General features: G+C 43.4%; 7 protein-coding genes and 1 pseudogene across 23 annotated transcripts; 2 read left to right on the top strand and 6 right to left on the bottom strand.

The window, feature by feature from the left end:
* Positions 1-11,299: 11,299 nt before the first annotated feature.
* Positions 11,300-45,756, top strand: uggt1 (UDP-glucose glycoprotein glucosyltransferase 1). Of its 2 annotated transcripts, XM_070546845.1 has the most exons (41): positions 11,300-11,456; positions 15,726-15,858; positions 16,131-16,210; positions 17,950-18,080; positions 18,169-18,281; positions 18,350-18,524; positions 19,512-19,608; positions 19,689-19,767; positions 20,005-20,105; positions 29,858-29,957; positions 30,039-30,099; positions 32,481-32,572; positions 32,890-33,040; positions 33,178-33,297; positions 33,377-33,462; positions 33,601-33,736; positions 33,829-33,960; positions 34,077-34,241; positions 35,192-35,312; positions 35,533-35,631; positions 35,714-35,737; positions 36,303-36,397; positions 36,964-37,170; positions 37,246-37,377; positions 37,485-37,615; positions 37,692-37,787; positions 37,953-38,055; positions 38,181-38,260; positions 39,007-39,196; positions 40,992-41,150; positions 41,215-41,300; positions 41,447-41,531; positions 41,777-41,865; positions 43,107-43,211; positions 43,295-43,379; positions 43,482-43,664; positions 43,740-43,900; positions 43,975-44,089; positions 44,214-44,330; positions 45,104-45,248; positions 45,324-45,756. In XM_070546845.1, exons 1-41 carry the CDS (start codon positions 11,324-11,326, stop codon positions 45,341-45,343), a joined length of 4,713 nt encoding a protein of 1,570 aa, XP_070402946.1. In that variant the 5' UTR covers positions 11,300-11,323; the 3' UTR covers positions 45,344-45,756. The 2 variants fall into 2 exon arrangements, with proteins under 2 accessions (XP_070402946.1, XP_070402947.1); XM_070546846.1 differs by lacking the exon at positions 35,714-35,737.
* A 989-nt stretch (positions 45,757-46,745) lies between these two features.
* LOC107392110 (transcription factor Sp3) lies at positions 46,746-51,110 on the bottom strand. Of its 2 annotated transcripts, none has more exons than XM_015969699.3 (9): positions 50,974-51,110; positions 50,554-50,651; positions 49,805-50,035; positions 49,128-49,724; positions 48,679-48,879; positions 48,398-48,602; positions 48,109-48,298; positions 47,799-47,995; positions 46,746-47,116 (listed from the first exon to the last, which is right to left on the bottom strand). In XM_015969699.3, the coding sequence occupies exons 1-9, from the start codon at positions 50,978-50,980 to the stop codon at positions 46,866-46,868; spliced, it is 1,977 nt and encodes a 658-aa protein (XP_015825185.3). In that variant the 5' UTR covers positions 50,981-51,110; the 3' UTR covers positions 46,746-46,865. The 2 variants fall into 2 exon arrangements, with proteins under 2 accessions (XP_015825185.3, XP_015825186.3); XM_015969700.3 differs by having other exon boundaries at positions 50,935-51,075.
* A 700-nt stretch (positions 51,111-51,810) lies between these two features.
* Positions 51,811-54,974, bottom strand: LOC107392111 (obg-like ATPase 1). The gene is made up of 11 exons (XM_015969701.3): positions 54,861-54,974; positions 54,525-54,622; positions 54,294-54,437; positions 54,094-54,221; positions 53,848-54,023; positions 53,688-53,768; positions 53,518-53,615; positions 53,290-53,430; positions 53,017-53,113; positions 52,813-52,935; positions 51,811-52,737 (listed from the first exon to the last, which is right to left on the bottom strand). The coding sequence occupies exons 2-11, from the start codon at positions 54,620-54,622 to the stop codon at positions 52,636-52,638; spliced, it is 1,188 nt and encodes a 395-aa protein (XP_015825187.1). The 5' UTR covers positions 54,861-54,974; the 3' UTR covers positions 51,811-52,635.
* A 3,651-nt stretch (positions 54,975-58,625) lies between these two features.
* On the bottom strand, positions 58,626-65,171 carry LOC107392108 (transformer-2 protein homolog alpha). Of its 2 annotated transcripts, none has more exons than XM_015969696.3 (8): positions 64,995-65,171; positions 63,768-63,880; positions 63,520-63,679; positions 63,193-63,381; positions 62,999-63,114; positions 62,764-62,925; positions 59,177-59,241; positions 58,626-59,095 (listed from the first exon to the last, which is right to left on the bottom strand). In XM_015969696.3, the coding sequence occupies exons 1-8, from the start codon at positions 65,025-65,027 to the stop codon at positions 59,085-59,087; spliced, it is 849 nt and encodes a 282-aa protein (XP_015825182.1). In that variant the 5' UTR covers positions 65,028-65,171; the 3' UTR covers positions 58,626-59,084. The 2 variants fall into 2 exon arrangements, with proteins under 2 accessions (XP_015825182.1, XP_070402945.1); XM_070546844.1 differs by lacking the exon at positions 64,995-65,171 and adding an exon at positions 64,232-64,372.
* A 610-nt stretch (positions 65,172-65,781) lies between these two features.
* On the bottom strand, positions 65,782-73,274 carry senp2 (SUMO specific peptidase 2). 2 transcript variants are annotated; one of them, XM_015969695.3, is made up of 17 exons: positions 72,915-73,274; positions 70,652-70,713; positions 70,456-70,556; positions 69,726-69,792; positions 69,566-69,641; positions 69,322-69,484; positions 69,102-69,208; positions 68,944-69,026; positions 68,809-68,857; positions 68,675-68,735; positions 68,438-68,593; positions 68,228-68,359; positions 67,854-68,072; positions 67,702-67,781; positions 67,534-67,618; positions 67,357-67,452; positions 65,782-66,631 (listed from the first exon to the last, which is right to left on the bottom strand). In XM_015969695.3, the coding sequence occupies exons 1-17, from the start codon at positions 73,091-73,093 to the stop codon at positions 66,569-66,571; spliced, it is 1,779 nt and encodes a 592-aa protein (XP_015825181.3). In that variant the 5' UTR covers positions 73,094-73,274; the 3' UTR covers positions 65,782-66,568. The 2 variants fall into 2 exon arrangements, with proteins under 2 accessions (XP_015825181.3, XP_054598149.2); XM_054742174.2 differs by having other exon boundaries at positions 68,438-68,590; positions 72,915-73,237.
* Positions 73,275-75,479: 2,205 nt separating this feature from the next.
* pcnt (pericentrin) lies at positions 75,480-105,804 on the bottom strand. Of its 11 annotated transcripts, none has more exons than XM_070546826.1 (61): positions 105,612-105,789; positions 104,761-104,790; positions 102,133-102,306; positions 101,643-101,780; positions 100,837-100,986; positions 99,919-100,754; positions 99,502-99,846; positions 99,043-99,424; positions 98,534-98,950; positions 98,262-98,456; positions 98,092-98,187; positions 97,873-98,016; positions 96,601-96,781; positions 96,436-96,515; positions 96,066-96,348; positions 95,879-95,979; positions 94,736-94,847; positions 94,389-94,515; positions 94,143-94,262; positions 94,006-94,063; positions 93,812-93,901; positions 93,615-93,726; positions 93,483-93,523; positions 92,884-93,018; positions 92,608-92,797; positions 92,396-92,531; positions 91,766-92,174; positions 91,511-91,675; positions 91,361-91,432; positions 90,900-91,004; positions 90,541-90,693; positions 89,824-89,970; positions 89,301-89,461; positions 89,014-89,180; positions 88,758-88,924; positions 88,527-88,689; positions 88,194-88,436; positions 87,651-87,883; positions 87,475-87,582; positions 85,948-85,968; positions 85,394-85,630; positions 85,153-85,326; positions 84,854-85,006; positions 84,519-84,698; positions 83,520-84,446; positions 81,903-82,073; positions 81,667-81,832; positions 81,261-81,595; positions 81,070-81,178; positions 80,783-80,952; positions 80,419-80,685; positions 80,141-80,295; positions 79,909-80,038; positions 79,030-79,821; positions 78,741-78,959; positions 78,447-78,662; positions 78,142-78,368; positions 77,981-78,060; positions 77,770-77,908; positions 77,578-77,696; positions 75,480-75,662 (listed from the first exon to the last, which is right to left on the bottom strand). In XM_070546826.1, exons 1-61 carry the CDS (start codon positions 105,657-105,659, stop codon positions 75,643-75,645), a joined length of 12,021 nt encoding a protein of 4,006 aa, XP_070402927.1. In that variant the 5' UTR covers positions 105,660-105,789; the 3' UTR covers positions 75,480-75,642. The 11 variants fall into 11 exon arrangements, with proteins under 11 accessions (XP_070402927.1, XP_070402932.1, XP_070402928.1 ...); XM_070546831.1 differs by having other exon boundaries at positions 77,782-77,908; XM_070546827.1 differs by having other exon boundaries at positions 77,770-77,905.
* A 1,727-nt stretch (positions 105,805-107,531) lies between these two features.
* On the bottom strand, positions 107,532-114,293 carry atg9a (ATG9 autophagy related 9 homolog A (S. cerevisiae)). 3 transcript variants are annotated; one of them, XM_015969685.3, is made up of 20 exons: positions 114,106-114,293; positions 113,805-113,854; positions 113,127-113,271; positions 113,007-113,050; positions 112,870-112,934; positions 112,628-112,777; positions 112,399-112,540; positions 112,137-112,277; positions 111,940-112,060; positions 111,620-111,795; positions 111,422-111,544; positions 111,122-111,309; positions 109,673-109,826; positions 109,373-109,552; positions 109,090-109,299; positions 108,788-109,011; positions 108,530-108,647; positions 108,171-108,441; positions 107,864-108,009; positions 107,532-107,759 (listed from the first exon to the last, which is right to left on the bottom strand). In XM_015969685.3, the coding sequence occupies exons 3-20, from the start codon at positions 113,227-113,229 to the stop codon at positions 107,751-107,753; spliced, it is 2,565 nt and encodes an 854-aa protein (XP_015825171.3). In that variant the 5' UTR covers positions 113,230-113,271; positions 113,805-113,854; positions 114,106-114,293; the 3' UTR covers positions 107,532-107,750. The 3 variants fall into 3 exon arrangements, with proteins under 3 accessions (XP_015825171.3, XP_054598144.2, XP_054598145.2); XM_054742169.2 differs by having other exon boundaries at positions 111,422-111,795; XM_054742170.2 differs by having other exon boundaries at positions 111,422-111,795; positions 114,049-114,188.
* Positions 114,294-128,457: 14,164 nt separating this feature from the next.
* LOC107392033 (interferon-induced protein 44-like) overlaps positions 128,458-131,369 on the top strand; it is a 6,318-nt pseudogene continuing 3,406 nt past the window's right edge.

Genomic DNA, 131,369 nt, shown 5'->3' with positions numbered 1-131,369 from the left:
CTTTTGGGTCACAGTCCTGCAGAGAATGACAGCCAATTACAGAGCTGAGTCTCACATAGGTGCGAAGAAACCAGCGGAGGGAGAGGGAGGGAGGGGGGAGTCTGCTGTTGGTGGTTGCCAGGAACTGTGCAGCGTGAGCGGCAAGCGCTTTGGAAACCTTAACTCAGACAAATGCTTGAAATGGGAGCTGTGGAACTACCAGTCACCATGGTGATGTGAGCTCTTAATGTGGGTGGCATTTTTACCTCTTTTTTTATCGACTGCGTTGTAAAAGCAGCAGTCTGAGTCGGGCCTCGGTCCCGGCATTTCAGAAAGGGCAAACGTGGTGCTGGTGACCTGTAGTTTGTTAATGGGAGCTGTGGGTTTGCTGGTTTCACCCTGAAGGACGGACAGGGCGAGGTAGCAGTGCCTCTATGTACTGGGATCATATTTACGTCATTGTTGCCAGATATCATGTTTGCATTATACTACAGTAATTTTGTTGACTACTCATCTGTGTGTGTGTGTGTGTGTGTGTGTGTGTGTGTGTGTGTGTGTGTGTGTGTGTGTGTGTGTGTGTGTGTGTGTGTGTGTGTGTGTGTGTGTGTGTGTGTGTGTGTGTGTGTAAATAGTGTGTACAGAATGCCTGATTGGTGTATGCCTTTGTAAATAGAGAGACTGACCGACAAAGGATGTCTGAGTTTCATGAATGACTTGTTTCATGACCAATTAGCTTACCTCCTTATTGGTGGTGGTGGTGCAGTGACCATCACAGAAATGCAAGCCAATAAACCTCACCCACCCCTTCTGTTCTAAAGCCACTGGGATCTGACTGCTGGCGACTGCATTCATGAGGGACTTTCCAAAATGTCTTGCAAAGGATTCTCAATTTTTCTTGCCTGAGTTGCAGACTCGCTGAATGTTCAAAAGATTTGAGGCAAATGTTCTCAGAGTAGTAACTCTTCTTGAACTCTTCTCCCACAAGTGAGAAAGTCAGGAATGTGTGACAACTTTGGTAAACTAACACACTTTCCCCCCTCCCATTTATGGAAATGTCTATAAAGAACGCTGAAATACCCCCGTCTCACCACTAGGCAGTGTGTTAAAAGCTTCCACATGGGGGCGCAAAAACAATTTAAAATGCGAAGAAATCTCTTTTTTTCTACAAAAAAAAAATTAGTTTATAACATCATTTAAAAAAATATCTGGAACATAGATGGGGCCTATGTTACGACTCAAAGAAAAGCCTACGTTCGATAATATGAGAACGTTGCAACAATAAATTTCACATGATTTTTGCACAAATGTTTATCCGCAGTTTTGTCATAAGAAATGCAAAAGAGTGAGTCCTATGAAAAAATTGCACATTTTCTCTCAAATGTTTGTCTCAAGTCGCTAAAAGTTGCATCCCAGTGAGAGTTTAAACCCTTTTCCTTGTCTCTCCATGACGTGATATCAGGACTGTATCACACAGTCAGCTACATTTCTATTTGTTTCAAATGTATCAACCTGTTGACACCCATTCAAGATTTTAGCACAAAACCTTAGGAATAAATGTAAACTTTATTATTTTTGTTATCAGTTTGACATCTACTAGTAATGCCTTCAAAGATGTCCCTGTGGTCCCACAGGGGTCAACTTGTTTACCTGGACAGACTGCTGTTTACTCAAGCCTGAGTAACTCCGCACGCTGGAGCCAGGAATCTGATTGAAGGTGCACGTTTTTATTATTTTGTGGTTGAGATGTCACAAAATATCTGGGGGACAAAACCAAAAAAAACCAGAAATGCTTTCCTGCAAGAAAACCATTTAATTGAGTGAGAAAATGAGGTTTGGAGCGATAAGGTGACGGATGAGGCAATAACTGCAGCCGTATGTCAACTGGAGAGAATCCACGTTAAGTACATAGCAGCTAAAATAAATCTGTTGGTATTTGTCCGTGTTTAGCCAGTGATTGTTTGTCAGAGTGTAACATGACCCAATTACTGCAGGTGGACTTCTCCGGTTGGCAAAACGCAGGGTGCAAATAGCTGCCAAGGCTCTTGATCGATATTTAAAGTCATCAGATTAACGCTTGTGTTTGGGGATGTGCTCATGATGAATAAAGGAAAAGATGATCCTCATGATTGTTATTAAATACATATAATAAAGGTTATATTTATTGATTGCCCATATATTTTTTACACCTAAAGTGGAATTGTTATGCTTGTTGACTTTGATTTATTACCATATTGGAGCTGAACCATGTGATCTGCTTTTAAATGGAATGACGGGAAGGAGAAAACAAAGGGGGCGGGGCTAAAGGACTCAACTGAGAGTGTGTCCTTTTTGTGTAGCATTCAAAGTAAAGGACAGAGAGATCCTCCCATTCCATATCAGCTTCCCCATCTTTGTATTTTTGGAACTGGAGACTTAAAAGCGGCGCCGCTCCAGGCGTTTTGGCCGCAGTTCACCCCGACTTGCATTAGCCCTGTGTTTGGGCTCCAAACCATGTTGCTCTGCAGTTGAGAGCAAAAGGAAGACCCATTTTCTGCCTCTGTGGTTTAGTTTTTTATTATTTTAAATGCTCAGAAATGTTTTTTACTGACATCATTCCAGAAGCAGATGCTGTAAAGGCACATTCAGATACTTCTTTTGGTCATCTGTGTTTTTTAATTTAAATTTTCTCTGTGAAAACGAGCAAACACCGGTATTGCTAGCACCATCCTTCTTCAAAGATGCACTACAGAGTGTGAAAGGGATTTGGCTTTGTTTTTATGTCTGTCTCTGTCTCCTAATGTATGCATCCTTCTGGGTTTGTTTCCTACGGCTGCAAAAATGAAATCATCAAGCCACCGATTAAAATATTTCATTTTTACAAACATGACTGTTGTGATTCTTTTAATGATATCTGGATAATAATCAGTCATTGAAGACTTATTCTTTGGACTTTCTACACCAAATCAATCTGAAACTTGACATTTCTCCCGCTCACACGAACCGAAGGACCATGACCCCAGAAATCAGCCGGTACCCCATCTAATGACAGTTTTAGTCCTGTCAGCAGTGATCTACAGCCTAATTCAATCTCTAGATGCTCCCAGACTACTGATTACACTCATATGCACACTAATATTCCATCTAAGCTCTGGCAGGTGAAGGATTGATGACAAGCTAGGATGGATATAATTCCCTGTCCTTGGATGCAGAGGAGCAGAGCCTTCACCCTATCTCTTCACGCGATTGGAACTTCAACTCTGACCCCTTGGAGGCGGAATGGAAAAATAATTTGCCTGGACGTTGACAGCGTGGGGGAATTGGTTTGAAGGGAGATGAAGGCAGGCAGATGGTGCGAACAGGAGCCAGAGTGTAAGGTGATAATGACTGGGAGAGAAAACAGATTTGTGTGTTTGATTTAAGAACAGAATGGTAAACATGAGAGGAAAGAGCTGTGCAGCCTCTCCACGAGACCGAACGCAGTCCTTAATCCTCCCCATCGCTCTGGGTTGCTGTCATTTCAGGTACAGCTGGGCTAAACAAACAATAGTAGCGAAGGACTGGATGTGGGGATGTTTTTTAGAGAAAGCGCTAACTCAACCCTTCAGGGGGAAATCCAGCACTATGAGTTGCTGTCCAGGCTCTGGCTGCTGCCCAGCATAGGAGGGGGGGTTTGTTTCATGCAAACAAAAGAGGCCAGGCATTATTATTGCTTATTTTCTGTGTGGAATCCTGCAGATAAGGTTGTCCCGTGCATCGTCCGCTCATGCATCAGAGAGCAGCTATTGTGATCTGGGAGGATTGCCTTGTTGGCACTGGTCACCATGGAGTTTAGCCTTTTGTTTGCAGTTGAGTCATCTCCAACAGATGTTAGGGCTTTAGACCTATCGTCATGTGTACACAATGTGGGGATAAATTTCCCTGCACAAATTGATTGCTGGGTCTCAATAACCGGTGTCTCCATTTGGCGAATGCAGAGAGCAGCGCGAGAGTTCAGGTCAGTGTGCGAGTGCCCAGTTTGCCCTTTGCAATGCAGTAAAAAATATTAGAGTGGACATTTGGGGCTGTTATCTGACCTTCCACACTGGGTCAGGCTAATCTCCCAGGTCAGCAGCAAATCTTCTCTGGTAACGTTGCAGAACTAAAGCCACGACCGCAGACCAACAGTGCCAACGTGTGTGTCGAGAGCTGATAAGAAGTTAATCAGGTGCAAACCCAGAAATGTCTAGACTTATCCTAATTAAAAAGTTTGTTGTGAAAAACACAAACAACCAAAACACAATTGCACACCTCTCCAGCTGTATTTAAGACTTGAGTTCAGTTTTGTTGCTGTAACGTGGTGAATTAGCCTCATGTTCGAGGCCCGCACTGACCCCCATTATACAGTCAGGGACACATTTAATTAGCAGCAGCTCACGTGAAACGACAAAATGTATTAATGTTAATGGAGGTTTAATTGAGGTCGTCTCGGTCCCCCGTCGAGGCTTTCAACCTCTAAAACGGCTGACGTGTGATGGTGGGAGCAGAGGGAGCCCAACGGCATGGGTTCACCATTCTGTATGTGACCCCAGAGAAGATGACAACCATCTCCCATAATTCATCTGAAGATGTCACCTTCCTGACAGATGAGCAGGCTCTGAGGGTAGAATGTGTGAGGCTGCACCAGGATTGGTTTGGATATACTTGTGAGAACATTTTGGCCAGTCCTCGTAGGGAAAAAACTGTTTTTAGTGTGTGTGTTTGCGTGCAAACATCTGTGAGGTGTCCACTTCAAAGTGAAGGTCAAATCCAGCAGGATAATTAAAGTTGCCGCTTTTTATATAATGTTAAATCAAACCTTTGAACTGCTCCCTCTGGAGATTCAGCTGTCCAATTTAATTTAGGCTGCAGAGCGAGTAAATGAAAAAGCATGAACCATGCTTCTGCACCCTGGGACACTGTCTCTGTACGTTTCATCTTCTTTATATCAAGACCACACAACAGGTAGGCAAGGAGTCTGTCACTTTGCACTAATTTACCCCAAAGGGACCGTCTATTCAGGAGACATCACATCAAATTAAAGTAAAGATTAACAAAATGATCCCAGGTATCAGTGCAAATTCAAAGGAACTTTATTTTCACTACAGTTAACATTTATTTTATTTATATGCATAAGGTAAGTAGTAAACTATAAGTTATTTATATGAGCTACATAGCATCAAGCCCTGTTGTCCTGCTTTATATTGTCTTTTTATTTTGATATCAAAGCTTTGTACTTACTTTTAATTCTTAACAAAAGGGAAGTAATAGAAGTCTAATGTTTTTTTTATGGATTGTGATTTTATTTATTTATTTTTATGAATTGATTTAGAAAAGGACCCCAGGAAGAATAGTTGTCAAGTTTTTGACAACTAATGGGGATCCAAATAATAAAAAGTAAACATTGTCTACAGTGTATTGTTTATGCCAGCGTTCACTCAACCGGTTCCGGTTGAGTGAACGCTGGCGCGTCTCGCTGGCGCGTCTCGCTGCCGCTGCTCGCTGGCAAACAAACTTTTTGTATTTTTTTTTTCTTCTTTTTCACCCTGGTCACATCCCTGTGTCGGTGAAAACTCATTTTCACCTACCTGCTCAGCTTGCGTTCTGGTTGCACATCACCACCTCCCTGCTCCACTCCATAATGTGGTCCAGCAGGATTTCTGTGTGCCTCGCACTGGCCTGGATCATCCTGTCGCTCATTCTTCTGTCCGTGGATGGCCTTCTCCAGTACTCGGCGGCGGAGCTCTTCAACCTCCGCTTTCGCTACTCCGGATCTCCACCACCAGCTCTGTGCCTCTTCCCCGACATCACCTTCCAGCCTCGCCGTCGGTATATCCATCGGGGGTCCCGGCGGAACCTCCATCTCGACGGCTCCAAAGGAATACCCTCCTTCTGGTCCACGACTAGCCGGCGGCTACCCAGGAATACCTGCCGAGCTGCCGACTCCAGCGTGTTAGCCCGGCTGGCTAGTCGGACTAATGCTCCTGTCGCCAGGGACTTCCGCACTGCTAATTTTGGTCTTCTCAACATTCGCTCCCTCTCTGGTAAAGGACATCTCCTCCAAGATACCATCAGTGACCATAAGCTAGACTTTCTTTGTCTGAACGAAACATGGCAACAACCCAGCGATTTCTCACAACTCAATGACTGTACTCCTCCCGGATTTGTTTACCTCTCCAAACCCCGTGGGTCGGGCCGCGGCGGTGGTCTCGCGATACTGTATCGCGAGACTTGGAAGGTCCTTCCCGTAAACCTTCCTCCTCTCACCACTCTGGAATGCCTCGCCTGTCAACTCTCCGGCCCGACCCCCACAATAATTGTCACTGTTTATCGTCCCCCCAAGTTCAGCCCTGAGTTTTTAAATGAACTCTCTGCTCTTTTATCCCATCTGTCCGCCCTTTCCCCAAATGTAATTTTACTTGGTGATTTTAATATTCATATGGACAATATGGCCCTCCCCCTCAGCAAAGACTTCTCCTCATCTTTGGACAGCCTCAGTTTTCATCAATATGCCAATTTTCCCACTCACATTAAAGGTCACACCCTGGATTTAATCTGCTGCTCCGGCCTGACCCCCTCCAACTGTACAGCTGACCCGCTCCCTTTCACGGACCACTTCCTCATCTCCTTTTCTGTTCCCCTCCGTCTCTCCATCATCAAGTCACCACGTATCATTTCTTTTCGTAATATTAAGGACATTGATCTAGCCTCCCTGTCCTCCAGTTTTGCCACCTTGACCCCTAATTTGTCCTCTACTCCTGATGATCTTGTCATTCAGTACAATAACGGTCTGGTTTCTATCCTTAATTCATTTGCTCCCATCAAATCCCGCTCTGTATATTTTACTCGGTCTGCTCCATGGTTCACCCCTGCCCTTCGCTCCTTGAAAGCTACCAACCGGAGGCTTGAAAGACTCTACAAGAAAACCGGTCTCACCATCCATAAAGACTTATATTCTGCTCAGATTTCTCTCTACAAGGACTCCATCTCCCATGCCAAATCTCAGTATTACTCCGGTCTCATCTCGTCCAACTCCAGCAACACTAAAACATTATTTTCCATCATGAACAGCATTTTTCAGCCTCCCGACTCCTTACCCATCCATCTTTACTCTTCAGAAACCTGTAACTCTCTCCTTCAGTTTTTTAATGAGAAGGTCAATAGAATCCATCTCTCTTTACCTCATTCCTCCCCTCCCTCTCCTGATTTATTTGAACCCACCATTCCGTTCTCCTCCTTTGAACTTCCCCATCCCTCAGAAATATTAGATTACATCACCAAATCCAAACCTTCCACCTGTCAACTGGACCCTATTCCAACTGTTTTAGTTAAATCCTGCCTTTCTTCTCTGCTCCCTTTTATAACAGCCATTATTCATTCCTCACTATCCTCTGGTACGGTCCCATCCCTATTCAAATCCGCTTCAGTCAGCCCTATTCTAAAAAAACCTGGTTTAGATCCCAATGATTTCAATAACCTCCGTCCCATTTCCCATCTTCCCTTCATTTCCAAAGTCCTTGAGAAAACTGTTGCATCTCAGCTCCATTCACATCTCACCCGCAATAACCTTTATGAACAGTTTCAGTCTGGCTTCCGTCCCCACCACAGCACAGAAACAGCTCTCATCAAGATCACTAACGACCTACTCATTGCTGCTGATTCTGGTTTAATCTCTATTCTTATTCTCCTCGATCTGAGTGCGGCCTTTGACACCATTTCTCATCCCATCCTCCTTAATAGACTCTATTCCTTAGGCATCACTCACACCCCCCTCCGCTGGTTTCAATCTTACCTTACTGGCCGCACTCAGTTCATCCAGTTAAAATCCTTTACCTCAGAACCCTCCCCAGTCAAGTCAGGTGTGCCCCAGGGCTCTGTCCTGGGGCCCCTCCTCTTCATAGTATATCTCCTCCCTATCGGCAAAATCTTCCGCAAATTCAATATCCAGTTTCACTGCTTTGCAGATGACACCCAGCTCTACATTTCCAGTAAGCCCAACTCAACTCTCCCACCATCCTCCCTTACACTCTGCCTCTCTGAAATCAAATCATGGTTCACCTCTAATTTCCTCAAACTCAACGGCAATAAAACTGAACTTCTTCTAGTTGGCACTAACTCCACCCTCTCAACATCTGACAGCTTTTCTTTAACTATTGACAGTGCCACAGTCTCCCCCTCACCTCATGTCAAGAGTCTGGGTGTCATTCTCGACAGCTCCCTTTCTTTTCAGGCTCACATTAATAACTTAATTCGGTCAGCATACTTCCATCTACGTTCCATAAACCGTCTTCGTCCCTCACTGACCCCTCACACTGCCGCCATTCTCGTCCACAGCCTCGTCACCTCCCGTCTCGACTATTGCAATTCACTTCTTTATGGTCTCCCCAACAAACTCCTTCATAAACTGCAACTGGTCCAGAATTCAGCAGCCCGTATTATCACCAGAACCCCTTCCTTTCACCACATCACGCCGGTTCTCCAGCAGCTCCACTGGCTCCCAGTTAAATTCAGGCCCATCTTCAAAATTCTCCTCCATACCTTCAAAGCAATCCACAACCTCTCTCCTCCATATATCTCAGACCTTATAAGTATTCACACCCCGTCCCGTTCACTCAGATCTTCTTCTTCCATCCATCTTGCGGTTCCTTCTGCCCGTCTCGCTACCATGGGGAGCAGAGCTTTCAGCCGCTCTGCTCCTCGACTCTGGAACTCACTTCCCCCAGACATCAGGAACATCGACAGTTTTACCCTTTTCCAATCAAAACTCAAAACACATATGTTTAAATCTGCCTACAACCTCTGATTTTATTGAAATGTTTCTCTCTGTTTTTTCTTCTTTGGGTTTTATTATTGTTTTATTGTATTTTATTACGTGTTTTGTGTAAAGTGACCTTGGGTGTCCTGAAAGGCGCTTTGAAATAAAATGTATTATTATTATTATTATTATTGTTTATGGATGAGCAAAATATATCTGTTGTCCATTTGTCTCAAGTCAATAATGTATCCTATAACTATATTGATATTAAAGTTAAAATACCGAATGATGTAACCATATGATGCAATTTAAACCTGAGAAATCTCGCACTCCGAATTTTGCACTTTAAAGGCACACTTGGCAGTTTTGCTTGCTTTTAGCACCCCCTAGTGGCCGTTATATGTGGCCAAACCAAAAGTGAAACATATCTCCTTTCTGTTCGTTTGTCTTTTTAACACCTTAATCTAACAGCTGAAATGTCTCCCCAGACTTCATTTGTGTCTACAGTAGTGATTTATCACTAAATGAAACAAATCAGTATCACTCAACTCTGCTTGACAAATTGGAAATGTATGGAATTAGAGTAGTGGCATTGAACTGGGTAAGAAGTCATTTAAGTGGAAGGGTACAGTATATTATTATTGGACAGAAAAGGTAAAAACATTTGACATTGTTTGTGGTGTACCCCAGGGATTAGTACAGGGACCTAGTTTGTTCAATTTGTACATTAATGATATTTTTGAAACATCTACATTACTAAATTTTATTTTATTTGCAGATGATACATATTTTATAGCAGTTATCCAAATCTTATTAAAAAATAAATGAAGAATTGATTGTTGTTAAAAGATGGATGGACAGCAATAAGTTGTCACTAAATTTAAACAAGACTAAAGTAATAAAATTTGGTAATCAAGAAACAAAGTTTGAGTTGCCAATAAACATAGATGGTTTTCAAATTGAAATGGTACAAGAAAGCATATTTTTGATAATCACAATAGACAGTAAACTGTCGTGGAAACCTCGCATCAGACACGAAATAAAAAATCTCAAAAAGTCTATCAATAATTAATAAAGCCAAGTCATTTCTTGATTGCAAAACACTTCGTGTATTGTATTGCTCCTTAGTTCTCCCTTATTTTATTTATGGTGCTGAGGTATGGGGGAATAATTATCAATGCTCCTTACAGCCTCTTTATATATTGCAAAAATGAGCGGTCCGTATCATAAATAAGGTTGGATTCTTAGAACACACAAATCAACTTTTTTTTTACAATCAAAATTACTAAAATTACAGGATATAATTATATATCAAACAGTTCAAATTATTTTCAAAGCATTTAATAAACTTCTACCAAATAATTCACAAAAAGCTGTTTATAATTAAAGAGCTGTCACATAGCCTAAGGAGAGATAAAATATTTAAATTACCACTGGTGCGAACAACACGTAAAAGCTTTTGTGTGTCTGTGTGTGGGATAAAAATATGGAATAACTTAAAAACTGATCACAAACATTGTCAAAATATTCAGATTTTTAAAGCACACTACAGAAGAACAGTTTGGTTAAAATACATTACAAATGAGAATGGGCAATGATGTGAGTAAAGGTGTAATATATAATTAATGATATTGGCAAGAATTGTTAAACTGTCTAGACTACCATTATTATTATTGTTATGATTATGATTTTCTTTGGTCATAAGGTTGTTGAATTTGAGTTTTTTCTACATATTGAATGTTAAACTATTAGTGAAAAATAGGGGTGGGCTTAAATAAGCTTGGCTTCCACCCACTCCCTTTCGAACATGCCTACAACAATGCCAACTTGATTTATTATTGATTTATCTTGTGAGGTTTATTATTGATTATATCCTGTTGTTAACTGTGATGTTATTGGCATGTTGGAAATAAATAAATGATGATGATGATGAAATCAGCTGTGTTCACAATCTAAAGCGTGCAGGAAACGAGCAAGAAGCAGACTGCAGTGCCAGATGTGTAAGCACTATTTTTTTTATAAGTATAGGTGCCAGACCGGCACTCTGCAGTTGTAAATGCGGTATTCAGGCCACAGAGGTTAGTAGGGGTCTGAGTAACATTTCACTAACCCTGTAAAGGGTACTTTTAGCAAATACTGGCTCAAGAAAATATAAAAAAGTTGCATAGTATCCCTTTAAAGTGGCATTTCTTTAAATTAATTTCTCTCGCACGCACGCACACACACACACACACACACACACACACACACAAGCAAGTATAACCCTCATTTTTTACTACTATAAAAAATATATTTCTATATTAATGAATATAAATATGAAATATCAATATCGCAAAATGGCCTATTTAAAATATTTTGAAGTCAAATTTTACATCTTTTGAAGAGAACATAGTAGTCCACAGTGAAATGATCACTAAAAACATCTGTTTGCTTCTATTATGTTTTTCTGTGAAATTCAGAATTTTTAATTGGTGCCAATAAACTGCCCTTGCGTAGGCTAATTTATGTAAACGTGATAACGATCATTTTCAGCTCATACGTTAACATTTAGTTGACTATGGCTTGAACGGAGCAATAAAGACATCATGCTATACAATGTTCCTACCTAAATGTAGTTTAATTATTTTTTTTTTGAACAGGCAAAACTGCAGTCACCTAATCCGCTTGTCAGGACCCCTCCACCGACTCCAGCGAATTATGGATACGGGAAGCTACAAAGCCGGCTTCGGTGAGAAACTAAATCAATAATCCCTTTATCATGTAAACGAATACCCTTTAAGAAAAATTTCCTCAATGTTTTATTTTATTTTCTATAGAAAATATATCAAAATTGGTGTTTGGGTGTACAGAAATGGTTGATAAAAGGTAATCTTTTGCTATCGAAGGGGAGTTAGCGTTCGCCTGCGGCACTAAAACTGGTGACAGCTGAACTCGTTATGAGTTTTCTACCCGGAATATGGTTATAAATGTCTTTATAACAGCAAAGGCGTCTAAAACCTCAACTACTGGCTAGCTTACTAGTCTTAATTAGCATGTAGCGCGAAAGAGACACCTCGGAGAACCGTCAGGATGTCAAAACGGTCTGCTGCTTATTGGACGAAGGAGCCACGCTGAAGTTTCTTATTGGACAGAGTTCAGGGCACCTCTTTGTTTACTCGTGAAGTCATTGCAGGTGCAGACCATTGCCGTGAAATATAGTTTAATTCCCTTTCTTCCAGTAAGCCAGGCTTCCTTATCTGTGCTCGTTCGGACCGTAGATTCACTCATAATTTGTTTACTGATTAACGGAATCTTCTGGACACTTTGACCCCTAGTTCTGGTTTGTTTTTGTGTGGTTTATATAGATCGTTTATAAATACACGCTCAAACTATAATATATCATTCCGTTTGTTTATTTTTTTAATCTTAACTCGTTTTATTAAATCATTACTTGCTGTTTTTCTTTGTTGCCACAATTTTGTCGTGTAGACATTTAATCTATAGCGCCACATGTTTTGAGGGTTATTTTAAAGAGATAAATGTATGAGATAATATTAAACATTATAAAGATATGAAATGCGTTGTACTAATTAGGGTTACACTGATACTGTATATCGGGCCAATATTTAATGTTCTTTGTTCATCGGCATTAGCCGATATTTGTCCTTAGAGCCGATTTAAAGTCGGGCAGCCCGGTGCAGCTGCAGACTTTAATTTAATTGTATTTTTAATTTCACTAATAACATCTGCATAATAAATACTTAAAATTAACATTATTTAGGTGTCTGACTTTAACTGTGCAGTTGATTAAATTCAGAGTTCAAAATGATCAGTTTAAACTAGGGCTAAACAATTCTGGAAAGTTTATGTTTATGTATTTAGCAGACACTTTTATTCAAAGCGACTTACAATTTATAACCCATAGGGCATGTTGTGATCGGGCATGTGATAGGGCATGTGTGATGATGTTGGGAAAGTAATTAATTACGACATATTTTTCTTCAATATTGCAATTGCGATTTAATTCACGATTATTTTCTTAAGGGGCTTTTCTCATATTTTTCAACTAACGAAGCAAAGAAAAAAAAACTATGTAACTTGTACTGAATATACCGTAAACAAGTTTATGTATCTACATATTTATCTGCATATCATATCTACAAGTTTATTTGTCCACATATACATAAACACTCACAAGTAAAGACAAAGTTTTGTATGTGAAGGTGTGATGCTTTGCAGCCAGGAGCACATCCCTTGAAGGAGCATAGGTATTAGCATCAACTGTGAAAATTGATTTGCAGGAAAGAAGTGTGTCCCATTTATTGAGTCTTTTGTGTTTATAGTTTTTTCTATGCAGAGCTTACATCCATAGCTGCTAGCCAAAACTCAGTGGAGTTAAAATCTCTTACTTTACTAAAATATCTGTCTGTACTTTTTTGACTGACTGCAGTTTTTACTTTTTATTAGACTCCAAATGTAAATATTTGGCACGTTCCTAATTCGTAATATGTAAGAATGTAGTCGGCGATATTAGCATTAGCGCCCCTATGGGTTTTTCCATTTATATTAGCATTGGGCTAACCACTCGCTGCCAGTCAAATCTCAGCCTTTGCGATTAGAAAATCTCCTTTTGTCACATCGCAATTTCATTGCATATGCAATTAATCGTTCAGCTCCAGCGTCAACCGATGTTATTAATGACACTTTACTTTGAAAACAAAGGTGGAAAACATTTAAATGCCAGCCATGAAATCTAGCCCATAAAAATTGGCAGTACATATTGGCTGACAATGTCTCCTACATTTCGACATCGGTATCTGCATTAGAAAAACCAATATCGGTCCACCTCTAACACTAACTCAAAAGTAAAACTAAATAATTATAAATGCACACAAACTTTCTATATTTTGATATAAAAACATTTAAGCAGATTGTTTAAAACTACATTTTGTATAGCATATGTTCCATTCAATAACCCCTCTGGGATGACACGATAATCCAAGCTAAGTCATATAATTTATTGGAAAGCTGAAAAAAACTGTTATCTGTTCATAAATTGACTAAATGCAAGATATTATCCCCAGTAAGCTGCTTAAGAAGACGTGGCCTCTGGATCTCTTGAGGCAGGTTCAATGATGTATCATCCTCTGTTTAAAAACACGTCTGGAACAGAAAGTTTCTGTAAAATGATTAAATCACCGGTTCTGTGTTGAGGTGTTTTACAGAACAGGTTGTGGGATTTTAATCCTTCAAGATTCATAAGAGTGTTCTCCTACGTCACTACACAGAAACCAAATCTACTACTTGGTGTGAAACCCCTGTGCACTGTTTATCATTAACCTGAGGTTACCAGTCTGGATCACTTTTGGGTGTGCATCAGAACACCAGTTCTTTTTGCTAGGCTCAGTAAATTAAAGCATCACTTTCAACGTAACACTACTAAACTGTATCAGTCATTTTAACAGACAGGCACACGCAGCACCAGCGGGCATCTCCTCCACACCTGTCATGTTTTGGATTTGAAAATAAGGGAAGTTTTCCAGCACCTGCCACAGACCACCACCCCAACCACACTCCAGTGTCCTTTACAATTATAGACTGCTCTAAAATAATCACTTAGGTGGTCAGAGGTGACATAACAAAAGAGTATGAAGTAGGGTGATATAAAAATAAGCACATAAAAATGATATTAATCAATATCAATAAGTATTAATGATTAAAAGAAGAGTTTAACATGTATTTTAAGTGCAGCCCTGGCCATTTTATGTTAGTACTTTATGATATAACAAGTTGGTTGTGTTACCAGACTTGATTTTTTATCAATTATCTGCTTATTTTTCAATTGATCGTTTGTAAAAACCTCAATATCGCCGTGCTGGTGAACTACTGTCACCTTCTTACTGGACAGTTTCCTCCACCTCGCCTCACTATCACTTCTGTTGGGGTTTGAGAAGGAGGGCCTGGTGACGGAGCATGGCTGGATCTGTGTTTTTGATTGGTTGGCGGTAGGTATTGACTCTAGTATTAGCTATTCGATAGGCTATAATAGAAAAAATAAACTTTTTATTGACATTTTTATTGACCCTTTTATTTTCTGTTGCGCCATACGTCTATCAATAAATAAATATTGTTATTGATTTATTCTCCAGCCCTAGTATGAAGCATATTTATTTATTTGACACATAATCAGTTCATGAAGTCAGCACATAACTTATCTTGTCTTTCAGTTGAACATTTACGTATTATTTTCATTAGAATGTCACGTTCACTAAAGCAATGGTTTTCAGTGTTTTGAGCTTCTGTTAAACTGGCTGTTGTGGGCGTGTCTCACGCAGGACATGTCAGAACCTTCAGGACAATGTCCTCACGTCCTGACATCTGCATTATTTAACACAATTTTATTGCTACAACAATCTGTTGGAATCATTCAGAAATTGTATGTTTTTTTTTTTCATTTGCAAAATGCCAAAAACTTTCTACCGTGAGGTTTAGACGGTCACTTTGTTCAGAAAAAATATAGTAAATGGACAGAATTGATTTGAAAACTGTTGTTTCCCTGCTTAAACACACAGATATTAATCAGATGGGTGATCAACAGGCTGAACAGGTGATTCAGCAGCAGGGAAATAACTAAAACATGCTGGATAGGTTGTCCCCTTTTTTGAGACCCCTGGTTTAAAGAGTTGGTGAGAGCTGTTTGCTTCTCTTTAGGAAAATTTATTCTCTATCCCATTTAAGAAAATATTTACTCTAAATATTTGTTTTCTTTAGGAATGTTTCCCCATCGTCTCTCGTTCGGTTTGGAGAGGCCATGTTCTCTTCATTCACACTCCACCTGGTTAAAGCCAGACAGTCTACTTGTTTTAGATCGCACATTAGGCCATCTTCTCTTTTTCAGTTATTAGAGGAAATTCTTGACATGAACTGAGGCAGTAAAGATGATTCTTAGCATCTGCGTTCCTGTCAGGTTTCTTTAATAATAATTTGTCATCTTTACCATCTATGTCCTCTGGTACAGGCTTGAGGATGTGGAGTCTATGCAGCCTACTGCTCTCGCTGCTGGCTGCGGTCTCTGGAGCAGCCGATTCAAAGGCCATCACCACCACTCTTACAACCAAATGGGCCGACACTCCTCTGCTGCTGGAGGCCAGGTACGACCATGCACTTCTGAGTTGCAGCAGCCCTTATATTGCATTCAGTTTGTCATTTTCTTTTTGAAACACACATAATAGTTAAATCAATATCTCTCAGCTTAAGTGGATTGTCCGCTGTTGTAAGTGAGTTTAAACTGCTGGCTCACAGACGCTTGCTGCTGCAGCTTCAGACTTGGCCTAACAGACTGAAAATCTCCTAATCGGTTTGTGTCTTCCATCATAAGCTGATAAAAATGTCACTTTTCTCCATTTTTTTCTCTCTTTCTCAGTGAGTTCCTCGCAGAAGATAGCCAGGAGAAGTTTTGGGACTTTGTTGAAGCCAGTCAAAACATAGAAGGAGAGCACGATGGTAATTCAAATCTGCTGCACACCAGATTTCACTTTTAGTCTGTGAGCAGCTGCATTGATAACGTTTGCTGTGTCTTGGCTATGCAGTGTCAGTGTTTTGACCGAGCACTTGTGTGAGACTGTGGAGCTGCGGACTGTTTACTGTTCTGAGTTAAGAATCAGACCACTGCTACTGTTACAGAGTACAGGAAGTCACTTGATTTTAACTGCTTTAGTCTTTATTACTTGATTTGCTATTTATGATTTTACCCTTTTACCTTTAGAGGAATGGAGTAGAAGGAGTCACCGCTCGTCTGGGAAAGGTGCTGGTTCAAAAAGTGGAATAAACAAAATAAGAATCCGCACACTTCAATCTGCTATGTAGGAGTTTATTGGTCAAGCTTTCGGTCAGAGACCTTCATCAGGAATTGTGATGACCTTCATCAGGTCTCTGACCGAAAGCTTAACCAATAAACTCCTACATCGCAGACAGAAGTGTGCGGATTCTTATTTTGTTTATTAATATATAATAATATAAATTTATTGTTTTTACTATTAAGAAAAACAATGTTTAGTAATGAAAAACGTATTTTAACCTCTCAATTTATTATTCTTTTTTATTAGGGCTATGCAATTAATCCTGTTTAATTTTTTATTTAAATTTTGACTCCAATCTTTTCCACTAAAAATTAATTATCATTAGGACTATGTCATATTTTGACATGCCTTCTAAATGAAACTCACTTACGGTCCGTTCGGAGGGTCAGACTCCTCCCTGCAAACAGTCAACGTCACATGGACGTGCAGATCATGTCTACATTGAGTCCGCTGGTCCAGACCACGTCTGTAGGATATCCAAACTAGGTATTTGCACAGTGGGCTGTTTCATCTTGTGTTGGTGTTTAAAAAAGTAGAGAAGGCAGAACAAGGGCAAAACACAGTGGTACCATAGCACATGACTCGTGTGAAAAATACACCTTGATTTTTTTTTATTATGACCCCAAACAGTCTGTTACAGTTCTATTTCCAAACATTAAAAAAAATCATTTGTAATGCTGTCTGTCCGTGTTTTAGTCATGTGAACCAAACTGATTTTAATTAGCTGGTGTTGCATGTTTTAAACCTTTTAATTCTTTTCTTTATCAGCTCTGGTGTTTGGCATTTTTATTGCAGTTTACATTGATTCTAGCATGGTACATGCAATTTTGTTCCTAATTTGCACTTACCAGCTAAACTCTGCCTCCTGCTGATGTAAACTAGAGCCTGCAGTCTCCTTAAACCCTTAATGCCTAAAATATGAAACAGTATTTTTATGAAAGCTTTTTAAACTAAGCTACTTATTGACTGATATTAGTAAAATATTATAATAATCTGTTGTAGTTTATTATGTAATTAGCTAGCACTAATAGACAAATAAAATGTGTCATTGCCACCTGTAGACGTCCACCAGAGGGCAGTAGGCATGAATAGGACTGGATGAGGCAGATTTTTGATAAAGGTACTAATTCTGATACTCCATCTGGATGTTTTATGGCCAGAAGTGGTTTGAAGCTAATTTTTGAAATTAAAATGTGAACTCTAGGTAAAGTTTGAATTACCATGTTAAATATTTTCATCTTTAATTGAGCAGCCCTATTTTTTTAGTTCCTCCAGACGTTTAGAAATCAAAATACTGACAGAAACGAGCTCAGATGTTCCCATCCCTCTCTCAGGACTGAAGCCTGATTCATTCATACCTTCTGTGTTTTTGTTCTCTCACAGGAACAGATCAGGCCTATTACGAGCTGATAGTGAAAAAAGCTAGCGCCTTGCTCAGCTCCATCCAGCTGAACATGCTGAAGTTTGCCCTCTCACTGAGAGCCTACTCTGCAACTGTATACTCCTTCCAACAGGTAACAGGAGGAGGACGTGACGTTTTATTTTGAAATTCCGTTTTACATACAAGGATGATCGTGTTGCTGATGATGCTCGTGTTTGTAGATAGCCTCCACAGAGCCGCCTCCTCCTGGCTGCTCGGCTTTTATCAGCGTCCACGGACAGAAGACGTGTGATATAGAGAGTTTGGGAGCGATGCTGAAAACTGCATCAGAAAGGTAAAAGATGGCTGAATAAGAAACAACCGCTGCAATTCGTTTGAGTGACTTTACCATCGCTCTTCCAGCTTGAAGCCATACCTCTTCAAAGGTGATCACAGATTCCCGGGATCGAATCCAGACGCTCCTGTGGTCATTCTGTACGCCGAGCTTGGAACACCGGTTTTCCAGAGGTTCCACCAAGTTTTGGCATCCAGAGTTGCAGAAGGATCTGCAGCTTATGTGCTTCGTCACTTCCTGTCTGTAGGTGTTTTGGTACTAAAATCTGAAGTCTGTCTTTTCCCCTGGTTGAGGCCCATGTGAGCACCGATCGGCACCACGTCTACCACATCCTGCTACACGAGATGTAAACAGACATGGAGGCGCTGCTTTCTGTGGCTGTTGTAACAATGACTCAAAGTGCAATTACACTTCCCCGAAGTCACAGCTGACAATATTTGCTGCAACAAATGCCCCGTGAGGAATCATCTAAATTAAACAAGCGTACGCTAAACAATAAAGGCACGTGCAGGTCAGGTTCATTTGTAGACGATGTTCCTCTTTGATCCTCTTTTGAATCAGGGCAGATAGAAGTTTTATATTGATTTTAATCTCTTCCTAATGGGGAAAAGTTTTTGTTTTAGATTTAAGCTAGTTTAAAAAAAAACTCTTAGGTTCATTAAATAGAAAAAACATTAATAAATGTAGTCCATTTCCTTTTACTGCTACAAGAGCTCGTACCAGCTGTCTGTGTTTGGGAACATATGGCAAAATAATGATTTGAGAGCACTTGTTCTCTCGGTTATCCTTATCGGGAAATCAACTCCAGCAGTCTAAGTAGGCTTCTTATTTACACCTGGGATGATAAGTGTTTCACCATTTTTTAAGCCAAGTTTGATTTAGATTCCTTTTTTTTCTCACATGCAAAATACAGCCGGTCCATTTATTTCTTCTTCTGATTATGCTAAACTATTCTCACCATCTGTTTGATAGGCACGCCCAACTCAAACGGCTGCATCTCTCACTCTTTGCTCTGTAGCTTTGGACCAATCGTTGGACAGCTAAAGTCTTTGGTGCCCAGTAATTACCAGCTGGTTATCTCCACTTTAAATCTAAAGTCGGCCAGCTCGTAAAGCAGATAAAAAAGGACGAGGTGGTTAATGGAGCCTTTTAGAACAACACAAACCCTGTCGTCAGTGAAGACATCAAGTCCTAATTTTCTTTTTACAGTTTCTCCTCCTTTCCCCGCAGAGTTCAAATGGAAAGAAAGTGTATCTGTCAGGGTACGGAGTGGAGCTGGCCATCAAAAACCAGGAGTACAAAGCAAAGGATGACACACAAGTCCAAGGTATGCACCCAGTTGGGATTCATGAAATCCCAGAGGAGTCCTGACGTGAATATTGAGTTAATTGTTTGTGGGGTTTTTAGGAGAGGAGGTGAATGCTACGATGATTGGTGAGAACGATCCAGTGGATGAGGTCCAGGGATTCCTGTTTGGCAAACTCAAGTGAGTGTCTCAACGTTGGGCCGCGATAAAATTTCAAAGCTTGGTTTCGTTCCAGCCGCGCTCGCTGTAGCCAAGCCTTTTGCTTTGTTTCCGCACTTAATTCCCTGGAAGCACTGACCATATCTCTGCTCGACTAACCTGAAAATAACTAAATCAATCCGTGAATTCAGCCACTCTCGTTTAATTAGCAGTTTAGTCTTTTAGCAGCTGCATTTCTCTCCCTCTGTTTCTCACCAGGACCCTCTATCCAGAACTGAAGGAGCAGTTAAAGGAGCTGAGGAAGCATTTAGTAGAAAGCACCAATGAAATGGCACCTCTGAAAGTCTGGCAAATGCAAGGTGGGCCTCCCTCCAAATCATGTACCCTTGTTTTGCCCATCTGCAGATTATCTGTTTTTTTCTCCTTCTGCTGAATTAGTCAATTCAGAACAAACAAACCAGGAGAGGAAGCATTTGTTTGTGGTATTAAAAATAATTGTACACCCGACCAAAACAAACACTGCAAGTGACAGAGCAGGCATATTGACAGGCTAGCAGATATAAACTGTGTAATCTTACAGGGAACACCTGCAGGTATTATTCCTGTCATCTTTCAAGGAAATCAATTTTATGATCCACTAATTACAGTACACCAACTCAGCCATTTGCCCATAAATGTCTGGCATGACGTCATAGCATAATTACGAATCATGTTTATTTTGGTTTTAAATACGTACTTTAATTGGGTAATTGTGCAGTTAAGGATGAAATTATACAAGAAATTGTAATTATAAACAGCAAATTCTGCCAGTTATCCTTAAAGGTGCAAACTTACCCCAGTTGCACACTGAAAGCATCGGCGGCGCGGAGCGGCAGCGGAACGTCACTACTTCAAATAGAATCCGTTATAGTCTATGGAGTGTTTCAAACCAGCAGCGACACGGCAATTTCCAGGCGCGTCCCAGAAGCGGCATGCCGCGCCACTAAAGATGGGATCGGATTCTATTTTTGCCACATGCCGCTTCTGGGATCCGTCAATTTCTAAGGGTTAACATAGGGCTAGTCAGGAAAAGTACTTCAACGATGCAATTTCATGTATATGAAGCTTACGTGTGACCCAACGGCTTATTTACTCACAGCATCGTTCCAGAAGTGCAGTGGTGTGTGTTCATGGCTTTAATCTTGGCAGTGGAGAAGCACAACATCATATATGGCATAAAACAGCAATAGCAAATGTGATTTCCTTCTTTTTGGTTTAATGGCGAATTGCATAAACAAACCGTGACCTGAAGTCTCAAGGGATCTTGTAATCTCGCTAGTCCAGCGAGGAAGCTGTGCCGCTGCCAAGACTTTCCCTGTGTGAAAAGGACCGCTTTGAAGTTCGTGAGTAAACCGTTCTGCTGCTGTTTTGCGCCACTGATGCTTCCAGAGTGAAACCGGCATCAGATGTTTTTCACATACCAATGGCAACCGATAAATTCAATGTTTTGTCCAAAAATTATTAACTTTAATCACCTCTGAAACGTACAATCTTGGAAAAATATCTTCCAATCATTGTGAACGTTCTATCCATCCATCCATCCATTTTCATCCGCTTATCCGGAGTCGGGTCACGGGGGCAGTAGCCTAAGTCTAGAGGCCCAGACTTCCCTCTCCCCAGCCACTTGGGCCAGCTCCTCCGGGGGAATCCCGAGGCGTTCTCTGGCCATGTGAGAGACATAGTCCCTCCACCGTGTCCTGGGTCTACCTGTAGGTCACCTCCCGGTTGGACGTGCCCGGAAAACCTCACCAGGGAGGCGTCCAGGAGGCATCCTGACCAGATGCCCGAGCCACCTCAACTGGCTCCTCTCGATGTGGAGGAGCAGCGGGTCTACTCCGAGCCCCTCCCGAATGACCGAGCTTCTCACCCTATCTCTAAGGGAGAGCCCAGCCAATCTTCAGAGAAAACTCATTTTGGCCGCTTGTATCCGCGACCTCGTTCTTTCGGTCACTACCCAAAGCTCATGACCATAGGTGAGGGTAGGAACGTAGATCGACCGGTAAATCGAGAGCTTCGCCTTCTGACTCAGCTCTCTCTCCACCACAACAGACCGGTACAATGCCCGCATCACTGCAGATGCAGCACTAATCCGCCTATCGATCTCACGCTCCAGTTTTCCCTCACTCATGAACAAGACCCTGAGATACTTAAACTCCTCCACTTGGGGCAGGACCTCATCCCTGACCCGGAGAAGGCATTCTACCCTTTTCCGAATCAAGACCATGGTCTCAGATTTAGAGAAGCTGATTCTCATCCCAGCTGCTTCACACTCGGCTGCGAACCGCTCCAACGAAAGCTGAAGATCACGTTCTGATGAAGCCAACAGGACCACATCATCCGCAAAAAGCAGAGACCTGATCCTCAGGCCACCAAAACGGATGCCCTCAACACCTTGGCTGCACCTAGAAATCCTGTCCATGAAGGTTATGAACAGAATCGGTGACAGAGGGCAGCCTTGGCGGGGTCCAACTCTCACTGGGAACAAGCCCGACTTACTGCCAGCAATGCGGACCAAGCTCTGACACCGGTCATACAGGGACCTAACAGCCCGTATCAGAGGGCCTGGTACCCCATACTCCTGGAGTACCCCCCACAGGGCCCCCCGAGGGATGCGGTCAAACGCCTCCTCCAAATCCACAATACACATGTAGACTGGTTGGGCAAATTCCCACGCACCCTCCAGGATCCCCCTAAGGGTATAGAGCTGGTCCAGTGTTCCAGGGCCAGGACAAAAACCACATTGCTCCTCCTGAATCTGAAGTTCAACAATACGACGGACCCTCCTCTCCAGAACCCCTGAATAGACCTTACCAGGAAGGCTCAGGAGTGTGATCCCCCTGTAGTTGGAACACACCCTAAAGTCCCCCCTTTTAAATAAGGGCACCACCACCCCGGTCTGCCAGTCCAGTGGGACTGCCCCCGATGTCCACGCAATATTGCAGAGCCGCGTCAGCCAACACAGCCCCACAACATCCAGAGCCTTAAGGAACTCCGGGCGGATCTCATCCACCCCTGTAGTTTTGCCACAGAGGAGCTTTTTAACCACCTCAGTGACCTCAGCACCAGAGATTCGAGAGGCCAACCCAAAGTCCCCAGACTCTGCTTCCTCACTGGAAGACGTGTTGGTGGGATTGAGGAGGTCTTCGAAGTATTCTGCCCACCGATCCACAATGTCCCAAGTGGAGGTCAGCAGCACACCGTCCCCACTATAGATAGTGTTGGTAGCGCACTGCCCCCCCCCGCCCCCCCGAGGCGCCGGATGGTGGACCAGAATCTCCTCAAAGCCGTACGGAAGTCTTGCTCCATGGTCTCACCGAACTCCTCCCATGCCCGGGTTTTTGCCTTGGCGACCACCCGAGCCGCATTCCGCTTGGACTGTGGGTACCCGTTAGCTGCCTCTGGAGTCCCACAGGCTGCTGGTGTCCACCAGCGGGTTCGGGGGTTGCCACCACGACAGGCACCGACGATCCTCTGATCACAGCTCCGGTCAGCTGCCTCAACAATGGAGGCATGTAACAGGGTCCATTCAGACTGAATGTCCCCCGCCTCCCCCGGAACATTTTGGAAGTTCTGTCTGAGGTGGGAATTGAAGCTCCTTCTGACAGGAGACTCTGCCAGACGTTCCCAGCAGACCCTCGCGATACGTTTGGGCCCGCCTGGTCTGACCGGCATCCTCCCCCACCATCTGAGCCAACTCACCACCAGGTAGTGGTCAGTTGACAGCTCCGCCCCTCTCTTCACCTGAGTGTCCAAGACATGCGGCCGCAGGTCAGATGAAACAACAACAAAGTCGATCATCGAGCTGCGGCCTAAGGTATCCTGGTGCCAAGAGCACATATGGACACCTTTATGTCCGATCATGGTGTTCATTATGGACAGTCCATGACTGGCACAGAAGTCCAATAACAAAACACCACTCGAATTCAGATCAGGGGGGCCGTTCCTCCCAACCACACCTCTCCAGGTCTCACTGCCGTTGCCCACGTGAGTGTTAAAGTCTCCCAGCAGAACGAGGGAGTCACCGGAAGGAGCGCTTTCCAGCAGCCCCTCCAAGGTCTCCAAAAAGGGTGGGTAGTCTTAACTGTAGTGTGGTGCATAAGCACAGACCACTGTCAAAACCCGTCCCCCCACACGTAGGCGGAGGGAGGCTACCCTCTCATTCACTGGGATAAATCGGTAATAATTGGCTCGTGATTCATCTATCAAAGTGTCCTCGGTCTGTTGTGGCCAACTGACCATGTGCACAAATGGTGCAATGTAGTCTTGGAGCAGCTGAACAGGAAGCAAAGTCAGAGTTGGGCTTCCTAGTATCACGGACGGAATGTTCAAATCTGTTTGCAAATTACATTCTAGGAGTTGTTTCACATGTTCTGTTCAGAGTCTGGTTCTGTGTTTGTTGGGAAATGTTTGGGTGACGGACCTGTTGTCTTTGAACACAGCCTCTGTTGGCTGGTAGAGCTGTTGGCTGGTTTGTTATTGGTGAGGGTCTGGTGAGGTTTGGGTAGAAATGGGAGCTTTTGACCTGCTTTTTGTGAGGTTTTCCCAGATAGTTGGTGGCACTGAGCTGCTGTGATTTGAGATCAAGAATAAACCAAGAAATCTATAATCTGCCTTTTTTTTACCACATAAACACCACACTATATTAGCTAGCATGCTAATTATTACACATGTATGTTACGTTAGGAATTATGCCAGGATATTACAACATTTAAAAAAAAAGTAAAACTGAACCTTTGGGAACAAGCATTGCACCTTCTTGTATACTGGAGGCGCAGCCTGAAGAAAATGGGTTGGACTTCTGGATTGTGTCTATTCAACACAATGGTTTTTACTCTAAACCATCTGATGTTGGACAGTAGTTGGAAACTTTTAAGGAAACTTGGAAAGTGATTAGATGAATCATCTGTCCTTCATTTTATATATCAGTTTCAGTCAGAAGTCTAGTTAGTGAGCTTTGTGCTCAATGAAATATGTTTCCCATACTGGGACTTTTGGTTGTTTTCATGCAGAGGTCTAGACTTGGACCCATTTTTAACTGCAGACGTGCTATAAAGCCTCCTCTTCGTAACCTTTGAAGGCGCTCAGCTCCCAGATAGCAGAGAACCTTGAGTCCGGGTCAGAGATGATGCTGAGGTTTTCTGATGAGAATCTGTTTTATTGACCTCCACGGTGCTAAAAATATCTCCCGTCTGCATTAATCAGTGTGATGCCACAGAATTTGCCATTGTGTGTAGCCTCGTTAACTTCCTCCACTGCCTCACCTGAACCGTAATCTGTCAAAATGACAGATGACCGTCAGGCGTCTTATAAAAACAGTCCAAAGACAGAAAATATTTGGCAAAAGCTACCCCTGTTGTCATGTGTTTCTTCACATATTCCAGGGCATCCTTAAGTTTTTGTCGTCACATTTGAGTGTTTTTGGGAGAACTGTCATAGGAGATAAACGGGCCGAGTGTCCTGCTGTCGGTTTGGATCGGAATTTGAGCTCCTGATGCGGGTTTATGTGGAGATGATGATGCCGAACGGCTGTCAGCAGAAGTGTCAAATGAATTACTTCACTGTCAGTCTGTCTGCTTCGACTGTTCTTCGCAGATGGTTTTAGAAACATCAGTCTAAGTCCAACAAAAATAACTGCATGTTTTAAATTGTCTTCTACGTCATGTCAGGTTAAATTCTGTTCTTAACTCCTGGTAGTTCACCTGACCGTTTAAAAACTCTCCAGTGGGTGGATTTACAGATGATTCAGGTGATTTATGAATCAATAACAAAAGAACAGTCAGTGCCCTCTGTTCCTTTAACACTGACTTCATTCCTTCGGTGACTCAAACAAAACAATTATTTTTGGCTCCTCTGTGAATAAATATAATTTGTAATGTGTTTACAATATGATCTCATTGTCTACTGCATCGCCGCTGCATTATTAATTAGTATGACATCTCTTCTTAACTGCAAATCCTTTCTTCCATTCTCATGTAGGGCCTTTTGAAATGCAGCCATTTCCCATACCACACACATGCTGGAACTGTTAGCATATAAACTTTAATAGAAAGTCTTCCATCATCAAGCAAGTTCAGGATGTGAGTAAGGCGCTGCTTTGATTGTGGATAATAAAAGATGTGAGGGGATGAGGGGGCCGAGCTCGGCTGTCAGGCTGACATGCAGGCGCCCGTCTTTATCTTCTGGCCCACTGGGGCTCATTAGCTCAGCCTGTTTACAAAGAGCGGACGACCTCCAGGGGCTAATAATCACAGGCTACAACACCATTACAGAGATGCTCGCTGCATTGGAATAATCCTCACTACCTTCCTGCTTTTCTTGGAAACCTACACGGAGACTCTAACGATGTTTACTGCAAACTGACACAAGCCGGATTTGTATTATAGGCTGCTCTTTACATGTCTGAAATGCATTAATAGTTTAGTTTTGATTTAACTTTTTTCATTTGTGTCATTTTGCATATTGATGTGTCCATTTACATCTAGATTTACTGTTATTTTACTAAGTGTTAGCATTTATGCATAATAAGCAGCATTGATGCTATTAACAGAACTGCCGCTCACTGGATGTTTTCCCTTTTTCTGCATTCTCTTCAAACCCTAGAGATGATTGTGACAATCCCAGAAAACTGGCAGGTTCTGAACTACTCAGACCAGCCTGTCTAGCACCAACAACCATGCCATGTTCAAAGTCACTTAAATCACCCTTCTTCCCCATTCTGAAGCATGGCTTGAACAGATCGTCTTGACCATGTCAACATGCCTAAATGCATTGAATTTCACATTTAACACGTTAATTAAAAATAATTATTTAGAAAAAAAAAGTTTTAAAAATGCACTCCTTTGAGCCTGAGCGTCCCCCAGTTGGGGACCGGAAAAGTTTTGCATTAGAATGTATGCCCTATATATCATATCATCAAGCTGCACCTCTTAACAAAACCATATAGATCTTTTTTACATGCTCCAAACACAACAACAACTTCAATTAACTCATTAACTGCCAATCACAACTAAAGTCGTCATTTGCATTTGTTTACTGTTTGGGCGTCGGAACGAGCCCCCGCACCGTGAGAACAAACATCCCAGTTCTAAAGCTTGATCTTCTTCTGCGTACGTCACACATCGTGTGATCAGGAAGCAGAAAATCTGTGTGTTAGGAGATAGTTTTGGGCCGCTGCTGTAAAAAAAAAAAAGTGAGGCGCGAACCGGAAAAGCTTCTGCCACTCACAATTTGACAACGGATTATGAAAGAATGGATAATGCTCGAAACGTGCAGATTCTTCCTGATGTAAGAGGTGAGTCTCCTCTTTGTTTTGGTAGCTTTTACATTGACATCATCATAGAGCGCAACGTTCTGTGACTCTTTAGAAAACTGTGAAAATGCTGAAAAATGCTGAAAGCGAAAGGCTTTTCTTATCAGGAAACAGCTGGCAGTTAATGAGTTAAATGAATCCTGACTAATTGCTCTTTATGACGAAAAGAAAGAGAGAATATGGTCTTTATTACAGCAGGAGTGACACGCACACACACAGCATTCACCTTGTTACCCTCAGCAGAACTTCACTACACCTATATACAGGTCCTTCTCAAAAATTTGCATATTGTGATAAAGTTCATTATTTTCTGTAATGTACTGATAAACATTAGACTTTCATATATATTAGATTCATTGCACACAACTGAAGTAGTTCAAGCCTTTTATTGTTTCTAATATTTTCTAATATGTATCTAAGATTTTGGCATACAGCTCATGAAAACCCAATATTCCTATCTCAAAAAATTTGCACATCATGAAAAGGTTCTCTAAACGAGCTATTAACCTAATCATCTGAATCAACTAATTAACTCTAAACACCTGCAAAAGATTCCTGAGGCTTTTAAAAACTCCCAGCCTGGTTCATTACTCAAAACCACAATCATGGGAAAGACTGCCGACCTGACTGCTGTCCAGGCCATCATTGACACCCTCAAGCAAGAGGGTAAGACACAGAAAGAAATTTCTGAATTAATAGGCTGTTCCCAGAGTGCTGTATCAAGGCACCTCAGTGGGAAGTAAAAGGTTTGGCAGAAAACGCTGCACAACGAGAAGAGGTGACCGGACCCTGAGGAAGATTGTGGAGAAGGACCGATTCCAGACCTTGGGGGACCTGCGGAAGCAGTGGACTGAGTCTGGAGTAGAAACATCCAGAGCCACCGTGTACAGGCGTGTGCAGGAAATGGGCTACATGTGCTGCATTCCCCAGGTCAAGCCACTTTTGAACCAGAAACAGCGGCAGAAGCGACTGACCTGGGCTACAGAGAAGCAGCACTGGACTTTTGCTCAGTAGTCCAAACTATTTTTTTGGATGAAAGCAAATTTTGCATGTCATTCGGAAATCAAGGTGCCAGAGTCTGGAGGAAGACTGGGCAGAGGGAAATGCCTGAAGTCCAGTGTCAAGTACCCACAGTCAGTGATGGTCTGGGGTGCCATGTCAGCTACTGGTGTTGGTCCACTGTGTTTTATCAAGGGCAGGGTCAATGCAGCTAGCTATCAGGAGATTTTGGAGCACTTCATGCTTCCATTTGCTGAAAAGCTTTATGGGGATGAAGATTTCATTTTTCAGCACAACCTGGCACCTGCTCACAGTGCCAAAACCACTGGTAAATCGTTTACTGACCATGGTATTACTGTGCTCAATTGGCCTGCCAACTCTCCTGACCTGAACCTCATAGAGAATCTGTGGGATATTGTGAAGAGAAAGTTGAGAGACGCAAGACCCAACACTCTGGATGAGCTTAAGGCGGCTATCGAAGCATCCTGGGCCTCCATAACACCTCAGCAGTGCCACAGGCTGATTGCGTCAATGTGGCATGGCATTGAAGCAGTCACGTCTGCAAAAGGATTCCCGACCAAGTATTGAGTGCATAAGTGAACATAATTATGTGAAGGTTGACTTTTTTATATTCAAAACACTTTTCTTTTATTGGTCAGATGAAATATGCAAATTTTTTGAAATAGGAATTTTGGGTTTTCATGAGCTGTATGCCATACGTGTATGTATGTGTGTGTGTGTGTGTGTATACATAAATTAAAAAAATATATATATAAATATATATATATATATATATATATATATATATATATATATATATATATATATATTAGCAGTGCTCTGCCATTATAATAAAATAATATAATAACACAACCAACAAATCCCATAATGGTTACCTTTATAATGAGACCAAATAGACCTGAAGGTTACAGAAATATACTCATTTAAGTGTGGGGTTGTCATTTGTGCCTCACTAACATTATTTTTTATTTAAAAAATTACTTGGGCGCAAATTGTCTTGAACATTTTAAATGTGATTAATCAAGATTAATTAATTACAAAGCCTCTAATTAATAATTAAAAAAAACAAGTCCTATTCTAAAGACTTTACTTATCCATAAGAATTGTCGCCAACTCTGCAGCAGCTTAGGTATTTCCACTGCAAACGCATGAGCACTCTGTAAATGGATTTAGTAAGAGCATGTGGCCGTGGCAGAACCTCAGACTTTAATTTAATCACATTTTAAAAAACAGAATTTTTATCATTTACACATGCATGTTTTATTATTATACTAACGAGTTATTTAGTCTGGTACTTTTTCACCAACAGGAGATGGAAATCCAAAACTGAACACGTGTACATCTTTGCACACTAGATCAACAGTGTTTCATGTAAACCTAAGTTAACCACTATTGCAGCAATATTTAGCATTTTTTTATGCTTCAGAAGTTTTAATTATCTTTAGGTTTGTTCAGATTACACACATTGTCTGCTTCCAAGTTAATCTACTCAAATTTAAGGTTTATGAGTATTATGAAAGGGACTGAGAAGACAAGAACCCACAAATAATTATGTTTAAAACCAGCTACGCCTTTTTGAAAGCTTGAAGTAGTTCCACATTTCTACTGATAAGAAGTGATGCAAACACACAGCTCACCCTACACTGCTCTGGTGTGTTTTCTGTTTTCCTCTTTTCTTTTGTCCACTCATCATCTCTCCCTCTTCATCTGCCTGTCCTTCCACCCACATCTTTTATCTTATAGATCTCAGTTTCCAGACAGCAGCTCGCATTCTTGCTGCTCCCACTGTTGATGCCCTCGGTGTTATGAAAGACCTGAGCCAGAACTTCCCTACTAAAGCCAGGTAGGGGGAAACATTATATAATATAAATGTGGACGAGTTTAGGTTTTAAAATTCAGTTTGGTCTTTTCTTTTTCCTCGTAGGTCCATCACAAAAACTGTGGTCAACTCTGAGATCCGGAAAGAGATTGGCGAGAACCAAAAGGTACACAAGGAGAATAAAAACAGAAATCTCTCTTAACTTATAAACCAATGTAGATTTAATTAATTATTTATGATTAATTCTAGTGACATATAAACTTTAAGCGAGACTAAAGTGTGGCCTGCGAGCCATTTGGGGCCCTCAGAAGGACTTAACACGGTCCCTTGTTGCATTTCCAGTAAATGATGATGTAGAGCTGTAGTTTTTTTGTTCTGAAGTTTTGTAATATGAAGCTTATGTTAATGACACAAAAATATATTAGGCATTTTTTTTAATATAAAAATTAAAGTTTTTTAGGTCCATTAGGACTTTTGACCATTTTAGCCTTGGTCTTTAAAGGTTTAGACACCATTGCTTTAAACCAGGCATGGGGAACCCTGGTCCTCGAGGGCCGGTATCCTGCATGTCTTTGCTCCAACACTTTTGATTCAGTGGTTGATTCACCTGTTCAGCAGCTCATCAAGCTCTGCAGAAGCTTGTTAATCACCTGCTGATTGAAATCAGGTGTGATGATGCAGGGTTGAAACTAAAATATGCTGGATAGCGGCCCTCGATGGACCAGGGTTCCCCACCCCTGCTTTAAACGGTGAAAAGGGTATTTTTCTCTTCTTTTTTTTTTATTTAAAAAGTCCATTTATGTTTCTATTTATTCACTGCTCTCTAGCTCCACAATAAACTAAAAGTGCCAAAAGATTCCCAGTCAAATGTAGAAGTTTGTTGATGATGAATTGTGGACATAACTGACCCGCTCCATCAGTTCACTTTTCCTAGAAACATCCTTCATTTCTGGACCGCAAAGGTCTTCATAAAAATGTTATGTTTTAATAAAAGTATAAAATGTTGTAAAGTTTTTACTTAGCAAGCATGAGGGAAAAATCATTTGTAAATGATGTTGGTCCAAAGTTGAAGTTAATAGTTTTTTTACTATATTTATTCAGTTCAATTCAATTCATGTTTATTTATAAAGCGCCAAATCACGACAAGAGTCGTCTCAAGGCACTTCACATAATTAACATTCCAATTCACAGTTCATTAAGCCAGTCAGAAAAAATGTTTCCTATATAAGGAACCCAGCAAATTGCATCGAGTCACTGACTAGTGTCAGTGACTATACAGCAATCCTCATACTAAGCAAGCATGCAGCATATTCAAGAATTTGTGGTTCAGGATGAATTTTTTCTTTAAGGTTTTTTTTCCCCAAAACTGGGATTGGGACCAAACTCTGGCTCTTGAGATGATTACTTGAATATTTTCACTTTACTTGATGAAAAGACTAAAAGGTAGACATAGATGGTGTTTGAGATGTTTGCAGACACAAGTTCTTAATGAAAAGCCGCTAAACTCCCATGATCCTTTTCTTTTCTGACTCACTTGTACGTTTTCCATCCATCTGACTTGTTGGTTAGGAATAACAAAGCTCTGATCACCAGTGTGATCCAATAAAGACGAGCAGATAATGTAGTGGCGTGCAGCCGCAGCTCCTTGGCCTCCCAGCTTCAGCCTGAAGGGAAATACCTCCTGTTGTTGTTTGTTCTCGTCACCTTTTATCGTGTGATAGATTGTAAACAGCATCCGAGTTGAAAAGCGTTTTGGTTTCTGACAACGTGTTAGGCTCTGCCGCCCTAATAACGAAGTAGGTAATCATCCTTTTCTCCTCGTCGATGTGTTTTCACTCCTCCTCCCACCTCCTCACGCCTCCCGGTTCCCGGCGCTGTTCTCACATTATCTAGTTGTGCAGAAGACGGGAGTTTGGATTGGTGGCGGGGGTGTGCAGACAGACGTCCTAATTACTGAGTCGGTGATTCATTCAGCAGACGCACTCAGTCCTGCGGCAAGAAATGATTATTGATTGAAGTGGTTTGGACACCAGTTCTTCTTCCTCTCACACACACACACACACACACACACACACACACACACACACACACACACACACACATACACACACTTTCAGAGTTTAAGTGGGACGAACAATATTTGTGTTAATCATGTCTTGTTGTAATTGCGGCATCTGGAGTATGATTAATCTGATGTCTTTGTCTTTCTGTAATGAGATTTGACTGCGCCAGAATAACTCCGAGCCCTCCGCTGCCTCTGCAGAAACACACACACACATCTTCGTTTTCCTAATAATTAGACCTGTTTAGTGTGAGGTCTGATTGCGTTAAACAGACTTTGAACAAAAGCTGTCGGAGCTCGTTTGGAGCTGTCAACTTGGCTCGTTGCTGCTTTGCGGTGCTTCTGGTTTTACAGCGAGTCGACTGCTCAAAGGGAGGTTCTGATGTCACCTGCTGCAGAGTGTGGCGGTCTGCTCAGCTGATGAGAAGGATCCATATTTGATATAAACAGGCCGGTTAGTCACTCTGACATGTCTCTCTTTTCAGTTTTTCAAAGGAACACTGGGGTTGCAGCCGGGGGACTCGGCCCTGTTCATCAACGGGCTGCTCATAGATCTGGACACACAGGACATCTTCAGGTAGACGCGCTCATGAATGAATATCTGTTATTGAGATAGTTGGTAGGATAAAGGAGCCCAGACCCAAAAGTTATAGTCACAAAAGTTAAATAAAGACTTGAAGTACATGTAATGGATCTTTCATCTTAAAGTTTCTCTGTAAATTACCAAAGCTAACAGTTTATTGATGCTTCAAATCCTCAAAAACACGTGAGAGGCGACAAGGCCTCGGAGGTCATGTGATCATCAGATGTGAACCGTGGTGTTAAACGCCCACAGACACCTTCACACCAACTGTCGATGTGAACACACACTCACCTCTGCTGCGTTACGTTTAGCGTGTTGGATGTGCTGCGCGGCGAGGCGAGGGTAATGGAGGGTCTGCGCTCGCTGCTCATCGAGACGCCCTACATCCACGACATACTGAAGCTCAACGTCCAGCCCTCTGATTCTGACTACGCCGTGGACATCCGCCACCCCGCCATCTGTGTAAGAGCTCACATGCAAAGCATCACACCGAAGAAGGAACTGAGCCGTGAAACTCTGAGAGAAAGCGTTTCCTTTCTCGTCTTCGAGCGTTAGACCTCTACCTGCTAAGTCGCCTTTTATCATTATTTTCTCTTTAGTGGATTAACAACCTGGAAACGGACCACAGGTACAGCTCGTGGCCCTACAACGTTCAGGAGCTCCTCAGGCCAACTTTCCCCGGAGTCATCAGGCAGATCCGCAAGAACTTTCATAATCTGGTAAACCCACGGCCGAACAAACAACAAACGGTTTGAGTTTTCACCCTCAAGGAAAGTAACGGCGTGTGACTTTTTACAGGTGATCATGTTGGATCCGACCCAAGAGAACACGGTTGAGCTGCTGAGTGTGGCAGAGATGTTTTACGACAACAATATTCCTCTCAGGTTGGTCACAATCCAAGCTCCCTGGTCTTAAAAGTTTCAATCATGGCTCCAAAGTCTGAAAAACGGCATCATGATGGTCGTTCTGTGGGCGGGCGGAGCAGGCAGCACGTTTCTGAGCTTTAACCGTTTGTGATGAAGGATCGGGCTGGTGTTCGTGGTGTCTGACGAGGACGACGTGGACGGCATGCAGGACGCGGGCGTGGCCCTGGTCAGAGCTTACAACTATATCAGAGACGAGGTGGACAGCCACAGCGCATTTGAAGCCGTCCTCTCAGTGAGTTCAGTTATTTAAAAAAAAAAAACTTTTGAAATTAGTTTACCTTCAAATCCTCCAAATTTCTGCCGGTCCATTTTTTGTCTCACTAGATGTTTAACCGCGTGCCGATCGGAGGACGGCTGAGCGTCGGGGACGTTGTTAAAGTTCTAGAGAAGAGATTTCCCTATGTGGAGGTCAGCAGTGTCCTCGGAGCAGACTCGAGCTACGACACCAGCAGAAAGGTAATCACAGCTGACTTTAAACGGTATCATTTACACGAATAACAGATTATTTAACCCAATCTGCCGGCTCTTCATCCCTCCTCTTCTCTGTTGTTTCTAACATGTGACCTCATCAGGAAGGACGGCTGTACTACGAGCAAACAGGATTGGGCTCGCTCCCCGTCGTCATGTACAATGGCATCCCTTTCCAGCGGGACCAGCTGGACCCTGACGACCTGGAAACCATCACTATGCAAAAGATCCTGGAGACGACGTCCTTCTACCAGAGAGCCGTCTACCTGGTTCGTCACACCTGGATTTGCTCAAAAATCTTTAGTTTAATCAGTTCAGAAGCTGAAAACCCTTTTTTTAACGATTATTTCTGATTATAATCGTTCACTCAGAGATTTTCATGCAGGCTGAACATGAAAATAGTGTCCTACACCTATCTCCTGCATTAGCTTCTGACAGAAAATAGACAGAGAAACTCCAGGATTAGAAAATCCTGGCAGATCTACGTCACACTGTCATTTAGCATTTATGGACTCACCCATCCTGACTCACGACGGGGAAGGCTGTTTTGTCTTTAGAATCCAGGAAGCAGCATAGAACATCTTGGCTAGTAGATGCTAACTGTTAGCATTAGCAGCTCTGCTACACATCAGAACTCCTCCAGACTTGTGTTATTTGCGGAGAGAAAACATCAACAATGCAGAGTCATTGGTAGAGTTACGTTGCTGTTAGCCAATCAGAGGAGAGATGTCCGAATAACAGGAAATGAGACTCCAGATCTTGCCGTCTGAAGCTTACGACTAGCTCCTGAAACTGGTGCATCAGTGCTTTGTTTCCCTCGAGTTCGACTTTCAAGGCATTCATTCGTACCAGACACCATTGCAGATGTATTGAATAAACAAGTGTTCCACACCTTTAAAGCAACAAGATACTTAAATAAATTTAATTTAACCATCAAAAGGAACTTGATATAGATGTTTAATTTGTGGCTTTTCTGATGTAGTTTGTAGAATTACACTTTTGTAGCACAAAAAACATAAAAGGAAAATATTTAAGTTAATGACAAATCTTCATTTAGCTCACTTTCTACTTGTTCGTCATTTCAGATGAGTTTAATTATTATATAATATAATTTATTTACTGTCAAACCTTTAAGAGGGAAACACCTGTAGCGCCTTCAGGAAACGCCGCGCTGCACCACTCTGATCCTAACTAACGCGCGTCTTCTCCCGGGTTGCAGGGCGAGCTGCAGACGGATAACGACGTGGTGGAGTTCATCATGAATCAGCCCAGCGTAGTCCCCCGGCTCAACCCCAGGGTGCTGTCCTCCAGCAGGACCTACCTGGACCTGTCCAGCACCAGTGAGTACAGCTTCAGCTGAAACACCGCAGAGAGGAACATAAAGTAGTTTTCCATTATGGACTTTAACAGAGCCCAGCTCGATATTTAATTATGAAGATTTGCAAGTTCAAGTTTCCTGTTTCTGATTCATGTTTTCTCCACTAGCCCTGATTTATGATATGGAGTCACTTTTTTAGTGTGATGTTAAACAGCGTCGCTTCCTTTTCCATGTTTTTGCAGACAACCACTTCATAGACAACTACGCCCGTTTCTCCACCCTGGACACGAGGGAGAAGAGCGCCGCCGTAGCCAACAGCATGAACTACATGACTAAGAAAGGTTTGAAAATAAACAAATCAATAAAAGAAAGGCGTGTCCTCCAGCCTGACCTGTCCTGTCCCCCTTAATCTCCGGGCTTTAGGGATGACCACCACCAACAGGCATGGTAACCTCCTCTCCCTTCTCTTGCTCTTTTTAACCCTTTCTGTCTGCCACAGACCCGCCATCACATCTGTGACTCCACCACTCCCACCGTGCATGTCGCATTGCTCAGAGGAATCGAATGACTAATGCACGGGATTATTCTGTATTAAGATTTATCTGTTCTTCTTAGGGATTGCATGACTGGTTTTTCCGTAGCTGCATGATATTTAAGTGAAGAATTCACATGTATTGATTTTTTTTTCACATCACAGACACTGCAACCAGGGGGCAGGAAATACACGTATCCCAGTCTGGGAAATCCAGCTCCACGGATGACATCATTAGGAAATAATGTGTCCAGTTTTCCCAGATTACCGTTCTGTCTAGATTGAATGGTTGTGCAGTAACCATTTATTCCTTAAACATTAAAAACTACGTTCATTACGGGTGTTTGCGTTTTAACGTCTTTTGGTCAGTGTCCAGGACTTTGCCCCCTGGATGCATCCAGATTGTCAGCCAGCGACACGCCCACACATGTCACTTCCTGTCTTTGACCTGACCTTTTTGTTGCTCTGGTTTCTTGTCAGATGAAGGGTCCATCCGTCCTGTGACTTTCTGGGTGGTCGGTGACTTTGATGAGCCCTCAGGACGTCGGCTCCTTTATGACGCCATCAAACACATGGTACAGTAACCAGAGAGTCTCTCTGTTAACCATACTTACCTATGATCAGCCTGAAGAAAACTCGTTCTGGAAATTTTGCATTTGTAGGACATCAAGTGGGCCATAATACCCCTAAAAGGGACCAAACTTTAATGTTGGCTGTGGAAATCTTCTTGCTCCAGCACAGATGCTCTCAGCCAGCTTCCTCTCTTTACCTGGGATCAGATTTATTGATTTGAATCTCAAAACACGCACTTCTGGGTTCTGGAGTCGTCGTCCGGACTTCTTGAGTCCTGATGCTGACATTCAGGCAGCAGGATCCATCAACACCTGGAAGTTTGGGTTCCTGCTTTCATAAATAAGGAAAATGAGGGAAACTAAAAGCAAAAATGAAGAAGAGATGATAGAGAACGACTCTCATGGAGAAAATGATTCATTTAAAAATGTCCTGCCTCGCAGTGATGGATAAAGACATGAAGCTGATTTTTTTTCTGTGATATTCTGAACACCTGTGTGGAAGGTTAACATGATACCAAGGGCTGAAGGTAGCAGAAGATCTTCTCCTAAGCATTTCTGCTCCACAACAGAAAACCAGCAACAATGTTCGACTCGGGATGATCAACAACCCATCCGCTGCTCCGTCTGCTGAGACAAGCCGCGTGGCCAGAGCGGTCTGGGCCGCCATGCAGACGCAGTCCGCTAATAACGCCAAGAACTTCATCACCAAGATGGCAAAGGAGGAAACTGCTGCTGCTCTGGAGAAAGGCGTGGTTGTGGCAGAGTTTGCTGTCGGGGTGAGGAGTTTCTCCTACAGGATGATTCATCGGCTCCTTTCCTTTTTATAAACGTTTTCACTCTTTTCCCTTCAGGGTATGGATTTGTCGTTGTTCCAAAGTGCATATGAGGGTCCCAAATTTGACTTCCTGCTCTCCCACGCTGCTTTCTGTCGAGATGTGCTGAAGCTGAAGAAAGGACAGAGGGCGGTTATCAGCAACGGAAGAGTGAGTCAGAGTTGTTGCTGCTTGTTTAAGAGAAACTTTAAACCTGCAGGGAAACAGGTGAGCAGCATAAAGCCTGTGCTAATGGAGGAAACTGTCTCTCTGCACAGATCATAGGTCCTCTGGACGAGGGCGAGGTGTTTAACCAGGATGACTTCCTGCTGTTGGAGAACATCATCCTGAAAACATCTGGAGAACGCATCAAAAGCAAAGTCCAGGGCTTTGAAATGGAGGAGGACAGGTATCGTTACTGACTTCATGAAGTAGCTTCATTGATGATGAAGTTCTCCAACGTGCTGATGAAGCGTTTCCCTCAGGGCCAGCGACCTTGTCATGAAGGTGGATGCTCTGCTCTCCTCTCAGCCCAAAGGGGAGGCCCGGCTGGAATACGGCTTTGCAGACGATCGCTACAGGTAAGCTCCGCCTCCGTGATGTTTACAGACCCGTCTTTCAGCAGGGGGACTCTAAAAGCTGAACACACAGACCATAAATCGCTAAAAGCAGCATGTTCTCTGTAGAGAAGAGGAAAATCTGTTTTGTTTACTTCACTCCATCATTGATCTGCGTGTTGTCGGCAGTGCTGTGAAGATTCGACCTAAGGAGGGAGACGTCTACTTTGATGTTGTTGCAGTGGTGGACCCGGTAACGAGGGAAGCTCAGAAACTGGCTCCACTTTTAATGGTTGGTCTCTGGTTTGAGTGGATGACCCGTCTCTGTCTCCGTCCTGCTCAGGCTTTTATCCTGCCCCCTCGTCTGATTTCTCTCCTCTGTGTCTTTGTCCCTCCTTGTGTCTCTATCGTCTGCAGGTTCTGAATCAGCTTGTAAACATCAACTTAAGGGTCTTCATGAACTGTCAGTCCAAACTGTCAGATATGCCGCTGAAAAGGTAAAAACAATGAGCATCAACAATTATATTTAGGTTTAAAAAAGTAAAATATTAAAACACTGAAACTTAAGTGCCGAAAACTTCTGTTCTTGTTTTATTTCTGTGGCTCCAAAGGCCTGTTTTTTTTTTTTTTTTTGGTTTTTATTTTTGCATTTAAATGTTTCAGATCAGTAACAAAATGTCAATGTCAGACAACAAATGCAGTTTTCTAATGATTTTTTCGTTTGTTACATTAAAAAATGTTGAGTTGGGAAAAACCCACTTGAGACGCCTAAACGATCTCAAAAAGCAACACGCTACGTCCTAAAAAACCCGGAACCGCTGTTCCCACAGACACAAGTGGAAGTGTGTCCCGTTACATCAGTCAAACATGGAGGTGGCAGTGTGGAGGTCTGGGGCAACATGAGTTCTGCTCTCTAGCTGACCAACCTCTGACCTTTGACCTTTAGCAGGCCTTTAATTCTAGGAAACTCTCAAATGTGGCTGAATTAAAAGTCAGTTACTTTTTCACATGAGGTTGGCATAGCTTGTATTTATTCAGGTCAAATAACTTTTTAATATTTGCTTTTGATTTGAAACATTTAAAGTTTGACCCAAATAAGCAAAAATGACTTTTTCACAGCTCTGTTGATAAAATAAATGAGTTAAAACATCTTCTGAAGAATCGGCACTCATGAAAACTTCCTCTGCCCCCCCCCCCACACACACACACACACACACACACACACACACACACACACACACAGCTTTTACCGCTATGTTTTGGAGCCGGAGGTGGCGTTTCAGGTGGACGGGAGTTTCTCTCCCGGACCCATGGCCAAGTTCCTGGACATGCCTCAGTCACCGCTCTTCACCCTGAACCTGAACACCCCAGAGAGCTGGATGGTGGAGTCTGTGCTGACCCGCTACGACCTGGACAACATTTACTTGGAGGAGGTCAGGCTAACTCCACCTTGAACTCAAAATTAAACCAATTTTTATGAATTACACCAGTTTTCTATCATCACTGCACTTTTGACTTTGGTGTTTGGAAAGATGGAGGTTTTATTTTTGTTGACACTCACCATGAAGCTTTCAGGCAATGAGTAACCATGGAGACGACCGCTTTAGATGATTCGTAGGTTAAACGGCCCAAGCTTCTTGGTTCTTGACTTTCTTGTTCTTTACCTCTCTGCTAAACTTTCCCCTGTGTTGGGACATTTTTCACCAGCAGCTTCAGCTAGTTTGGTTAGTCTCCACCAGTGTTGGAAGTAACGCCGTTTAAATATAACGGCGTTACTAACTGCGTTCTTTTTTAGGTAACGGAATAATCTAATTACTTTTCCCACTGCTGCAACGCCGTTACTGGGGACGGAGGGTTGTGCGTTACTATGTGCTTGTCCAACGTTGAGCAACAGTGTGAGGCTTTCTGACCGCCACACTTCAGCTGCAGCCAGGGAGAGAGAGGTGTCAGTAACGCACTTACAAACACGATGATGATTGGCCGGGTGGGCGGAGACCCTCAGTGTTCTCACGGTCTCAGTCGCTGCCTGCTGTAGACCCAACAGAACGGTGATGGGAATAACGCCATTTAAAATAACCATGTTAATAAAAAAAATATTTCTTTCTGTAATGAGCAAACTAATTAATTACCGTCTTCTTTTAACAAAACGATTGTTTCTGTTACTGATAAGGAAATGCGTGCGTTAAGCAGCGCTGTGTGTTGAAGCTGTCATCAGCTGATCAGGAGCTAAAGAGGTAGATGTTTTCATCCAAGCGCATCATGGCCCGTGAAGAACGAGGAAGACGTGATGAATATCTACGGCTGCAGACCCCCCGCAGATTTGTTGCTGCAGCAGCAAATCTGCGGGTCTGCAGCCGTGCCCTTAGCGTGACAGCGTGACGTCCCGAAGGTCCGCTCACCTGTTCACCGCTCAGATGTCCTGATCTTTTACCTTCCTAGATCATCCAGCTGTAACCTGTTTCTGATCATGTCTTTAGTCCCGCTGTAACACTGATGCATCAGTCTCAGACGTCATGGAGCTCAGGTGTTATTAGAACTACCTGTGTGTGTTTACCACCCAGCTTCAGCTCTTCTGTGGTTGGGTCTGACCCAAGTTAGTAAATGTAAGCCCTCCATCAGGCTTGTGCCTCTTCTAGTGTCATTAGGATTTTATTTATTTATTTAACCGTTACTAGATTAGCACCAACAGAAATGCCACTAAAAACACACAATTATATGAAGCTGGAAAAATTAAATTGCTGTGCAAAATTATATTCATTTCTGTAATTTAACTAGACTGAGAGACCATTTAAAGGCTCGGGAACCTTTACAGGTGTTTCTATTGGCAGTTTTAAATTTTAGCTGATTGGGGTCTTGTTAAATATCACACAGTGACGTTTTAATAGTCTAGATAAGTGTAATGTTCCTGTTAGTAGTTCCTCCTGTTAAGTGCTTATTTATTTAAATGATTCAGGTTTATTAAAAAACATTTGGACATACGTTTTATTGTGTTCCAGTCATTAGTCATTTATATTTCACTATTGTAGTAATTCTTGCATGCTTTAATGAAAAAAGTATCTAAGTGGTTATTTTTCTTGGTAATTAGTTACTTTTATAATCTTGTAGCTCAGTTAGTAACTGAGTTACTTTTTTAACAAAGTAATCAGTAACTATAACTAATTACTTTTTTAAAGTAAGGTTGCCAACACTGGTCTCCACTCTATATCAGCTGTTCTCCGTTGCCCACAGGTGGAGAACATCGTAGCAGCGGAGTATGAGCTGGAGCATCTTTTATTAGAAGGGCACTGTTTCGACGTGGGGTCGGGCCAGCCTCCTCGTGGGCTCCAGTTCACTCTGGGAACGGCGTCTGAGCCGGTCATGGTGGACACCATCGTCATGGCGAACTTGGTAAGCTAAAGCTTGGTGGTAAATGAGCTAACTCTGTTTATTCTAAACCCGTTGTTCTGTGCAGGGTTACTTTCAGCTCAAAGCCAACCCCGGTGCCTGGATGCTGAAGCTGAGGAAGGGACGCTCTGATGAAATCTACAAGATTTACAGGTGAGAAGCTGCTTCTCCACCACAGAGATAAAATGTTTTAATCATTCTTGAATTCAGACGATATTTTATCCTCCCAGATCTCCAAAGCAGTCATAAACTGCACCGATGCTTTTATCATTCTCCTTTTTTTTTTTTGTCTCCTGCAGTCATGAAGGCACCGACTCCCCAGCAGACTCGGATGACATTATAGTGGTGCTGAACAGTTTCAAGAGCAGAATCATTAAAGTCAAGGTCAGTTGACCTGAGACATGGCCTCAGCGCTATGGAAACATGAATCCATGGATCACGTCCAGACTGATTTCTCATTAGATGAAGACTGTTTTGATTTAAAAGGAAGAAAACTGAACAGATGCTGGAGATTAATATTAAGAAATGGTCAATATTGCATCTTAAAACCTAGAGAATAGAAATGTTAGAGGTGGGAAAAGCAACTAAAGAATATGTGGAAAACCTCAGTAAAGCATATTTTTCTTTAGGTCCAGAAAAGGCCAGACAAGTTCAACGAGGAGCTGCTCAGCGACGGGACCGAAGAGAACGACGACGGCTTCTGGAAATCCCTGGCCAGGTCCGATTTGGATTGAAACAGTTACCAAGTGGACAAATTATGCAAAACTCACCTTTTTCATGCTTTTTTGCTGCCATGTGGGCTCTACTGCCTCTATAAACGGTGTAAATGTGGAAAACACAAGTCCATTCTTTTTCTGGCAGTGTTTGGTTTTAGGAAGTATGTGCCTAAAGAAGCTGTTTCAAAAAGTCCCTGTTTGTGATGTCACAAACAGGGAAAGTAGAATGCATCCACCGCTCACTTGCAATAGAACTGCTGCTGGAGGAGCAGCAGCGGCTCTACTCCGATCCCCTCCTGAATATCAGAGCTTCTCAGCTTATAGCAGCCTGAGTGGGGTGTGGGTGGGCGTGGCCAGCTCCTGCTTGTTTTCTCGAAGACACACTCCTGAACTTTCTCTCTGTTGCGCATAAGAGGCAGGTTTACTGGCTGTTTTCCAACTCACGTGCCCAAACAAACACATAAAGTGGCCTTTCAGTATTGAATAAAGTTGAATCGGTTTATAACAACTTTGTACCCGACCAAACACAATAACCTCGGTGAAATCATTTATTACTTACTTATCCATTAGCAGCACGGCTAGGTCAGAGTCCGTAGTACATGCCATTATTTCAAGAAGAGCTCTCCAGCGAGGAAAACCTGGCCCAATATTAACTCTGGTCTTTGCCCTTGCTCTATCGCGTTCTCTTTTTCTTTTCCATGTTTCCTCTGATAAGGGATTTCTAGCTTTCTTTGGCGGATCTGCCATTGCTCAAGTCTAAACCGGGGGTCTATGTGATACTGCTATAAAGCAACACCCGGTCAGTACTTCCGGCTGCAAACCGTAGGTCAAAAACTGTATAGTGCTGTAAACAGACGTGGGACCCCATAACGCTGTCACAACTCCAAAAATGAACATGATAGATGGTAGTAAGCCACCAAACCTTAAAAAGAGTAATTTTAAGGTGTAAAAGTTGTGGGACGTGTCTTTAAAGTGACTGAAACGGCTCATTCTGGAAGGTACTGAAACTGTCAGAATATAGTTGCCTCGTGAGAGGGATTAATGTAAAGAATGTCATGAACATATTTTGTATCAACCTTTCAACTATTAGAGCTCTTAAAATGTCTCCTTCAATTTGTGTTTATTGGGATGCATCAGCTGAACCAGCGAGTGGAGCAAACTCTGGTTCCAGTTGTGTTTGTGTTTATTTTTGTTTGAAAAACAGAATGTCACCTGATCGGTTTTATTTTTTGGGACCTTATAGAGGTTTCACAGGTGGAGGGAAAGCAGAGGAGCCAAAGCAGGACAAAGATGATGTGATCAACATCTTCTCAGTGGCCTCGGGGCATCTGTACGAAAGGTTCCTCAGGTGAGAATTTGGATGAACCAGAAATCCTCTAAAACCTCTTCTTTTCTTACCGGTTTATTTATGTTTACTTGTTCTGCTCTCAGGATTATGATGCTCTCGGTGTTGAAGAACACCAAAACTCCTGTGAAGTTCTGGTTCCTGAAGAACTACCTGTCCCCCACTTTCAAGGTCCTGGTGGTTCTTTAGCTCAGATCTCATTCTGGATTTAGACGTGTTCTTCGCTTTTTCTCCATTTCTCATCGTGTCTGACTGTGTGTCCTCCTCATGCAGGAGTTTATCCCCCACATGGCGAAGGAATATGGTTTCCAGTACGAGCTGGTCCAGTACAAGTGGCCCCGCTGGCTGCATCAGCAGACGGAGAAGCAGCGGATCATCTGGGGCTATAAGATCCTCTTCCTGGATGTGCTGTTTCCTCTCGCCGTGGACAAGATCCTGTTTGTGGACGCTGACCAGGTGGACCTTCTATTCATCCTACATCTTTTTAAACTTTTATCCTTTTAACTTTTCTTTCTGTTTGATCTTCTCCAGATTGTGCGGACGGACCTGAAGGATCTGCGGGACTTTGACCTGGAGGGGGCGCCGTACGGTTACACTCCTTTCTGTGAGAGCCGCAGGGAGATGGACGGCTATCGATTCTGGAAGTCGGGGTACTGGGCGAGCCACCTCGCTGGGCGCAAATACCACATCAGGTACTGGAGAAGCTTCAGAGCAGCCGTTTGCTCCAGTTTTCCTGCTCTGATGCTGATGTTGTGTCCGCCTGCAGCGCTTTATATGTAGTGGACCTGAAGAAGTTCAGGAAAATCGCTGCAGGAGACCGGCTCAGGGGGCAGTACCAGGGCCTCAGCCAGGATCCCAACAGCCTGTCCAACCTGGACCAGGTCTGTCAGCAGCTTTAATCAGTTTAGGTCTCAGGGTGTCGGTTATTGATCCACGACTGATCACTTTAAATTCATAGTTAAAGGCATGATCCTCTGACTGGGATTTGTGCTCTTTTCCTTCCAGGATCTCCCCAACAACATGATCCATCAGGTTCCCATAAAGTCTCTGCCTCAGGAGTGGCTGTGGTGTGAGACGTGGTGTGACGACAGCTCCAAGAAGAGTGCCAAGACCATAGATTTGGTAACGAGATTTCTTTGTGTTTGTTGGTCTAAAACAAAAAACATCCACGCGATATTAACAGGGTCCTTAAAAAGTATTAAAAGTTGAATATTTAGACCAGTGAAGTGTTTAAAAAGTCTTGAATTTTGTTATTATTGACGAAAATAAACATATAGACTAATAAGAATAAACACATTTTTCTATGGTAGCTGTTGGCTTACGTCTACCTCACTACAGACGTGATGCCCCAGCGGTATGAGGAAAGGTAGATTTGCAGATTTTTGGCAGAACTTGTCTTAAAGGATAGCATAATGTTAGTGTTTTATTTACGTTGGTAAAAGTTTTAATAGCAACTGCCTTCTGTTTGGATCACAACTGTTTATTAGTTAAAGGTGCTTGGTGACATACTTTTAGATCCCTGCAAATGCAGCTTGTTGTTCTCCTCTGAGCCACTAGAGGGCAGACATGTTCAGTGTGATTTTTCCACATGATGTAGAGTTACAGGAGAACAATACTCACATTCTGAGATTATTTCTCCTCCTGGCAACAATAATCAACAATATTATGAACAAATAAATAAAACAGAGGTTTTGTGATGACTTGGCTGTACTTCGGCAGCTTACATCCACCATAATGTTGATCAAAAGTGACGTTAAACCTGCCAATAAGTCATCTGTTTCATGTCACTTTTATATCAAACCACCGGTTCTTAAATTTGTTCAGTAGCTGCCAAATGTGACACAAATCTAAAAGATGAACGTTGTTAATAATGGTGACCTGTAATGTGACCCCAGTGCAACAACCCGATGACCAAGGAGCCCAAGCTGCAGGCTGCTGTGAGGATTGTAGCTGAGTGGGCGGACTACGACCAGGAGATAAAACGCTTGCAGACACGAGTCCAGGGGGGGGCCACCAACACGACGGGGCAGCAGGACACAGGTTCATGTCAGCTGAAACACACACACACACACACTCTTCCTGTGCTCCTCACTGATGTCTTTGTCCCTTTCCCAGATGTCCACTCAGAGTTGTGAGGACGGCCGTGACGAGCTGGACTCTGTTTAAAGAGTCCGCTTCACCAGAGACACTGACCCCAGACCAGCACAACCTGGTTCAAACTGTTTACTTCTTGTGTTCATGTGGGGGTGGGGTGGGGGGTGTACAAGCAGCAAGAATGTACTTAGTGGTGAAAATATTTTTATTTTTCCTGTTTGCACTGATTCTGGTTGTGACTGTGGTCCAAGCACAAATACGAGGAAGTCGATCGTGTGGAGGACACAATCACATCAAAGGAAACGGGAGTGGGTTACAACAGGGTGCAGGTCGGGTTTAGGGAGTGTTTTACAGGCCAAAGGGAACCGTTGGAAGAATTGGGTTTAATTTTGGGGTTTACGTTCTGATCTATTCCTTCAGATGGAATAAAAGAATAAATACAAAGTAAAAAGAACCCACGTGTTGCTTTGTTGTATCAGTTTCCTGTTTAAACCACGCCGTGTTACTGGAAGCTTTCAGGCTTTTATTGTGATTCATTTGAAAAAAGGTTTTACAAAAGGTAACATTCAATTTTTACACCAATTCTTTAAAAAAAATTACTTAAAATAAGGTTTCGATACAACAAAATTCATCTAGCTAAGTAATGGCTTCTATAAACAAGGTGAACATAAGATAATATACATGTAAATGAACGCTACAAACACAGGAAAGGTTACATTAAATAAAAAAATAAAGCAATGACATGATTGTTTTCCTTTTGAACGCCACCGGACCAGAACCACCAGCAGAGCAGTTATTGCAAAACTCATTCCAGCTGGTTTGGTGTAACTGGAACGGGAGGCGACAAGGTGGCGTTAGTGTGTTCTCTGCTTCAGATGGATCTCCTAGGCAACCGCCGACAACTTTACATCACGTGGCTCTGGTCGGAACAACATTCAGGTTAGCAAAGACACAAAACGGGAATAAAAGGTAAAATTACGAGTGTAATTGTTTAAGGTGAGGTCACGGTAAGGTCAGCAGTCACTGCCTTCAGCACAAAGACTGGAACAGGAAACAAAGCCAGTCTCCGTGCTGAGCTAAGAAGCTGCTGCTCAACTAAAGTTTAAAAACATTGGAATATTCCTTTAAAAACAATGATGGCAGCAGCAGTGCAACAGTTAATCGTGTGTGTGTGTGTGTGTGTGTGTGTGGGGCGCAGAACCCCACAAACGTTCATCTCAGTCACCTGCAAAGCTCCAAAACAGCAAAACTCATGCACCTCCAGCATTTTATACAAGAGTATGATACAAAGTAAGGCATTTCTCCGTGTTCAGTATTCATGTCGAGTGTTAATTCATGTTTTTTTATCTCGTGTGTTTACGCGTGTACATAGCAACCACATTTTAATGTTATTTCTTTTGCCCCTATAAAAAGACTGCAAAAAACAAAGAAAGTCAAGGTAACTCTCACTTAAAATATATATATTTGTCATATATATTTACGTATATATCCATATGTTTAAAAAAAGAAGATAAAAGAAAAGCTCAAGAGATCTCTGATTGGCCAGTTCTCAGAAATCCTCTTTCATTCCAAAACCTCGCTGGGCGCCACGGCGACCAGCTGCAGAGGGATCTCCTGATTGGCTACGAGGTCATGGCCGGTCGTCTGGAGGATGAGCGTGGTTCCGTCTGTGGTGATGATGGCGTCGCTGGTGGGCGGGGATGTGGACGAGGGGGCGTTGCCCTTTTTGTTCTGATGAGTCTTTATGTGCTTGGCCAGGTGGTCGCTGCGCATGAACCTCTTGGAGCACTCGGAGCACACAAACTTCTTCTCTCCTGAACACAAACACAGACGTCAGCGTGTTTAAAAACCGAACAGCTGAAGACTAGTGAACACTGACGTGGCCGTAAACACGTCAGGTTTGTTTAGGCTTTTCCTGAACAGCAAAAAGCTGCAAAACAGGTTGGTTACACCTCCTCGGAACGCTTCTCGTAGCCCTGATGTGCTTTAACTTCCAGATGTTCCTCCCTGTAACTGGTGGCTTTTTCCCATTTTCTTCATTGAAATTGGATTTTTTTTTTTTTTTTTTTTTTGCTTTCCTTGGAAACTTGTCAACTTATCCCAGATTTTTCTAGGAAACTACAATTCTAGTTATCTGAATTACTGAATAACTTCTCTGAATCACTTCTTTGGCACTTAACACCAACCCTTCGTCACCAATGGGACAATAAAAGACCTTCTGCTGTGAGACTGATGCCATCTTGTGTTGTACAGAGGTGTAGTGTGCTGTTGCGACCACTAGAGGGCAACACAAACACCCACCTACAAACAAAACAGATTTTCTTTTCTGAGAAAAACCACCACAAATAATTAATTCTAGTGTTTTTGTTTTCTTCCTATTCTGTTAATAAAGTCAATTAAAGCCCAATTCTGTTTATATTCATGCACACGTCCAACTTTTCTACAGAGTTAAATCCACTTCTGGCCCTTCAGCAGGACAGCGCCGAGTCTCCTCACCCGTGTGTGTCCTCCTGTGTCTCTGCAGCTCGTCGCTCCTGGTGAATCTCTTCCCGCAGTACATCCAGTTACAGACGAAGGGTCTCTCGCCGCTGTGCCAGCGCAGGTGAGCCCGCAGGTGGGATGTCTTCCCGTAGACCTTCCCACAGCCAATGATGTGGCAGATGTGCTGCTTCTTCTTGCCCAAGCCCGACCCTCTGAGGCAAGGAGAAAAAGATGAGCTGTGTGTGTGTGTGTGTGTGTGTGTGTGTGTGTGTGTGTGTGTGTGTGTGTGTGTGTGTGTGTGTGTGTGTGTGTGTGAAAAGCCCACCTTCCTCCTGACTCCTTGCAGTTGGGGCAGGTGCAGGCCACTCTGCGGAGCCTCTTGCCCTCCCCCATTGAGGAATCCATGTCCTCGTCTCCCAGCTGAACTCGCAGGTTGTTCAGGTCGCTGGGATTGAGCGTGGAGTCTCCGCTAAGTTGCCACTCCTCTGAGTCAGGCTCTTCCTTTATCTGAATACCTGAACCAGGACAGAGAAGCAGAAGATGTCTGTCGGTAAGCCAGGAGTTCATTTTCGAACCATTTAAAATTTACTCATAACAAAAGTGTGCGGCTGTACCAGCTGGACTCGCCGTCTCATCTCCCTGCATGAACTGAACTCCAGTTTGTGTTACAGAGTTAACGGTGACCGTCTGGAGGTTGGGTAAGCTGACCTGACCTGTCTGGCCCAAGGGGAGGGTCTGGACTGGAGCTAGGGTCAGCTGCTGGGCCTGACCCTGTCCCTGGGGAAGCTGGAGCCCCTGGAGTGACTGGACACCCTGAACCTGAAAGGATTTAAATGAGAGTTATTTTACCGAGCTGCTCCTTTAGTCGCTCACTGCTTTTGAAACACAACAGTACCTGGAAGGTCTGCCACTGGATCTGTCCGGTGGCGGTGACCGTCTGCGCCTGGATGAGGAAGGTACCTGGGTTGACCAGCTGAACGCTCTGTAGGGTCTGACCTGCTGCTGTCAGGTCCTGACCCTGAGCCACCTGGGTCTGGCTGTCCCCAGCCAGCTGCAGGATGGGCTGGGAGATGGTGCTGGCGTTGGAGGACGGCACCTAAACAAGAAACCATGAAAAACGTGTTCATGCCCACAAAGGTTTAACATTTTACTTTGAGTGGTTTAAAACTTCAGACACAAAACCGCAGATCAAACAAGAATTATTTCAACTTTCCAGAGTTTTATTTGTATAAAATCTAAAAATGCTAAAAACAATGAATCAGACACCCGGTGTAATTATTTAAACTACTGTGACCAAATTCATCTCAACCAAACTTGCCCCTAAAACAAAAGACACGTGCTGACCTGGATTTGCTGCAGGTGGTTGTGGGAGTTGAAGCTCTCTGATGAAGGGTCGGACATGCCCGCAGACACAGCTGTAGCCTGGGTCAGAACCCCGGTGCCGTCGATCGTTTCTGGGAGCTGAACGGAGTTGGAGGAGGTGGTTGGCACGTAGAGCTCCTGGTTGGTGCCGGGGTTGCTCACCGTCACTGTCAGCGGCTGCTTGGCGCCACCGTCCTGACCCTGATTCTCCAGCGTCTGGCCACTCATGATAAGCTGACCATCGGGTGTTACCCCTGTTGCTATGGGAACCGCTTGAGCACCGGTCAGCCCCAGCGACTCCAGATCCACACTGTTAATAGGGACGAACGTTATGTTGCTGGGGAGCCCAACAGGTACGGTGCCAGCATATGCCGAGCTGCCAGTCAACGGCACGCCTTGGATCGACTGCACTTGACCCGCCTGCGTGAGCAGGTCTGTGGGCGCCGTCGTGGTGCAGCTGATGCCGATACTGCCTTGACCGCCGTCTTGGAGAAGCTGAATCTGACCAGTACCGTCATCCAGCCCCTGAGTTGAGAATCCAGCGAGCGTCACGTCTGCATTTTGGATTTGGGGGATGACCTGGAAGGACAAGTTGTAAGCATCGTAATCCCATGAACAAAAGTCCCCGTCACGTCCTTAACGTGTTTGATCGTCTTTACCTGGTACTGAATTCCTGACACTCCATTAGCAGCAGCATCGCCCGCTGATGCTGTGACATAAATGGGCTGGCTGGAAAGACTACCAATCGGAAGCACGTACTGCCCATTGGAAGTGACGATCCCAGAGTTTGGAATGTGGACGACGCCTTGATCCTCCTTCCCAGCTGAGACTGGAGTTAGCACTTCCCATCGGTCTGAACCCGTCAGCTGGATGGCTGACATGTCAGTTGTCTGAGGTCACAATCAACAATCAACACAACTTGGCGCTATATCAGAATCAATCACACACAGAGAGTTAGCACTAGACGTATTTATACAAGAGAATATGCAGAAGTGGTTGTGATTGAGACAATTGGTCAGTCACGGCAAGGCAAGGAGCCATTACAACAGAGAGTCAAGATAACAGGCTCAGAAATGGTGGAGAAGCTGAGGGTGGGGGATGGGTGGCTATAACAACACCACTGTTATGATTATGGACGCCACTCCAGCTGCATTTCTACATCCCTGCTGCTTCCAGAGCCAAGGTGCATCGGCTGTCTCCCAGCGAGCCGACCCAAGTGACTGACTCCAGCGTCCTACCCACTATGGGCGGGTTTTACAGGGGTAAAGTGGGTGGCCGTTATTGAGGGGAACACAGGAAGTGTACGGCTTTCACCCCTTGCTATCAAATTTTTAAACGTGTCAACTTCATGCTCTCAAATACACAGCAAGAAATCGTTAGCAAGCGAGCTGGAAAAGTGCTGGGATACCTGTGTTTCAGCCGCGCCGCCGGCTTGCAGAAACTCGCTTTGACTGCTGTCCACGTCTGCGGACGCCATTTCTCCTTGTTTCAGAGGCTGCTCTGGCGCTAGCAGGGAGAGAGGGGAAAACTGAGCAAAACTCTGTGATCTTCAACTCCTGCCAGCCAGAAAAGCTCGCAAAGCATCCCAACTCTCCAGTCCAATAAATGAGGGGGCTGACCGCGAAATTCAACTTTGCAGCGAAGATTCTGGGGAGATTTCGGCCCAGATCGACAGTTTACTTTGTCAACTCTGAGGCTAGCTCGGTTAGCTAACCATTTCTAGCTAGTTAGCAACGGAGCTAACGATAAAAAGACGCAGCTCGCTTCGCAGCGGCTCCCACAAACTCACCGATTAAATGCAGCTTCGACGCGCCAAATGTTTACGTACCAGTCATAGCGTGAATGGAAGTGAGCGGAATATTACCACATCAACTAAACTCCGAACATGATTATTTTATCAAAGGCGGGCTAGTGTTGATCGGTGAATTCGGGTCGATTTTTTTTTCTATTTTGATTGACGGTGCGGGAAACACAAAAAGGTGGGACTAACAGCCTTGACTGTCGAATTTGCATCACATTACAGGACGTCCCGCCTTTCTTCTCTAATGCTATTGGCTAAACTGAGGTTTACCTGAAATCTGATTGGAAGACTGAGATGTCAGTCACGTTTTTTAGGACCTGTGTTTCCTGTTTGTTGAGCGAATCCAGAGATGGAATGCAGTTGATGAAATCAGACGATACTTTTATAACGTGATGTTTTCTTTTTTACCTCTTTCAGCAAATATTAATCCACATGACCGAGCTTTTATTTGTTTAACCGGTTTTGATTAATTTCTTTTCGGTGAGTCAGTTTTTAAAGTTTAAATACTGTTCACTGTAAACAGGGCTGCCAACTTAAGGAAAGTCTTGGAGTAAGGTTTTTTTTATTTAAATTTTTATTTGTGTGTGTGTGGTGGAGTTAACAAAACAAATTAGTTTTCAAAAAGAAGTATGAGTATGTTTTGTAATAAATATTTAAAATAAAATCTTGCTTTTTTCGTAAGTTTAATTAAAATTTCCTTTTTTTGGTCAAATTTAATACATTGTTTTGTGAATTTAAATTGAGTGTAAAACTACTTTATCGATCCAAGAGATTAAATGTAACTAATATAATTCAGAAATAATAAACATATTCTCTACTTATTTAATAGCGATCTTTCCAAGAGAAAAAGACAAAGCAAAAACAAACTGTTCTCCTTTTATTGACACGTGCATCTTTAAGGGTAACACTTGCTAATGTTGTTCCCTCCATTAAAACATTTAGATGTTGGTGCACACCGAGCCGAAAAGTCTGCCGAGATGAGTGGATAAAGATGTTTACATCGTGGATGCTGGGACAAGCCGATACTGCTCTTCTTGTTGCTCAACAGTCCAAATGATCCACAATAAAGCGTTGCCTCATTACGCATGTGAGGGCTCCTTTTTTTGTTAACCTTTCCAGAGGAAGTGGATAAAAGCAGCTAATATGAATTCAGTCCAGGTGTTTGATATGGCAGTCAGCACCGCCTGGGTGGTCCAAGCTCACAGCCTGGTCCTGCACTGAGTGACGGCTTTCGTATTCCTTTGATTTGTAACGTGTCAATGAATCCTTTTATTCAGAGCAGTCTTGTTTCTGTAACCAAGCCGGGAATCCAATCAGAGAAAAGTGGGAGAAAACCAGCAAAAGAACGCTTTCTCGCCTTCATTTTACCACTTTTAGTCCTCAAAACCAATGAAAACAGCTTAGATTTTTTTTTTCAATTTTAAAACAAACAGCAGCAGCATTATTGCCAATAAAAATGCATTTTGTTGCGTTTTTCCAATATTATTCACTTGAGCTGCATCCTTTAGTCCCCTTTAACAAATAATTGAGCACAGTGATCCTTTCATTAAAAGTGATGCAACTAAAATCTGAAGAGCTGTGGAGTTTATTCTCCAAGTTCAAAAGAAAACATGAAAACCAGCAGACAGTGCAGCTCTTTTGGGCCCCAGTAAAACTCCGATCCTCCCTGGCGACGACCACCTGGCCCCGTTATTTCTTTTTGGGTGCATTGGGCGTGTTGAATTTGAAAAAGATAATGTCACCATCCTCCACGATGTAGTTCCTGCCCTGTTGCCTGTACTTTCCAGCTGCCTGAGAAGAAGCAGAACAAATGTTCCTCAGAATCCAAACGACCTCCAGCAGAAGCGTAGCTGTGCATAAGCTCACCTTGACGGCACTTTCACTGCCCTCCTCCTTAAAGTCATTGTACTTCATCACCTCAGCCATGATGAAGCCTTTCTCGAAGTCGGTGTGGATCTTTCCTGCAGCCTGAGGAGCTTTGGAACCTTTCTGTTGGTGCAACAAGACCTTAAATAACATCTAAAACAACCTTAACGCCACGTTTATGTAAAACGAGTGATGATCACTCACCCTGATGGTCCACGCTCGCACCTCATCTGGTCCAGCTGTGAAGAAGTATTCCAGCTGTAGGGCTGCATAGCCGGTTTTTATTATTTTGGTCAGAACACTAAATCAGACAAAAAAGAAAAACATACATACTGTGGTAAAAATGCCAAACTGTAGTAACTATTATAAAACATTTGTCTTTTGGGTAGTTTGGGTTCATAAATATGATGATTAACTGCCTTTGTTCTCTTGATTAATTAGAAAATCTTTGCTTTTAAACCCATTAAAGCGACCAACCTCTGCGTTTTCTGCTCCTCGCAGTATTTATTTCGATCCTCCTCCTCCATGTCCACCAGCTTCAGCTCCAGAGCGCCGCTCAGCGGAATGACCACAGCACCGGGATCGTGAGCGTCTACCCACTCTTTGATTTTTGCCAACCTGAAAAAAAATAAAAAACTGTTGGAAATTTGTTTTCCGTGATCGTTTCAGAAACTAGAAGAGAACGAGTAGACGAAGCAAACACACCATTTGTTCTTTTTCCTGATGTAATCCTTCTCTGAGAGATTCACCAGGTAGATCATGGGCTTGGACGTCAGGAACAGGTGTCTGTTCAGCACCTCGATCTGCAGAGAGCGTTCATTTGCTGTTAGAAACGCTCAAAGCCTCACCGATCACACACAAACACGCGTCGCTACCTCTTTGTCGTTCCAGTCGTGGTAAAATCGGACGTGCTTCTTCTCCTCCACCACCCAGTTTTTCACCTTCATCATGATATCCTGAAGGAACAAGCAGCACATCAGCCTCTCCAATCAAAATCAGAACACCCAACGTGTTGCCATGGCAACGTGTCCTTACATATTCAGGCTTAAGTTTTTTGTCTCCTCCTCTGACAGCAGTTTTCTCCAGTTTGTCGATGATGGGATCGATCATCTCCACGTCCTTTAGCCGCAGCTCCTCGTGGATGATCTCGATGTCCCTCACCGGGTCAACATTGCCCTCCACGTGGATGATGTCCTCATCATCAAACGCACCTCAAAAAACACAAAGAACAATTTACAGAAACTGAACTAAAATTATCTCGACTGTTCAGACGCAACTCACGAGTCATGTGGAAGATGGCGTCGCAGGCATTGATGTTTGAGAGGAAGGCGTTTCCCAGTCCTTGTCCTGAGTGAGCTCCCTTCACCAGACCAGCAATGTCCACAACGTTTAGGAAAGCAGGAACCTTACTGAGAATAAACAAACAGTTGGATCAATGGGTTGATGGGTGCTGAGTGACACACACACAGGCAAATACACACCTGGCTGGCTTGTGGTACTGGCACAGGAAGTCGAAGCGCTCATCGGGCACGGGCACCCTGCTCTCGTTTGGCTCGATGGTGCAGAAAGGGAAGTTTTCAGCTGAAGCTTGGCTTTTGGTCAGCACGTTGAAGAAGGTGGATTTCCTGCAACAGGCAACACAGCAGCAGTCAGACCCAGATGTTCAGCTGAATGACGTTTACTCATCAGCGCTGCATGTGTGACGTCAGTACCCAACGTTAGGCAGTCCCACAATGCCGATTTTCAGAGCTGTTCCGAATCGTCCTATTAAAGCAGGAGGCTTCGGAGCGTCTGTCTTCTTTGGAGGCATCTGTGAGTCAGAACATGGCGGTGACATAATCACGCGTTTAAACTTGCTGCTAGAGCCTGAAGCAGCCTCACTCATGTGCTCATTCAAACATACAGCATGTTAGCATTAGCTGGTGGCTAACTGGAAACACCCATATTATCCGACACAAAACATTCCTTAGTCAACAGTCCTGTTCACAACTTCCTCTGATTAAAGCTGCACCGGAAGTTGAGGACGTAACAAAAAACACACTTTCTACCTTGAAAGGCTTATCTTCAGGCTACGTGGTGTCAGCGCCTCTGCTCTCAGCAGCCACTCCGGTGGAAAGGCAGGTTGGAAAGCAAACCGGAAGTGTTTGGACCTAAACTGTCTCTCATTGGTCAGTTGGGCACGTCACGTGACAGACGCATCAACCACACTTTTTTTTTATATATAAATGGCTCTCAGGCGTAAACAAATACTTTTCTGTGAAATTTGAAAACACACACACACCTTTTACAGAAAGAAAATCACAAAGTGCCTCACAAAGAAAACATCAACAAAAACAAATTAAGATAATTTAAACGAAAAAGATCATAAAACAAATGAAAAACTACACAGGATTCAAACAAGGCATTTTAAATCAAAGGGCCTTTAGCTGCTTTATAAAGGTGTTCACACTGTCGACGCCACGCAAGAATAAAGGATGTTCATCCCAGAGTTTACTTTAATTTTTGTATCTGATCTCTGGAACTTCCAGAGCAGCAGCCGCGCAGGAGGTAAAGCGAGTCGTCCAGTAATCAGAGGGTAGCCATATTGATCCCAGCTCCCTGTATTGGAATTCTACTGTTGTTTTTGGGCAAGACACTTTAGTCTTTGCCTGGTAGTGGTAACCAGTGGTGCCTGCTATGGAGGCCTTGCAGGGGCAGACAGGGACAGTAATTCTGCCCTGGAACCTCCCTTCTGAACATGACCCCAGACTTTCCCCCTGAGATCAGTGGACTTGGTGGTCTCCTTTAAAAAGCAGCTGAAAAAGCATCTTCTTCGCAAGCTTCTTTTCACGCTGTTGTCTCTGCATTTTCAGATTCCTGTTTTCTTCATATTTCTTTCTCCCTTTATTCTCTTAATTTTTGTGATTTTTTTATCAAAAAATCCTTTCTTCTATCAGAATAAAGCTCAATATATAAAACAGCCAACTGGTACATCCACATCCACAGTAATAAATGAAACCAGACAGAAGTCGGCCGATATATTCAATTTTTTTCTATATTGGCCGAAATTAGTTTAAAAGCCATTCCAAAAATAAACAGGCACCTGTGTGGCCAACTGCTGCCACTACTAGACTGAAAAAAAGGGCCCCAACACACCATTTTTTGTTTTGAGTTTGTTTTATATTTGAAGTTCAATACTCGAGTGGTGTTTCGTTATTGGACTTCTGTGCAAGCCGCAGTTTGGCCATAACGAACACCATGTTCGAACATAAAGATGCCTATCGGTACACTTGGTACCAGGGCAGCCTAGGTCGCAGGTCGATGATAGACTTTGTAGTCGTATCATCTGACTTGCGGCCGTATGTTTTGGACACCCAAGTGAAGAGAGGAGCGGAGCTGTCAACTGATCACCACCTGGTGGTGAGTTGGATCAGATGGCAGGGGAAGATGCCGTGCAGACCTGGCAGACCCAAACACATAGTGAGGGTCTGCTGGGAACGCTTGGCAGAAGAACCTGTCAAGACGGTCTTCAACTCCCACCTCTGGCAGAGCTTTGACCGCGTCCCGAGAGCAATGGGGGACATCCACTCCGAGTGGGCCTTGTTCCACTCTGCAATTGTTGAGGCGGCTGTTGCTACCTGTGGTCACAAGGTGGCCGGTGCCAGTCGTGGTGACAACCCCCGTACCCGCTGATGGACACCAGAGGTTCGGGGAGCCGTCAGGCTGAAGGAGGCCTACAGGGCGTGGCTGGTCTGTGGGTCTCCGGAGGCAGCAGAAGGGTACCAGATAGGCGAGCGGGGTGCAGCAGTGGCAGTTGCCGAGGCAAAATCTCGGGTGTGGGAGGAGTTTGGTGATGCCACGGAGAAAGACTATCGATTGGCGCCAAAGAGGTTCTGGCAAACTGTCCGGCGTCTCAGGAGAGGGAGGCAGCAACTCGCTCACACTGTTTACAGTGGGGATGGGGAGCTGCTGACGTCAACTGGGGCTATAGTCGGGCTGCGGAAGGAATACTTTGAGGAGCTCCTCATTCCCACCTATGCGCATTCCGAGGAGCCAGAGCCGGGAGACCTGGGGATGGACTGTCCAATCTCTGGGGCAGAAATTGCTGAGATAGTCAAATAACTACACAGCGTCGGAGCCCTGGGGGTGGATGAGATTCGTCCTGGGTATCTCAAGGCTATGGATGTGGTAGGGCTGTCGTGGCTGACATGTCTCCGCAACATTGCATGGTCATCGGGGGCAGTTCCTGTGGAGTGGCAGACTGGGGTGGTGGTCCCCATCTTTAAGAAGGGTGACCGGAGGGTGTGTTCCAACTATAGGGGGATCACACTCCTCAGCCTCCCTGGAAAGGTCTACTCCAAGGTACTGGAGAGGAGGGTCCAATCTATAGTTGAATCTCAGATTGAGGAGGAGCAATGTGGTTTTCGTCCTGGCCGTGGAACTGTGGACCAGCTCTATACCCTTGCAAGGGTGATGGAAGGGGCATGGGAGTTTGCCCAACCAATCCACATGTGTTTTGTGGATTTGGAGAAGGTTTATGACCGTGTCCCTGGGGGCACCCTGTGGGGGACGCTCCAGGAGTATGGGGTGGGTGGCTTTTTGTTAAGGGACATTCAGTCCCTTTACCAGAGAAGCATGAGTTTGGTCCGCATAGCTGGTAGTAAGTCGGACCTGTTCCCGGTGAGGGTTGGACTTCGCCAGGGCTGCCCTTTGTCACCGGTTCTGTTCATAACCTTTTTGGACAGAATTTCTAGGAGCAGCCGTGGTGTGGAGTGTGTCGAGTTTGGTGGCAGGAGAATCTCGTCTCTGCTTTTTGCGGATGATGTGGTCCTCCTAGCTTCATCCAGCTCTGACCTTCAGCTCTTGCTGGGTAGGTTCGCGGCCGGGATGAGAATCAGCACCTCCAAATCTGAGACCATGGTTCTCGACTGGGAAAGGGTGGCTTGCCAGCTCCGGGTCGGGAGAGAGGTCCTACCTCAAGTAGAGGAGTTTAAGTATCTTGGGGTCTTGTTCATGACTGAGGGTAGGAGGGATCGGGAGATCAACAGGCGGATTGGTTTGGCGTCTGCAGTGATGCTGAGCCGATCTGTCGTGGTGAAGAGGGAGCTGAGCAGAAAGCCAGGCTCTCGATTTACCGGTCGATCTACGTCCCAATCCTCACCTATGGTCATGAGCTTTGGGTAATGACCGAAAGAACGAGATCGCGAATACAAGCGGCCGAAATGAGTTTCCTCTGTAGGGTGGCCGGGCTCAGCCTTAGAGATGAGCTCGGACATTTGGGAGGGACTCAACCACTGCTCAACTGGATTGAAAGGAGTCAGTTGAGGTGGTTTGGGCATCTGGTCAGGATCCCTCCTGGACGCCTCCCTGAGGAGATTTTTCGGGCATGTCCTGCTGGCCAGGAGGCCCCCGGGTCGACCCAGGACACGTTGGAGAGGTTACATCTCCAATCTGGTCCGGTAACACCTTGGGGTCCTGTCGGAGGAACTGGTGGAGGTGGCTGGGGAGAGGATGGTCTGGAGCTCCCTAGTTGGGATGCTGCCCCCGCGACCCGGATAAGCTGAGGAAGACGACGACGAAGTTCAGTATAGAGATTGACGTATTTTATACTGCACTGAGTGTTCAGTTGTCTTTCACCATCAATGTGCTGCGAAAAACATATATAGACCTTAATAATCGGTTTTAGATATCGAGAACAAAATTCTTTAAAAATTGGCATTGGCCTTAAAAATAAAATCCATATTTGTCGGCCTCTCAAACAGAATTAACTGTTTAGACCTGAATGCACTATCTGCACCTGTGAACTGAAGAGACTGGAAATAAATGACAGCAAATGACCCCAAGAACGTTTATTCCTTATTTACAACCAACAAAAAGGTAGTACCTACCAGGCAAAAAAAAAAAAAAAAAAAAACCTAAACTAAAAAAAAAACTTTAAAATATTCCAAAAATTAAACAACGCCCATGACAGTTGGAGGTCACATACACACAAAGATCAAAACTACACATGTTGGGAAACTAGTTTAGATTAAACTTTAGACAGTGATAAATGATTTTTTTATGCTACTTCCCGTCTAATTTTCACCGACAGTTTCATTTAAGTGATGAGCATTAAGCACACATCAGCTCTGTTCCCAAGTCTTCCATCAAACTTGCACACTAACTTTTTTTATTTTAAACATGTCACTTTAAAAACATGGATATATCAAGAAGTCCTGTTCACATGTGAGCAGGTCAAAACAAAGAATCAAGCTTCTGAAAAGTAACACTGATGTGGACTCCATCTTTGTTACTCAGTAGTGACCTGTAACATAAAAAAATAAGAATTAGAATGGGCTTAGAAGAAGTTATTATAACTTACGTATTTGACACGATGGAAACGTACGTGGTGAGTAGGAGCGAGACCGAGAGCGGTAACCTCTGCTGTAGTACGGGGACGGAGATCTGCGTCTGTAAATTCAAGATCCAACACTTGCATCATTGGTTCTTTCTTCAAAAACAAAGAATTAAAACTAGGACTGAACGATTAATTGCAAATGCAATAAATTGCGATATGAAAAAATGAGATTTTCAAACCGCAAAGGCTGCGATTTTACCTTCTTACCAGTAGGCAGCGGTAATGCACCCAAGGCTTGATTGTCAACCACCATTAAACACCAACAAAGGAAGAAGAAACTAAGTCACGTGACTTGTGAGCGGCTCAAACCAGGCAGAGAAAGTAGAACCCCAATAATGGTGTCAGGATCGACAGAATGTAGTGGTGCACAGTTGAATACCAAAGAGGAATAGTATGTCAATTGTGTGGAATTATTTTGGATTTAAAAAAGATGCTGTGCAACGTCACGTATTGTGCAGAACCTGCCTTACTACCGTTGCTACCTCACAAGGCAACTACAAACCTTTTCCAACACCTGAAAAACCACCACACGACCATATATGAGAGCTGCATGGCTAAAATGCCAGCTACCAGTGCTTCAACTGCATCTTCAGGCAGACAGGGATCGCTGACTGAAGTATTTGAAAGCATCACTCCCTAAGAACTCAATTCGAAGTGGCACGCAGTCATAACTCGTGCTATAACGGAGTTTATAGCTAAAGATATGATGCCCGTCAACATAGTGACCAAGCCTAGGTTCACGTCTTTGATTAGCACAATCGATAAGCGATACATGATGCCATCACGCACACATTTTAGCCAGATAGCCATACCTGAGCCATATAAAAAATGCCGACAGAAAGTTGCAGCAGAGCTGAAAACAGTGGAGTTTTTTGCAACTACAACTGACCTGTGGTCCAGCCGCACAGCGGAGCCATACCAGAGTCTGACAGCGCATTACATCGACGAAGACTTAAATCTCAGAGCTCGTTGCCTTCAGGCATCATACTTCCCGGATGACCACATGGGAGAAAGCGTTGCAGCCGGCCTAAAAGAGGGGATTGCCAGCTGGGACCTACTCGAAGAAAACCTTGTTTGCATAACGACGGACGACGCATCGAACATGGTGATGGCAGCCCAGCTAAAAGAATGGACAAGACTCCAATGCTTTGGGCACCGATTACATCTTGCTATTGGTACGTAAATTAGTATTTTGTTATCATTTATGATTTGTATGTGGATGTGTGCACAGAAACAGATGTGTGTGTGTATGTGAAAGAGAATGAATAAGAGAATGTGTGTGTGTGTGTATGTGAAAGAGAATGAATAACAGGAGAATGTGTTTTTTATCCTAAATTGATGACTTTCTATCCTATCATTCTGATATTCAAATTAACGAATACAATATTTTAAAGGGAATTTAACTTCGTATACTTGAATCTTATCAAATGACTTTATTTTTGAAGTTGTGGTTTAAATCCACTTTTTAGTAATAGTCAATGAGTATTCTCAGCTTATTTTACTTTTAAAGAGATTTAAACGTTTATTTCTCAGGAGTGTTTTTTAGAATTAAAAAAACATTAAAATTTATGTTGTATTATTTTGTGTTACAGAAACTGCACTCAAAGATGACAGTATCAAGAGCTGTAGGGCTGTGCAAGAAGGTGGTGGGGCACTTCTCTCACAGTTGGAAGAAGAAGGCAGCAATGACTGAAGCCCAGGAGCTCGAACTTCCTGAACACAGCCTCATGGGGGTCCAAGGAAAAGATGATTGCCAGGGTGCTAGAGCAGGTCAAAGCCATATCTCAGGTATTGCTGGTGACCGTTATGCATGCTCCCTCATCCCAACCTGGCAGGATATTGACGTGTTGGAGTCTGTCCACAAAGCACTGCACCCACTACAGGACTTTACTGATGCTCTCTCTGGAGAGAAGTATGTAAGCGTCTCCTATCTCAAACCAGTTCTTCACCTTCTGGCAACATCAGTCTTGGCAGAAGATCAAGAGGACACTGACTTGACCAGGTCAATCAAAACAAAGATCCTGGAATACCTAAATGACAAGTACAAGGACCCCTGCACCCAGGAGTTTTTGGATGTTGCATCCTTCCTGGACCACAGGTTCAAAACCCAGTATATTACTGCAGACAACATTCCTACCATTAGGACCCAAATCAAGATTGACATGATGGAATTAGCAAGGAGTGCACAAACCCAGGTCAGTAATAATTTTTCTGTGATATCACTAAAACAATGCATCATCTGACTTCTTCACTAATTGCATTTTTTATCTGGTAGGAGAAGAGGTCTCGCACAGAAACAACTCCCAGGCCTGAAAGTGCACAGCACTCTGACAAAAAGATGAAAAAGTCTCTCAGCAGCTTCTTCAAGACCACTGTGGGCCCTCGTGCTACTACCCCGCAATTTGAAGATGTTGTTGAGGCTGAGTTAAATGTCTACCTCATGACTCCTGCCATTGATGGAGAGGATGACCCGCTGAAATAGTGGAAAGTGCACAAGATCGACTTTCCACGACTCTGCGATATGGTCCACAAGTACCTCTGCATCCCTGCCATAAGTGCTCCCTCAGAGCATCTTTTTAGAGCTGAGGGGAATAATGTGACGTGCACACGCTCTTCTTTAAAACCAGCAAAAGTTGACATGCTAGTTTTCCTAGCAAAAAAAATCTGTGTCAGGTTATGGAAAGATTTTTTTCTGGCTTACATTGCCATGCCTAATTTGAACTCTAGTTTGTTGTGTGCTGCTGTTACTGAGTGCATGTATTATCAAGAAACCTGTTGCTTCTTTAGGTTTAATAAGAAGTTAAGAACTGGTGAAACATGTGAGCAATTGAAACTTTGATTTGCCAAAACAGGGAAAAAATTCTCCAGCTCTTTAAGCACTTTTTTTTTCTCCTAAATTCTCCTGCACTTTACAGTAAGTTGAGTTAATAACTGGAAATCAGTAATTTTTTATAGGTGTAGTACACCTATAAAAAATTACTAATGAAGGTAAAGTACACATTCTGTACTTTTCCTTCATTTATTTATTTATGGACTGACCACTCAAGTTTTGACAGTGTTAAAAAAATGCAGCACCATTGTTTACATATCGTGTGTCAACAAACATGGGAAGTTAAATATTGAAGTGGTAAAGCCTCAGGGGGAGTTTGCATGTCATCTGCACTTTAGTAATTGTGTTTTACTACTTATTTGCACCTGTTTAGCCAAATACATAGGTACTTTGTTATTGTGAATGCACACAAGACTGCAAGTCAAAGTTTTTTGTAAATTTAAAACTGTGATTTTACAAAAACTAATAGAATAAAGTCCTTTATATTCAGTCATGCTTGGTTTGTATTTAACATTAACATAAATCTGGCCTACAAGAATGATTAATTTATAGTGAACCAGATATTATTTATAATATACACAGATTTTTGCTTGAATTAGTAGAAAAATACACAAGAAAAGCGCCTTGAGAAAATAATGCTATTTAAATCGTAATTGCAATATTTAGGAGAAAAAAAATTGCTATTAGATTATTTATCAAAATCGTTCAGCCCTAATTAAAACTTCATTAATAAAAACAATCCCACCTGTATGATCGATACTCTCGGTCATCGTAACGATCATAGTCGCGGTCGTAACCCCTGTCATATCCTCGGTCGTAGCCCCTGTCGTAATCCCTTGAGACGCGCCGTGATGAACCTCCACCACTTCCTCCGCTGCTGCCGCCACCACTTCCTCCACCCCCGCCACTGTTAGAACACAGAATAAAATGTCACGCCAGCTGGTAGGTGTAAAAACTCTGTGTGAATGTGAAACACTGACTATGTGGGACGTCCCATGTAGATTCCAGGAGTGGGGGTGTGGGCTCTTTTGGTAATTGAAAAGTCCACTCTGATCCTGCGTCCATCAAGCTCCATGCCGTTAGCTTGCTCCTTAGCCTTAAAAATAAAAGCTCGTTATCGCCAACACCTCAAACTGGATTCTAGGTTAAATTTTGCTCTCAGGGACTGACTGACCTCTTTAGAGTCCTGGCTATTTTGAAAATAGACAAAAGCGAAACCTCTTGAGCGACGCGACTGCTGATCATACACTATGTTGACATCAGCCAGCGGGCCATATTTCGAAAACACCTCCCTCAAGTCCCTCTCGGTGGTGTAGAGGCTCAGACCAAACACACCGACACAGGCGCTGGGGTCTGGGTTGGCCTGCAAAAGCAAACAAGGGTCAAAATGTGCACTAAGAAAAAAGAGCGGAAACAAAATACATCCATTAAAAGTCAAATCTTCTGCAAAATTCTTATTCACATGAGAATAAACCCAAACTACACACAATTAACACTTTACCCTGTTTCCAATGTGTCTGCGTCGATTTGACATGGGGGAACGGCTATGGCTCCTACGCCGGCGGTACCCCGAGCTACGAGATCGGCTCCTGGACCGGCGGTGCCGGGAGTGGGAACGTGACCGGGAGTAGCGCTTGCGTGAACTTCGATGGGAACGAGATCTAAGAGAAAAATTTAGCAACCATTTAGAAATAACACTAGGAACATACAGTTTCAAAAACAACACTAGAAACTAAAACCACATTTTACCTAGACTTGGATTTGGATCGAGAACGTGACCGGGACCTGGAATGGCGAGACCCATCTTTGGAGCGACTGGTGGACTTTGCAGAGCCCCGAGGGGACGAGCCTGCCCGCGAGTCCTGGGCAGATTAGATACTCAACTCAGAAACATTCAGCAAACAAGTGAGTCACAAGAAACTAAGGGGGTAGGAGGTGACAGCCCTCACCCCGTGAGTGCCCCCCTTCAGAAGAGGTTCAGATTGTTGCTTTTTAGCAGATTTGAAACTGATAAATTTAAAAAAATCTTGTATTAAATGACACACAGAAACATATTTAATATGCATAATTAGCTATTGAAAATGCATAGTTTAAAAATGGAATGATTAATCATGTATCTAAAACAGAGGGAGGGAAAACAAAAAATCAAGCATGCTAAGGAGAAAGAAACAGGGTGAAATAAACATAACAGGTTTTGAGGAAGACACTCATACCCAGGTATACTTCTGATCTTAACTTCATAACTTCTTTAACTTCATAACAACCCTTCATTTCTTCTTTCTTCCGTTTGAAATTCTGACTTCTTTTTTCCTCCTCTTCCCCCTTTTACCATCTCCCATTACAACACTAGAAGTGGGGCCAGATCTTGATCGCTTCTTTTCAGCATCCCAAGATTATATTAGCATGCATCAACACCATCAGCTTCAAATATTAAAAACGTCACATCTGACACGTCTTGGGGGCTTTTTCTTTCTTCCAACCTTAACCTTGACAAAAAACAAACAAGGGTGATAAGGCAAGTTGGTTTCTGTGTTGGCTAAAAAAAAAAAAAAAAAACGGCAGCAAGTTAGCTGGTTTCATCTTCAATGCACTATTATTCACAGGCACAACATAAATCATAGTTCAGAATAGTCATACATTTAACTTTACGTGCATTGTTTTTACGGCGGTGTTTTACGAAATAAAGCGAAAGTAATTCTAGCAGGCGGGTACATTTTCCGACATCTACGGCTTTGAGGCCGCATGGCTTAGCTTAGCACTGCTACATTAGCATCTTCGATTTCACTTCTCTCAATAATTATAACAAACTTCGTTACCATTCAGTCTTTTAAAGAGTAAAATTACACATATTACAACATTTGAAACCTTTATTTTACACGCATACCCATTCATCAGAATTTCAACTGCTGCAACCCGCCGTTAGCTAGTCTTGGCTAGCTTTAGCTTACTGTCGAATTTTTTCTTTCAAGAACTCACCTGTTCCCTGAAATCTTTCTCGTTGTCACTCATTTTAGAATCACAGAATTTACTCTTTTTCAAAAGTTAGAAAATAAACGAACGTCAAGGAAAAGTCACAAGTCTGCTAAGACTACACGACGTTAATATCAATCTGCAACACCTAAAAACGGAACCTGCAAGCTACTGCGCCAAGACATCGATTTCCGGTTTTGGTGTTGCGTCGAAAAAAAGGCACACACACAAAAAAAAACACATTGGGAAAACCTCGAAAAAAATGCCAAGGATGAAGCTCATGTTGAAACAATAGTGCAAAAGAATTTATTCAAATGGTGAAAGAAAAGTAACAGTAAGAAACTTTAGTCAATTTGTCACAATGTAGTCGAATTTATCAGACATCAAATTTTCTAACTGGTGCATTTCCTGGCACATCACCGGTCAGATTTTCTAAAGAAAAACTAAATAAAATTGAGAGGAATTTGTTCAAACGTGACACAAATATGCTTTGACTCTTAAATAAACTTAAATTTACTTTTTTATAAATAAATTAACCATAGGAAAGCCTCTTAAGTATGGCGTTCAGAAATATTAAATAACTTGCAAGCAGCACACTGCACATAATTTCTGATGGCAATATTCACTGCTCTTTTACAGTCCTTGATGCTGCAGGCAATGTTAAATCAAATGAATTTCTTGTGAATTGGTGCATGTAAATATAGAATACATTAAATCTTGCGGACAAGACCCAGGGGCTATCAGTTAGCACTGCTCTCATACTCGTGATAAGGCTTAATAAAAACTCCAGGTACAAAGAGAAAGAAATCTTTATCACAGGTGAGAAATATCACATTTTTTTTACATCAAACACAAACATGCACATCTGTACAGTAGTCTTAGTACCAGCCCTACTGGACTTCTGAAGTAAGCAAACTAGAAAACATTTACAGATTTTCCAGCACTTCCTGGTACGATAAACCAACAGGATAATCTCCACTCATTGTAAATAAAATACACAAGCATTCATCCCCAAATCACTCATCTATTCAGTCAAGTCATAAGTTATAGTATAATTACTGTTTTTTGAGCAAACACTCAATCATGCACTTTATCTGCAAAAATGGCAGAAGGAGGTATTTAAACATGTCAATGTTCATATCTCACAAAAAGATTTATTCATTTAAAAAGGTAAGTGCTTATATTCTCTTTAACTCAGAAAAAGCCAAATTGCCATAGGGTTTCTCTAAGCCACAACAAACAAATTCACTGAATTTTGGGTAATAAATTCAAAGTTATCAAAAAGCCAGAAACATGTCAGAACCCAAAGAATCATTTAAACTGGGCTCAGTGAGGGAGGAAGCTAAAGGCACTTATCGTAGATCAAAGAAGCCATTCACTTGTGCCAAAGGTTGAGAAACAACTTCTTATGAAGCAACATCTCCAATTAGAACTCAGAGAATATAAATTATTGCCCCTATAAGAGATGAGACTTAAGTTAAGACTAGTGTTTAATTATCCAAATCTGGGTTAGATTTCAGTCCAGTTCTTGTCTTTGGCCCATTAAGTGAGATCAGCCCGTCGTCAAGCATCGCCATCCTCTATAGCAGCTTCTGATTGAGAATTTCCCACATCATTACCTTCCTGAAGAGAGGCATGTGGCACTGAAAATACAACCAGATACATGTTATTCTCCTATTTAAAAGCAGAATGATAAAATATTAAAAATTCTTGTGCAGACTTCCCCTAAAACCCGTTTCTCCACTGAGAAAATGGAAATAAGGTGTAGTGCACTAGCACTTCGTAAAGTAACATTTAATGTTTCTCATTCCTTCCCCTACTGGATTAAAGTGGAATAACAACTCTTGTAAACAACCTTGCTGTTGCTTGCACCTACTTTGCAGATAATGACGTCATCAGATAAGGTGTAGTAGTACTTCAGAAACAAAGAAAAAAGTTTGCTTTTTGCTACTTTTTAGACGGTTTCAAACTGAAACCAATGAGTGTAGGCCACTCTGGTTTTAGCTCAACTCCGCCTCCAAAAACTTAGTCTCTTCCTTTTACTTCCAGGCTCTGCAATGATGCCAATAAAAGAGCAAAATTCATCTTCTTGTTGTGTGTTTTACTGATAAAAGGCAAACTGAAAAACTTTACTTCTAGCCTTTATACGAGCAACTGGCACAGTAAAGCAGGTAGAGACCGCCTGCTTGCGCCTACCAGAACCACCAAAGTAGTTTAGTGCCGTTTCTGGCCAGCAGAGGGCAGCAGAGGGCTGTCCAATGTGAAGCTGCTCAAGTTTCTGCTTCAAGAACGACTGAAACCAGTTTGAAAGCAGTAGCTTAAAGTGCTAAACCCACTAGCGCTACGTTGAACAACAGTTAGGTATTACCTGTTTGAACGTGAGAGGCCTTGCTTTTGCTATATAATCTGCATATTTACAGGCGAACACACCACAGTCGTTGCCATTCCTCTGCTGTGGAATCTCCTATTGGAATCAAATATAAGTATTAACCTTACAGGTAAATATAAACTCTTATAGGTTGAGTTCTTCATTCACTTTACTTACGCCAGCTTTCAAACTCCCAACAGTCCATTTGGTGCTGTCGAGCTCTTTGCCCTTCTTCACTCTGTGCTCCTCTTTCAGGTAGAGTCTGAGAAATGAACAAGATTAAACACAGACGTTTGAGAAAAAAGAAACAAACACTAAAAGAAAATAAAAACAATGCAGGCTCACAGTAAGAGTCTACAGATGTCGTCATGTCTCTGACCCATCGAATCAAAGGATTTCACTGTCTTTGACTTAAAGTCTATTATCTGGAAACAAGACAGAAGACCCATGAGACCAGAGAAAATACTAATAATAATAAAGTCATGAGAGGGACTCACAGCCATCGCCCAGTGGACGCCAAGATGCAGCGGAACCAGAATGAGGTCAAAGACAAAGATGTCAACAGCCTTGGTCCAACGCTTCACTGCCGTGTGTCCTCCAGGCTGTCCTCCTCCTCGCAGCTTTGGGAAGAAGAAGGTGCTGAAGGAGTAGACCTTTAACTGTGCTGCTTTCCCAGAGCTCCGCTCCATGATGAGGGACAGGTAGAAGTTTATAACCTTGGTGCAAAAACACAATTTAATCCAAGTTGTGCTCATCTATGAGGTAACATGACAGTAGTACCACATTCCTAACCCTAACCCAGCTACATCCGGTTGAATCTATTAAAAGCTAAATAAAAAGTGTGTGAAGCCACATTTGGATGAGATCCCACCTCGTCGTTGAGCCATCCACCTTCCTGCAGCGTGGCCAGGTCTCGCTGTGTGATGCGAAGCTTGAAGGCTGCACTTAAAACAAGGCTGGGGTCGCTCTGAGCCAGAGCTTCGCTGATCTCTGCTGCCATTTCCTGCAGACACACAAAAACCCACACAGTGTCATTGCTTCCTTCAGTAATTCTACTATAAAACCGATCGTTTGACCTCACTTTAGTCAGCCTCGGCACGTCCTCTCCTCCATGTCTAGTGTGAGACACGTATGTTGGCTGTCCTTCAGGGAAGACAGCAGCAGACACGTCTCTGTCCACTAGATTAAGACGAGTTGCTACTTCTGTAGAAAGGTCCACCTCTGCTGTCTGTTTCTGCTGCAACACAAGTCAGCATGACTTGTTTTGTGACTAAATGTTTTGCCATATTAGATGAGAATGAAATAAAGATGCAACAACCTTTGAACATCTGACGGATTGTGGATCATCAAAGGTTCCACGGAGAGTCAAGCCACCCCATCTGCAACATGTTTAGCAGAAGTAACTCAGATGCTTTGTGACATAAATATAAAAATGATCCGTCCTGAACCAACCTGTCCTTTGTTGCAGAAGAGTTCCTGTATGGAAACATAGTTGGTGCAGCTGTGAAGGAGACATTAGCTGATTTAAAAACAAACAAATCTATGATAGAAGAGGTTTTCAGCCATTTTGAACATAAAGACTCCTACTTGTGCATCCCGCCCTCCTGGAAACGCTTTCAAAGGTTTTCTCTGAAGCAGACGTTCTGTGAGAAGCGTGGGCCAGCGACTCCCTGGAAGAAAAAGAAGAAGATGACCAACGAGCTCCAGAGGAATGTTGAGCTGGTGACCGGATGTTTGAACCTCACTCTTTGGGTTTGGTTTGGTGGAACGGTAGCGGCTGGTTTTTGCTGTACTTCTCCGTCACCATCTCCAGCAGGCGTCTGTAGTGCTCCTTGTTGTTCTGCTTAATGGCCTGTGAGCAGAAACCAAAGAGAAATGACCAAGTGAGCTGCTGATATCTGAGGGATTCTAGCTAATCAAACAATAAAGTGTTCAGAAAGGGAGAGAATTAGAGCCCAAACTGACCTCCTCCACAGTAAGACTGGGCTTGTAGCAGCGGTTGTGTCCAAAGCCACTGCATGCGAGTTCAGGATGAGCACCTCCTCCTCTAACAGCAGGCCTGGAGGGCAGCAGCTGGAGGGAGCCCCTCTTCTCCCTGTCTGAGAGTCCTGCAGGCAGCACTGTCCCACTGGGTAGGAGCATCAGACAGGGTGCTGCTTAGGGTTAGGCATGCACAGTAACTACTGTACTAAAATAAAGAAGGACTTGCCTGTGTTTCCTTAGCAACGGGGGCTGAGAGCTCTGGAAGGGATTCTTCCCACCCTTGTTGTTTACCACTGAATTATCTGGGGGGTGGGGGTACAGAAAGTAGATTTAAAACAATCATAATAGTTTTTACTTTTCTCTGTGGTGATGTCGTTCTCACTCACCCATTCTCCAGTCAGCACAGCTGATCCATGAAGTGTGAAGCTCATCTATACCAATCAGAGCGACCGGCTGATCAGAAGAGACATCATTAAAGACAAATCCAACATTTCACAACGTAACCTAAAAATCTTAAAGCTGGGGTCCGTTGTGTGATGTCATCAAGAAGAGTGGAAATATAAATGATGAAAGATTGTCTACTTTAGAATAGAACAGGGTCAGATGGTCAACTTTAAGCACATGTAACCATCAAGCGGACTCTGCCAGGGTTGATAACAGACTTAAAAACGAGTCTCAAATCTTGGCTTGACCTCTTACAATGTTTCCAAATGCCGGCTCAGTAAAGTCTGTGTGAGCTGCTCTCTTTGGAACAATCCACAGATTCTCAGTCATCCAGGACATGATAATCTTGAGTTTTAAATGAAGGTAGCTGGAATGTTCTTCTTATCTTGAAGAAGTTTCACCTTCAACCAGGAGCTTCTGTAGTTCTAAATCTTGGGTTTGGAGCAGGAGGCTTACAGAAACATTCACAGGAACTCACTCAGAACAAAGTGGGTGGAGTGTCTGTGAAACCTGGGCCTTTTTCTAAACACAAGAATACTTTACATTTTAAATCTGGTCATGTCCCCAAACAGAGACTAGTTCCATTTATGGATAACCACACCTGGATGACTGAGCCTTCACCAACATCTATTATACATCATCCAAACAAATCTGTCTGGATGAAGCACCCACCTGCGTCTCCTTGTGCTCCATCGCATTGTCACGCTTCTTCCGCAGCCTGAGTAGTCCTGCTAATCCAGTGACTGTCTTCTTCACAAAGCTGATTACTACATCTAAAAGAAAAGGACATTAAAGATCAAGAGCGGCTGATATCCAAGCTAGGACATCTTTTAAACACACCCAAAGTCACTGGAATTAAATATCATACCTCGTCTAGGTCTTTTGACCTCTACCGGGTCACTCTGACAAACATTATCAGCAACAAACACACTGAAACAGAGAAAATGAAAGTCTGGGTTCGTTTTCTTGTCATCGCACAAACCTAGAAACAAAGAAAATACATTTTCACCCCTACAAATGTAGCTCACAGTCCAAATTAAATTCCATTTCTGATAAATAGAGTGATAAATAACGTTAAAGTGTGGAAACAAGGACTTCTATAGAGTCTAACCATGTACTTACCGGCCAACGGATTTTTGTTTTGAACTTTAACCCTCTGATGCATGAATTATGAGATCTTCAACTATGATTTTTAAACAATTTTTTTCATTCATCTTTAGGTGTGAATGAAACAAATTTCAACACATATTTTTTGGGACATTTTGTTAATTTACAAATACTTTATTACATGTCCACCTCAGTGGACAGCGTGCATTCTGAACATGAAATATGTTGGATTGCCTTACTGACGTCCAAATGGAGGGGCTCACATGCAATAAAGTCTTCAACAGCTGTGATTATTAGCAAAAATAAATAACAATTTTGAGTACCTGTCCACTGTAGTGACCATTATGCATCAAAGGGTTAAAAAATAAGAAGAACTCAGGCCATTTCCAGCAGAAGAGCTGGCCCCAGTGTTTACGGGCATTTACAACTCCTCACTAGAGGCATCCCGTGAGCCTGACTGCTTCATGATCTCCACCATAGTCCCAGTTTTTAAGAAGCCAAGGATCACTGTGGTCACGTGCTTCCTTTTAAGATGCTCGTGCATCGCCTATGTGCTCCTGTGAAACGAGTTTCACCTTACAGAGTTTTCACTCTACTTGCTTCTCAGTTGTTTTCATGAAGTGCTCCAAAACCTTTGAGCTCTGTTGCTGCCTCACCATGATGTTTCATTTCTCCAATGATTCTGATTCGAATGCTGAGCTGCAATGGCATTATTGCGCATGTGCGCTGACTTGCGTAAGCAGCAGCTTACACAGATGGGGACTAGAGCGCATCTGCGTTGAGCAGAGAGGCAGGAAGCAAACGACAAATGTGCTGCAGCAGGCGAGATTTTAAAAATGCTCATACAATAAACGACGCGTTGAGTTATTTGTTTTGTTGACGTCGTCATGACGCGTCGATTAATCGTGGCAGCCCTATTTCAGTCTATACAAAATTTGCTGATTTCAGAAGCATAAATCAGTCACGGCAAATTTCATTTATCGGCCATAACAGTAATATTAATATCGGTATTGGCCCCAAAAATTCCTATCGGTGCATCCCTACATTTATGTTTGTGTTTAATCACGATTATATTCTTACTTCCTATGTTAGCTCATCTCTTACTTTTACCTTTCTTTAAGCAACAAGTACAGCAGCAATTTCCTAATGTTGTGATTTCTCGCACAAACCTGTCTGATTCTTATTCTGATTACCATTTGAATTTAGGAAAACAAAAGATGAAAAACAATTTTTCTGCTTTCCCTCCCCCATGAGAACCAAAACTGAACATGTATCTCAATTCATTTTCAGAGTCAAAAATAATATTTGGAAATCAAAATCCCTACATGAAAATCGTATTTATGTTGCTTTTTGATGATGGGAATTATTAGCCTTCTTCAAGCAGCTGACCCCCATCAAGGGATGGTCCAGGCTGGTCAGGTGGGAGGTGGACCATCTGGTGGAGCCAAAACAACCTAGAGCTCAATGCTCTAGACAGCGGAGATGAAGATGGACCTCAGCCCCAACTCCACCATGGAATTTGTGGCGTCTTTTCACTTCTGATGACCCCTCACAATCAGCACCTGAACATTTTGATGACTGTTAAAAATATCTGTTATACCAATCTCGTTTTTAGAGACCAAATAAGTAAACAGAATCCCAAAAACTGAAATAAATGATTGCAATTTTGACTTAAACTCTTCACTGACTGTGAACAAAGAACGATACAACTTTTGGGTTACTGCTCCTTTTTGTACTGTACCTGCTAAATTATGCTAATTTAGTTGTCAGAAACGCCACGGTAAAATAAATGTTAGAAGTCTTGGTATATTTGACTTTCGTGTAAGATTAATGCTCAGAAAGTGTTCATTTATATCTAAAACATGTACCAACAAGAAAGGAAACATCAGAACAATAACGTGTTTACATTGGGTTAGCTAGAATGACAGTTTGATTGCTAACGTTAGCTTTGCGTAAACAAATGATTGCGTCGCAGCAGAAGTGAGCAAATTCAAGGAGCACTAAGGTAGCAAAAGGTCTCTTACCTTTGATAATTCCGTTTAACCGGTCTGCTGCCGCTTTCCTGCAGCCGTGATGCGGTTGTCACGTCAGGTAGCGTGGGTTCTTTCTCGCTATCGTTCCTTTCCCCGGACCACTCGGTGGAGTTTTGCCCCGAAACGGGTTCAAACAGCGACGAGATTCCGTCAACTATCCATCCATACATCCCAGACAAATACGTCCAAATTGTACCGAGGTCTTCCACGCGGGCCAGGACGGTTTGTTTACTTCTAATATTGACCAAACTATCTACGACACAATCTCCTCCGGTTACTTTAGCACAGCGCAGCGTTAGCAACGCTGGAGGAAGTTCGTCATTACATATGGCTGCAGAGAAGGTGGAAATGTTTTGTGCGTCAGCGCGACACGGTTGGGTGGGATAAGAGTACTAAACATATACAATCACAGACGGCGACTCCGGGTTACTAAAACAAGCTAACCCACCAACCGATATCTGTCAGCGTTGAAACAATCGGATTGGCTCCCGATTTATTTCTAGTGGTTCTGTTTCGTTCCCTCCTGACTGCCAGTGGCAGTAAACAGAGTGGATGTATCTCCTCGCGCTCTGCGCAGGTCGAGTACTAATGTAAACAAAGTCACGCACGTGACACGTAGCGCACCTGGTCGCGAGTCTATAAATTACGCGCCGATAGCTACGTTCGGGTCTCCCGGGATCTTCTCGCCCGAGAAGTTCCGAGTGACCCCTGTGACTGGCAATCATCCAGGAACTCACAGAACGGAAGTTACACCGTAACCTCCGAATTGCTGCATTTCAGACGTCGACATTTATACGATTCAGATTTCAGAGATGAATTGTTAATCAATTTTAAGGTGATAACTACCAATTCTATTTCAGAAGACATTTTATCTTTAATTGTACAAGAGGTTAAAAAGGAAAATGTACAACTTGGATAAATATTCATAGAATTAACGGTTTATTATGGTAAAGCAAATTTAAAGTTTATTTTGTGAGCCAATTCTTTGAAAAAAAAAACATCTAGACAAGAAATTTTCGGTTCAGATCTGACTAGCTAATTAAATTGTTCTGCAAAGAGCTATACAAATTTATAAAAATATTTTTTTCTCCACTGCAGTTATTTACCTGTATTTAAGGCACATTTAACATGCAAATTGCAAATACAACGTTAACTTTTTTTATGAACAAGCTAATTCTGAAAAACTTTATAAAAAGAGCAATTTTAATGTGGTGTACCTTCTCACAGTAAAATATAACAATAAATCAGTAAGTGATCCACATTATTAAAACCGACACTTTTAATTTTGCATTTTAAACCCATGCCATGCACATATTTCATATATTTTTCTTGAGCCAGTATGTGCTAAAATAAATACAAGGTTAATGGAAGGCCACTCAGACCCCCCACCGCCCTGTGGCCAGAATACCACATTTGCAACTTCAGAGTGCCGGTCTGGTCGGATGGACTTAGAAAAAGTAGAGCAGCAGTCTGGTTCCAGTACATTTCTTGCACGTTTTAGATCGTGAACACAGCTGATTTGTTTGATCTAGTAATGAATCACTTCACCAGAAACTAACGAAGGCTGAGGAGACATTTCAGCTGTTAAAAGCTGGTGTCAAAAAGACGAAAGCACAGCAAGATCAGTTTTGCTTTTGGCTCTACTAATTGGATACTAAATGGACACCAGGGGATGCTAAAAGCAAGCAAAACTGCCAAGTGTACCTTTAAAACCCAAACTGAATAGCATCAAAATCCTATAGATACTAACAGTGCATACCTTTTACATATTTTGTATCAAGATTAAAGTCCCATAGTTGTCACACACACACACACTGGTGTGGTGCAGTGAAGGTTGTCCTCTGCATTTGACCCATCCTTGTGAGGAGTGGTGAGCTGCAGAAACGACCACACGTGGAAACAGCCCCTTAAGGCGGAGGGTCAAGCAGGGACACATTGGGTCCCATTTTCATAAAGTCTTTGATATGACCTGACCAGAATTTGAACTCTGATCTCCCAATCTCAGGGCAGACACTCGACCGTTAGGCCACTAAACTGGTATCATAGTTAGATTAAATTATTTTGTTTCCTCAAAATTCTACACACAAAACTCAATAATGACAATGAGGAAAAAAGCTTTGTTGAGATTTTTGTTCATTTTTTTTAAGACTTAGTATTGTCTTTGATAAAAGGATCAGTTTCAGTCAGTTGCATAGAATGCAATGCATGGAAATTCAGAGATTATAAGCCCAATAACAACCTAAACATATTTACTGTAAACCGAGAAATGTCTTTTGTCAGATGTTCCACCAAAAGAATGTAACATTTAATCAAGATTACAAACAATGGTTTCAAGTTATGTAAAGGACTCCTTTAATAGTTTTATAACAGAGACACACATTACTAAAGCGTTTAAGGTCCAGCTTTGTGCAACTCGATATGCATGTTGGTAACTTCCAGTATAAAATCAGTGCATGTTTAAAATCAAACACAATCAACAGAAATCCCTTTACATAACAGAAAATTATGTAAAACAGCGATGAAGCACCATTTACAAATTTGAAAATATTTCTTCTTGCAGCATCTCAAAATGTGGATTTACAATAGAAAAACTACATTTAGATTTATTTTTAAAATAATTTAGACACTTGCTTAAAACTATACAAAAAAGATATAAAGGTAAGGCTTGGTCTGTGCAGGAAGGAAAAACGAAGAAACATTTCGTCTTTTAGTGGACGGACTACTTTGGGTCAGACGAACCTAAATAGAACAGAAAAAAGAAAATTAGTTAATTTTAAAAGCATTAGTAATTTTTCTTGGGCTTCAACACCACACATACCGTAAATCTCTAATATTAGCCTGTATTTAATTAACTGCCGGGTATCATATTTTGGCCGGAGTCGGCGGAGGTGAATAATGGCTGGTTTTTTATTGTGGCCGGGTGGAATGTGGTAACAAGCAAGTACGGGGGGCGGTTGTGTCATCCGTCTCACTTTTGATTAGCCAGTGACAGACCGCGAGGGTAACTTTAACCGTGCGGAGACGAAGAGGAGGCGAATATTTGATATCAAGTTCAAAGAGAGTGTGCTGATTATGCTGCAGAACACTCTGGGGAGCAGTAGCAGGGGTTGTATGAACTAGTCACTAGTCGACTTCACAGCTCTATAGTGACTTTTTATGCCTGGCTGTCATCGACTAGTCACTGTCACATGATAATGACCGGCAAGATGCAGTCCACGGAAAAGACAGCAGCCTGCTGTCAGCAGGTGACAAGCTCCTGCGCGTCGGGATGCAAGCGCTGTGCCAGAGCGTCGGTACCGACACCCGCCGTAAAACGGACATTTAACCAAATTGTGACGTTTCCCTCTTGCAATTTAACATTCCCCTCACCCCCATCCTAACCTTAACCAGCTTGCGCATGCAACGCTCTGATTGTAGACGTGCTCCAGACATCTGCGTCCTGAGCACGGCCACAGTAACATTATCAAATCAGGTGTCGCCACCTCAAAAACTAATTTAACACGCGATCGTTCATGTCGGCTCATTTCCTTTTATGTTTTCTGTCTTTTATTCTTTTATTTGTGCCTGATGCGCTTCGCTGCTGTGGATCGGGGCGCATCACCTGTTTTGTCCTTGGTGACGCACCTCACTGATGTGGCCGGCAAGCACTCCGCTGTTTTTGCGGTCGGGAGATCTTTTAGAACTGCAGTTCAAAGGTAACTCATAAGGTGAATATGAACCCGGGTAGCAGTTTTTCTTTAGGATTGAGAGGAGATGCAGGAAGATAATAAACAGACAGGACAGAAAAATAGTCAAATAAAAACAAGTTAGTTTTTGTACCTGGTGGTTGCAACAAACAGACACCACTGAAGGTAATCAGAAGCGAGGAACAGAAATGAAATAATTATTTGAATGTTTAGAGCAACAGGAACTCTGAGGGGCTGCAGGCGCATCAGTGAGTGTGCGGCCACTGCGCAGGGGGAGGGGGGGGAGGGCTGAAGCAGAAACTACCGTTGTTAAAATAAATGTGTTTAACTTTGAAAATGTGGGCGCAATTTTAACCGTCAAAAACTCCAACGAACCATTAGTTCATTTTGCTCAAATAGAAATTGAGGCCTGCCTCTAATACTGGTCCTCCTTCCAATAAAGGCCTGGAGCTTGATGAGCTTGAGTCAAATACAGACCCGGGTCTGTATTAGAGGATTTACGGTAAGTATTTATATCAGAAAGATTTTGTTTTATTGCCAGTTTCCCAGATTTTTCTTTTGTTTTCCACAGTAAAAGGGACTCATGTGGTACTTTCAGCATCAGATACTGCTCAGATGTCACAGGATGACACCAGATTCAGACACTCCACCTTTGGTCTAAAAATGGGACTATGAGAGTTGAATAGAATAGAATAGAATAGAATATACTTTATTGTAATTGCTCATGGCTATTAAATTACAGATGGTCCGCCATCAACAGAGCACAAAATAATAAATAACAATAAATATCAAAACCATAGAGGACTAAAAACAATTTAAAAACATTTAGCAAACACCAAGAAAGTGCAGCGCAACCAGTGATTCAGATCTGCTAAAACAACAATTTAAAAGGATTTCAAACAGATTAGTCCACTGAGTTGGTTACGATGACATTAATCTGAGCCAACAGGGTTTTTATTTTTGCTCACCTTGCAAAGTTCCCACCAAACGCTGCTGTACTTTCTCTAGATGATGGATGTATTCTGTCAGGGACCGCTCAGGATCCTGAGACGTCCCACCGGAGGACAAAGTGGTGTCGGAGTGCAATCTGAGGAGAAAACAGATCGTTGTAACATTTCTGATGACAACACAAAATAAATCTATGGAACCGAAGTCCAGACCTGCTGCGCCACCTGAAAGACTTGCTGGATGGAACTATGGAGAACACACCGTCTCCATGGTTACTGTTGTCTCTGACCTGTGTTGGGTCAGAGTTTGATCTAGGCTGCTGCTGCCTTAAGACTTCAGCTTTAGGTCCTGCTAAAGACAGAAATTATAACAATGCGTGCATGAGTGCGTGTGTGTGTGTGTGTGTGTGTGTGTGTAACAGACCTGGGGCGTGTCCATTAGCCGTCCCTGAGTAGGGGAGTCGTCTGATTGCTCTCTGCCATTTCCTAGTGAGGAACCTCATTCTAAAAAAATAAAAAACACACAGAGGCTGGATTTAAACACAAGGCCAGGGCCGCCAAACCACATCATCAGTTACGTCCTACCTGAACACCGCTATGACGGCTCGAACCGCCGCCCTGAATCGCCTCAGGGGTTTGCGTTGGGATGTGAGGGGGGGCGAGGGCCGTGCTCCCATACGAGCAATCAGACACAGCGTGGCCTCCTCACAGTCTTGAAACCCTCCCAGCAGGAGCAGCAGGTAGCGCTTTTGATAAACCAGGGCCTTCCTGAAGCTCTCGGCGCGCAGGTAGCGCTCGTAGTAACGCTGCAGCTGTAACACAAGCAGCAGCGGCTTTATCAGCTGCACGTTCTGACCCAAACACGATTAAACGTTTTGTCTCCTACTGACCCTGCTGTTGCTGGTTGCATCATTAACGGGTCGGTTTTCTGTTTCTGCAGCGACCTTGGCGAGCTCGTTCTCTGCTCGCCGCAGCTGTTTCTCCACACAGGTGAGCCTATTTTTGTACGTGGTCCGCTCACGACTCAGTGATGTCACCTGTTCTGTCAACGTCGAATTCTCCTTCAGCAAACTCTCCAACAGGCTAGATGAAGGTGTGGACCCCACCTATGATGGTGCATTTCGTCATTAATGTACTAGTTTTGTTAGCATTTTATCAAGTTTCAGTGTCGCTCCCTTGACTACCTGCTGGCGTGGCTGTGAGGTGGCGGTCTGGTCGCGGTCAGCCGGGGAGTTACTGTGACGCGGCACAGAAGCAGGCGCGGCTTCGAGCTGCTGTCCCGGGGCCGAGCCAGACAGCCTCTGAGCAACCATCTCTCTCTCGTCTCTCTCCAGCTCGGTGAGCGTGTACTGCAGCTCCTGCATGCGCCGCTGATCCAGCTGCCTCAGCATCTCCAGCTCCAGCTTCAGTCAGAAAAAATTCCTTTAAAAATCAAAAGCATTACGCGTGAAGATACTTGGTGTGATAACTTACAAGCTTTTTATTGGTCCTCTCCTGACGAATCTCCCTGTCCTTCTGCTCTTGCCTTCCCCTTCTCCTCTCCCTCTCGACCTGGTCCTCCCTCTCCCTCTCCTTCTCCTTTAGCAGACGGACCATCTCCTTCAGCTCCACTAGTTCCACCCCGTGTCGTCTGGATTGCTCCCTCTCAGCCTCTAAAGCATGGGTGATGTCCTGTTTTTGCTCTTTTAAAGTCTCCACTAGAACTCGGTACTTGCTAACCGCCTCCTGCTCCCTCTGAAGCTGCTCCCGCCTCGTTTTATCCTCTTCTTCCCATCTTCTCCTGCTCTGAAGCAGCTCGGTCCTCAGCTTGTTCACCACAGCTGCCAGCTCCTCCTCCTGCCTCCGCTCCTGGTCCAGCTGGGAGCGCAGCTCTAAGATGAAATTCTGGTCTCTGGCTGCATCGGCCTCATGTCTGCGGCTGAGCTCGTCCACCTGCCTGGACCAGCGGTCTCGCTCCTCATCAACCCTCTTGTGAGAATCCGCGAGCTTAGAGTGGATTTCAGTCAGGCGAGACTCCGCTTCATGCAGAAGGCATTCGATTTGAGACTTTTCCTGTAAACAGAGCTCCTGCTGATGTGCAAAACGCTGGCGTTCATCTTCTTGAGCTTTGTGAGTGTCCTCCAAGCACTTCTCCAACAGCGAACTTCGTGATTGTTCGATCTGTAGCTCTTGTTTGAGATTGCTGAAGGCCACCATCTCCTGCTCCACCTGGCCCTTTAGAGAGTTCACCTCAGAGCGGTGCTTCTCATGGGACACATGAGCGGCCTAGGGAAAGGACAGAGGGTCAAGCTCTTTTAAAGTTCTGTTCCAACCAAAACCCTAGCATTAATGCTAGTTTCATTGTCATCTCACCTCTCTCCTCTCCTCCTCCTCTTTGTCTCTACGGAGAATCAGAGCTCTCTCCTGCTCCAGTTCTTTCTGAAGCTCCTTAACTTTGGTCTGTTCCCTCCTCAAAGCTTCCTCCCCTTCCTCTGCAGTCAGCCTGACACACAGGATAACATTCCAGCTTTAGTTTTCACCCCTTTTCAACATGTTACAGGTAAAAAATAAACTAAAGTCCATGTTTTTAGAGCATGAAACATACCTAAGTGACAGTATTTTATTCTTTTGCTCCTGCAAAGCATTGTGGGAACATTTTAACTGGTTCTGGTTCTCCTCCAGCTCTGCCCTCAGCTGAGATTCCACCTGCCCGTCGGTCTGTAGCTGGCGTCTGTGCCAGTCATCGTCGATGTAATCAGACTGAGGAGAAAAAGAATATCATCAGCACCAAGGATTGCTTCTAAAAATGTTAAATCAGAAACAGGAGTAAATAAAAATACCCCAAAGCATCTACAATACCGTGAGATAACCGTGGAAACGCACCTGTGTGTTTCTCTGAGCCATTCGACAGAGCAGCTCTCTGAGAGCGATCACCGTCTCCTGCAGCGCTCTCTTCTCCTGCTGCCAGCTCATGGGAGGATCAGGTGATGGTGCTTTATCACCACGGTCCCCTGAAGTTGAGAGACGCCGAGTTTGATCGGTGGGGAAGGCTTTTAGATCAAAAACACGAGGATGGGCTGATGGAGCGGCGCCACGCTGGCTCAGAGTGAGAATCCTGCAGCTTTCTTGATACACTTTTTTTAACAGATCCTGTAAAGCAAAAAAAAAAAAAAAAAAAAAAAAAAAGCTAAAAGCATCAGACTTACAGTGGTTTTACCTGCTGCTGATGGTGTTTATAAAAACTTACCTGAAGTTCAGGTGACAAGTCATCACAGTAGCTCATGCTCCCTGCAGCACTGTCTGTGTTGGCAGTGGGGTTCATGCCTCTGCAGCGCAGGTACTGAACAAACTGAGCATCCAGCCTTTCCGTTTGTTCCAGCTCCACTCTCAGCCTCGCGCCCAGCTCTGAACTCACGTCTGAACAATGAAACGACAAAAACAGAGTCATCTTCTACTTTCCAATCTAAAAGAGCCCCGCTGCAGCAGCCGGGTGACCAATAACCTGCTAAGCTGTCCGGCTGCAGAGGTACTTACTGCTGCCGTAACCATCACTGGTGTTCCATTCTTGTGCCGACAGGGAGGAGGTGGAGCCAAGAGGAGATGGAGGTGCTGTTAGGTCAAGTCCTTCCAGCTCATGCACCACCAAAAAAAAAATATATATTTTAACACAAAAAACACAGAAAAGTCCAGATAACGTACATGCATGACTCTTTTGTGCTGCATACTTTTTCAGCCTCCACTGAGTTGAGAACGGAGAAGTTGTCAGAGCCGGATAAAGACTTTGGAGAGTGGCTGCTCTGAGTTTCTGGATCTGGAGTGATGGTCCTGGAGCGCGGAGGCTCCATAGCAACCCTGGGAGAGGTTTTATCCTGAGGAGGATCGAGGCTTGTGTTGTTCATGCCGCTGAGCTCAAACAGACGGGAGTCGAGTGCAGAAGTTTGAAAGCGTTCTCGGATTCTGTCTTCGGAACAATCGAGTCTCCTCAAAACTTCTGGAGAGCTCAGAGACGCTTCATCACGGGAGATGGTCAGACCATCCTCAAAGCCCAGGTGAGAAACGTCTGATGAAAGCAGCAAAGGTGTTAGTCTTACCTCAGAACAACAAGAAATGTTTCAATCTGCAGGTGCTCACCCCGCTGTGGGAAGCTCTGGTGACGCCATTGATGTAGTTCCTGTAGTTCTCTTCTCTGGTATGCTAGTTTCTCTTCCTGTAGCGCTAGGTCCTCCTGGAGATGCTGCAGTTCTGCCTTCAGCTGATTGTTTTCTGTTTCCAGGTCAACAAGATATTGATCTTTGGTCTGAAAACAGAAATAATAAACATCAAGTATAAATTAGTTTGATTCTCTCCTCTGCTCCTCCTGAACTCACCTGTTTGTTGTCATGAAAGCTTTCCGTTTTCTTTGTGGTGGAGCTCAGCCCTTGTTTCATAGCAGTCAGCTCCGTCCTCAGTGTCTCGTACTCTGTCCTCAGCTTGGAAAACTCCGCCTCCCTCAGTCTCAAAGCGGTATCTGCTTTAGCCAGGGTCACGTCGGCGTGAGTCTGAGTGAAAGTGGAGCGTTTGTTTTACATATCTCCCAGAAGCTGTTACGAGCTAAGCTAGGCTAAGCTAAGCAGAACTCTCACACGTCTCCTAAAACCATTGCAGCTGCTTCCCACCACATCGCCACGGCCACAGACTCAGGAGTAAATGCAACCAAAAGCTACCCAAGCTTTTCCTTTAACTTCCTCATTTTTAAAGTCACTTCCTCCCTATGTTTCTGTAGTTGCTGTGCTGCAACACGTCACCACGGCAACGCCCCTAATTAGGACCAGATGTGGTCTGTGGCACAGCTGTATGCTGAAACTCTGGTTGGTTGGGGTAAAGGTCTGAGTAAACCATTCTGTTTAAAGATCTAGAATCACAAAGCATGACTTAAAGAATGAAATAAGCCTCTTTTACCTCTAAAAACATCCAAATCTATTTAAGCACATTTAACTAGATGTGATGAGTGGGGGCTGCATGACTTAATTTTTCGGGATCGGTTGGTTCGCTGGAGTTTTTGACAATTAAAATTGTGCCCACATTTTCTAAGTTAAACACATCTCTCTTAACAACGGTAGTTTCTGCATCTATACTGCTCCGCTTCAGTCCTCTCTCCTCTCCCCCTGCCGCAAACTCACTGATGCGCCTGCAGCCTCTCAGAGTTCCTGCTGCTCTAAACATTAAAACAATTATTTCATTTTCTGTTCCTCACTTCTGATTACCTTCAATGGTGTCTGTTTGTTGCAACCACCAGGTACAAAAACTAACTTGTTTTTATTTGACTATTTTTCTGTTCCGTCTGTTTATTATCTTCCTGCATTTCCTCTCAATCCTAAAGAAAAACGGCTACCTGGGTTCATATTCACCTTATGAGTTACCTTTGAACTGCAGTTCTAAAAGATCTACTGACCGCAAAAACAGCAGAGTGCGCGCCGGCCGCATCAGTGGTGCGTCACCGGAGGACAAAACAGGTGATGCGCCCCGCTCCACAGCAGCGAAACGCATCAGGCACAAATACAGACAGAAAACATAAAAGGAAATGAGCCGACATGAACGATCGCGTGTTAAATTAGTTTTTGAGGTGGCGACACCTGATTTGATAATGTTACTGTGGCCGTGCTCAGGACGCAGATGTCTGGAGCGCATCAACAATCAGAGCTTCGCATGTGCAAGCTGGTTAAGGTTAGGATGGGGGTGAGGGGAACATTAAATTGCAAGAGGGTAAAGGTCACAATTTGGTTAAATGTCCGTTTTACCGCGGGTGTCAGTACCGACGCTCTGGCACAGTGCAGGGGCTTGTCACCTGCTGTCTTTTCCGAGGACTGCATCTTGTCGGTCATTATCACGTGACAGCGACTAATCGATGACAGGCATAAAAAGTCACTAAAGAGCAGTGAAGTCGACTAGTTCATACAACCCCTAGTGATGAGACTTGCCTTTGCTTTGGCCTTAAAGGAACTCACCAGATCTTCCTGTTCTTGATTCGTCTCTTTCTCCTCGGCTTTAGCCGTCAGCTCCTGCACGAGGACTTTCAGTGATGTAACTTCCTGTCTCAGCTTTTCTATTTCCTCCTGCAGCTGGCTCTCCCTATTCCTCAGAGCGTCCCGTTCGGCTGAAAGTTCTCCGTTCACCGTCTCCAGCGTCTGAATCCTGTCCCTGCCCTCTGCTCTCGTCTCCTGGACTTGCCTCTCAAGAGTAAGGCTGGTTTCTCCAAGGACCTCCATATTTTGCCTCATCTCCTTCTCTGTCGTTTTCAACATTTCAATCTCCTTCCTTGTGTCTTTTTCATTATTCTGCAAATCCAAAACCAGGGAGTCAAGGCGAGCTTTCTCTTCAACTTGGACCTTCCAATGGTTCCTCTCGTCCTCAAGTTTGGCTTTTAACTCCTCCAGCTCTACTTCCTTCAGTGTGAGGAAACCTTGGATTTCGTCCGACTTTTCCCTCTCGACTTTGAGCCTCTTCCCAAACTCCTCTCCCTGTCTTCGGTACTCTTCCTCCTGCGTGAGAAGTAGTCGCTCCAATCCTTCTTTCTCAGCCACGGCCATCTCAAACTGACTCTGCAGGGCCTTGAGACGAGACCAGAGGGAGGCAGTGTTTGTCAGGCTGAGCTCATGCTTCAGACTCTTGGGCTTCCCTCTCCCTTCTTGTTCCGGGACATGATCCCTGTAAGGCTCCGGGCTCGGGGCAGGTGAGGGGTTGATGCTATCACCATCCTGAGAGTCACTGACTTCATGCAGGTTAGGACCCAAGGTGGCAAGCTCTGCCTGCAGCGTGCTGATGACCTCATGGAGGCGTTCCACTTCTTCCTGCTTTTCGTGACGTACTCTTGTTATTTCAGCCTGAAGATGTTCAACCTGAGAGTGCAGATCCTCCAGCTCAGCCTTCAAGGCCTTTTAGGAGAAATAAAAAGGTTTCTAAGAAGGTAAAAGGACACAAAAACAAGCGTCTGCTCTTACACCGACCTTGTGATCTGCGGAGTTCTCCAGCTCCTGCTCCAGTCTTTGGATCTCACAGTTCAGGTGGTCGATCTCCTGGTTTTTCTCCTGGAGAAGAGCTGCAGGAAGAGCGTGTTCATCAGGTTCCTCCATGCCAGCGGGCTCTTCTTTCTCCTCGCTGGGTCTGGTGAGGGCCAACACTTTCTCCTGTAAGTCACCAACACAATTCCACTTCAGTCTCAACAATGACACAACTGAACAAATATGAAGTGTAAAAATCATTAAAGAAATGTTGGGTTCAGCTGCCTTTAGGCAGCTGGTTTTATATTTAAACTTCTATTTGAATTTCAGCCAACTCTTACATTTAGGAAGGAAATCTCCTCCTGGAGCTCCTGAGCGTGAACTGTGCTCTTATTTGTGAGGAGCTCCAGCTGAAGCGTGAGGTGTTTCAGTTCAGCTTCCTTCAGGGCCAGGTCTCTCTGCACGTCCTCCAACTGCACAACCAAGACCCCAACCTGGGAGACAACAGAGAGAAAAAAAACACATGAATAGTTTAGCAAACTCATGCTAATGGTCAATCATTCCAAAAGGTGGCGCTGTTGTCAAACCCGTGACTCATTATCTAAATCCTACATGAACCAGTTTTACAGAACACCCTGACCTCTTGTTCTTTGCTGAGCAGGTTCTGCTGAGCGGTGTCCAAGGCATCCCTAAGCTCCTGAGTGGGGTCCTGTGTGTTGTCATGGTAACAGTGTCTGGTCTCATCCAGTTTGGACTGCAGAGCTGAGATCTGAAGCCTGCTGGAGAGTTGCTGCTGCTCCAGAGCGAGCTTGTCCTAACAGAGGAGGAGGTGGGTGAGGAAGGGTGTAAACAGGTAAACTAAAGGTGTGTTGTTCATTTACCCGAGTCAGCTCCTGTTCTCTCAACTTGGCTCTGTGAAGCTCTTGCTCCAGCTGACTGACAGTGCGGAGTCTCTCGGCGCTGCCAAGAAGCGCTTGTTCCAGCTCTCTGATTCGCCCCGCTAGCTTGTCTATTTCCTCGTTTCGCTCAGCGAGATCCCGTTGAGCTTGCTGATTGGCTGCAAGCAACGAGGCGTGGTCCTCCGTTTTATCTTTGAGAACAGCTTGTAGACTCTCCACCTGCAGAGACAGCAGTAGCATCATTTAGGGTAGCAGGTTTTTAGAGCTTTCAAACAACAAAGAGTGGGTTTACAAACAATAAAACTATGTGATTTATCAAGAAAGGTAAATAAGCCATTCCAAGGCTGAAGTTAGGCCGTTCTGGAGCAAGGAAGCCGGGATAAACAAATAAAATGTGAAAAATTAACTAAATATTAGCTAGTGATGGGGAAAGGATGTGCGACGAGCACCGAGGAGGGTTGCAAAGGAAGAAAAAAGTGAAATTATGCAGAGAAAGTCTAGAGAAACTACAAGTAAGCTACAAATAGTTTTCATACCTGCAAAATCAAGTCTTCAAACTACAGCAGTCCATTCAGCAGCACAGGAATAATAAACACATAATAACAGTCAGGCTTGTGGAAAACACACGACGCAGCATCACACACATCAACACAGCCTCACACGCTGAGGAGGACTATTATTCAGTTATTCAGAATCACTCACACACACTCACACTCTCACACTCACACTCACACACACACACGTTACTTCATGAACTAAAGGATGATTTAACCCTTTAGAACCTGCCATAGAACAAGTTTGCCAGAACTTATATTTACATTTTTACATGCTGTGGTGCCACTTTGTGGAGTATTTCAACTTTCTATGCATCAATACAACCATTACATTCTATATTTTAATGATATATATGTAAAATGTTCACAGCATCCAAATAATTTACTAAAAAATGCAATTATCCATACAGAAATTTAAAATCTTTTAGTTGTTTTCACACATTTTTCATTATACAGAAATGCCACAGCTTTATCCCTCAAAATTGTCAATGAAAAAAAGTTGCACACAATCCTTTCAAACAACAGCAAATTTATTTGAAGTGCCTCTAAAAATTAGTTTCTGAGATACACTCATTTATATAAACTAACCAAAAACAAAAACATAAATAATAATAATAATCAGCAGGAGTCTAATATAATAATGTTGAATATTTGTAGCTAATTTTTCAGTAGTATATAGTTTTCTTTTTCTCTCACTAATAATAATACTAATAAAGAATACTTCATGAATATATACGTGAGGAAACAGAAACTCCATCATCATCCGGCGCTGTAAAGGCGTCAACCGCTTCGAGGAGGGAGGGTGTACCGTTTGGCGGGTCCGTGAGTCATCAAAACGTTCGTAGTGGTGTGTGAGTGTGTCGAGAGTTTGTAGTGGGTGTGTGATGTGTGTAGGACGTGTTTGTCTAAATGTGTTATTGCGAAAAAGTACAACAAAAAGCCGAAAGATTGGGACTACAAAGAACTACAATTCGCGGGAAAATGATGTCAAAGCATGTGATTGGGTGAGTGTTAATCATGTGACAGTTCATGTCGACAACGTGATGACGTTTATTCTAGCGTGCGAAGCCCTGTGAGCTGCAGATACAGCGTCTGTGAGTGAAAACATTTTTTGTAATTTGTGCATTGTGGTTGTTTTTTGCTAACTCGTTAGCGGGAATACACAGCGCTCTAGGACATGTTCAGTGTGTGAGATGTAAGTGTAACTCCTCCGGTTTAATATGCAAAAAAAAAAAAAAAGTTTGTTCTATCTTATATAGTTTCAGTTCTACAAGCATTTGAACACAGATATGCAAATAGGAGTGCCGGTCTTAAAAAGATTAATGTGACAATTGTTGCTTTAAAAAAAGACCTAAAAACAAACCAATGCCATCTTTTTTAATTCATAATTCAATCACAGTGAATGAAGTTAAGCAAATATAGTGGACACATCACAGAAAAGGAACTGTGTGAAGTAATGATTGTTTAATATTTAACAGACACGTCCTACAGAAGGGTTAGGGTCCTCACCTTGTGTCCTTTGTGGTCCACAGCAGTCGTCTGTCTGAGTCGGGCTTCCAGTCTGAGGATCTCCTGCTGGAACTCGTCTCGTTCGTGTTCTCGCTCCACTGCCTGCTCCTGCAGGAGAAATAAAAGCATGGTTAGAAATTTAATCCAAATAAAGGGAAAACAAATACAAAGCTGACCTCTATAAACTGTCTGTCGTGTTTCAACTGTTTCTCCAAAGCCTGGACTTGCTGGCTCAGGTCTTCGGTGTGGGTCTGGTGGTGCAGCTCTTTCTCCACGTCTTTGGTCTGGTGATCCTCCAGTTCCCTCTCTAGAGCCCTGAGGCGCTGCGACAGGCTGCCGTGGTCTTTCTCTGCCTGCCGCTGCAAATCCAGCCTGTCTTGGATCAAACGCTCGGTTTCTGCTAGCAAAGCTTAGAGAAGGAAACGACGAAGGCGGATGAGATTATTATTGAAATCAGAAAACATGGTTTATACACACGGCACAGCATCCCAACAAGATCTGCTATAGCTGCTAAAGGCAGTGTTACAGTCACACAGCACTGCAAACACCCCCCCCCCCCCACACACACACACACACACACCTGCATCATGATCTAAACTGCAGTGGCCGGTGGAGAGAAGGCCCATCTGAGCACAGACAGACACGGCTGTACTGTGAGGCTCACCTGAACAGGTCATATTAAAACGTGAGCAGACACACATCACTTGTTTCCCGCTCACCTTTCTCCCTCTCTCCAAGTCCAGCAGAGAGATGCTCCTTCTGGCGCAGGAGGAGTGTGTGCTCCTCGCTCAGCTCCTGATGCTTGGCTCTGAGGCTCTCCAGCTCAACCGTGAGGGTCTGCAGCTGGTGCAGCTTCAGCTTCAGACCCTCCACCTCCTCCACCAACTTTTCTTCTTGAGCCTCCTTCTGCTGCAGAGACTCCTCTAAAGCAGCTTTTTCAGCCACATAGCCCCCCAAAAGCCCTGAGCACATGGTGTTGATACGTCAGAACCAACATGGTGACAGAAGATGTGTGGTATGAGTCGATGCACAGCAGCATTCAGACTGATCACCTTCGGCCTTGTGGAGCTCCAGCTGCAGCTGAGTCTTCAGCTTGGCCTCCTGGTCGAGTTGCTTCATTAGGAGTCTGTGTTGTTCCAGGAGCTGGGTGGTGTCTTCTCTGCCTTGGGAGAACTTTTCCTCCAAAGACAGATGGACGTTACGAGTTTGCTCCAGCTGAAGAAAAGAGAATCCTTTTAGAGCTAAAGCGTGGTGTGAGTGGAGGTCAGTCAGGATTCACCTACTTGAGCGTTGGCCTGGTTCAGCAGATCCAGCAGCGTGTCAACGGCGTGTCGTAACCTGCTGCAGGCATTTAGAGCAGACTCTTCTCCTGCAGGACTGATCTGGGAGTCTGAAACCAGCAGGCTTTCACAGAGCAGCTGGGTCAGCTCCGCCTCCTCTGATGTCAGGTCTGCAACAGAAAAAGATCCGTGGTTAGATGGTTTTATCTTCACAAGTCACACATTTAAGTTTAAAAGAGCAGAACTCAAACCCACACACCTGATTCCTGGATATCTTTGTTCTCTGAGCTCCGGTGGGTCACCTGCTCACCTGTGGTGGTTCTGGTATTGATCTTTTGTCCAATCAGATCTTCTGTTGCTATGACACCACGAAGCATCTCAATCAGTACCTTACTCAGCTTCTCATTAGCATTTTGAAGTCTGCATCTGGAGGGATAAAAGAGCAAAATCAAAAACAAAGTCATATTTGACGATAAAACTTAACACGAAAAACTGCCACTTTTTTGTTGTCTGATGTTCTCCTCCAGACTCCTACTATTAACTTACTTCTCCTCTTTAGCAGCATGTAGGTCATCAGTGAGCATCTTCAGAAGATTACCCCCCTCCTGACTCTCTCTCTCCCTCCTTTGAAGGATGGTGTCCAAGGTCTCCATCTCTACACGTTTTCCTTGAAGCTCTTCCTGCAGACACCCAACCTCTGCACGCAGCTGGAGGGAAAAACAACAGACACACAAACTTTGGAGTAGAGAAAACCTCCGTGTGACCAACTATCATGCAGAAGTGGTAAAAGCCAATTCACTTTCCCCTCTCCCTAAACTCGTCTTGAGCAGCACCTGCTTCAACAAAACAAAGCTGCTACCATGACAACAGTCCCCTCCAATCCTCTTCCAGACCTGAACGAATGCTAATAACTCACCATAAAGAGAATAGTTACCATGGAAACTAATTAGCAATCTTTATTTAAAGATCTATTCGTGTGATTTATCTCTGCATCATCATCATCATTTCCACTTTCCAACCAGAGTAGCATGAATTAAAAGATGATTCTGGTTTTTAAGGTGTTCAGTACCTGGGCAACCACAGCGTCCAGCTGCTGCAGCTGGGCAGTGAGCTGGCTCATTTTGCTCGTGTAGCTCTGCTCTTTTTCCTGCTGTTCGGCTGTGAAGCTCCGCCTCGCCTCTTCAAGCTCCGCCTCCTTCTGCTCATCAAAGTCGGTCTTCAAAGAGAGCAGCGATGTGATTACATGAGCCAAAACCCCAGAAAGATGAAGTAGACTGTCGTTTCACACATTCCACAATCCTCCGGTGGCTGATGGTTAAAAACTAAAATAATAAATCCCACCCTAAACCTTCTGCACCAGAGGATAAAGAGCTTAGATCTGCAGCAAAAGAAACCCGCGCACAGCCCAGAAGCACACAGATTGAGAACAGAGACGGACGAACGTCAGCTCTTCTACATATATGACGACAGGATTATGAGAAAACTGGGTTTGAATTAAGCTCAAGCGGGACACGGGCCAAGCGAGGGAACTGTCGTTGGGATTGAACTGGTGCAGCTGGAGCTTAGAGAGGGCAACAAGCTACGGCTCAAAAATAATCCACCATTACATCATCTTTAACAAGTCCTCAGGGTCCAAACATTCACAATGTTTATAAAGTAACCTGAGATGGAGTCACGTATTTTCACACACAAAAAAAAAACAAAAAACGTTGATTCATCGGAATAGTTTCGATATATTCCAGATGATTTGGTAGCTAATTAATTTTCTCATCTTTCTCGTTTTTACCTTCACTTGATTAATCCGGTCCTGCAGCCGCTCGTCTGATTGGACTTTAAGGAGCTCCGCCTCCTCCAGGAAGTGTTGCCGTTGCCTTGACGACTCTTCTTCCAGCTCCCTCCGACAAGCCTCCAGTTCACGAGCAGAAGTTCCTTTGAGCTCCTGCAGCAGAAACACTGCAGCTGAACAAACGGCTACAAATTCAGAGTGAAAAAACCAACACAAACGCGCCATTATAGAGGATAAACAAGGCCTCCATTTAATCTCTCATAATGGAATGTAAAAGCTAAACTAAAGACCGCTCTCAACTCGGAGTGTGTTTAAACACTTGTAAATTGCTCGTTTAACTGTAACACACACACACACACCTGAAGCTGGATTTGCTGTTGCTCTAGAAGCTGCTGTTTCTCAGCGGCGTAGCTCTGAGAGAGCTCCTGCAGAGCTGTGCTGTGCTGATGCTCAAGTTCCAAAACCTGAGAAAAACGATACAGTTTCAAACAAAAACTCAAGTTTTCACCTTACTGAGGTGAGTTTTTCCAATGCAGATGCTCATTTATCCTTTTTTGCTCTTTTATTTGGACATTTGTAGAAAAAAAGACGACACGAGTGGAGTAAAAAGATTTAGATCTGCCAACAAAAGGTCAAAATGTTGAGTTTGACACAATTTAATGTTTTAAAATATGAATGTCACTCTAGTCCTGTGGATTTTGTTAATACAAAAATATTCAAAATAAGATATTTACACAAAAGCTGGAAATGCTATTTTCATTTGACATATTTGATTTTTTTCATCCAAACGTAGAACAAGCTGTGCTTTAACAACAAATACCTGCTTCTTGAGTGTTTCCAAGGCTTTGCAGTGTTCGGTGTCTAAGGCCTGCTTCTGAACAGCCAGCTCCGTCTGTAAAAACAAACCAAAGTTAAACGTCGACACAAATGTTTGTATTTATTTAGTAAACAATACGTTTTGAACTCTCACCCTGTGAAGGTGGTTGAGCTCCGCTGCCATGGCTCTAAACTTCTCCACGTGTACCTGAGCCAACTCTTTTCTCAGCTCCTCCATCAGGTGTGTGTGTTCTGCACTCTGGACCGCCAGGTCTTGATGATGTCGTTCTTTAAGCTGAACAATCTCATCGCGCAGCACCTGGGAGGACAGCAGAGGGGAAATAGATCACAGGTTTTACATCTATAGAAGCTTGGCTGGAGGTTTTAATTGCACGGTCCATCTCCTCACCTGTACTTCCTTCAGGTACGTGGTCTCTAACGTATCCATGTTACCCAGCATCCTCTTCTCCAGCTCATCCTTTTCTTCCTGGTGTTTGCGAGCCAAGTCTGCCTCTAAGGCTTCTAGTTCCTCCTTTCGTTTGGAGTCCAGAGCCGTTTCTGCGGCAACAAGCTGAGCGTTGAGATTAGTCTCCAGCTCAGCGGTCACCGCTGCAAACTGAACCCTGAGACTGGCACTGAGCGACTCTAGCTGCTCTTTGTGTTTGGCAGTGAGGTCGTTCGTTTCTGTGGCATGTTTGTTCAGCAGAGTCGTCCTCTCGCGTTGGAGTTCAGCTTCGTGTATGTTCTTTAGCTCTGCCAAAGCCGTTTGGTGTTTCTGGACCAAATGCTGCTCCAGCGCTGCCTTCTCCTCTTGTAACCTAAACAAACAAGAGAAAAAAGAGAGAGAGATCAACAACTTTCTTCTCAGATTTAAAGATTCACTTTTTATCCCTGGTGTATCTTTTGTTTTTTAAATTGAATTTTAATTAGTAAATAATGCAACTATTGATCAGAACACAAATTCTCCATACATTAGACAACAGCTGCAGCGTTCATATTCAACTCCAACTAAAATAAAATGAAGCCCGTTAGCTCTTACCTCTGCTGGGCCAGGCTCTGCTCCTGCATCAAAGTGCTGAGTTTCTTTATTTCTGCAGACATGCAGTCCTTTGCCTTTTGCAGCTCGCCCTCATACTCAGCCTCCAGTCTCTGTCTCAGCATCAGGACCTGTGGGTCTAAAACACAAACCCGTTAGCAGCTCTCTTAAGAAATCTCTGAAAACAAGAGCAGGTCTGGTGAAAAGTATCTTACTTTCATTTCTGTCCAGATCAACCTGCAGAGACCTGAACTTCTCTTTCTCTTCCTGGAGAGCCATTTCCAGGCATCCCCTCTCCCCATCAAGCTCCAGCTTCAAGGCAGACATCTCGTTTGCATGCTTCAGTTGAAGCTCTTCTTTTAGCTTCCCTCGTTCCTCTTTCAGAGCGTTCTCAACAAGGTTAAGCTGCAGAAACAAACACAAGTGTGAGTTTGACTAACGGTTCATGTGTTTGGGTTCTCTCTGCAGAGCCTGCTCAGATGTACTTGCACCTTTTGTGTGTTTGACTGCATTTCTGCATCGCGCCGTTCACTGAGGGAGGTGAGTCTGTTCTCCAGAGTGTGGATGATCGTCATTCTTGTTTGCAGCTGTTCAGTGAGGTACCAAGTCCTCTGTTCTACCTCAGCCTAATAACAGAAAAGCAAAGCTGAGCATCACAAGGTTCACAAAGTCACAACTAAGGATGTTCCGATTACGTTTTTTGCTCCCGATTTGATTCCGAGTCATTTGATTTAGAGTATCTGCCCATACAGAGTCCCAATCCGATACTTTTCAGAAAATAATTAATAGAAAAAGGGGAAGAAAAATCAGCAAAGTATTACAATAAGAAGAAAACGCATCTAAATTGTCCTGTTTCACTTCTTTTTTTTTTCGTTGGTAAGGTCTTACTTGAACCCAAAAATATTGCTTGATTGCAATCATTTAGGTAAGTACTGCCCCCTATCGCCAGAGAAAATACACACCATCACTATAAATCTGATTTATTTCTCCCAACTCCGATCCTTTCAAAAACATGTGATCGGGCCCGACTTCTGATCATGTGATCGGATCAGAGCATCCCTAGTCAAAACCAAATGATCCGAATCCTCACCTCAACCTGCCTTGCTGCTTCCAGGTGAATTCTGGTTAGTTCTACACAAAAAACAAACAAACATTTAAAATGTTATTAAAACCAACTTGTAAATAATACAGTGTTTATTGTGGAGGTGCATGAGTGAGGTACCCTCAACGTGGCTGTCAGACAGTTTGGCTCCAAGTTGCTGCAGCTCCAGGGCATGACGCGTCTTCATCTCCTGCAGCTCTATGTAGTAATGGTCCGTGAGGTCAGAGCGCACCTGATATACAAAGATTCATACAGAACACATGAAAGAGCCATAGTCCTGTGTGCTAACAATTTAGGTGTCTGAGGAACTGCCTGACCTGCTCCAGCTCGTCGTTAAAAGAAAGCGTTAAACTAGTCTGCAGACTGGGATGGTCCAGGGCATGCTGGTCCTCCAACTCAAGTAGCTCCTGGATAAGATGCCCAGTAAATGAATTAAACGGCCATTTATTTTGTAAAACTTATCCATAATTAAAACGACACTGGTAGGAAGCATCGAGTCTTCACATCCTACCTTCGGTTTCTCCGGTCTGACCTCTTTGTCCTCTTCAGCTTTGGCTTGAGACAAAATACTGAAAGAGAGAAAACACATGAGAACTCTGGAATAGGTCAGAACTGTCCTACAATGTCACATAAAGCCAGTGGACACACTCGTCATCCGTTGTTTTAAGCACGGATTCCTCCAAGGCACTTTCTACAAGCCTCAGCTGAAGCAGAGCGATTTCCTCTTTGTAGCTCTCCTCCGATGCACGCAGCCTCTTCTCAAAGTAACTGGGAAAGGTGATGGTAAATGACAAAATAAAAGCCTTAAATTTGATGCTGGTTTATGTTCTGAATAATAATTCATGCAGATCACCGTCATAATAAGTTTAAGCAGACTTTGTGCAGGAGTCGTACCTCCGGAGGTTTTCCAGCTCAGCCTCATTCTGTGCTTTGATTTCTCGCTTTTGCTCATTAAACTCCGTCTTAAGGCACTCAATGTCGTTAACATGAGAGGAACGAGCCAAAAGCTGCTCCCTGAGCTCTGCAGGACCACAAAGCAGAGAGATAAAGAGTGTAAACACACCTGGGAATACACACACTCCTTTGATTTTCAACAGTCGCTTAGAGAGTAAGAAAGCTAATTTAAGCTGTTATAGACAGGATTATTCTCAAAAAGCTGAATATTTAAATGAACACTGAAGATCAGGAACTAAAAACAGAAACACACACACACACACGTCAGGCTCCTGTATTAACCTCACCTCCCAGCTCCTGACGACTAGTCCTCATGCTCTCCAACTGGGCCCACAGCTGACCTACTTCCTGTTCCCAGCTCTGTTTCAGAGACACCTTCTCCTCCTCCAGGCGCAAAACCTGATCGTCAGAGTTGGAATATTTATTTGACGTGTGTGTGAGGAAAGTGCCAGTGAGGCGAGAGAATGATGCTCATTCGGGTTGGGCATTGTTTGATTTTGAATGATTCCAATTCCACGTTTCGATTCCGGTTCCTATCGATTCCTGATTCCGATTCTTTCAAGACATGACATGCTTTACATGAGCTAACTAACCACAAGCCCTACTTGATGAAATAATCTTAACTTCAACATGAATTTTTATTCTATGAACAATAACATCACCTTCATTTAGACAAAAACATGTTTTGGGGAAAAAAAATAAAAAGACGTGCAGCACAACCAGTGTGTTTGTTTCTGACCACAACCAAAGACTGGAAGAAGCCTCTGGGATGAGAGACTAAATGTCTCCAACATTCACAACATTGTGTGTCATTTATTATTATTATTTATTGTGGCAGAAGCTGGTGTGGTCCACCACAGAGAAGCTGCTCTAGCATGATGACTTTATTCTACAGGTTATTGTTCAACCTTCTGACGCACGCACGCACACACACACACACACACACACACACACACACACACACACACACACACACACACACACACACACACACGTGTTGGTAAGTGTGTGTTTTTATTTCTGCAGTGAGACAAACTCACCTCACACAGTTTGTTCTTTAAAGCTTCTGTTAAATCCACCGTGTTGACGTATTTTAACAAGTTTCCTCTACGCTGCAGGAGTTAAAGTTTACATTACGGAGTAAAAGTTCGGCAGACGCGTTTGTTTATATTTGGCCGCTGCGTGCTGGGTGGGGGGAGGGGGAGACTCGGTGCTGCACACAGACAGCTGGTGTGATCAGCTCTGAAAAGCGTTGATCCCAATTTGCAGATCATGTTTATTTTTCAGGGAAATCGGCCACTGATTCCTCTTCCGGTCGGCATAGTAGGAATCGAAATAAAAAACTTTGAACGATTCCGGGAAAAACTAACAGTTGGTCCCGGTTCCAATCGATGCTCGATGCCCAACACTAACTCATACCGTAAACCAACCTCCTGCTGAAGATGCTGCTGTTTCTCCTCAAGGTGGTGTACTTGCTGCTCCTTCTCCTGCAGCTCCGACTTGTGTGTACACACCAACTCCTCCAAAGACTCTGATTCATCCAAAACACAGAAAGTTAAACCATCTGCTAGTTATTCAGAGGACAAAAGGCTAAAATTTGAGTGTGATGTAGCTCACGGGAAGCAGCGTCTCCATTCCAGGCGAGTTTTAGTTCTTCTTCTAGTTTGTGAATTTGCACTTTGGTGGAAGTTTGGAGTTCCTGCAGCCTGGTTTTGGTCTCCTCCAGCTCTGATTGGGTCTGAGACAGTGCCGCTCTGGCGTCTCCTAGAGCTGCACTGGTCTCTGCGAGAGATGCCTGGGTGCTGCTCAGCTCTGTCTGAGTGGCATTAAGACTATTTTGGATCTCTACAGACTTCTGAGCGTCTCTCTCAGCTTCCGTCTCCCACTGAGCTCCGACAGCCTGAGAAAAGCAGCACTATCGATCAAGTTTTACAGAAAAAGCAGCAACAAATAGCAAATATGCTAATAAAATGTACTGAAATGGGACCTGGATTTCTTTCTTGTGCCATTCCTCCATTAAACCTCTGTCCTGTGGAACAAAGATCTCCCACTGCTGCTTCAGTTCTTCTGAACAGACACAAACACACAGAGTCATTCACAAGGTTACAACTGCTGTTAAGCCTCCTTCTAAACTTCCCTCATCTGCACCGACCCGACTCTGGCTGAAGCTTCTGGGCTCCGCCTCGCTCCTCCTGATGAGCTTCTGGAAGGACGGTGAGGGTCTCCCTCCTGGACAGTTGGACCGGGCTGAGAGCTGAATCTTGCTCCAGTTGAGACATGTGGACAGTGGTCAGGCTCAAGCGTAAGGCTTCAAACTCCAAGCTCTTTTGGGCCTGAACACAGTTTATTTATGTTTTTAATCTTTCAACATTACATTATTATTAGGGTTGGGCATCGAGTATCGATTGGAACCGGGACCAACTGTTCATTTTTCCCGGAATCGTTCAAAGTTTTTTATTTCGATTCCTACTATGCCGACCAGAAGAGGAATCCGCAGCCAATCTCCGTGAAAAATAAACGTGATCTGCAAATTGTGATTAACGCTTTTCGGAGCTGATCACACCAGCTGTCTGTTGCAGTACCGAGTCCCGGGGCGTGCCGGGGGAGGGAGGGGGGACTCCGTAATGTAAACTTTAACGCCTGCAGCGTAGAGGAAACGTGTTAAAATACGTCAAGACGGTGGATTTACTAGAATCTTTAAAGAACAAACTCTGGACGATGTGAGGTGAGTTTGTCTCACTGCAGAAATAAAAACACACACGGAGCGTCAGCATTCAGACGCAGACGTTCACCAACACTCGTGTGTGTGTGTGTGTGTGTGTGAGCGTCAGAAGGCTGAACAATAACCTGTAGAATAATTAAAGTCATCATGCTAGAGCAGCTTCTCTGTGGTGGACCACACCAGCTTCTGCCACCATAAATAATTACAATAATAATAATAAATCACACACAAAGTTGTGAACATTTTAATTTCCTTTCTGAACTATTTCTGTTGAGTTTTAATGTTTAAAATCTGTTAGATTGTTACTGACAGCAGCTACATTTAAGTTTCACTCCCTGTTGTGACTGAATGCTGCTGCAGCATGGAGGTGTAGTTCTCAGTCATCCTGGACATGATCATCCTGAGAGTTTTAGCTGAAAACAGCTGGATGTTTCTGGATATGTTGGAGACATTTAGCCTCTCATCCCAGAAGATTCTTCCATACATGTCTTTGTCTAAATGAAGGTGATGTTATTGTTCATAGAATTAAAATTCATGTTGAAGTTGAGATTATTTCATCAAGTAGGGCCTGTGGTTAGCTGGCTCATTTAAAACATGTCATGTCTTGAAAGAATCAGAATCTGGAATCGAAACGAGGAATCAGAATCGTTCAAAATTAAATAATGCCCAACCCTAATTATGATGCGTTTAAATAAAATCTACTTGTGCCTGCTGCAGCTCGGCCTGGTGAGCAGCTTCCATGCTCTCTCGCAGCTCCAAGGCCACATCTGTCCTCAGCTGATGGAGCTCCTCCTCGTGTTTGGCATTCAGCTCTGATGTCATCCTCTCATGCTCGCGCTCCGTCACCTGAAGTAAAGATGGGGTCAGAACTAGGAAAAGCAGAAAGGATTTGATCTGGTTGAGACGGTGATCAGCTGATACCTGCTTGATTAGGCTGATCTGTCTCTTCTGTTCTTCTTCCATCCTGACCTGCTGCTCCAGCAGCTTCGTCTCCATGTGGGCTTTTAACTCAGAAACCTAAGAACAGACGCAGAAACAGCCTTTTAACTACAGAGCAGCTCGCTTCAACAGTAAAAGATCAAAGTTCCCACCTCTTGGTGATGTTTTTCCATCAGGTCTTTCATCTCCTGCTGGTGAGACGCATTTAGCTTAGCAGTAGCCTCCTCCACAGCCAGGAGCTGTTGTTCAGAGAGACTCTTCACCTCCTCTTCCTTCTCCTTAACCTGTCCTAGGAGTTTTTCCTTCTCCTGCTTCTCTTCCTCCCATTTCTCCCTCTCTTCAGCCAACTGTTGAATCATGACAACGTCAGCCAAACTAGATTTGACCTGAAAACTAAACGATATCGCTGTCGTCCATCTCTCACCTCAACATCCTTGGCTTTCAGCATGTTCTCAAACTGCTCGAGCTCCTCCTCCAGGACCTGCTCCATCTTTTTGATCTGTTCGTCCATCTGCTGTTCTTTCCGCTTGTCCTCCTCCCTCTGCTTCACAGACTGAGCCTGGGCGTCCTCCAGCTGGACAAGGCTCTTTCTCAGAGTGGACATTTCAGATTCCAGCTTGGCCTTTTCTTTCTCAGCTTGCTCCAGAGCGTTGCGGCTCTGAAGCAGCTCCTGCTGCAGTCCTTCCACTTCTGATTGGACGGCTGAAACGCGCTCGTGGGCAGTCTCAAGCTCTCGTGAGAGCTCGCTGAGCTCCATCAACTTCTGACTTAACAAGGCTGACGTGGTTTCCTGTTCACTTTCTGTCTCCTCTAACTTTGATACGAGATGCTGGCAGTGAGCCTGGAGGAAAGGGGACAAAAATTAGTGTTTATCTTTTAATTTAGAACTTTATTTTACATTTTTATGAGTGTTTAGTGACTCCAGAGCCACACCTGTACTGCTTCTATTTGGACATCATCTCCTGTCTTTGTGGCATCTTTGGCAAAGTCTGAACTCGTCTCATCCTCCTGCTGATTCAAATGAGAGGAGAGGGTGACATCTTCCTCTCTCCCCTCATTTACCTCCCCCACTAGTTTATCTCCCTCCTGTGATTGAGAGGAAGGTAAAACCAACATGGAGGTTTCAGCTTCTCGTCCCGGTGACATGTCCGCATCTTCATTTTCCATTTCGTCCAATAAGGCACCGACTTTGTTTACGAGGCTTTCTGATTCATGGGATTTCAGGTCCATCTCTTCCTCGATGCGTCTTCTCTGCTCCTTCTCCTCCTCGAGCTCCCAGAGAGCTTGTCTGAGCTCCTCTGTTACTTGACCCCACCTAGAAAAATTCAAGAGTTAATTTTACCAGCTGGTGTGTCAGAGCAGGACCAGACATCACAGTCATGAATCCACTACCTTCTCCGTGCTTCCTCCAGCTCTTCTGCACTCTTCATGAGTTCCTCCCTTAACACACCCAAATCACGCTCCTTCAGAGCCAGCTCCTCGCGGAACTCCTCACACTGCTGATTCAGTAACTGTTTTTCCAAGTCCATCTCTCCAAACTGCCGCTCTGACATCTGGCTGAGCTCCGTCTCAGCAGAGGTGGAGTTGTGAGGCCACTGAGAGAGGGACTGAAGACTGGAGTGGACAGCTTCTGGGACACGGTCCTGTGAGCTGACGACGCTCTGGTCGTCTGCGTAGACTCGGTTAGAAATCGACAGCAGAGGCTGATCTCCAAAAACATCACTGTTGAGCTCAAAACTGAAGAAAGACAAAGAGTTTACTTTTGCTAGCTGTGACCTAGTATCTGAGTGAATGAATAACTTCTCCCACCTGCAGTCTGCAGACACGTCCAGTTCACTACAGCGTCCAAAGCTTTCATTTAGCCCTGAATGTGCAGGAGGAGCTGAAGACAGGTAACGCTCCATCAGCAGGTCACCAGGTAGGGACTCATCTGCACTAATCCTCTCAGCACTAAAACCCGCTTTAGCTCGGTTCCCGTGATTCTTTGAAGCTTTAAGTCCTTCAACCTCCTCCTCTCGTTTCTTAAGTTCTCTCCCACTTTCATCCAGCAGCTGCCTAAAATGCTCAACCTCTTCTTTGAGCTCCTTCATCTCCTCCTGCTGTCTCAGTTTTTCTTCCTCTAGAGCTTGAAGACGCAGAGCGGAGTTGGCAACTTCCTCACTAAACCTCCTCTCTGCGTCTTCCTCCACCTGAAGCTTCTTCCTCAGCTGCAGCACTTCTTTGTTCAGCTTCTCCTTTTCCTCCTTGTGCTGCTGCATCTCAAGGCACTCGGTTTGGACTTGGCTTAACTGGATCTGAAGGCTTTGCAGATGCGCCTCCCTTTCTTTCCACTCCTCCTCCCTCCCTCGCCGCTCCTCCTCCAGTAACAAAAGCACATGTTGGTGTTTCTCTGTCTCCTTTGCTAGTTCTTCACTTTTGCGGCGGCTGTTCTTCCGCTCTTCTTCCAGCTCAGTCATCAGCTTAAGCACAACGGCGTTACTGTCAGAGCTGAGGCCTCCAGGACGTGCTTTTCCAGATTCCGTTGACGTTCCTTCCTTGTGATCGATGATGTTTGGGAGTTGGGAAGAAAAATCAGGGTGATGTTCTGCATCTCTACAAACGTCAGGCCCTGACGGACCTTTAATCCGTAGAAAATCTACGCTGGCCTGAAGGAAATAGAAAACAGAAACAAAACTTAAATGTTGTTCACAAACAAGATTGCAGAAAACCAGGCTGAGGAACCATTACCTGCTGGATCTGTTTCTGCAGAGCCTGAATCTGCCCAGCGAGCGACTGGGCCTCCAGCTGCACCTGGTCTCTACTCACCAGGGCTTCCTGAAGGTTGTAGCTAAGTTTGGCAATTATTTCGTTTCGCTTCTCAACAGCCTCCTGTAATTGCTGTGGATGCAGAAGAACCACTCAGTTTTACTCCGATCCTCTTCACTCGATTTTCTAACTGATATTTCCAAAACTTCTTGCAGCTATATAAACATTCAATAATGTCGCTGATGATCTGCAAGGCCTAAACATCAGCATGTTGCTTTATTTTATTTTTTTAAACGAAGACGTAAATAGCCAGAGCTCAGAAAACATACAAGATTCATAACATCAAATAATAATTAATGCAATATTAAAAGCCTTTAAAGTACCGGGACAATGGAAAAAACAAATAAAACGACCTTTCTACTCCATCACAGACAGAGCTGTAACTAGAAAAACCTTATTATGAATAAAAGACGCTGAGCTTTACTGAAGCAGCCACGCAGAAGTAGAGTTAATCTCCTCGTGGGCTGATGATAACAGGAATTCAGCGTTTTAGTCAGACAGATTGTAATAATTTAACAAGACTTCCAGTGTCTTTGCTGGTAACTAGAGCATGAAGAAGAATCTAATTGCAATCCTAATCATTTATACAAAACTATTCTGATGAGCATCAAAACCATTTTAAAGGTCGTAACAAAACTTTAAATGTCTAAAAAATGGATTACACCAGATTTCTTTATTCAAGAGTCTCATTCAATCTGATTATAAGAACTAAGATACACGATAAAAACCTCAAGATGCTCTTTTCCAGTAAGAGCAGCAAGCTCCTCTGCTCTCAAGTCCTCCAGGGGAGAGGAGTTCTGCTCCGAGGAGGAGGCCAGATCCTCCTGGTGCTTCTTCTGCTGAACCTCTGATTTCTCTGGGGCCTCCTAGAAAAACCAACCTGTGCTTTTAAATCAGCAGCATCAACAAAAACATCAGCAAACCCCTAGCATATCTTCTGTGTAACCTGCGACTCCTCAAAATCAAGATAACATGGAAAAGCAGTGAGTTGTGCTTAAGTTAATCCTAACCAGGTTGCTATGACAACAGGCCCTCAAGGCAATGTGATGGTTAGTGACCCAGTTCTCTAATGTATATTTATCAGAAAGAGGGCATGAACAACACATTAATGAGCACACATGTAAACAGCCCGTGTGAGATAAAAGCAAAACAAACAGGTTAATAAAACACAAACGCTCATTAAAATGAAAGTCTGACATCACGGCTTCAGCGGTTTACCTCATGGCCGGACTCGTCTGGTCCTGTAGCTCTGGCCGATAAAGGAGCTGGTTCTACGTTACGGTCTTGCGTCGAGTTGTCATTCTTCGAGACAGTCTGGCCCTTCCTCTTCTGCGTCTTTTTCGCCGTCCCCGCACTGTCGCTTTTCGCCCGCTTCTGTCTGAAGCTAGCAAGCTGCGCAGGAAGGACAGTGAGAGGTAGATGGATACATAGGTCAGGACCACTGAGCACCACCAAACTACCAGCATGGTGAAGCTCGAGCGTCAGAGCTTTAAACAAAGACACTAGAGTCCAGATTGATTTTCAGTGAGTGATTTCCTGTAAGGAAATGTAGATGAGATGTGAAGTTTCTGATTGCAGGAAGGAATAAACATCGGATTTTCTTCTACACGAGTCAGCTATGAGGAGAAAAAAGCCAGCCAAGCAAGAAGAAATCCCAAAATAGGCTACACCATCACCTGTTAGGACCGCAAAGTTCTGAATGAGATGAGCAAGCTAAAAATTCACAGATCCCCAGAGAACTGCAGCATGTCCATGGGAAGAGCAGATTTTAATGAGTCACACTGAATTAACCTCAGCAAACCAGAAATGGAGAGAAAAGGATAAAAACATCTGCCTTTTTCATTTTGCAGACATTTCAAACTGATGTTGTGCAGGAACTTTTCACATCTTCTCTGAAAGTCCCTGAGATGATACTCCAAAGTGAAAAACATCATCCCAATGCTACGTTAACTCCAGAGGAACAAATTAACCTCAGACAGCTTCTCTCTGCAACACACCCCTCTTCTGGCACGGCTCGTCTGTAAGCTGCTTAAATCAGATCACAGCACTGGTCACAGAGACAGAGACCCAGACTGAGTTTTCCATCAATATCTGCCAAATGATTGACTTCTTTCCTTTCCAGAAGCATCACAGAGTTGTCCATTTTTCCAAATCAGTTGTGCTTTGGTCCAGATGTAGAACTGGAAGTCTACTGAGCCTCCCATGCTGAAACTGGCTGCTGAAGCAAGTGCAGAGTAGAGGGATCCGTAAACTCTGTGATGGCATATGTCTAGACCAAAGACAGAGGGTGGAGACTGGAACATGAATTCACACGGAGAGGAGGAGACAGAGCTCTCTCTGTGTGTGCACGCTCAATACGATTTGACGTTACATTCTCCCAGGAGACCTACGTGTTGCTTTATGGGATGAGTCACATACATGATGCATGAAATTGTGTGTGTGTGTGTGTGTGCGCATTTGTGCCAGTGTTTCTTCTGTTTACGCGTCTAGTCACAATATCAGAACGTGGGTTTCTACTCCTTTCAGCACCACAATACTCTTTTTATCATTCTAAAACAAGATTTAATTCAAATTAAACATTATTTTTCTGAGAAACCTGGTTTCAGACTCACATGTAATTAACACCAAACCCAACCCGCTTTCCTGGCTTTACTATTCTGCCTCTGCTTGCCACAAAACATCACATCTCAGAAAGACATCATCCAGAAGAGCTGTGTTCAGCCCAAGGCCACTTCTGCACCACTCAGATTCTGACTATGCAGCTAGCTGAAGCTCTCACAATAATAAAATCAGTTTTAATTGGGCTGCTGAATACTGCAAAATGTTTTAAACCATCAACAGACTTGAACAGAGACCCTGTTTTGTGTTTATCTGTGGTGCTGTACCCAGGACATGCATCCAATGCTGCAACATAAAAAAAAAAATCTGCTTTTTTTGTGCAGCGAACAGTACAGACAACTGACAGCACTCTATCACCGTAGCAACATAGTTTATGCTAGACTTACAAAAACCCAGATTTAATCTTACAGATGCACTGCACCATCTGATGGCCTGTAATCAGTACTGCAAGGTCCATGCTCCAGTTTAATGTACTGGAACCATGTAGAAAAGGTGTGATTCGCTCAGAAGAAAAGTGTTAAAGATCTGAAAGGCTGGCAGTAATCACAGAAAATTTCTGGAAAGCATGACGCATAAATGCAAACTGGTGCAGCCGTGTCACAATATTTAATTTACTTGGTTAAGGTATTACCCTATGGTAAATGGCCTGTATTTGATATAGCGCCTTCTGGAGTCCTGGAACCCCCCAAGGCGCTTTACAACACAACCAGTCATTCACCCATTCACACACACATTCACACACTGGTGGGGATGAGCTACGATGTAGCCACAGCTGCCCTGGGGCGCACTGACAGAGGCGAGGCTGCCGAGCACTGGCGCCACCGGTCCCTCCGACCACCACCAGCAGGCAACGTGGGTTAAGTGTCTTGCCCAAGGACACAACGACAGCGACAGACTGAGCGGGGCTCGAACCTGCAACCTTCCGATTACGGGGCAAGCTCTTAACTCCTGTGCCACCGTCGCCCCAATAAATAACTGCACAATTTAAACTTGTAATATTAAGGCCAGCTGTGATTCCCAGTGGGGAAAAAAACATAGCAGTTGGGGGGACAGGGCATCCAGAATATTCCACAACATAAAACTCAAAGTCCAAATATTGGCAGAATTATTGTGACAGGCAAGTTCAAGATTGAAGAAAAACGAAACGAGTAAAAGCAAAGAACCAGCGATTAACAATCCCCTAACACTCCAACGTCCTTGGCAGTGACCACTTCTTTAAAAACTTACCGACCGACTCCGAGGAATGTTGGAGGATTTCTGCCAGAAGAGACATTGGTATTACTATTACCAAGGCATTTGTAAAGTACTGTGCATCTTATCAGTCTAATAAATAGTTTACATGTCACTCACTGAATTCACTGCAAACATATGCAAGGATGTAAACAAAGACATATGAATAAAATGTGTTTTGTATGAAATTTTTGGCCAGTTTGTCTTATCTATTAACAGGAGGTCATTCATGATCACTGGCTCATTACTAATAATAGGACCGATCTATATCAATGTACACACTGTTCCTTGCTAAATTGAATTATGAAATTACACTCAGTTTATCCCAGGAATAACCATTTAGATGTCTGCTTTAGGGAAAAGCACCGATTTAACTTGATTTTATTGTTCTGAGGCTGGTAAATTTAATTTCTGAGCATTTCAGCTGTAGACATGCTTATTGTTAGTGTGTGCCTGATCAGCACCTAACAGCAAAGAAACACAAACCCAAAACACAACATAACAAGTAAATGCATGCTACTTAATAATTAACTTTTCCACCTCTACACCTGCGTTACATACATGTTAAGGTGATTTTAGTCCATCACTCACTACGATAAGAAAAAAAAATGAATGACTTGACTCGTTAGCAAATCAACATTACACTTACAATTTTACCTACCAAACCGCCGCAAACGTGCACTGTAAACGCATGCAACTCGGTGCAATTCACAAACTAAACACGAAAGTTACGAAGATAAATCAATAATTTATTGTGTGGGCGCGGTTAACAGTGTGACCTGTGACACAGGCGCAAAGCTACGACAAAAGAGTTTGCTAATTGTTAGCATAAGAAGTTAGCAACAAACCTTAGCTCTCCCAGCTTCTAATTTCCTTTGTCGTTCATCTTCATCCATGGCTGATTTTAAATTCAGCAGTAACCAGTTTTAGGACATGATTCTCAACGAAACACAATTAAAACACAGCAGGACTTTCTTCCTAAAATTACTTAGGTAAAACAAATATCTATTCAGATATAACTGCTGTCAACAGACAATTTTCAATATGGCCGCCAAGTAGGTTGAGCTCCACCCTCATCGAGATTCACTGACAAAACTGTCCAATCAAATTTCGGCCCTCAAAGGATTTTGCCAATCAAAATGCGTCTTACACAGAAGACCCGCCTATTTATGGCCCTCCACTCAAAATCGGAATCTTGGTAACCAATCCGGATAGAAGTTTTAAGATCGACATCTTTGTTATCCATTCAAACCTGGCGGGAAATGGTAACTCCTCTTGTGTTTTTACAGGATGGAAGTACTGAAAGGGAGATAGAAAAATTAAAACTGAGTGAAATTTAATCACAATGAGTTGTGAGAAAAACTTGCATTCTCCTTGGAGACTTCAATAGCGGATGATGCAGCAGAAAATTACTTTATTAGCCCTTTCTTCATTGATCATCGGTGTAGCGGTGCGCGTTCACACTCCTCGGGATGACACACACGGCCCACTGCAGAACTTTATAGAGATAATTATACCAACCAAGTCATGAATGTTGCTCTAGGATATTTTGCAACTTTTTCACGAATTTCCACCTTAATCTAAGACAAACTGTCGCCTGCACAAGGTCTTGAACCCTCAGATTAAAAGTCTGACGCTCTACCGACTGAGCTATACGTATTATTGAAATAGTTGTTCATTAAGTCCAAACAAATTTCAAATATTGATTAATCATATAAATTGATAACTAGTACCTTATAATCTCCACATTCAGCTTAAAAATCGTGCTGCTTCATACAGACAAAATAGTTGTTGTATTTAATCGATGAATTCATCACTGTACAACTTATATTTTACAGCATTTATAAAATACAAATATTGACAGATATGACTTAAACTTTCCTGATCCTTATCTCACCCAAACAGCAATGTTCCCAAGTCCCAGTGCAAAACACTACTAATATATTTGATTCATAACCGTCAGTCTTCATGGCACATCTCACTGATACGTGAATAAATTAAAAAGATCTATACAAAAGCAAACAACCCAAGTTAAGCGACATCCTGTGTGTGGAAAGAAGTTATTAAAGTGCATGTTTTTAACTTACAGAATTGTTTAACTGAAGAACTGCTAGGATGTTTTATAACCCTGTTCACAACTGTGCATTTTGTGAAACAAAACAGTATTTTATATGGTAAAAAAAACAGTTCGCTATGAAATGCGCTCTGAAAGAATGAGCAGTGAAGCAAACCGTTGGGTGACACCAACCTCAGACGTTTACATAAATCATCACACATCTTCTGATCCTGGTCTTGCTGACTTTCTGTAAATAACTGATGCTGCTCTGTACACTTTCACAACCACTTACCTGGGCAGTTAGGGCAATGTTTCTTTACATTTTAGAAAATTAATTTGTAAAACCAAATACAAACAATAAAATGTAATTTAAAAGTTAAAAGATTGATTTTAAACCTTGCTGCTCTTACGTCTGTCTATCTAAAGATGTCAATCCTTTGTTGAGAGGAATTATACATTAAAGACTTTCCCATTTGAGTTTAAATGCAACCTAAACATAATTTTACCCAATAAAATGTGCAAACTGTTGGCAACACAACAGAAAATGTTTCCGGTGCTTTTCTCAATGTAGCAACAACACATGCACTTTCGTTTTGTATTCTTTTGATGTTTTTAAAAATGCTTAGAGTGGTTTGATGTTTGACAGTGGCTGTAGGAAACAATTTGGTCCTTCAGGTCCTCTTCTGACAGCAGAATGTCACCCAGACTGTTTGTTTAGGCATGTGGAAGTCCGTAAATGTCACAGGTAAACAATTTAATGGTCAGCTGTTCCACATGGTTTAACTTTTTTGAGTCTTTCAATGAAACCTTCTTGCACGATCTGGCCTTCACATCTGCAGAAATAGAAGAGTTAGTGCTGGGGAAGATTTGGATAAGGGTGGTGGTGTGTTCAGATGTCAGCAGGGCACAGATGCTTATTAACATGGCTTGATTATGTCATCTGGAGGGAGGAAAGGAGGGAGGGAGAGAGAGAGAGAGAGGGTCACAAATTGTAGTTTTTTTCCAGCACACATGCAAAGTAAACCTATTATGAAGAGTGTTTACCTTGTGTATGTGAGGAGGCGCCTCATCTTCTGAAGTCTCCTCAGGTAGAGGCTCATGGTGTCGGGATGCTGCCGTCCCGTCCTCAGCCCATCCACCCATGGGCATACGAGACGTTCTCGCCACCCTGCCCCCTGCACCAAACTGGTCTGGAAAACAGAAAACATCAAATAGACTTCAGAGGATGTATGTTCACTTTACTGAACCAGAGTAAAACCTGCTGACGAAAATGTACAAAAATATCTTTGAATCGAATCTCATTTCATAAGAGTAAGAAGCATTAGACAGTAAAAGTCAGGATTAAACAGACCTGCAGCAGGTCCGCTGTGGCGCCGCTGGCTGCTGCTCTGTGACCTCGCCCACTCCTGGCCCACCGTGGCACCTCTGGTGGCGGAGGCTGAAGCCGAAGCGGCACTCGGACTTGAGGTTGCGGTGGGGAAAGTGTGGGAGCGAGGGAAACTCAGAGAGCGAGCACTGGGTTCACTTCTTACTTCATCTGGGATGCTGTCGCTGCTTTCATCGCTCTCCTGACGGTGCCACGTGTGGCGTGATGGCTCACCACGAGACTGCTGCTTGTGAAGCTTCAGGAAAAGGAAACAGGATAGATGAATTTGATATTCTTTTTAAATGTTCAGAATAGATCTCACATGCGCACACATGCAGCTTCACCTCATGCATGTAGAGCGCATGGATGCTCATTTCAGTGGAGGCATACTCCGACAAGACCAAACTGGTGAGCTGCCCCTCCCACGCGCTGCTGCCAGAGCTCACAGTTCGAGCGTCGGTTCTTCAGAGAAAGCAAAAGCAAAAAGAGGCATGAACATGGGGCAACGGGGATAGTGAAGAGAAAACATCACATATAATGTTTGAATTTAAAATTCAGCTGCAACATTTTTAGCTGAAGAAGCCTGAAAGGTTTTCACTCACCCAGAACCAGCCATGGTTCTGCCACTGCAACCACCAGCTCTATGAGCAGCACTCAGACTGCCTCTCAGGTACAGACTGCTGCAGATTGGTGAAAGAGAACGCAGGCCGGTCGCTGCACTGTTGATTCCAGCTGCTGCATTATTCATCAAAGAGCTGTTGCAGCCAAAATGAACCGGTGCCAGTGTGGAGGGGCCCGCCAACATGTCTGCAACAAGACTCCTCGGCTATAAAACAAGAGTCAAAGAACAAGTTCATCGCAGCTTCTGAAGAGGTCAAACACGAGCCGTGATTCGTGATCTTACTTCAGACTCTGATAAGGAGAGAGGGCGAGCGTCAGGCCCTGCCGTGGCCTCTCTGTGGACTCGTTCTTTCAGCTGGTGGATGAAGTGGGTTGTCTCTTGAGGAGGCTGCCACTGCGGGTTGGTGATGGCAAAGTGCATGAGGGACAACTCTGTCTTCCCGTCTTCTGCTTGTTGGTAGATGGATGCCTCGGTCTCGCCTGCTGACATCCACTGCAGAGAGAACATCATCACTCAATACACCGCGTGTGTTAACACCAGCATGCATTTGTGTCTTCTTCCTCACCGCGGGATGTCCATGCTGTCTTATGTCCATCTGGGCAAAGGAGCAGGTGTCACCGACGCCTACCACTTCCACAGTGAAGTTCCTGAAGAAATCTATGATCTCAAGAGACTTTCTCCTCAGACAGAAGATGAGGATGATGGGAGTCACCACCGGACTGAGCAGCTCCTCTAGAATAAACACCTGGAAGTGAACAAACAGGAAGTTAGAGAACAAACCTGAGTAAATCTCGCTTCACAGTCCTCTCCTGAGGATGAACCACATTCGACCGCCTCAGTAAGTCACCGAGCCTGAGTTACTCACTGCTTTGTACTGGAAGAGCTGTGAGAACTGGTCTCGGGTCTCATATCTGTGGGCGTTGCCCTGCCAGTGGTCGGGCATGTAGTGGATGTGAGCCAGGATGACTCGCAACAGCTGTTCAGGACAGAAGACCATGAGCTTATCAGGAATAAATGACCTGGGGAGACACAGGTGGAGGGAAAGAACGTTTACACTTACCATCGAACGTTTACACTTACCATCAAATCAATGATCTACAGTAATGACTACGGTTGTCACGGTGTGAAAATTTAACCTCACGGTTATTGTGACCAAAGTTATTACGGTTTTTGGTATTATCGCGGTATTTTTTAAACGTACATTTTCAGACAACTAAATAAACCCTGTATATCAGGAAAATATTGTCCTGTTTGTGTCTAAAATTTGTCTAAAATGTGTTATTTTGTAATGATGTTGTTTATTTGTTTACATTTTTTCCCTTTAGTCTTTAAAATACCAATATTTGCCCATAACTTCTTATTTTATGTCTGTTTGATGTCATCATTTAAAAAATGTTAGATCAGATGATACTCAGTACTCAAGTAGCCTTCTAATCAGATACTTTTTTTTACCCTTACTTGAGTAATAAACCCTATATCAGGAAAATATTGTCCTCGGTTTGTGTCCTTCCAGTGAGCTTGCAGAAGTGGGGAAAATGTCATCAGCCAGTAATCATTGTTAAATTCATAATTATTCTCGGAGAGAGACCAACTCTGATCTGCCCCTGGGAGCCCCGTAATGCATAGCGTTATTTCAACATGGGTGTGTCCGCGACACGGTTTATATGCAGGTAGCGGCGCTGCGGCTGCTTTATATAGCGACTCGTTGCATTCTCCCTCAACCCAAATCCTCGGATCACGCATTTTAGCTAAAACGCTAACGTTAGCTTGCCTTGCGTTGACTGTAGAGTTGTGGGTGATGGTCACGCAGATGTGTCATGAGATTTGAAGCGTTGCTGCCTTTCACAGATACTTCTTCTGCACGTGCTGCAAACAGGAGCCGTCTTCTATCAACTGCCCCTCGACATTCTTCAAATATCCAAAAGATGCCCGTACTTCCAACTTTGTCTTCTTTGAGGGATAATAAATGTCCTGAGCACTGCCATCTCCTCTTGGCCATTATTTCAGCTTTAGCTTCAAGAAAGTTTAAATAACTAAGTGCGCATGTGCCACCGGCAACTTCAGCAGATGATACGGTGGCTGGTAAGGGTCACCGCGCCTACACCGCAGCCACGGTAAACGCATCGAGATAATATAGTTTTTAAAACAAGACGGTTATTGTTATTGTCAAATTTTTTGCCGAGGTTTACCGCTACAACGGTTACGTGAAAACCCTAGAACGACTCAGATAAAACTGAAGCATTTAGCCTCTTTTTAGGCTGTTTTGGGATTGTGACCTGATGGATTTCAGCTGACACGTTGCACTGTTCCATACCTGCAGACTGTGATACACACTCCTAGCAGTGTGATTGAGGAGAGAACATGTTCCACTGCTAGAACGTCCTCATCATAGATTGTCAGGGCAATAAGAACTGCCAGGAGGGACCCGGCAAAAAACGCAACGTTTTTGGCGACTACCATCAGCAGAGGGGACAGGAAGCAGTTCATGTACTTGGATGCAGCCTGAATTAAAAATAGGAGAGGAAAATGGTTATTTGCTCACTCTACATGCAAACTATAAATGAAAAATCCTAATATCTGATGCTTTTGGAGAAGGTTCAGGTGGTGAGCTGACCTTGTAGCCTTTGCTGAGGCGGGACATGAGTTCATGGTCCAGTTCATTAAAGTGACGTAAATAACATCGACCATAGAGAGACCAGCATCTCGCCCCCAGAGAACCGGGCTCTCGTTTGATCACCTGGGTGCACAAACACAAGCTGCTGCTGCAGAAATAAAACTTCAGAGCTCTGATGCGTGGATGTGGAGCGCTTACCTCGGTGTAACTGAAAAAAGCATAAAGAATCTGCCACACCAGGATGACTGGACACAGCAGCAGATTAGCAATCCCAATCCAAAGGATGCGAGACGCCAGCCGGTCGGCGAGCTCGAGCCTGTTGCCTCCTCTCTTATACTCAGGTTTTAAACTCCACTCGTTCTCAAACAGAGAGCCTACAGAAGCGGAATGAAAAGCTCTGAAACTTGTCACAAACATGCAGACACGGGGATGTTAACATGCATGAGTGAAACATCAGTTTAGCTACAAGGTCTTGAGTCGAATGTAATAAAAACAAATCAAAAACACTTCTAACTCACCTGGTCCCCAAAAAAAGATGAGCTCAAAGTTGTACTTAAGACCGCGAGTGTAAAAGACGCACTCTCCGAGCACCGGAAGCCGAAATCGCACAGGGAGGAGAGATTTGTTTACCATAGCAACCTAGAGAAGAACAGGAAGCACATCTGTCATCTGATCAGCTGTTGAACAGTCACCATGCCAGCAGAAATGTACACACCATGTAGTTTTTAAAGCGGAGGATGCGGTGGTAAATATCCAGCTCTGTCAGTTCTTTTTTATGAATGCAAATCTGGTGCTCCTTCTGGATCTCGATGATCCTGGCCTGAACTTCCTGCCATGTTGCATAGGGGAGCTCAGACTGCAGCACGGAGCACAAGAAGAGGTTAAAGGTCAGCCTCTGATGTTTGTAAACATTACAAACTTGACTGGATGTTATTTTGAAAACACCAAACAATTGAGGACATGTTGTCTCATCTCACCATGGACATCTTGAGGGCGTGGATGTAGAAAGATCTGATCTCCCAGTAACAGCAAACGTTGTAGATAAATTTGACAAAGCGATGTAGCCAAAACACCCCGGAGATGATCAACACGAAGATCACAAACGTGTTGTCTCGAATGCTGCAAGAAAAACAATTCTTTTGTCACAATCAGGCAAATCTTAGTGTGGAAAATGTAGATTTATTGTGAATAAAATGTCAGACTCACTGAGCGCTGCAGACATCCACTGGGAGGAATGCATCAGGCAAAGTGACTTTAAAAGAATTAGTGTGGTTTACAAACTTGTTGGCAAAAAGTATGTCATAATCCACGCAGTTAGCGAGGAACACGGTGAAGCCAACCACAAACAGCAGCTGACTGCGGGGGGGAGGTCGGGACCAAACAGCAAGGATTAAAGAGACGAAAGACAAGACGTCAACTATAACATGACTAAGGTTTATGATACGTACACCAGCTCAAAGATCTCCCCCAACAACATGCAGGTGAATCCATTCTTCTGGTGAAGATTATAGACGTGGTGAAAATTAAGGAACATTGTGAGATTATTGGTCTAATGTAGTTGTAACAATCGTGTAAAAAAGGATATTCTTTGAAAAAACAGGTCCAGGTTTTCAATGTGATGCCACTGGGCTGAATGACAAGAATCGTTGATAAATAAAGACGTTGTTGGGCAATATGTGATGTCATTTAAGTGTGCATGTCATACATTTGCTTCCTTCGGCCACGTGCATCAGCAGGTTTTCTTCTCCGGGGGGAGAGTCGCTGTAGGACGCTTCCAGGCGCTGGTACTCTGTGTCAAAATGCGCCATGGTGACCGGGCTTGAGTCTGACTGAGCAGTCACAACTACAGGCTGGAGAAGGTATCAGAGACAAGGATAATCATTACCAGCTTTCTTATCCTGAACATCCTGTAGATAACACAGGTAAAGACAGAGCTTTGGTTTTGGAGCTGCCACCAGATTTCTGTTGATAACAATAATTTAAAACCAAACACCTTGAAAAAAAGAGCACCTTCAGTAATACACCAGATGCTTATAAATGTTTGAAATGTCAAAACCAAATTAGAAAATAGATTTAAAATGCCTTATGAAACATGATCTGGGGATGATATCAAATGAGAATCAGTGGAGGATATGAAACTCTGTTGCTTCATACTGCAGCTCCCTTTGAAATCATCAACTAGAATTGATTAATAATGAAGTAAATGTGATAAAAGTTTTTTCAAACCTGCTTACACGTTTAAAGTGTTGCTATAAGCACTGAAGAGATCCCAAAGACACTCTTGGAACTCAAATTTTAAAATCACATTAGGAAACATGTAATAATAATAATTATTATTATTATAATTATTATTATTACAATTATAATAACAATACAGACTTACATTATTTGGAGTATGGCCCGTCCCATTTTAAACCGATAGCTCGTGTCCAGCTGTAATAACATTCATATATATTTTACTTTTAAAATAAAAACTATTCAAAAATAGCCTCTTTCCCTAATAAAATTCCATCCTTACGATTTTGACAGCTTACACAACACACAAACACACACAATCAAAGCAAAACTTACTCCAAATGTCAGTTTTATGTTATTTATGCTAATGTTTATTAGCCATGACTAATTACCTGTAAAACAACAAGAGACGTTTTCGTGCTTTGACACAACAGGCCTGCCTCTCCTACCTCTCCTCTCGGTCCCAGCCGCATGGAGTCCACGCCACTTGGCTCCTCTTCCTTTACTGGGTGGGTGTAGAACAGTCAATCTCCTGGAATTTAAGATAACTATATTATTTTTCGTTTCCTCTGTGCTCCCTCTCGACGTCAGGTACGAGACAGTTTCATTTTCGAAACGCCTAGCTGCGTGCAGCCTGTCATCAGTGAGTGACAGAGGAATTATCCAATCAGAGAAGGACTTGTCTGACGAAACAGAAAAAGGGTGGGATCAAAAGGTTTTCATCTCTCCACTCCTTTCTCCCCCCCCCCCCCCCCCAAAAAAAAAACTTTATTGAACAAGGTCATAAGTATACAAACAAATAGCATACAAAATTGAACCAAGAAGATGCAACATGTGCCAGGGGGTGCACTACAGAAATGTTACACACATCCAAATAAATTATAGGTGGTGCAAATAGTTATAGTTTTTTAAAGCTTTTTTGTTTAGTGATCCACTAATCAATTTTATGTAAAATAGAGTATCACTATAATAGTGCTTGAAATTAGGTTTTTGGTTACTATATTTGCATTTGTGGAGATAGAATTTAGCTAGAATAATTAACAAATTTATAACAAAGTATACACCTTCATTTCTGTGCTTGCGAAAAAAACAAAATACAACATTTTCCCATTTTAAAATGAAGTCCTTGCAGAGCTGTCCGATAATAAATCTCTCCACTCCTTTCAAGTCACCGTTTTTAATGAATACTTTACTGCCACCGTGTGGTCTTTCTCTAGTACTACAATCATGTCGGATTTACAGAAAACAGTTTTTGCTCATTTATTAAATTGATTGCATAATCATGTGAATTATTGAATGTTATTTAGAATAGAATAGAATAGAATAATCCCACAATGAAGAAATTCACTCGTTACAGCAGCACATACAATTAGAGAAAAGGATGGAGGAAAAATAAGATTGCAGGTAATTACACAAAGGCAGTAAGCTATTGATGTACCTTCAACAATGAAAACAGCAAATAAAAATAGAAAATCGAGTTTTTAAAAATATGCAGCATAAGGGACACAGACATACCAATGTACATCCAGTATTGCACAAGTATTGGTTTGTTGTTTACATGTGAAAGCCGAAAACAAAACAAACAAGAAGACACATCAGGCAAGGGTTGAGGAAGAGAAAATGTTTGGTTCTAAAACATTTCTTAAATATTTAATTAATTTAAATTTGGGTAAAAATCATTCTGTCTTAGAAATTAAGACTTGATTTACAAGAACAGATATTTTTTAAATAAATGTCCAGAAAATACATCTTGCTTTGGTTTATATCGGTAACATTGATGATTTTGATCCAAAAATTGCTTTTATCTGTTTTTGCAAATATTCTCTATTCTCTGAGTTTTGTCCAGTAGCTGGGTCCAGAATACAAAGATAATTTTTCCACAAAGCCAGTGTAGTGTACCAAAAGGCCAAGTACTTGATCAAAAATGACCAGAAGTTAACTCTTAACTTGCTGGCCAAACTGCTTCATACAGGTCAATCTGACACCGTGGTGCCGAAATGAAATCTATGAACTTGAGCCAACATTCTTAGCAAATCCTGCATGCATCATGAGTCCTCAAGGCTGCAAGATTTGGACTCCTTATCTTTTACTCTTTGAATAAAGTCTATCTTTGGCGACATAAATTACTTTAAAATTTCATATATTCATATTCTGTTGAATGAACAATTTGTTTTAAATGTGTTTGATTAAGTGTCCTATACTTCACATTAGTGAATAATGAATATTTTTGCTGTAATGATTCATTCCAGGGCTGCGCAGTGGCCTGTGGTTAGAGCTGTTGCCTTGCAGCAAGAAGGTCCTGGGTTCGATTCCCAGCCTGGGATCTTTCTGCATGGATTTTGCATGTTCTCCTTGTGCATGTGTGGGTTCTCCCCGGGTACTCCGGCTTCCTCCCCAAAAACATGACTGTTAGGTTGATTGGTCTGTCCAAATTGTCCTTAGGTGTGTGTGCATGGTTGTTTGTCCTGTGTGTCTCTGTGTTGCCCTGCGATGGACTGGCTCTCTGTCCAGGGTGTACCCTGCCTGATTGCCCGTTGACCGCTGGAGATAGGCACCATCCCCCCCCTCCATGGACAAGCGGGCTCAGAAAATGGATGGATGGATGGATTCTTTCCAGATCTTAAATTACATTAAATTTCTAGATCAGTAATTTTTGAATTAGTAATGTAATGTAATTGTATGGATACAATAATATTGTAATGTTACTGTATTCATACAAGCATATAAATACAAGTGTGTGTGGAGTAACTAACATGTGTGTGACGTCGGCTTCAGAGTGCCACATCATAGAACAAGTCCAGTTGGTTCCAGTGTCAGGTAGCTTTCCGAAAAATCTTAGCAGTTTCTGAGGGTGGACCCTTTCAGGTTCAAATTTTACAAACACCTTCTGGGTGAACAGACGGTAGTTAGTCATCAACAGGCCTGGGCACTCCCTGAGTGCGACCCATGAAGAAGGCCCGGGGTCGTACAGCCATTTAGAGGAGGCTGAAGACACGTGGACATTAAGTACAACTTTGTTAGGGATAATGTGTCACGTAGGAAAGTGGTTCTTGTTTATTGTTCGACAGAAAACATGACAGCAGATATGTTCACAAAATCTGCCACAAAGGTTAAACTGGAATGTTTCTGCAAGTTTTTGTTTGGAATGTAAAGAAAAACAAAACAAGAAAGCAGATAAAAATGCTATTGTGATGTCATCGAGTGGGGTTGTTGTAGTGCAATGTCTATCACCATCAATATCTATGTGGTCGTTTACATGTTATGTGGGTGGAGTTCAAGTCCTTCAATAAAGAAGTGCAGGTTCCTCCTTCCTGTTGTGTGCTGCTGCAGGTGGCATTGCGAGACGCTGTGAGCTCGTTCATGCACAGTGAGCGCTAAGAACATGTGCATATGTTCAGTAAAAATGTGTCCTTATTACACTAGCTCAAGTTTAAGTTAGGTGACCGCATCCAGTGTGTATTGGGGAAGATGTCCACTCCTGCTGAGGCGTCGAGAGCGACCGAGCAGAGGGGGAGAGATGCACCCGCTGGAGCGAATCCAACATATGGGCATGGCAATCTGACAATGTATGGTGCTTTGACAGAACACCGGCGCTGTGCAGCCTCAACTGACGCCACCTCCATTCCTCTGGTGGGTCAGGTCTCAAGGAATCTGCATCTTCTGGTCTGTCGGTGAGTCCTCTCCTGACGCATCCTCTTCTTCTCTGGTGGGTTGGGTTTTCAGGGGTTGGCTCCAAAAAGCATCCAGTGATATTCCCTTCACTGCTCCTGGCCACCTTTGACAGAGGCCCCAGTTATGCCGCCTACATAGAGGCCCCTGCTGTGCCACCTAATTGAGGGGTCCCGGCTTTCTTGTCCCTCCCAGGTCTGCAGCTAGTCAGCGGAGGCCCCCATCTTGCTCCCGTCTCGTGTGTTCCCTGTTTCCAGCGGTCCTATATCCTGTGTGATGGCTACAGCGACTCTATGAACTTGTTTTTATTCCAGGTCGTGGACAGTTTTGTGCCACCCGTGTGTTTTGTTTTTGATTTGTTTCTTGTTGGGTATCTGGAGCAGCCCTTGAGAGGGGGGTATTGTCTAGTACTGCTCCCCAGCCTCGGTTGTCTCTCGTCTCCCCTTGTTTGTGTTTAAATATGTTTATGTTTATGTATTTAGCAGACGCTTTTGTGCAAAGCGACTTGCAAGTGATAATCGGCATGTTGCCCTTGAGGCTAACAACAACAATAACAACAACTTGACATCAATCATGGAGAGGAGGGAACAAAGGAGTGGACAGTAGAGAGGGGGGACGGGTGCAGGGAGGGTGCTAGTTTAGAAGATGCTCTCTGAAGAGCAGGGTCTTCAGGAGTTTCTTGAAAATTGAAAAGGAAGCCCCTGTTCTGGTAGTGCTTGGTAGGTCATTCCACATTTGTGAAACGATGCATGAGAAGAGTCTGGATTGTCCTGAGCATGGTGTAGGCACTGCTAGCCGACGATTCTGTGGTGACCGGAGCGGCCGGGCCGAGACGTAAGCCTTTGCAAGAGGATTCAGGTAGATGGGAGTCGTACCATCTCGGACTTAGTATGCTAGTGTTAGCAATTTGAATCTGATGCATGCTGCTAGTGGTAGCCAGTGGAGCTCAATGAACAGAGGGGTGACGTGTGCTCTTTTTGGCTGATTGAAGACCAGACGCGCCACTGCGTTCTGGACCATTTGAAGAGGTCTCACAGTACAGGCTGGAAGACCAGTTAGAAGGGCATTGCAGTAATCGAGGCGGGAGATGACAGTAGATTGCACCAGGAGCTGGGTGGCATGCTGTGTTAGGTATGGTCTGATCTTTCGTATGTTATACAGCGCAAAGCGGCATGAACGAGCAACAGAGGAAACATGATCTTTAAAGGTCAGGTGTTCATCAATCACAACACCCAGATTTCAAACTGCCTTTGAAGGAGCCAGAGATAGGAAGTCATTTTGGATCGAGATTGTGCTGTATGGATGGTTTTGCTGGGATGACAAGTAGTTCAGTTTTAGAGAGGTTGATTTGGAGATGGTGGGATTTCATCCATTTTGATATGTCAGAGAGACAGTTTGATATTCGTGCAGAGACATTGTGGTTGTCCGGTGGAAATGACAGAGCTGGGTGTCGTCTGCATAGCAGTGGTAGGAGAAGCCATGTGATCAAATGATCTCACCCAGTGAGGTGGTGTATATGGCAAAGAGAAGAGGTCCTAGTACAGAGCCCTGGGGGACTCCTGTGGCAAGGTGGTGCATGGTAGAGGATTGTGCAAGCCAAGATACACTGAATGATCGTCCTGTGAGGTACGATTCAAACCAGGCATGTGCTTTCTCTGTGATGCCCATGCTAGAGAGCGTGGACAAAAGGAAACCATGGTTGACAGTGTCAAATGCAGCCGATAAGTCAAGCAGGGTGAGCACTGAGGATTTGGCAGTCACTCTAGCTTCTTTTAAGGATTCCGTCAGTGCTAACAGAGCAGTTTCAGTGGAGTGGCCCTTTTTGAACGCAGATTGGTAAGGGTCAAGCAGACAGTTTTGTGAGAGGTATTCTGTGATCTTCTTGAAAGCCACCCTTTCAATGATTTTGGACAGAAAAGGGAGGAGAGAGATAGGTCGGTAGTTCTCCACATGATTTGGAGGAAGAGATGTTTTTTTTAGCAGCAGTTTAACCTGAGCATGCTTGAGAGAGGTGGGAAATGTACCGGATGTCAGTGAAGCGTTGATCACATGTGTGACTGCTGCGACTACTGTAGGAGCAATAGCTTGGAGCAGCTTAGTTGGAATGGGGTCGAGGGGGCATGTAGTAGGGCGGCTGCATGTGAGAAGCTTGGACACACACTTCTCAGTGAGAGGGGAAAAAGAGGAAAATGAAGCAGTAGGGCTTGAGATGGTTGGGCTAGAAGTAGTTTGTGGTAGCGAATGTTCAGGAGTGGCCAGTTGTGTAAACTGTTTGCTTATAGCTGCCACTTTGTCAGTGAAGAATGAGCAAAGGTGTCAGCTGATAGATTGTTCGTAGGAGGTGGAGATGGAGAGGTGAGCAGAGTTTTGAATATTGAAAATAGTTTCTGAGAGTCAGTAGAGCTGAGAATTTTGTCAGTGTAGAAAGCTTTCTTTGCATCAATGATGCTGGCAGAGAATGAGGACAGTAATTCATGAAATTTCAGTTGATCACCAGGATCTTTTGTTTTGCGCAATTTCCGTTCCACAGCTCTAAGATTGGTGCATAGAGCTTGGAGGGTATCATTTAGCCAAGGGTGCGACTGAAAGGATCTAGCAGGTCTAGTGGCTTAAGGGCACAAGTTGTTAAGACAAGAGCAGAGTGTGGAGCAGAGTGACTCGGTGGCCTCATTCACTTCATAAGCAGAGAATGTGCTGGGAGATGGAAGAGTGGAGGCAACAAGAGAGGAGAAGTGGTTGGGTGCCATATTGTGGAGGTTGCGGCGGAATGAGACCACTGGGGAGGAAGCAGTGGACCTCCCTTGTAGAGTCGTGCTGAAATGGATGAAGTAATGATTGGAAAGATGCAGCGGTGTGACAGAGATTGTGTCTATGGCACAGTTTCTGGTGAAAATGAGGTCAAGTGTTTTTCCAGCTTTGTGAGTTGGAGGACTTTGTACTAGTTTTAGATCAAATGATGACATTAGTGACAGGAAGCCTGATGAGCTGGGATTGTCCAGGTGAATATTCATGTCTCCAAGGACCATTGTGGGATAGTTGTGCTCAGGATTGGAGGAGAGCAGGGTGTCGAGTTCATCAAGAAAGTCTACGAGTTGACCTGGTTGGCGATATATGACAACCAAAAGGAATTTTTTCGGTACAGTTACCTGGATGGCATGGTATTCCATGCCATCCAGGTATTTTTAATAAAAAAATCACATTTTATGACATTTGTTAAAGATGCGGTATGTAAAGATATAGTGAGATTTTTACGGTGAGAAAATTTTTGTATTTGAATACAAAGGAGTTGTATTTAGTGATGGGTAGCAACTGACTGTATATCCATTTGTTGGAAATTAACATGCCCGTTCTAACATGCCCGTTCCACCACCTCGGCCAGATGCGCGAGAAGTGTGGGAGAAAGTGTGGTTAATTGAGAGAGAAGATGGGGTAACATTGTCACATGGTTTGATCCAGGTCTCAGTGAGAGCCAGTGCATAGAGTGGTTTGCATATGCGGTAATGAAGTCTGCTTTGTTTACAGCTGATTGGCAGTTCCAAAGTCCCATAGACAGGTGGGCGTCTTCAGGGGGAGTTGGTTTTAGCGAGCAGAGGTTTTGAAGGTTGCGAAAGCGGTTTGCTGTGTGTGACCTTCTTCTGAAGCTAGTGATCACAAGTATAGGATAATGGCACATTTTGCAAGGTGTCGATGGAGCAGCGTCTGGTTTGAGTTTGTTTGCTCTGTGGACACGCACAGGTAGACACGTATGTCTTTACCCCAGAGTGTCTTCACACCGGAGGGACTGAGACACAAGGGCTGACGCTTCAGTTATGCCACCAAACTTATGCTGTGCTACTAGTTGGAAACAGGTGTTCATGCACCGGCTGATTGCAATGGTTGAGACCTAGATCACCTGATGAGTGTATTCAGGGAGGGGAGCAACAGCTCGTTCACAGCCCCTGATTGCACTTATTGTTTTCAGCTGGCCCAAACCGGAGCTACTAGACAACAGGATTACTCACAGATGAGTTTCCTTCTCTTTCCCAATGGAAGATGGTGCAAAGCAAAAGTTTAAGAAGACGGTGCAGATTCAAGTCTGTTTGAAAGTGCTTGCAGTTGCCTTTAGTAGTACACGCCTCTTGTTAACCTGATCACCTGCTCCCGGTGTATTTAAACCCTGTCAGTCCTGTGTCTGGTGTTGGCTCGTCTGTTGTCCTTGTCTTATGTCTCCGCATGTCAACATGCTTCTATTCCTGTTGTTTCTGCACTCCCAAGTCCCTGCAATAAATGTATTTAAGTATTTTTTCTGCCTCTCAGAGCTTCACTTACCTGCATATGGGTCCAAAAGCAAAACTCACCATGACACCTCCCTCTTTCAGACTTTTCTGCTGAGATTCCAGATCGAAATGTGTAAACTCGACATGGGGCAGGGCTACACATAGAGAGATCTGGCTGCTGCCAGGTTAGCTTTTTGCTGGCCATCGTCAAATTACAATTGTTGGCGCTGCAGTATTGGCTCGCAGGAGACACGGCAACTCCACACTCACAGATCGTAAACAGTAGTTACATCCATCCTTCCTTTGTTTTGAACGAAGAAAAACTGGCAATCCCCGCAGCCAGCTGGATATGAAATATCTTTCAGTATAACCTTCCTTCCAAAATGACAGAAACTTTAGACTCTGGTATTTTCTCACCGTAAAAATCTCACTATATCTTTACATACCGCATCTTTAACATATGTCATAAAATGTGATTTTTTTATTAAGTTGTTTTTTAATTAGGTCATTATTTTTTAAATAGCTCCTAAGTACATTGCTGTAAATACTCAACACCAAAATTGAAAACTTTCATGCATTCATCTTCTGCTGCACGTTTTGCACTGTAACGTGATCATGACACCACCCTTTGTTGCGCCAAGGTGCAAAATGCATTAACAAGTTCTGGGTTGTGACAAATATTACTACCAACCGTGGCAGCACGAATTGCACAAAATTCCCACAATGCCATGCTGCCATGCCATGCTGTCTTCATAAGACACACTGGTGGCAGTATTACGCTGATTTGCCGGCAAGCCCGGCATGATGTGTCTTCGAAAACGGGCTGAAGACATATGGTGGTTAATCCATGGGATAAAAAATACCATCTAAATTGTGACTTGTTGTGGACAAGTTGCTCTAGATACGGGGTAAAATTAAGAAATCTTAAGATTGAGAAAATCAATGCCCAACCAATCCACATGTGCTTTGTGGATTTGGAGAAGGCTTATGACCGTGTCCCCAGGGGCACCCTGTGGGGGACGCTCCAGGAGTATGGGGTGGGTGGCTTTCTGTTAAGGGCCATTCAGTCCCTTTACCAGAGGAGCATGAGTTTGGTCCGCATAGCCGGTAGTAAGTCGGACCTGTTCCCAGTGAGGGTTGGACTCCGCCAGGGCTGCCCTTTGTCACCGGTTCTGTTCATCACTTTTATGGACAGAATTTCTAGACGCAGCCGTGGTGTGGAGTGTGTCGAGTTTGGTGGCAGGAGAATCTCGTCTCTGCTTTTTGCGGATGATGTGGTCCTCCTAGCTTCATCCAGCTCTGACCTTCAGCTCTTGCTGGGTAGGTTCGCGGCCGAATGTGAAGCGGCTGGGATGACGATCAGCACCTCCAAATCTGAGACCATGGGTCTCGACCGGAAAAGGGTGGCTTGCCACCTCCGGGTCGGGGGAGAGGTCCTACCTCAAGTGGAGGAGTTTAAGTATCTCGGGGTCTTGTTCACGAGTGAGGGTAGGAGGGATCGGGAGATCGACAGGCGGATTGGTTCGGCGTCTGCAGTGATGCGGACGCTGAGCCGATCTGTCGTGGGGAAGAGGGAGCTGAGCCAGAAAGCCAGGCTCTCGATTTACCGGTCGATCTACGTCCCAATCCTCACCTATGGTCATGAGCTTTGGGTAATGACCGAAAGAACGAGATCGCGGATACAAGCGGCCGAAATGAGTTTCCTCCGTAGGGTGGCCGGGCTCAGCCTTAGAGATAGGGTGAGGAGCTCGGACATTCGGGAGGGACTCGGAGTAGAACCGCTGCTCCTCCGGATCGAAAGGAGCCAGTTGAGGTGGTTTGGGCATCTGGTCAGGATGCCTCCTGGACGCCTCCCTGGGGAGGTGTTTCGGGCATGTCCTGCCGGCAGAAGGCCCCCGGGTCGACCCAGGACACGTTGGAGAAGTTACATCTCCAATCTGGTCCGGGAACGCCTTGGGGTCCTGCCGGAGGAGCTGGTGGACAAGGCCGGGGAGAGGACGGCCTGGAGCTCCCTAGTTGGGATGCTGCCCCCGCGACCCGGACCCGGATAAGCGGAGGAAGACGAGATGAGACGAGACGAGAAAATCAATGGAATTTAGATCAGACTGAATGTCAACATTAAAACCACCTAAGATAAATACTTTTGCAGGATTTTATTTGAGCAATTCAGAAAAATCCTGAATAAAAGAGGAACAGCGTTTGGGTGGCGGATGAATCGCGATGAACTAAAAGTGAAAAACTGCGGTACGCAAAACACTACAATAATGTGTTAAAGTGATAAAAACTTGTACATTTTTTTGCCTGACCCTAACTCTAACCCTTGTCCGAACCCTAGCCCATTTTAAGTGAACAAACCAAAATATCATCAAGGAGATGGAGCTAAACTCCAGCAGTCACCAGGTAAGAGACACAAGACGCTCTGGACACGTCCCAGAGTCTCTCACACCTGGGATAATGCAGACACTAATAAAGTACCTAAGTTGCCATAGTTATGATGTGCAGGGGGAACTGGAGCACCCAGAGAAAACCTATGCATGTGTGGTGAGAACACACCAACTCTACACAAAACAAGCCACAGCTGGGATTTAAACCTGCAACTGTCTTGGTTTGAGGTACGTGTGCCCCATGCAGCCCTGTTTTTGGTGGTAATTTGGTTAAAATTATAAAACAAAATAATTAATTTACTAAACTAAACATATATTGGCATGGTCTACAAAATTATATTAATCTAAGGGGATTTTTAAATTGCCTAAGAACATTTTTACATTTACTAGCTTTGAAATTCCATTATTCTAGTCCTGTGTTGCAACTGGGCTAGAAGACTTGTAGTATGCTTGTGAAGCAACGTTTAATGCAGCGGAAGTTTCTGGTGAAGAAGTTCTCAACCCGTGTTTCTTGTGGATTGACTTCTTTATTAGAAGCTGACTCGCCAAATTTTGCCTTTGGTATAGGTCCATCTAAGGATCGCTTGGTGTCTCACTGGAAGCAGGAAGTGGGGCGTTTTGTCTTTGATCATTACTTGGTTTTCTGCAGGCTTTTTTCATTATTCTAAGAGCATCACTCACATAAGCTCTGTCTGAGGCTTCATCAAGATGCTCCATACTGATAAAAAGATGCTTCAGGGCATCAGCTGGTAGAATCCGCTTTTCTGGGTCCCATGTCAACATTCTATTCACAAGATAGAAGAGCTTTTAAATCTTCATTTTCAGTGGGATTATCCGTTTTATGTGACATAAACAAGTCATCCGTGGGGTGTCATATCAGCATGGGGTGAGTCTGCCCTCTGAGACAACTCTCCTTTCATATTTTGGTATTCTTCCAGAGTATTTAATCTCCAATTAGCTCTAGAAGTCTTTTCTTTTGTGAAATATTTTAAGACTAGACTTCCCTTTTCCAGTACATTTTTGTCAGGCAAACCAATAAGCTTCACGATTAATCTCAGGTAATCAAATTCATTGTCTGATGGGAACAGCACGTTACAAATTAACAGTTGAGACAAGGCACAGCCCAGGCTTCACATATCAACAGCTTCATCACGAGGAAGACCAAGAAAACCCTCTGGTGCGCCGTACTCCAAACCTTGAATCATACCCTCCTGTGGTAAAGATTGAGTCTCCCTAGCAAACCCAAAATCTATCAGCTTCAATGTGAAAGGCTGTTTTTCCTGATTAACAAGCATGATATTATCAGGTTTTATGTCTTTGTGAGCAATGCCAAGCTGTTTCAAAACACTAAGAGCTTCCAACATCTGTCGGGCTATCGCTCTGATTTTAGCAACCTTATAAGGAACATATCTTGCGCTCATAAACTGCCACAAATCTTCACCCAAAAGCTCCAACTCCTGGTAGAAGCAGCCTCGATAGACAAAACAGTCATTCAACTTGATAAAACGGTTGTGAAAATGTTTCAGGTTGTTCAGACATTTTAATGCTGAAACTTCATAAAAAATTGCTGGCATTTCTTCTTCTTATTATTATTATTTTTTTTACCATTTTCAAAACCACAAACTTCTTTGTTTTCTCTATGTAACTTTTGACAGCTGTTGACCAGTACCCAAACCTATACGTTGTCTCTGTAATATAATTATTTGATCTGCCTTTGATCAGAGTCCCTGTGACAGTTAAGCTTTTCTGTGTCATGGTCTGCGTCTTTCCCCATGTGTCTCCTGATGTTCTCCATCCCTCTCTAGATTCCCCTTTTGTGTCTCATAGCGCCCTCATGTGTCCTTTGTCTGCGTCTCATTTATGTGTCTTCTGTTTGTAGCCCTTCAGGTCATCCCCAGCCCCTCCAGTTGTAGCTCCAGCCTCGTCCCCAGCTCAGTGTAAGTGTGTGTGAGTGTATGTGTGTGTTAGTGTGCGTGTGTGTGTCCTTTCCCCAGCTCAGTGTATGTGTGTGTGTGTGTGTGTGTGTGTGTGTGTGTCTGTGTGTGTGTGTGTGTGTGAGTCCTTCCCCCAGTCTTTAGATTTAGTTTTGTGTTTTACATAGTTTTAGGTTTATCTGCCCTCCACTGGTTCTCTTCCCCATTCAGATAATTGTTGTCACCTGCCTTCCCTCCAGCCTCACTCCATACGCCTGTTTCCTGTTTCCCTAAATGCTCCTCCCAGTCTATATAAGCCCTATCTTGTCTCTGTGTTGTGTCGGTCCATTGATGTTGTTTGTCAGCATTGTTTTGGTGCTCTGTGTGAGCTTCCTGTCCCGTTCCCAGTTTATGCTCTAAGTAAGCTTTGTTCTTATTTTTCTGGATATTTGGATTTTGGCTCCCTGCCTTTTGGATTTATTTTCATCCTACAATAAAAGGATTTTACTTTATGCCAACTCCTGCCTCGTGTCATCCTGGGTAACTGCATTTTGGGTCCAAACCATCCTCGCAACGTGACATTTTGTTCTAAGTCCCAGTCAATTATTTGTCTTTCTAGAGTGCATAAATAATTATAAAAACTTTCTCCTCCTTTTTGTCGAACATCTTCCATAAACATTTTAGCTTCTGTTAAATAAGATTGGTCTGAGCTTTCATCTAGATGCTCCATACTAATGATTGATGAATGATTCAGTTCATCAGCTGATGAGATGCGTTCAGAAGGATTCACCTTTGACTTTGAACAAGACCCAATCCCATACGGTTTCTCTACAATATGATTCTTTAATCTGCCTTTGATCAGATTCCCTGCGGCAGTTACGTCTTTCTGTTCTAAGTCCGAGTCATCAAATTGTCTTTCTGGAGTTGATAAGTAATTATAAACAGTTACTGATCCTTCTTGTTGAACATCTTTCATGAACCCATTTTTTGGTTCTTTTTTTTTTAAACACAGGAAAGGTTTCTCTTTACCTTGCTGACAGTTTCGTTTGCCGACTGCAAAACATCCTCAGAGCTGACGCTGATGGTGGCGTCACTTCCTACTCTGTTTATAAATGATACGTCCAGTGTTTGTAAAAAAGAACCAAAAATTGAATTAGAAGCCAAACACAGAAATAACATACCGGTACCAAAGATCTTCCATAAACATTTTTGCTTCTGTTAAATAAGATTGGTCTGAGCTTTTATCTAGATGCTCCATTGTAATAAACGAATGATTCAGGGCATCAGCTGATTTATTTATTTATTTCAGACCATTCCAACAAATTAAAATTAAATGCAAAAACATTTTTCTTATTTAGAGGATTTAGAGATTCCTCTTTGGTCCTTAAAGGGGAATAGGGAGAAGCTCAAGGCTTTTCATTGCCCTATCCCTCAACATCTTTCCATTTCCAAAAATTCAAATAAACATCTCTACACATACATCATAAACAAAATCAATAAGCAAAATTTGAATTTTCACATTAGCAAGAAATAATAGAAACACTTATACTTTTACATCTTAAATAAAATCCAAAATCCAAATTCTAAATGAGATCTTATTGACTTTAGTTGCTTTACCAAATTCATTAGCAAATGAGTATATATATATATATATATATATATATATATATATATATATATATATATATATATATATAGATATAGATATAGATATATATATATATATATATATATATATATAGATATAGATATAGATATAGATATATATATATATATATATATATATATATATATATATATATATATATATATATATATATATATATATATATATATATATAGATATAGATAGATAGATATATAGATATATATATAGATATATATATATATAGATAGATAGATAGATAGATAGATAGATAGATAGATAGATAGATAGATAGATAGATAGATAGATATACTGTAATTTAGTCCTTCGAAAGCCGGGGTCCCATTGCCTCGCGGCGCCAGGAGCTGACGCCGGAAAACTGTCGACAACCTAAATCTCCTCCAGCGCTGTGCTTTCGCTGGAGGTCGTTGTGAGGATCTTGACATCGCTGGGGGGGGGGGAAGGGGGGGGGGGAGATAGTTACTCTTGAGCAGGAGGATCGGTGTGGGTGTTTGTCTGTGATGGTAAAAGGAAGCTGTGCTGAAACATGAATGTGTTTATTTACTGGTCTATGTCCGGAACATGACTGAAAAAGTCAGACTTTCTTTGGAAAGTCTCACCTTTTTAAAATCATTAGTACCATTTGAAGTGTCAGGCAGTCATGCTGGAAGGAATACCCAGAACTTATAGGAGAGGTGTTAAATCTTTCTGGTCTGGAAAGGCATCACAGTGGAGTTAAAATTGCCCCTGATGTGATAGATAAGCTTTAAATTAAATTAAATTAAATTAAATTAAATTAAATTAAATTAAATTAAATTAAATTAAATTAAATTAAATTAAATTAAATTAAATTAAATTAAACAATGTTTATTTCTATTAATTAAATTATATTTTGTTGTGTCCTCAGGTGATTTAGTCCTCTCTGCTCCCCATCATGCCAGTGATCACATCCAAGCTGTCCAATGATCAGCAGAAGAAGCTGCTGTCTCTCTTTGGTCATGTTAGACTCCACCTGCTCTACAAAGCCAGCATCCATGGTTTCACAGCTGCTGCCTTCCATGCTCGCTGTGACATCCAGGGTCCTTCTGTTGTTGTGGCCCTCAACGCTGCTGGGTTTGTCTTTGGGGCTTACACCTCCGTGGACTACAGACAGAATAATCAGAATGTTAATGATGCTGCATCTTTTCTTTATAGCATCAGTGCTGGTAGAAAGACACCACTGAAAGTTACAGGCCTTAGTGGGCAGCACGCTTTCATCAATAGAGATACAGGTCCAAACTTTGGTGCTTTGTGTTTCTGCATGAGAACAGAGCCGTGGTACAGTCCAATCCAGGCACAGGATTCAGCTTTCAGGCTGCAGAGATGCACGGAGAGAACCTGGTTTTGACTGAATTAGAGGTGTTTCGATTTGAAAGTGAGGGAACTTTCTTTTTTCTGATCATGAATTACATCATAAGATGTAAAAAACATGAAATTGCCTTTGAACCATTTGTTATTTGTTTTGATTATTAGTTATTTATAGTGAATTAAGTAAATTATGATTCCATTTGTTCTCCTTGATGTCTATGCTTGGGAGATCTCTTGGTTAAGCTGGAGAAACATCCAGTGGACAGCTGAGTAGAACTTAGAGGCAACTTCTGCTGGTTTTTGTTGTTTTTGACATTAATTAGTAGGAAACAGAAAGATGTGTTTGTGTTTAGAACCTTTTTTCTTTAAATAAAAACTCAAAGGTGCATTCTTGGGAAAGTGATCCAATTTGAAGACATTACATAATTTTATAGCATCAAACTTATTTGTATAAAATAGTTCTTGTTGTTAGCATGCTAATGAAGTAAAATCCATTATTTTGACCAACTACTGACAAAGCAAACACTGAGGAAACCCCAGAGTTATGTAGAAATTATCCAGTTTTGGGAAAGTCCAATTCCACACCATTAAGCCAGAAAAACCTGAAAATAATGCACCCATATGTCAGGGTGATTTCCTAACTGCAGTCTGAATCTAATTGAGGTTCACACACAGGTAAAACTAAACATTAACAGCATTTATGGCAGGGTAAAAGGATCAGAATACTAGAATAAGGGGTGGACTTTGGGTTGGGTTGATTTGTTTTCTTTGTCTTCTAGAAGAAAGCAACAACAGATGATGACCATCCAGAACTACAAGTCTGTCATCAAAACAGTGAATCAAGCCCGTATTTTATTAGTTGGACCCGTTAGGGCTTTTTCAACCCTGTAAACTCAGCCTTTCGGGGCAACATGACCTGCCAGGCCATCACTGGTACATCAGGGAATAGTGTGACTATTCAGGTAATGGCCCAGATCTCCACAACTTTTACCCTTTTGAATATAGGCAGCCTAGGGTGTCTAATGTGGCATACCAAACAGCAGTCTCAGACCTGTTCTCCTATTAGTAACATAGTAAAGGCCATAGAAACAGTTCGATCTGAGAAAAGCTGGTTTAGCATGTCATAAGCAAGACACTCCAGTCCCAACCTATTTTAATATCAGCAATAAATACATTTTGGCAGTAGCGGCTTGTGAAAACGTTACTTGGTAGGGCCATGTGCAAAAAGATCTACCTTTGTGGTCTCTTTATCCATCCATACATTATTGTCCTTATGTCCAGGATCAGGTCATGGGGGGGGGGGGGGGGGGGGGGGGCAGTAGCCTAAGCATAGAGGACCAGACATCCCTCTCCCCATCTACTTGGGCCAGCTCCTCCGATGGAACCCTAAGACAATCCCTGGTCAGCTGAGAAACATGAGGCTTTCAAATCTGAGTCAGCACGGGCCGGTTTGGGAAGCAAATTTGGTTTAACATCTGGTTCATATGTGCGTTTTCCGTTCTGAAGTGACTTTTTTTTCAGACCTTTCCCCCTTAGGTCCGACTGGGACCGAGGTGACATTATGAACTGATTGGCTGGCTGAAATTCAAGCCCACCGCCTCTGATTGGCGTGTAGAATTAGCCAGCAGGGGCTTCCAGCGTGTGCAATTTATTTTCATTCTGGTTGCTGACAATTAAACTTTTGTCTGTTGCACGGAGCTCCTGGTCCAGCGCAGCAGCAGACAGTGGAAGAGAAGAGAGCAGTGAGTGTGTGTGTGTGTGTGTGTGTGTGTATGTGTGTGTGTGTGTGTGTGTGTGTGTGTGTGTGTGTGTGTGTGTGTGTGTGTGTGTGTGTGTGTGTGTGTGTGTGTGTGTGTGTGTGTGTGTGTGTGTGTGTGTGTGTTCCTCACTTTGCCCGCTGCTTCAGAGAGTGAGACAGTGTCCTCCTCTGCAGCAGGGGGCGATCCAAAGAGAGCAGAGGAGAGGAGAGCCTTTGTTTATCTTATTAAGGAGGACACCACGGACTTTCCCGTGTGCCTTTAACGCAGCCTGTATGATCCCAAAATGATCAGATTCTCCCCCCAATCATACTGACTCAGATCTGTAAGCAGCAATAGTCCCTTCAGCATGTCCTGGGTATCCCTTTAGGAGTCCTCCCGGTTGGACATGTTGGAAAAACATCACAAGGGAGGCTTCGAGTCTTCTCAACTAGCTCCTCTCGATGTGGAGGATCAGTGGATCTACTCCGAAACTGTCCCAGATGACTGAGCTTCTCACCTCATTTCTAAGGGAGAGCCCAGACACCCTGACAAATATTTTAAGTTGTATATTTCTACCTAAATTCGTAACTATGAAGGTTAATTAACAAACTTCTGCTATGGGTTGTTAATGCTGCTGAAAAACCAGCATATGTTGTGTTTTGGATGCTGGTCCAAAGTACAATGATAGTCCAGCATGGGATGCTGGTTATAGGATGCTAGAAACCCGTGCCAAACCACCATCTCATCTTGGACCAACCAG

Source organism: Nothobranchius furzeri, chromosome 18 (genome assembly GCF_043380555.1).
Source record: "Nothobranchius furzeri strain GRZ-AD chromosome 18, NfurGRZ-RIMD1, whole genome shotgun sequence".
Classification (NCBI taxonomy): Eukaryota; Metazoa; Chordata; class Actinopteri; order Cyprinodontiformes; family Nothobranchiidae; genus Nothobranchius; species Nothobranchius furzeri.
The sequence above is the reverse complement of the archived record's forward strand: the minus strand, read 5'-3'. Positions and strand labels throughout refer to the sequence as shown.

Bases quoted from the DNA above. Each gene is read 5' to 3' on its own strand.
- LOC107392111 (XM_015969701.3), bottom strand. From the start codon at position 54,622: ATGCCTCCAAAGAAGACAGACGCTCCGAAGCCTCCTGCTTTAATAGGA. The intron at 54,222-54,293 runs GTGTGTATTTGC...GTTTATTCTCAG, and splicing joins CAGTACCACAAGCCAGCCAG to TAAGGTTCCTGCTTTCCTAA. The intron at 53,769-53,847 runs GTAAGGACACGT...TTGTTCCTTCAG, and splicing joins AAAAACTTAAGCCTGAATAT to GATATCATGATGAAGGTGAA.
- uggt1 (XM_070546845.1), top strand. From the start codon at position 11,324: ATGTTCCTACCTAAATGTAGTTTAATTATTTTTTTTTTGAACAGGCAA. The intron at 33,737-33,828 runs GTGAGTTCAGTT...TTGTCTCACTAG, and splicing joins CATTTGAAGCCGTCCTCTCA to ATGTTTAACCGCGTGCCGAT. The intron at 41,866-43,106 runs GTCCGATTTGGA...GGGACCTTATAG, and splicing joins TTCTGGAAATCCCTGGCCAG to AGGTTTCACAGGTGGAGGGA.
- senp2 (XM_015969695.3), bottom strand. From the start codon at position 73,093: ATGTATGGATGGATAGTTGACGGAATCTCGTCGCTGTTTGAACCCGTT. The intron at 68,736-68,808 runs GTTGGTTCAGGA...AACATGTTGCAG, and splicing joins TCTTCTGCAACAAAGGACAG to ATGGGGTGGCTTGACTCTCC. The intron at 66,632-67,356 runs GTAATACCTAAC...TTGTATTTTCAG, and splicing joins GGCCTCTCACGTTCAAACAG to TGCCACATGCCTCTCTTCAG.
- LOC107392110 (XM_015969699.3), bottom strand. The intron at 50,036-50,553 runs GTATCCCAGCAC...TTGTGACCTCAG, and splicing joins GCGGCGCGGCTGAAACACAG to ACAACTGACATGTCAGCCAT. The intron at 47,996-48,108 runs GTGGGCTTTTCA...TCCTTGCCTCAG, and splicing joins TGCAAGGAGTCAGGAGGAAG to AGGGTCGGGCTTGGGCAAGA.
- LOC107392108 (XM_015969696.3), bottom strand. From the start codon at position 65,027: ATGAGTGACAACGAGAAAGATTTCAGGGAACAG. The intron at 62,926-62,998 runs GTCAGTGTTTCA...GTGTTCTAACAG, and splicing joins TACATGGGACGTCCCACATA to TGGCGGGGGTGGAGGAAGTG. The intron at 59,242-62,763 runs GTGGGATTGTTT...TTGAATTTACAG, and splicing joins CGAGAGTATCGATCATACAG to ACGCAGATCTCCGTCCCCGT.
- pcnt (XM_070546826.1), bottom strand. From the start codon at position 105,659: ATGGATGAAGATGAACGACAAAGGAAATTAGAAGCTGGGAGAGCTAAG. The intron at 93,019-93,482 runs GTGAGGATTCGG...TTCTGTTATTAG, and splicing joins AAGCAGCAAGGCAGGTTGAG to GCTGAGGTAGAACAGAGGAC. The intron at 77,909-77,980 runs GTCTGTTACACA...TTCTGTCTTTAG, and splicing joins GGCTAATGGACACGCCCCAG to CAGGACCTAAAGCTGAAGTC.
- atg9a (XM_054742169.2), bottom strand. From the start codon at position 113,229: ATGGCGCATTTTGACACAGAGTACCAGCGCCTGGAAGCGTCCTACAGC. The intron at 112,935-113,006 runs ATATCCTTTTTT...AATTTTCACCAC, and splicing joins TGGACCTGTTTTTTCAAAGA to GTCTATAATCTTCACCAGAA. The intron at 109,012-109,089 runs GTAAGATCACGA...CTTGTTTTATAG, and splicing joins TCTCCTTATCAGAGTCTGAA to CCGAGGAGTCTTGTTGCAGA.